A 121896-nucleotide genomic window follows, 5' to 3' on the forward strand; every position below is an offset into this window, starting at 1 on the left:
TTAGGTATTGCTAAGAATCTCCTCTGGCTGCAGGGTCCTCACAGTGGAGGATTTCCTCCTTCTGCCAGAGCTGCCATGTTGCAATACTGGTTAGTATTTTGCAAACAGACAGCTTCAGGAAGTGCGTAATCATGGCAGAATCTGAGATTTTATTTGAAACAAAACAAAGCAAAAATAACCACACCCCCAACCCTTGCCAATCCTAGACCTCATAGTTAAAGAGAAAAATCTAGAAGCCATGAAACCTAACAAAAGCCAGGAGACAATAAAGAGACCATAATATTTCTATAGCAAATCTCTTCTGATTTTTAAGCAAGTCGGATAATTCTGGAAAGGCTGTGAATTCCTTGGGTTAACAAGGCAGTCCTCTGCAATATTAAGCAGAACATTGTCACTAGCCCTTCTGCATGAAAATCTGCAGAATCAAAATCCATCTTCCTTGTAAAGTGACAGAAAGATGCAAGTGCCACTGACGGTTCAAAACCCTCTCTTTCTGGCCACTCCACCGTTGTTCTCTCTGAGTCTCTCTATATCTGAGTTTATTCATCTAAGTCATGGTTATAATAGGTGTGTGAGATGAAAAGGTCAGTGTCAGTCATGCATGTTTTAAAGTGTTGTTAGAGTTTTATACAAAAAATGTTGTACAAATATTTGCTTACTGTACGTATTTTAGAAGTCCTGCAAAGGGCAAAAAGCTGTCATAATGCTAGCACAATAGTTTCAGTTTTGTTCATTTCAATGACAACAATTTTCACCTGAAGGACCGAATCTCCAGTGTGTGTTTGCTTTTATAGACTTTCGATTAGAATTTCATTTTTAACTTCACATCTGTGGATTGCCTAAAGCACTCATTAACTTAGTCCTTTAATAAAATAAAATTACAGAGAATCCTGGATAAAGAACACAGGCACTTTCCCTTTAGAATTAGCAGCTCCCAATTATTTTTGAGCAAAACGAAATGCAGAGCAAAATGCTTTCCCGAGCAACTGAATTTTACTGACTGGCTCCTTACCAATGAAATTGCAATGATCTTTTCTATTTGGTAGGCGGTAATAACCTAGAACTACCTGAAATACGGAGAATTGCTTATTATTCTTATCACATCACAGACACAATGCTAATGTTTTGTTCCCTGTGTTCCAAATGCACACAAAGCAAATGCACAGCTTTTGCAACCAGCAGCACAGCTCACTCCTATCCAACTGCCTCAGAAGTGACAAAGGCATTTTCCATGATATTATTAAGCACAATGGTTTTACTAAATCTGAGTTTGCTGTTATGAAGAAATAGTGATAAGCCAAAACTTCAAACTCTGATAATGTTTTTAATTTCCTTCAATGTTTAAAGTATTCAGAGCGCTAAGGATACAATGGCTATTCACAAACTTGGCTTCAGAGGAAATATTTCTACCTTTAATATTAGAAATTTATTCATATCTGAAGATCATCTGATGTTTGAGACACCTCCGACAACACCTGTATTTTTATAGAGTTACTGTGCGTACTTCAAAAAAGAGCTGATTCAGTCAGTGAAGAAAAAGGAAAAATAAATATCCCGAAAACACCAAAACTGTTATTTATACCACCGGTAAATGAACAGGGGTCCCATTTGACTGTGCTATGTAAGCTCTGTTCAAGGTCTTCACTCAGCAAATTTCTCAATAATAAAGGTGCAATCTAAGAATAACAGATGGTACACTTGAGAAATTTTGTGCTCTCAAATTAATCCATACTCCCAGTAATACCCACTAAGACATATTCAAATATAACCTGTAAACCACTTTTTATTGATAAATTTTAACAGAAAATCAAATATTTTCTGTATATTTCTCATGTTTATGCAGCTACAGTAATTTTGATGTCCAGCTTACTGAAAGAAATGAGCACTACCAGGAAAAAAAAAAAAAATCAACAAAAACTTATATGATTTTGAAATGTCAGATCAATTGTATGAGGTTTAACAAGGCCAAGTTCTGGGTCCTGCACTTCAGTCACAACAACTCCATGCAATGCTGCAGGCTTGGAGAAGAGTGGCTGGAAAGCTGCCTGGCCGAAAAGGACCTGGGAGTACTTATTGACAGCCGGCTGAACATGAGCCAGCAATGTGTCCAGGTGGCCAAGAAGGCCAACAGCATCCTGGCCTGTATCAGAAATAGTGTGGCCAGCAGGAGTAGGGAGGTGATCGTGCTCCTGTATTCAGCACTGGTGAGGCTGCACCTCGAATACTGTGTGCAGTTTTGGGCCCCTTACTACAAGAAAGACATTGAGGTGCCGGAGCGTGTCCAGAGAAGGGCAGTGAAGCTGGTGAAGGGTGGAGAACAGGTGTTATGAGGAGCAGCTGAGGGAATTGGAGTTGTTTAGTCTGGAGAAGAGGAGGCTGAGGGGAAACTTTGTCACTTTCTACAACTACCTCAAAGAAGGTTGTAGCGAGGTGGGGGTCAGTCTCTTCTCCCAAGTAACAAGTGATAGGATGAGAGGAAATGGCCTCAAGTTGCACCAGGGCTGGTTTAAATTGAACATTAGAAAAAATTTCTTTACTGAGGGTGGTCAAACATTGGAACAGACTGCCCAGGGAGATGGTGGGGTCACCACCCCTGGAGGTGTTCAAAAAACTTGCAGATGTGGCTCTTCAGGACATGGTTTAGTGGGCATGGTGGTGTTGGGTTGACAGTTGGACTTGATGATCTTAGAAGTCTTTTCAACCTTAGTGTTTATAAGACTTCTAAGATTCTAAGACTCTGAGCTTTTCTTGTCCAAATAGATTCAATATAATATTTAATATATATTGATAAATATTCAATCTAATAGATAGAATATGATATCTAATATGAAATTTAATGACAGGGTTTTCGCCATCAAAAGAACAAAAATACATTAATAGAAAAAATATTAACATTTTGGCTTTTAATTTCCTTCCATTTACTTTAACTCTCTCTTTCTAAAGTAGTTTCTATTCACTCCTTATACTAGTAAGATTTGGTTCTCATATTTATTGTTCTGGAATAAACAGTGAATCTGCATAGCTCATGCACTATCAGCGTATGATCGAGGTGTCTGGCTATGTAAAATGGTTTCTTTATAGTACTTTTTTTTTTGTATGAGTAAATCCAAGTTATCCATGTTTTCTTATCTTCAGAATGAATGAACAAATATGAGAGAAGTCTTGGAAAGAGTCACATGATAAAATATCAAGAATTAATGAAATACCTGTAGAACTAGCTTCATAGATAGAAACAGCCATTGTGACACATCTGACAACTTCTAAATATTATATTTCATAGTGTCTCATTTTAGTATACCTAAAACATAAAATGGATAGAAGATTTTAGGGTCAGACCTTGTTATATAGATTATTAAGTAAAAAATATGTTGGGCAATCTTACCACAAAAATGTAAAGTAGAGAAGATTGACTGGTGAAATGACAATGAACAAATTGCCAAAATACGCAAAGTATAACAGAGCAGTTTGGTTGATGCACATACAGTAGTTCCAAAAATGCTTGCAGTTGTTCAATTTATTCATGTACTGTAACCCTTGAAAATAATACATTTTTTCCCTTCAGTTTATTTTCACTGCTTTAGGTTATGCCACTTTATTATCGGTAAGAAATATTACAACTCACTCATTTTCAGAGGATTAGGAGGATGATGAAACTCATGATGAACTTAATGATGAAAAGTTCTATAATATTATAGAGCAGAATATCATCTCTTCTGCTGTGTCATTCTTCATGCAGCTGTACCAACCTTACATTCGTTATCTCCCAGATAGCTGTATCTACAAATATCCTTATTTTTGACCATTTCCTTTACTTCTTAAGATATTTTCTTCAACATTCTTATGCTTTTCTGGTGTTCAGAACCAAATGTATTAATGTAGATATTATCACATCTAATTATACAGGAAAGAATATCGCCTCATTGTTGCAGTCAAATAAATCCTGTCTTTTCTTATGACAGGTCAAAGTTCAAGTCTTGTGTGGGCACTGCGCTCTATGTTGTATCATAAATTTTTATTTCACTAGAAATATTTTTGTTGACTTGCATTTTCGCAGGTTAGCTTCACCACTTCTATACTACCAACAAATTGTTAAATTTCCTAGATCTCATTGTATAACTCCCTAATGCTCCAGGTTGTTTGCCAGTAAAAGTATCTAATTTTCTTACTGCTTCGGTAAGAAAACTACTGCCCAGAACATTACTAATTTCACTGACTGCACAGTAATAAATAAACTTTCATCAACATTGTAGATTTATAGGTTGCATTGGCTTCTAGATAACAAAAATAAACATCAGCCACATGAGATTTCTAGTTTGTAAATCATATCTCTCTCTTGTTTCTGCTTTTTGTAATACTTGGAGAAGTATGTGATGGTGTCCTGTACTGTTAACACACCACTGACAATCAGCAATGCAGTTACAAGTCTTACATTCAAATTAGCACAATGAAAACAGCTAGATTGTAAAATATGTGGTCTTGCTGTCCAGCTTACTGGCTCCCACTGCAATTAATTTAGCTCCCCCCACCCCTGCCCCAGAAAGTGAGTGGGGCTGGGGGAAGGGGTTGGAAAAGTCAGTGCTAAATGAACTAATTATTTCAAATAATGCCAAAAAATTAATTAAAAAAAAAAAAAAAAAAAAAAAAACAAAAAAAAAACCCAACCAACCAAACCCAAAATACACAAACCCCAAAACTATTTTTTGCCTACCTGTCTCAACCCATTTTGAGCAAGCTGGAAGGAGCTAACTGGCTGGAGTGCAGCCACCGAGGGCCAGAGGCCCTGTAAAGCTTATTCCCACCAACAAAGGTTTCTGAGATGTTTGTTCCACTTTTGACAGAAACACCTAGTAATCTCAAAAAGTTATATTTAATCTGGATGAAGGCATATTTTAATGTGAGGGTATTTTTTTTTTAGCTGGCAGCCATATAATAGTGTCTGCCTATGGAGATTTTTGTACAGTAAAGTTATTTCACTTAAGAAACCTCAGGATTTATTTATTAAAGGTAATCTGTCTTTCATCTTCATTGAATTTCACTCTGCTTCAGTATGATAATTAGGTGTCAACTTTTGTGTTGTGGTTTTTTGGTTGAAATGCAAATTGCCTCCTGGATTAGATAGCAGCTGCTGATACCACAGCATCGACTCCTGCTTCATCGGCTGCGCTTCCCTACTGAGGTGAACTGATGAGAAAGTACTGCACTGAGCCCAATCAAATGAATTCTGCAGCAACTATTACCTTGGCCTCTCAGGAAATGGCAATGAGCCTGGCAGAGAGGTGGCTCGGAAAGGCTGTGAAACCTCTGTCGTGGAGGAGGATGTTGTCCTCTAAGGGGACACAGCTGTGCAGCTCTAGGGTCTGGCCTACATGGGGGACCAATGGGACTGATTGCTCCTAAAGGCTCTGTCTGGCCCCTGAATCTTCTGCTACATTTTCTTCTGTTTTCTGCATTGGTGCTTCCGTATCTGAGCAGGTAAAATGATCTTAAAACTGTTTTCCCAAGGCTAGACTTTGATTGCCTGAAGAATAAAACTGGGCCTCTCTTTCTGTGTAGGTTACATTTCTACAAACCTCTTACACTAATTCAGCAAGCAGTAGAAGTAACTAAAATCCAAATCTTGATCTTTTTCTTTAGCTCTCCTCCCTTTCTCATTCCTCTCCACTGCAAAAAAAAAAAAAAAAAAAAAAAAAAATCATTCAGACAGTTCTGTTTCTACTTTCCAGATGTGAACAACTGGATTGAATTCTATGTAGAGCTTTTAAAAAATCATAACAAGTCAATGGGTCACGGTCTTCACAGCATAAAGGAAAAAAGTGCTAAAGCCTTCTTTCTGAGACCAAGCAACATGGCTGCAGCAGCTGCAAGGTCACAGAGATTGAAACAGAACCATGAAAAAGAAACCACAGCCACAAGAACGACAGGACAAATTAACTGTAATTTTTTTCCATCATAGTGACTGGAGAACTGCATTCCTTTCTGTAAGCAAAGCTGGCTCGATTGCTATACCACCAAAATTGTTTCCCTGGTTTGGGAATGAAAAGGCTTTCCCACCTCTGTGAAAAGGTTTTGATATTTGAATTAAGATCATAGATGAAATTCAACAGAGCAAATAATGTTCTCTGAAACTTGGGAAGATTATTTATTGTGACAGTTATTCATTTTGAAAATAGAAGTGCCTTGGATGAAAGAACAACATAGACAATGCTGGAGATGTTACCCAGAAATATCAAAACCTGTTTTCCTTCACCAGCTTGGATTCTTTCTGCCAGTTCTGTGAAAGGTAGCAAGATGAAAAGAGATGAGTTGAGCCTATACACTCAGCAGGAAAAGTCTGATCTTCCTCTCCCCATCTCATTTCTAGAGGCTAAATAAAGCTAAAGTCATGAGCAGAGTCGTAAGGTCCAGAGTAGAGCTGCATGAACACCACAAATATCTTTGTGAAAAGGTATTTGAAGCAGAAGCTTGAGCTCACTTAACATTTATGACTTCAGCTTTCTGTGAACAGGCTTAATAATGGAATTACTGATTTTGTCAATACAGACACCTTTGAAAAATACTAGATATCTTTACATCACTAAGTAAAAATACTGCTCTGTATTTTAGGTTAACTATCATATATGATCAAGTCTAAATGCAATTTTTTTCAAGTAAAAATTAGTTGATTTGCTAAGATCTGTGTAGCAATGCATTCGCTTGTTCTGCTTTTTATACACTCTCTGAAATTTAAAAACAAGGAAGAAATTTTCTAAACCCTTTTATTGTACTGTACTGAATAAAGGTAAGAAATGCTGAAAGCACCATTAAGTAACTGGTTCTTTTTAAAATTTTTCTGTTCCTTAGAGAACTATTTTTAAATTCATAAGAAAATATAAAGATATATAAAGGTATCAAAATGGTGTTTTCTAATAAGATACTAAATTTAATTAGAAGAACAAATCACACTGGCTTAGAGTAACATTTTGCTGTATATAAACTTGCATTCAAAGCGCAAAGAAACAAATGTTTCTTGAATGTACAAGTATACATGCTCTTTCTGCAATGAAATTCTGTAATTACATACACTTAATATGTTTAGTGTTACTAGCATTAAGACATTAATGTAAAAAATTTAACACTTCCATCAATAATTAATCCTGTTGAGAAGATATAATAGCAACACTATTTCATATTAAGTGCTTAGATTTTTAAGAGGCTGCAGGGAGAAATATCTAAAACTATAACCACTTTAAATTACTCTTTCAATAAATCTTTTCTTTTAGAGGTTTGCCATGTGGAGTGCCTTAGCACTTTGCCACCTTTGGCATGTCCACCCCACGAGGCTGAGATGGCTCCGCACAAACTCAGCACTGGTGAGTGTGGGGAGAGACAGATGCAGGTCGTACCTGAGCAGGTAGGGCCTGACAGTAGCACAATCATGTTTTAGGAAAAGGGCAAGGAAAAAGCCCATCCTGCCACACTGAGGGATGGGCAGTCCAGCACACTACAACTGAGGGGAACCGAGAAGACTTGGGTGATTAAACTGAGTCCAAGACCTTGCTAGGCTTTTTATCACTGCGTAAGCTTTCTTCCTGCTTTTAGCTATACTTTTTTTTAAATGCCAATGCCAGGGTGGAGAGCAGGCAAAACTCTCTGGCTTTATTAACTCAGAATGATCATTGGGCATCAGTACCTATTTGAGAAAACAATTCTTCTCTGTTAAAGTTAGCAAACAGCAGCTTTACTGTGTGAATTTTGTCATTGGTGATTGATTGTCCCTTTAAAATGCTAAAGGCTTTCTTATTATTTCTCTAGGAGACAGAAATCATCTACTGAGCTTTTAAAATCTTAAATTGTAATTCAAGTTTTAAGCTAGTTACCCACATCTCGGGCCAGACCTGTAGACGGGTCACAAATCACTGCTGGCAGCCAGATTCACCAGTATTTTATGCCTCTGTCGTGATCTAGGGATTCATTATCACATTTTAAAAATTGCATTTCTAAAGTACAGTATACCTAGTCATTCTGCTATATGCTTATCCCAATTAGCATGCTCATTGCTCAAAAATCTTTGATGATGTAAAACTGGCAACAGCTGGTTTACAGAAAATCAATACCAATGTTATTAAATGAAGATGATTCACTGTACGCAACGGTTTTATTTTCAGAATAGTTTGATTCTTGATTGACCAACTTGTTCTCACTGTGCATCATTCATGCCTAAATATTAAGATGATCAAAGTTCTCCATGATACAAGGTCAGGAAAAGTGGCATGTGGCAATGTGATAGGCTTGCTGAGCCTCAAGCAAGTGATGGAAATGAAGCAATGCCTAAGATTTATTCCCATTTTCATGGTAACAAATGAGAACTGCATGTATTCACTGGCAGGTAATTTAAGTGGAGACAGATAGCTGTGGGGCAAAGTGGAGAATTCTACTGCAAAGGGTTGCATGCAGCTCTTCTGGCACAAGAGTTCAGTGTTCAGTCTTCTCTGGCTAAATCTGACTTTTTTTAAAAAAAAAAACTTCAGCCAAGCAATATGATAATGAAATACAAAAGGAACTCCTTTTAATTGTAAGAGTTGTACAGTTTTACATTTTTTTATTTACTAAATAAATAAACCTGAGTATGATCTAACAAAATCAATGCAAGAGCAACAATTTTAGGGCTTAGCCCATTGTTCACTGAAGCTGGAGGAAAAAGACAATTAATAATTCTTTAATTCTTAATGGAAATTGAACTGAGATTTAGGGAAATATATCCCCCATGCAGACTCAGTCCCAAATAATATCAAAAGCATGAGAAAGAATAGTATTTTACTGGCAGAAAGCTTGCTTGTAACACAAAATTCTCTACCCACAGAAACCCACATTGTTTAGAGATTTTTGAACAATCGTCTTTGTTTTAAAACTATACTTAAATGTCAATTAAGTGTGAGATACAGAGGTTAACATTTTACCCTCTGGCAAGAATTTAAAGTCTTAAAAGACTAGAATTCAATCTGTAAAAAGAACATCTATAGTTATGTGTAAAGGTAACAGCCAGTGCTCCATCATCACCTTTGTCATCCTTCAAATTTAGCAAGGTGTATTCCGAGAAGGATACAACCACGCAGAAAATGATACTGGCCTGCCATTGTGATTTACTTTCTAAATTTGTGAATTATCTTCCAAAGACTGTATTTGCAGGAGTGCCTTTAAAACTAATCTGTCACTCGGGACTGAATTCAGGTGTAGCGCTAACAAAAAAATACCACAGGCATTGGTTCAAGCATAAGTTTAGGGTCAAATTTCAATTTGATGTGGATGCTAATCTTTAAATCAACTTCATGCAAAGCCACTGGGAGAGCAGGAAAATCAGTATTGCTCTGGCCTTTTTTCCATATAAATACCTTATTTCACTAACTGGCATGATCTTGATTCACATGCTAACAAGCTTTGCTTTACATTTATGGTTTTCCATTTTTGCATTAACTTTTCACCCGCTTTCTGCATATGACGGTAGTAGAGTTTAGCAAAAATGTTTTTTCATTTTAGTATTTTTATTAAGAGAACAGAAAAACGTCGTATGGGATTGTGAACATCTGTGCTTAGGCTCTGGCAGATGTTTTAAGATCTTAGACCAAAGAACTTATAGCAAGGTCGTCAAAGGAACTAATGATTTTAAAGAAAATTGCTTCCATAGATCTGATGCAAGAAAACTTTATGTCAATGTTAGAAAGTTTAACCTTTCTTGGCTTTCTTCATCTTCAGCAGAGTTCTGATGAACTTCGTCTACAGATCGATGAAGATTAAACTTACATTAAGCTGACAAGCAGCAAGGTATAGTTTGAACCAGTGGCACAAAGAGAGGCTAACTCTTATTTGCATCTCTATGAGGAGTCAGCTGGAATCTTTCCTTTGACTCTTGGTTGCTCTGGCAGTTAAAGGCCCCTTATCACTTTCTTGACAAAACTCCTCAAGACTAACAATACATTAAACCTTTAGCAAGTGCTTAGCATCCAGAAATTCACTAGCTGAAATAATATCAAGGAAGTATTTAGTGATCCTTTAGTTTTCTTTCCTATGTAAATAATTATTTTTATAGCCTTAGAACTCAAAACGTACATATCAGTGTCTTGGCATACTGCAGTCTGAATCAGAGTTCTGTAACTAATAGTGTTGCTATTCAGTGCTTAAGCTGAAATTGTGCTTTCTCAATGTCTGACCTCTAATGACAAGATCCTTAAGTTGAGTACTAGACTTGAGTAGAATCAATCTTCATATTTATCTCAAATTTGTCTGTCTTCATAAGGTGACACACTAGTTTGTTATAGAGACTTGATTGTACCCGCCTTAAACAAAAACCTTCTTTCCTGAAATAAAATGCTATGTAATAGCTACCATTAAAGGCAAGTACATGCCTTAAAGCAAAGTCAGAAATGTAAGAAAAGTTTCAAGTTTCCACTGTGTTGTGGTTTAAGCCCACCCAGCTGGCAACAAAGCACCACACAGCCACTCATTCAGCCCTACCGTCTCCTCAGCAGGATGGGGAGGAGAAAATATAACCAAAAGTCTTGAGGGCCAAGACAAGGACAGGGAAGGCTCCCTCACCAATTATGGTCATGGGCAAGACAGACTCAACTTGGGGAAAACGACATAAATTTGATTTAAACAACCACCACCACCAAGGAAAATGAGAAATACAAACAGGTCTCAAAAACACCTTCCCCCCATCCCTTCCTTCTTCCTAGGCTCAGCTCTGCTACCTCCTCCCCCCAGCAGCACAGGGGGGCAGGGAATGGGGACTGCAGTCAGTTCCGTCACAAGTTGTTTCTGCTGCTCCTTCCTCCTCAGGGAGAGGGGCCCTCTCAGCCATCCCCTTCCCCAGCGCAGCTCCCTCCTGCGAGCTGCTGCCTTCCCAGCAATGGGCTGTTCCAGCGCGGGCTGCCTCAGAGTTGCAGCCTTCTCTGGGCTCAGCCACATGCTCCGGCCTGGGGTCCTCCACGGGCTGCAGGCAAACATGTGGGCCACCGCTGATCATGGTCTGCAGGGGCTCAGCCCGCCATCCCACCGTGGGCCACAGGGAAATCTCTGCTCTGGCACAGCTCCCCTTCTCCTTCCTTACTGACCTGGGTGTCCATAGGGCTGTTTCTCTCACATCCCCCTTCTTTCCTCTGCTCACAAACAAAAACCCACAAAGAACTTGACCAACAGAATTTTTCCCCTCTTAAATAGATTTATTTGTAGAGGCGTTTATTGGCCTGGCCTTGACCAGAGACGGGTCCGAATTGGAGCTGGGTGAGCTTCTAGAAGCCTCTTACAGGAGCCATCTCTGTAGCCCCCTCCCCTGCTACCAAAATCCCACTGGACACAAATCCAACACAGTCTGGGGTTAATTTGCTTAAAAAAAAAATTGCTGTCATGGTTGCTTTGGATTTAGAGTTAAACACTAACAGTATAACTACCACCAGTAGACACAAGAATGTCATGTGGAACGAAAAGATCTTTGAAGAAGAGTAGTTTGGGTAAAAGTCCTTTTCTTCAGGCAGAGTTATTCTGCTCACTGTTAGCTTTCCAGCAAGAGCAAAATGTTCTTCTTGCTTTAACCTTTGACAGTCAGATATTTTCCCTGTACTCAATAGACAGCTGGATTGCAGTGCTGAAGAAAGAGAAGGAAAGGCTTCATTGGCAACAGCTATAATTTATCAAAACAGTAAGAACTTCCTTTGGGTGAAATGGAAGGTAGCCATCAGCACCAAGCTAAACTATAAACTATCAGCTAGATCTGCAACTTCATTTTAGCACCAAGTACAGAGGACATGGGTTGTATTTCCTATCAACAGTTAAACAGAAGAAAAGGAGGAAAAATGGCAAGCATATGTCTTAGCAGACACAATATGATCGCAGTCCTACGAAGTATCTGTGTGGAAAGCTGAAACAAAGAGAATTCCACATGAGTAAGAATATTCAGAGACTGCTTCTGTTCCAGCTTTTCCAGCTCTTCTATTCCAGCTCTCCAGTTATATTTCCTTTTCTTTTCCTTACTTTTCATTCATTGCCATTTTTTTGCTTGCTAGTCAAAAGCATTTCTTTTTTTTTTCTTACGAAAAAATAAGAAAAAAATGTTGAGCAGAAATTTTCCCAAGTATTTTAACAAATTATACAGACATATACAGGCTGATGGTCAAGTAAGGTATAGCAGGTCTTCCTTCAGATATCCATCCTTTCATTTTCATACATCCTTGCTATAAACTAGCAAACCAAGTAAATAATAAATGAATGCTTTTGCTACCAGGAAGAATAAATGGAATTATCTTGAATTGATTCTGTTTATGTGACAATAATATATAACTGCAGCAACGGGAATCATAGAAAAATACCTCTACATTTTCCATGTCTTTCTTCTTCTTCTACCCTTAATATCAGCCAGTCCAGCCATTTGTTCCTCATTCAGTATTAATTCCAGAGTTGGCTTTCATAGGCAAGAAGGGCTTTTTTTTTTAAGCTAGATATGTGCCAGATCAATCAAAGATTCTCAAGACTAGAGAGCTGCTTCTACCAAAATATCAAAGAGTCAAGATTTTCATATTTGACATTAGGAAAATTATTAAACTTTCTCTTGGTCTGAGGTCTTAGTTGTTCCAGTTACTTGCAATGTAGGAGGATGGCATATACTAGTCTGTACTATCATCTAGAATAATATCTTTGAAATAAAATCAGCTAGTATAAGGTATTCGTCATTTCTGTGGAGGTTTGTGCAACAAACCCAGATTTCCTAAAATGAAGACAAATTCATCTGGGGTCTGCTATAGCTGGACAATCTGATGGGGCTTCTTTTATGATAAGCACATGATAAAATTGTTTATGTGACAATAAATCCATTAATTGGTGGAGAACATTACCACCGTGACATCAGGAAACATGTCATATCACAGCCATGAATAACATGCCCACAAGCTGGACTGTATGAATTTGCCATTACAGTTCAGACTTCTTTTATATACACACACACAAAAAGAAAAAAAATAAGTATAAAGAAAGATATTTCTCTCCCTGGCTAGATCTCAGCTTCACTGTGAAATTCATGCAGTTTCCCATTCATTCTTGGTATTAAAACACCGCCAATGCTTTTTATTTCTCCCACTCTATCTCTCTCTCTCATTGCCCTTTGAACCTTGCTAATAGGGTGTAATTACCCAGGTGAATTGGCCTGGTTGCAAACCAAAAGCAATGCTAGATAAGTGGAAATGAAACATTTGCCACCCACTAACTGATAAAGAAAAATAGCTCGTTGCTTATGGTAGTCAATCATCTGATCTACAACCCTCATAAACAATCTTATTAGGGGGTATTTGTTGGTTGGTTGTTTTGGTTTTTTTTTTTTGTTATTTCTTGCTATTCTTTTGCTCTCCCAATCTGTAAATCTAGCTCAAGAACACATGGTAAAATCTGAGAGCAAAGAGCTTCATGTAGAATGTCTTTTCTATGCCTATTCTTCCTGCCAAAAGCATTAGAAACACAGGACATCTACAAAAATATTTTTCTTATTTAAAAATATATATGGAATTATGTTAGCTGAAAATTGGCCAGAATAAATACTTGATCCTGTGACTGGTTATGTTATGTTTGTAACATGCAAGCTAAATAAAAATTTCAAAATAAACCTTTTGTCGATAACATACAAATAACAAAACTCAGCTCCTATTAAAAAATTAGTGTCTGTTTTGGTGGGAAAAGTTTCTGGTTCTTAACAAAGAATAATCCATTTTTATATTTTTATATAACTAACTCTCTGGTGAGTTCACCTTGAAAGATGTTCTGAAAAGTTAGACTTAAGCAATTTCCATCATCCTCTGGTGCAAACAGTATTATTAGCAAAAGATGCAGATGAATACCATTATACACATTCAGATGGACTCACTATACAATCAGAAGAAATACGAAAAGAGTAGGAAAAAACCCTGCATGTTTAAAGATTTGCATGAACACACAAAATTATTTATCAATACTGTTGTTTTTCAGTTTTTTTCTAACTTCAGGTTGCTGAGCTTGGGGGAAGTTTTCATTTTGGGAATAGGATGATAGTGTCACCCCTGTATGAGATCTACAGTATATCTACCAGCCGTCCAGACTTTTCAGTGTAATTCTGTAGCTTGGCATCACAATATTGAGGCTTGACTTCGCAGGGGATCTCAAAAAATATTTTGTAAGTACAGCATGTATCTCAACTTTTTATAGGCAAAAGTTTAAAGAAGTTATAAACAAACAAACTCCAATTGTTTATAGCCTGAAGTCTTATTAATTTAATAATTTTTTCAAAAACAAATTATGAACATCAGTAGACACAACCTCTTGACTTTTGACTGCTATACATATAGTTTCCTCCTAAATGGGAGAAGGCAGGTTTTCCTCAAATACAACTGCTACAGTTACCCTACAGACTTCAACTTCTTATCTGGAAATGAGGCTGCCTTAATTTCTGGTGGTCCTTAAAGCAGTGTAACCCTCAGGCCTTATTCTGAGGTATGAAGAGCTGTCAGAAATACCACCTTAAGCACTTCCCCATGACAGCCCCGACCCTTTCCACGATTGCCCATTTATTTCCACTGCTCTACAGTGGTTAACTGCAGTTAACTGCAACTCAGTCGTGCCAACCAGCGAGGTCTAAGAATGCCCCAAGAACCAGATGAGTAACCAGAAAGCAGAATTTATTAAATAATGCCTATTAAATCCTGTTTATGTTTCTTCATCCTGACATGTTTCACTGCATAGCTCTACAAACAATTGTGTTGGCACTGCTGAAGAGGTAGCAATGCAACGAGGGCTGGGGATAGTGATGAGGTAAGAGATATTACCCAACCTAGTATTGCATCTAATACTTCTGATCAACAAAACGTGTGTGATGACCTCTCTGGAGAAGTGAGTGGATAGATAAGTACCAGAAGGGCAGAAGATGAAGTCAAATTTGTGAGGAGGAGTACATGAAGGCAACAATATTTGCAAAGAAAAAATAGGAGAGGAGGGAAGAGGAAATGAAAGACACAGAATTAAATCCTTTCTCCTTTTGTGGCAAGAGCATGTGCCTTAGTACACGTGTGTGTTGTCCTAATACATAAGAAGTCATAATAGCATCAACAGATTTACAGAATTAAAGTGAGACGCATGCTTAAGAACCTTCTTGAAATAAAGTCATAGTTAGCACCTATGTTTAGAAAATGCAACGCAATGCTGCACTCCATTTTCTTCCTAAACTACTTCCTAAGAAAATTATACAGGCATTTTACATTAAATGTGTTTACTTCTTAAAGAATCAATGCTTGAAGCTACAATCTAAAAATCACGGTTCCTGCTTTGAGGAGTACTTTTCTTAGAAAAAGCAGGAGACACAAAGCGTGCACCAGTTTTTCTGTAGATTCCTCCATTCGCTTTTTCTCTGTGCTGTAATGTACTATTAAACACTTAAAGGTATTGCTGATGGAATGTAGTACAATAATAGCATAGCTGGAAAAGGATACTTTTTCAGGATATATATTACATATTGGGCCAACTGGAAAGCTTTTCAAAGACTGTCAGCAATATTAGCTCTTTTCTGTTGAGGCAAAAGTGAGAGTATTGGGTGTGTATTGATTTGATGTTATTCTGAGAGTGTACAAGACTTGGAAACTGGAGAGAATTAGATATGTGGGTGTACTAGGAAAAAAACCCAACCAAACAACAAAACCAAACAATACAGAAAACTTATCCAGGCTCTGAAAGCAATTTGGTCTGGGATTTCTTATCAGCACTTCAATTTAATTCTTTATATTATTTATATATCTGGATGAAAAGTCCATTGATGCTCAAAACCCCCCAAATGAATAAGAACCTAATATCATTTATGTTTAATTCACATTTATTTGACATGTGATCTCATATATTTAGATGTCTTAGGTTTACATATCAGAGGTAATCAGTGTTACAATTTACTTGAAAAGAATATTCTTGAAGGCTTTCTCCAATATAGATTTCGGCTGTGGTTGCCTCACATACATTATGAACCTGAAATGTTTAATTACTAATGTGCCTAGGCTCAGCCAACAGCCTGTTGTGGGGCACATGCATTAATCTCATCTAAATGTGTATATTAAGTATTTTTGACAGTATATAGGTGACCAGTTACAGGTATCAGAGGACAGAGGCAATTCTCACTGAAACATACAAACTTTATAAGAAATTATGCTGTTGAATAATAACACCTCAAGGAGTTTACTCTTAACCTGAACTATTTTATAACACATCCACACAAACATCTGTAATCATAACTGAGATGACAGGAGAGTGAAAACCCTGTCTGAATGTTTCTGGTAACCAACCAAAGCCTCTCACATAAGTTTTTCCTTGAAAGAGGAGATACCCACAGCTGCTGTCAGGAAGACGAGGCCTCCCTTCCAGTCATGGAGTTGTCTGCAATCTAGTCAAATATGTAGGATGAAGACTGGTCTCCGTACGTGACTTCTACATCCCAAGGAAAGGGAGGGTCTTTGTAGTTTAATGGGAGGTATATCAAAACTTTCCACCAAAAATTTAGAGATAAATAAGAAGGAAAATCTAGATCTGAATGGAATCCCTGGAGGGCTCCAAGAAAGCATTTGGCTATAAAATTAAGTGCATTTCACAGAGAGTGAAATGCTTCTGTGGAAAGCAGCTGGAGGGTGAGAGAGAATCCCAACTACAAACAGCTGCAAACATCTAGCAGAGAGATAGACTGCATGAGACATCTTTTTGGCTTGATCTGTTGCTAAGTAGATTGCAATGGTGGGGTTTCCTTTCACTTTATTACCTCAATAAAATTTGTAAATTATATTCTTTAGTATGTATGAAGTGATAACATATATTAATCTGTATTTTATCTTATAGTGGATTACCGTAATTTCCAAGTAGTTAGCATCAAGATATTCCTCACCCAGGGTGGAGTGTACAAAAGTAGATTTCCAAATACCTTGAGATCATAGAATCATTTAGGTTGGAAAAGACCTTTGAGATCATCAAGTCCAACCGTCAACCCTACTCTACCAAGTACACCCCTAAACCATATCTCCAAACACCACATCTAAATGACCTTTAAACATATTAAGGGATGGTGACTCAACCACCTCCCTGGGCAGCCTATTCCAATGTCTGACAATGTTCCCTGCTCCCTGGAATATTCCTTTTCTGCCAGCATAGTAGCAGTACAGACCTGTCTGAGACCAGGTTTTTCCAAGGCAGGACATGGAACATGTAACAAGAGAGAGGCATGCCTAATTTCCCAAAATCTTAAGGGAATTTGCAGTAGACTAGATCCTTCTGGTTCATGTGACTATTCATACCTTGTCAGGAGAGACAAGTTATTATAACAAAAATTCATCAGTAGTTCTACCACAATTTCATCTTTGAAAAGTGACATCAGCATCATCACATGCCTTTATCTGATCACTAGTGCAGAATCAGGCCCATATTAGGAAGACAAAATTTTCTTATTGGCAGACAAATGAGAAGTCAGGAAATTTTCGGCCCTATCATAAATGACATCTTGATTTATTCATCTTTAAAGTTAAGCAAGAAGTTCAGAGTTTTGGTAGATAAAAGACAGCATGCTCAGCATTTTACATCAAGGACCTAGCATGCAAGATAGTCATTAAAAATTAAGCCTGAAATAAAAATATAGATTTCACAAATATATTCCTGGTACATTTTTCCCAAATATCAGGGATTTCGGATTTGGAAAACCAGTCAAAACTATATGTTTATGATTGCTCTGTTTATTTAACTTTCAGGATTGCTTACTAAATATATCATATAGAGTTGAAGTTATTTCTTTACCTGATTTCTTGAAGAGTCAGCTTTCTTTTTAAAGTCAAATTTAACTTATCTGTCCATTTTACAGTAAATGGCCTTGACTGTTGCCATGCAAATCAATAAATAAATTCATACCTAGATTTTTAGCTAGGCTTCAAAACTGTCAGACAGTATTGTGCAGGTTTACCCAATTTGAGCATTTTGCTGAAACACTCAGAAAAGAAACCCATCTTTCATGCCACTTCTATGAGGGTTTTAGAGACTTAAAGAGTGCGTAAGTGGGAAAGTCATAGCTGGATAGTAACCACACAGGGTGAATTGTTTCTAACCTGATTGCCCATTAAACCTATTTTCATCTATTTTATGTATCTCAACACCTATACGCATGAGACAGGGTGGGAGCCAAAGCCCACTGATCTCTATAGGTGTGTTTCATTCACTGAAATGGTTTTGGACAAGACTCAGAATATGAGCACTTATTCACTTTTTTACTGATGTTGTAGTTTCAAATGTAGGAAGACAAATTAGATTATCAGTTTTGAAAAGATTGTTCTGTAGGACTACAGTTCTATTTTTTTTTTCAAATTGGTATTTCTTAAGCACCTACTTTATACTTTAAGCTTACATTTCCATAGTTAACAAGCACAGACCTATGTGACATTACTACATATATAATGTCATACATGCACGTGGGACCTGAAACACAAATATGGGGATAATGAAGTATGGATTTCTTGACAAAGGGAGATGTGTCATTGATGTAAGCAATTTCACCATGGTTCCTATTTTTAATCTAAAGTTAGATAAGAAGCATAACAAAAGAACAAGAGAGAGTGTCATTGGACACCAATCATAAGGAAACAGAAGGACTATTCTTTGGGATAAACTTTCTGCAGAGAATAGTACTGTTTTAAATCCCACTACAAATCTACAGCAAATTTTATTATTTACTAAGTTTACAATCTTACTGACAGTTCATAGCCGTGTGATAAAATATGCATTGATAGTATTATACTTTGATATCACAATCTTAAATAACATGCTCTAACAAACAAGATATTTTGAAAATAGAATCCAGTTCTATTATTCATATAATATAGTATGTAAACATGCTGAGGATTTTTTTATGTATTGCCTCAGAATTTACACTACAGTCAATCAGTGGAGTCCAATTTTATACATTCAATAATGTGTGATTTGGGCCCCTGGTACTTTGATAGAATTGTAGTAGATCAGATATATCTTCTCCTTCAATAAAAAATAACACTTACATAAATCTGTTTATAGAAACTATGTCAACATCAGCCAGTGGCATTGCAAAAACCAGAAACCTGTGAGTACTTTTGTTTTTCAAATGTTTTTTCCCTAAAGCAAGTGCACTTACATATATTTAATAAACTATTGGCTTCATCACACTGCCAATAACATATTCCCACATACAGAAATAAGCTATTACAAGTATGTTAGAAAATGCTTCAGCTTTGCACCATAACTAAAGATGCATTAAAAAAAAAAAGTGAAACTATTTGTTAAAATAGTAATGCCAAATTTTAGATAAATCCCAATGAAGAGTCAGGTAGATATTTGGTAGAACTAAATATCAGTAAGAAATAGAAAGGAAACTCCCTGTGAGTGGGAAACTGGATGGATGTCAATATCGGTGCATGAGTTGGCAAGCTGTCTTGAATAACTGAACAAATTTCAGTAGTTCTGGTAGTTCTGTAAGCAATTAAACAATAATTAGCTACGCGTATCTGAAAAAAGAAAATAACGTCTTTCAAATATCACATGGGTGAGTTGATGGCTTTCTGAGAGTGGATTACTAGCAACCAACAAAGCTAATTTCTGGTATATGCTTAAAGGCAGTTTCATCATGTTTATTCATCTTGTAAACTTTAAAAAAAATCAAAGCAGGAAATAATTTTGTACTTGGGAGGGGCATTCTTCTGACCACTTACAAGCAAATGAAGTCATTATGCAAACACACAATCACATGTGCGGCACAAGGAATTTACTAGAATAGGAATACTCGTTTCATTGTCTTATCACATTGTGCAATTTGTTTTCCAATGCATGCTTCTGCTTATTATTAAATAAATCAAAAGGTCTATTTTGTGAAAGTCTCACAGCTGGCCCTTCATAAATCTAAAATGCCAATAGCTATCACGTGTTGCAGATACACCTTAGTGAGAATATTCCAACTGCTTTGGTCGTACTGTAATTTTTCTTTCAGAAATATGGTTTTAATAGGGTTTTACTAGGAAAAACTTTGAGTGGTAATGCTTGAATTTTAAACTCAGACTGCAAATTACAAAGTGAATGTGGGAAAATAGGTGGAATCTGTGCTGCTAAACACTCCCCATAAAGTTCACACCCTTGAGAATATTTCTAGTACCACAAAAATATTCTCAGAAGTGAAATAATGTTTCTTTGTTCCATGTTAATCAAAAGTCTCCAAGAGAGCTGTTTTTATAGATGAAAGGGGGAAAAAAAATCTTTGAAAAACATCAGCCTGTCCATATATCAAACGCCACTGTGGTGTTACAGAGAGGAAGACTCACCTTAATTGCTAGCATATTACAGGAAAGTAGATAGAGGTCTTCTAAAAGTTGCATGGACCCGTCTTTACATTTTCTTATATCTTGTTAAACAAACTTCACATGTGCCTATTTTCAAAATGTGACTGTCAGCTCTTCAGAAAACCCTCCATGTTCAAAATCTCAGTGAGCAGCAGGACTGGAATAGAAAGCTCTTTTTGCTCTGGAATCTTTTCTTCTGATCATAATATCTTAAAACATAAAGCTGGAAGGGAAATAAAAAGGTCATTCATCAAGCTATCTCCACAAAGCAGGATCAAACTGCATGTCAACTCTTACTGACAGATATTTCTGTAACTTCACTGTTAAAGCCCTTAGCAATGGAACCCTTTTGCAAGAATCTGACCCAATACTTATTTAACCTTATGATTAGCTGTCACATTTTGCTAAAATCTAACAGAAACCTTTCGTGCTGCAGTTAAGCCTTTCCTTCTTGCTTTATCCACAGCAGACACTTTTAGGAGAAACATTTTACATATTTGAAGACTTAACATGCTTCCTTCTTGTCTCCTCTAGATTCCACAAAAGTTTAATCAGCCCAGTCCTTTCCCAGTTTCATAGGTTTTGAGCATTTTGGCTGCTCACCCAATGACTGTCTCCAAGAGGCCATCCATCCAGAAGAGTGGTGCCCCAGGGCTGTCAACGGAAACCAGCTCCCAGGCTCTTGCATCTCTGGGTGGAAGTTATTGCATACCGTATCACACCTACAGCACTCCCCGCTGATGGATTTTAGTATGACATTAACTGTAAACCAGGCTCGTCTGTGATCAGTATCAGCCAAACTGAACGCTTGCAAAAGTCCTGTTGTGTCCCCTGCGGGAGAGGCGCAATACCATGATGCTCCCAACACTAATGCTTATCTCAAAGTCCAATCCCTGCTTGAAAGTGCTTGCTGACTCTCACAGGAGAATGCATTTACAAAGATAATAAGAACACTCTCTGAGTTACTATCCAGCTAGCTAATTGAAAGAGTTGACAGTGGACCGCAGAAAATTGCTGAGTATAGTCTTCGAGTCTGAATTCATCTTCTAATGATTCATTTTGCGTCTAGACTGTACTTCCTCTGCTTATGAAAATAGCCACAGCTCTACTACTATAACAATATTTAATACTTTTTCTCTGCTGACAAGGGGTATTAGCCAGTCCTGGGTGGAAATTAAATAGACAACATATTTTTGACAGGCCCATGTTGAGTACAACTTCTCTCCTTTTGTTACTCTCCTTTTTTAAAGTACTTACAAATACTTGGCTTGATTTTAGTTCCAGTATTTTTCCATGCATTGAAGCAAAGCTGACTCATTGATAATTTTTTTTTTTTTTTCAGTCCCTTTAAAGATAGACACTAACTTTATCATTTTGTGCCCTTCTGGAGTAATATCCAATGTCCCTGATGCAAAAAAAAATGTCTTGAATTTTTCTGCTAGGCAAACTCTAAGTACTAACACACTCTCTGCTTGACCCTGTTATGTCATGTCAATTAACTTGATCCTGTTAGAACATGTCAAAAAGATAAATTATTTAATTTTTCATTTAAATCAGAATTAGATATATGGGCATAATTCTATATATTCTATATAGCTGCACATAACATTAATAAAATAGAGGTTAAAAGGTAAAAAAATAATAGCTATATTTTAGGAGTTCCCAGGTAAGAGGAAAAAAATGGGTATTGGAAAAGAGGGATAAATATGTAAGACAGAGGAAGAAAAAGAAGACTAGGAGGGAAAAAAGAGCTAAAACTGACAGAAGAAATAATCAAAAAGAAAACAGAAAGCGTGACCAAGTAGTAAAATCTATAAAAATCTGTTTAGGCAACAGACAACAGAAATAGCCTCAGTCACACTATTACAGCAGAAAAAAACCATCAGCATAACAACAACAACAACCAAAAAAAAAGAAAAAGAAAGACACATGAGGGTATGTAGAACAAATCAAATCTGGATTTAAAGTAGCTTTTAATATGTAACTACATTCAAGATCTATTCTTTAGGGTAAAACTACTAAGAAAAATGTTCAGAACTGTATTTAAAATAATTTTTACAACTTCAAAAGCACTTCATTTTTGTTTTGCAACTTTGGCTAGTATATTATTTCTCATTTGGATCACAATGAGACAAATTCTCCAAATTAGCATATCTTCACCGAAACAGAGAAGAAAAAGAAATAAACAAATGTAAGGATACCAAGGTCACTCTTCCTTATGCTCCTTGGCCACACACTGCTTCTGAATCCCTTACACCAGCAGAACTGGCAGAAACATTCTGCTTAGCTTCTCATTAAGCAAAGGACTACTGGTTTGCAAAGCCTTTTTCTACTAGAGAACCAAGCCCTATGTTTGTTCTTAATTTTTTCTTGGCTGCAGCCATATTTAAAATATAGGGAGTTCTTACCTAAAATGAAGAAGGCTATCTAATTTATACTTCGCACGTGATACACAATAGGAAGTTGACATACGGGTGTATAAATAATTATGCATAGAAAACCCTGACTCATATATATTCCAGGCATCAGATATTGTAACATCATCTTATACTCCTTTTGTGGAAAGCTTCCCTCAAATTTCTGTGATCCCTATACATCCACCAAAATGTTTAGCTTACAATCTGCCATTTTTTTCAGGGTTTGGTGGGGTTTTTTCCACATGTCCCTGTATTTCATGGAAATTTCTAGTAGTCCTGAAATAGTGTTTTGTACAGTCACCCAATCATTGCACTTGGCAGATCTTTAAGGACATTGCTGGTGGTGTTTTGAAGATCATTCAGTGACTTTTGCGGAGTGTCTCTGTATCCCAGAGACAATGGGGTACAGCACTGTCTCCGAAGGCGGCACTGTGCCATCCTCACTCCCTAATACAACAGAGCAGAGTCTTACGCCAGATTCTTTTTATGTTAGTTTTGCTTATTCTGATAAATAAACAAGAAAAGACAGAATCCAAAGTGTGTGGAAAGGCAGCTTTTTAAAAGATCAGTTAAGGAAACATAAAACAATAATTGGAAAACAGGGATTATGAAGATAAACTGAAGTTCTCCAAGATCACATTTGCCAATCAGATAAAACTACATGGTTGCATCTCTGCCACCAACGAATGTCTGCAGAGTACAATTTTTCTGCTGTGATGAGAAAACTGATCAGCAAGCACCCAGTAAAATTAAGAACACAAGTGAGATTTTTCAAGAAAGAGGTAAATAAGGCAATAGGGAGGATATGAAGTTGCTGACACTGAACTTTTGCATCCAGCACTCTTGGTTGAGCCAAAAAGCTATTTGCAGACAAATAATAAATGCATAAAGCCAAGCAATAAGTGTCATGTCATGATGCTGTTACATTGCTTTTTTTGTGTGAAACAAAATCCTTTGCAATTGTTAATTACACTTCAGAAATCCTTTATGAAAAATTTATTTTTAAACACAATTTAAAGAGGGAAGAATAATATCACACAGAAGTGAAACAATACAAGGTCACACAGCAAGCCAGTGAAGTGACTAGTCACTCAATCAGTTCCCCTGGTCCTGAATTACGCAATGATTTCCCCAATATACCTCAGAGTGATATGAACAGGAGTATCACAGAGGAGAAAAAAGTAAAGACACTCTCAGTCCTCTGTTCCGTGAGGTGGGATGGTGGCTAATTACTACCAAGCTTCTCCATGTGGCACTGTGCAGAGGGCTTTGGCAATGCTCATTTTCCAGGTTCTTACATAGTCACACTTCTCTATTTTCCATCTGTACCAGCTTCACTGTACAGATTCAAAACTAAGGACTCAAGGAGGGAAAAAAAAAAAAAAAAAAAAATCTTCTGAAAAGCTGCTGGCGGCAGTCCTGATGGATGTTGACATAGTACTCGGGAAACTACTTGCAAAACTGTGTGCAATGGAGATAAAATAAGAAACAGTGAAATTATTTTAATGTACACTCTCAAAAAAAAAAATCAGTCACATTTTCTAACAGAAGTTAACAACTTTCTCGCATCGTCCTACTCATTAAGACAAATGTATGACTAGATATTCTGAAAGTGCAACAGCTTGCTGATAAAATACAGGTGTTACAACAGTGGTCATCATAGAAGCAGTTTCCATAGCAGCAGTTGCCATGTCACTTGAACACGGAGCACCAGCGGGGTTTGGGAAGAGCACTCTGTGTGCTGCACAGTACTGGCTTGCTCAAAGTTTGATGTCTCGTTTTTCCACGCTTAAAAAAAGGAAGATGCTTTAAGTGAATTAGGAGATGTGCACCAGCCTGCCAGACTAAACGCCAAGTAATTGCAGAGAATAGAAAACAGCTCCAGGGAACATGCTCGGTTGTGTGAATATGTGATTCAGTGTACATACGGGATATCTAGACACTAGCAAGTAGTACAGGGGACCTGCCATTGGTGCTATATGGGTTTCAGGATGCTTAGACTGGACAAGCAATACAGTCTAACTCACTGTGCTCTCAAATACAAGCCGAAAGATCACCAGAAGATTCACTTTGAAAGGGAATGTTTGATCTAAACAAAAAGGATGATATAGACACATCATTAGCTCCAGTTGAGACAGCCATCAAATTGCATTAAAACGATGCAAAACCCCTTAACTAGCATATTTGAAACATTGCGAAGAAATCTCAAAACTCTACAATGGCAACATTTCACAATCAATTTAAGGTAATAAAAACTGTGGTGACTCTGTGTGGTAAGTATACTGAGGCAAACAAATGCTTGAGGGCTGCCAGATGCACTTTCTACTCTAATTCTCCAATTTCAGATTCTCCTGGGCATTCAATTAGGTGCCTTAAGGAGGCAAATAATTTTGCTGTTACAAACTTTTGATGAAACTTTGTTCCTGTACTCTACATTAACTAGCAGGATACATTGCCTGTGATTACAAATCTTCTTGCTGGAATTACTCACACCACAGTTTCTCAAAGCTTATTACCCCCACAGTTTGTGTTAAAGAGTTGGATGAAAATAGAACTACTTTTCTGTATTCCTTTAAGCATAATTGCTTGGTTTTTAAGGATCAGTGTAAACTTGGATGTATCTGAAAATTTAATTCTGGAGGAGGAAGGTCAAGATAGGAAGACAGAAAAAAAATTTCTCCTGCAAACGTGCTGTGATGTACAATCTGTGTCAGCTCCTTCACCAGAACTATTTCGCTGCAGACAGACTTTGTACAGCATTAAAAATGAGCTAATTAGGCTAGTTAAGGAAAATCACTAGAAACTAACCATTTTTAGAGTAGGTGGAGCCTCCTACATCTGAATTGCATTAAGTAGAATGAGACGGACCTCCACAATCTGCTCTCCAAGCCTAGTCCTTGGGAGTTCTCTTCTATACCCTTTTACAGGAGCTAAAAAATGATGGACCAATTTCCAGGGCAGATAAGTAGGGAAATAGTTTTCTACTTCCATCAAGATTTTACCAGATTAATGTCTGTCCCAAACCAACAAACAAACAAAAAAACCCAACAAAAATACCCCAACTAATCATCACAGATTAGAAAACATTGTAATTAATGTTTATAGTTTATTGAACTGCTACAAGGACATAGCATGCTATTTATAAAGTGCCAGATTTGTACAAATACAGAGATTTCGCTGTCATCATGAGCAATCATTTCCCTTTTCTTCCCATTTCTGGCCCTGACACTTAGAGGTGCTGAATGCTCAGACATCTTGTGGAAAGCTTGGACCAGCTTTTATAATTAGATCCTTCCAGGATCAGACTGAATGATAATTGCCAAGTAATCCTCCTCTCCATCGTCCTAAGCTACTGTGAAACTGCAACACTGCTCCACGGAGCCTATTTCACCCAAACAGCAGCACACCAGATTCCTCCTACCACAACTTCCAGGGTATCTTTGGGCTTTGCCCAGGCCTTCTGTCCACTTCACCCTGCTGATCTGAGAGACTGGTAAACTAGGAACCCATCTTGACAACCCGACATTGAGCATCGTCTTCTTCCTCTCTGAACAGTGGGAAGAAAATGGTTGCATTGCTCCACTGGATACCTCAGTTACTGCCAGGGTAGGGCTGCAAATCCCTCCCACTGAAGGTAAGGAGAGAGGATATTTAAATGGACATTAAAAAAATAAAAAATAAATCGAGTCACTAATGCGTTGCAGAAAGGCTGCTGGTTACTTAGGTTTCTTTAAAGCTTAGTTTTAAATTGAGTGGAGGAAGGGCATTCCAGTCTTTGTAATTCCCTGCCCCAGCAGCACCAGTGTGTGGAAATCAGCTTTCCTTCAGAAAAGAAGCAAAAATCTGTGGGACAAAGCAGACAATGGAAAAATATACTACACACAAATATGTGTGATGTTTCCTATAATCCCTAGGAAACTGAAAATCAGTCAGATAGTGACTTTTATTTGTGAAATAGCACCCTTTAATATCAAGGGGCAGGAGTGTCTGCTTTGAGGTGAGATTGAGGCAAAGAGGCAGAGTCTGTTCTGTGAGGGTGAAAGTATCATCCTGGCTTCTTCAAAGGTCATCCTTACTGAGCTTTTTATCAACAGACAACTTTCTAAAAATAATACAGCAAGTAGGATCACTGTCAGTGAAAGGCAGAAAATAACCCTGACGTTAGTATATCCTGCTCAGAAAGTCATTCCTAGATGTGCTAAATTTATTGCACTATTGGACATGGTGAGGTCTTTTAATTAATCAGTAAAACATTGAGTGTGTGATAAATTGAATCTAAATAGGGCTTATATTTGTCAGTTTTCATTCCGTGTGGATGAATGCTTCTAGCTACAGAAGTGTAAAAAATTTGTGATTATTAACAATTTGCTTGGCTTCGCTGTTGAGGTTCCTGGGTTGTTTTGGGGTTGGTTTTTTTTTTTTTTTTTCATTCCAATGACATTTTGAAATAAAATCAAGTCCAAAAGATACAGAAAGAAAAATCTGAATCAAAGAGTAGTGATTTTGCCTCTGGGGCACTGATCCTTTCATAGCTACAACATATTTACTGATTACTATTTTTGGTGTAAAAGCTACATAACTTCAGATTTCACAAGTTTCAGTTGGACTTTGCAATATATGCATTAACAAATCGATGGTAGGCAGACAACTATACAGACATGCTTGTGAGAATGGGAGATGAACCTGGACAAATCAGCACCGAAACACAGGAGATTGTGTGGGCTATAAGCAATTCCACTGCAGCTAGTCACAGACCTCTCAAACACTGCCTTCACTGAAGTTATATTTCTCAGCCTGCTTTGCATTAAAATACATTTATTTATTTATTTATTTATTCATTCATAAATGGAAACCATTGTGGCAACATGCTATGGAATGATCCTTGGATTTCAGAAGGTAAGGCTGATCATTCAATTAAATGGATTGAGAAATGCAAAGGTTTTATACCAGTTCTGCTTGAAAGTAGCAATTAATGATAGTGTAGGTTGTCAAACTGGACATTTAGGTTGAATCTAAAAGGGAAGATGCTCATAGGATGTTTTCAAGTACAGCGTTAAAATAATTTTCTGATGCTACTTTTGTTAGTTTTTTTGTTTTCTTTTGTAACTTTCCAACATCAGACTCACAGTTGGTTGGGTTTTTTTGTTTTTCTTTTTTTTTGTAGCAGGAGCATATGTTTAAACAATACTGCTTTCTAGGTGAAAAACAGACCTGCAACATACTTTAGGCTAAAATGTGATTTGCTCTTCATCACTAAGTTATAATTGTTACGGACAGCTTTAAAGGGTTGTCCTGAATCTGTGATTCTGCCAAAAATCAAAAGAAATCTTCATTGTAATACTCTACTGTGAAGGATCCACAAAACACACTATGCAAAACTGTCATAGGTGAAATCTCTCTGAAAAAATATTTACTAGCTCAGTCGATGAGCTCTTCATGCTCCATGAGCATCAAATGATCTAAATACAACATTTTCCTTCAGTATTTTTGATCTCCCCAGCACTTTATCTGAGGAGCAGGCTGTGGCAGAGGAGCTAGCTCTTGAAAATAGCCTATTTTTTATCACCTCTCCGATGATTAGGAGTTAGTTTGTTAAAAGATTATTTTTTTTTAAATACACACTCACAGAGAAACATTTGATTGAAAAAATAATTCCAATGCTGAAAAGCAAATAACCCCTAAATTCAAGTATAAAATAGATGAGGTCCTGCAAGTAGTTTCCATGGAATCAGTGAAAACTACTGACGTAGAAAATAAAATTCTGTTCCAGAAAGTAAAGTCATCTTACCCAAGGGCACTGTAGACTTCACTTGTGCCAAAGAACATCAGGAGGTGACAACCACACCATTCTAGGAAGTTCTGAGTAAGGACACAGTATCAAGTGGTAAGACTGTGGGTGAGACAGAAACGTTTAAGATTGTATTGGCTCTTTATTCCCATGAATCACAGAGGAGCTGATTTGTTATCAGCAATAACAGCCTTTGTCCCTAAGAGAGGGGGACGACACAGGAAGCATATGCTCCAGGCTATTTATGAGGAGGTTGCCAGAAACGGGTGTAACATTTTGAACGTGGTGACCTGCACCTTTAGATTATAATTGTATGTGAAGTCATAAACTAGACAGAAAGGACATATGAGAGCGACAGAGAAAGGAAATATAACGAAAACTATTAATATGTGATAGTTTCCAATCCATTATTTTCTCAAGAAAAGAATAAAACAGCATATTGCAGAGCTCTTGGACAAATACATTTAGTTCCTTTAGTCAGGAACAGCTATATTCAGCTCAAACTTCTGTTTTATCTATTGTAATGACAAACATCTCATCTAGCAGCAGAGTTAATATTTGCTCTAGAGATAGCTACGTATCTCTGGCAATGGCTGGGGAACAACTGGGATATAAGAACTGCACTGCTGGGTTCTGTGTGAATGGGGGCTGCCAGGGCTTACTTTCAGATACCTGTGGAGTGTTTATCCATTTCTAGTAACCCTCACAACAAAATAGCAGTGAATTTGTGCCAATTTCTTCATAACTTAAGCGTGACATAAGAGAGTAAGCTGATGTGAGGTGGCTGAAATGCAGTAACATTTAAGATTCAGCTCATATTCTTCCAGTTATGTCAGACGTACAGAACTATTTTCATATAATATTCACAACCAATTTCCTTTGTCTTTGCTCTGATATTCCCGAGATTTACTTCCTCCCTGGCCTCAAGGGTCACTAGAGCTGCAGGTACTCAATGCCTATGACTATAGTTTCTCTGGGTTTGTTTTTTGTATTACCCTTCTATCTATATCCAAATAATAGAACTGACTATTTTACTAGATCGAGTTTCTAATGACAGATGGGTTTCAACATCCAAATGCTAACATTTAGATCCTTGCAGAAAACATTTTTCACTTGGCTTGCAGATCAGCAGTAAGCACAATTTAAAACAAAATAAGAAAAAAGTTGGATAGAAAAACCTTAGAGTCTAATTTATGAAAGAATGAGAAACATTTTAATAAACCTATACATATTTCTGTATGAATTTGTCACAATTACAGTGCTTGTTAGAGAGATCTGGAATTCTCATTCATTCAATTTTCCATAGAAATCTCTTATCCTACTAGAATTATCTTGATGTACCAGTCAAAAATCCATGAGTTGTTACATATCAGAAGTGGTTGTGGGTTTTTTTACCAGATTGTATGATCAGCTGGCACTGCTGTGTGATCATACGGACTCCTGCATAGGAAAGCAGTTTTACTTTGTACAAATACATCAAGCAAGAGTTTCAGACATAAACCCACAAATAGCATTGATGTGGTGTTTAGCAAGGAGGAGTCCTCTGTTAAGACCTTCATTCCAGTTACTTATTATGGAAGAAACAGATGGAATTCAATTTTTGCCCAACTGTTACGAACAATGAATATTTTTTCAGTCAATGGTACTCCCTCAGCAAAGATATAACAAAACAGTCTGGAGACGAAAATGTAAAATATGATTCAACATGCAGAATAAATACAACTATCTCCTGATTTGTTGATTCCACCATGACTTCCTCACACATACTAGGCCACCAGCTTGCAAAAATCTAGTTCTAGACCTTTGCTGCTATATATGTTCTGGCATAATAATTTAAATCCAATTAAAAGCCCTAATTCAAAGCCACTGAAATCCATGAGCACATCTCCTTTGATGTCAAATGTCGAATCTTTCATTGGCCCTAAGAAATCTGATCTTCAGGTTTGCCATTCTTGCAGATGGTCTTTGGCTCTAACCTCAGTTTTCTTATTTGCCTTTCTTACTGTTCTGCCATAGCCATTTTTTCTCACAAACCTTTCCTCTGATTGAGGATATGAGCTTTCTTGTTTACTTCTAGTGGCTGAAATCCATCCTTCATGGTAATTATACTTTTCTTTTGGGGGTTATTTTAGCTTCTGGTAGTCCTAAAGCAGAAATATTTAGTTGCAACACCACTGCATGCTTTCCACATTACCTGTTGCATTAAATGTGGTTTACATTTTCAGTCATTTAAAAGGGGGTGGGGGGCACAACTAAGCTAAAAAATATGTTCACAGTCTGTTTTCTCCATGCTGAATCCTTCCTTCTTTGAAGCCACTTGGAGGTTTGCCACTGATTTAAATAAGAGATCGATAGGGCTCTAAATCAATTTTTCTGAGTTGTGCCCCCCCCCCCCTTTTTTTAAAACATGACCCTGATTATTTTCCAACATTTTCTTTTACTGCTCTAGAATACAACATAAATCAAGGAACTTTCTCTTTGTTGTTTGTCACATGTTTTCCTGGAAAATTCATAGTGGGGATTTAAAGGAAAAAGATCAGCGATACATGCAAGATGTGTATACACATTTTTCTTTTGAACTCACATCTAAGGTGGTCTTCAGTGTCCTATGATTTTTTCCTATTGTATGCAGAGTGACTCATTCAGACTTTGGCACTGTTCAATATTTTCCTGCTGTTTGAAAAAAAAAAAAGTGAGCTTGAAGAGGCCTATGCAGACTGGCTCCATCTGTGCTTCCTCACCGGCTCCTGAGCTGTCAGAAAGTCAAGGACAGCCAACGTTCTCCATGTTCCAGCATCACTTGCTCTTAATGGGCCATTGTTTCCCTAAACACTATTATTGTTTCAGGTTGTCACTTAAAGGAGATGTTACATTTACAGTTTCTTCAGAAATGCCAGGTTGCTCTGCCCTCAGAGGCGATGTTTATAACTTTACCTTTTGCAGAGGATGGCTGGCTGACTCCGCTGCTGGCTGCAGTTAAAAGATAGCTGTAAAAAGCTTTTACCCAATGACTGTTAGGTATTTTATTTCCCCCTCATGCTCCATGCTAAGCTCTGAGGTTTGCATAGCCACCTCTGCCACTATAAAGAGGAATGTTAATTTCCTTTATAAATTAAAAGATGTTTCACAGCTGCGGTTTGAAGGAGCCATAAGCAGAAATATCTGTGAAGCTACAGAAAGGCTTCTGTGGGGAGTAGGCAATCAGAGCAAAAGAATCTGTCAAACTGCTGTGTAGATCATTAGTTAATTATATGTCTTAATCATCCGCATATTGCAGAAAACAGCCGTGCTGCAAATCACACCCACTCAGCCAGCTTACAGACCAGCATAAAACTGAGAAATAAATGTATGTGTAGTTCTCATAATCATAATCACCTCTTTAAGCTGGTGGCACTGCTGCACATAATGATAATGATATTCTGAAAGCAAATCTGATGCATGTGACACAATGTTAATAATACTAGGGAAAACAAAATATAGATGTTCCTAAAGTTAAGGAATTTGTAAACAAATGTACAGAACATTAAAAATAAGATTTAAAAATCTGCAATAACCTAAAAGAGTAATAAATCTGACAACCTGAGATGAACATTTAAAATGCTTTTGTATATTTTCAGAATTGCTGTGCCGTTATGAAAAGAAAAAAAGGTGTTTCTCAAACTATCCTGCATTCATCAACCTCTCTCATTATCCAAGGTTCTCACCACACTTGGCTCACAGGTGCCAGACCACAGCACAAGCCAGCAGTTGGAGTCATTCACCCAAGGACTTTCAGCTGCTGTGGAGCACCCATTATGCCAAATTTAGTTCTTCTGACACTTACATTCATCCTCAGAGGAAAAAAAATAATACACAAATTCATATGACATGGAATACAATCAAAAAGAATGAGATTCAGTTCCTATTCTGCAAGATTCACAGAATATTGAGTTACGACTTTCTGAACAAATTTTGGGAATCATCTGCAAACACCCTCATCCAACACCTGGCGGGATCAGGGGGAATTCTTCCACTTGACTGAGGGGATATTTTTGCCTAAATAGGGACAGTATAGATCACATTAAATCACTTTTGTGCAAGTCTCATGCAGGTCATTATGAACTGCCATCTCATGATGCAATTTCTTTCCCTTTATTTTTGTTAAGCAAGTTATTTCTGCTCAGTAGGGTTATGTAGCCTATTACATGATGCAGATACATGAGACAGCTACTAAATAAGGCTAAGAACTGCTTGCTCCCTACCACGGGGGTCTCTGTCACTACCAACTATGAAAAGGGTAACAGAAAGTAAGCAGCATCTATGCATCACGTTTGGTCAAAAAATCCCATTGAACATTTAACTTGAATTAACTCACATCCACGGATTACTAAAGTGTGCAGCCTACCAACCTAACCATGCAACTGAGCAGTGGAAAACTGTCAGTAAGGCAAGTAAAGGCAAGGAATCTGAACAAAACTTGTTTCACAAGTAAACACAAAATAAGCTTCTGGAGCTGTACTATTGACAAAAAGATATAAAACTACAGCTGCCAGCACAGCTAGCTGCCGGGAACACCCGTGTGACAGCAGGGCTGTATGACAGCAATGTTCTTCGTCGTCACTAAGATCATACCACTTGTCTTCATGGCATTTACAGTCTGCAGTGGACCCTCTTGTGCTCTTTCTGTAAAACAGTCATTTTGCAAAATAAACTGTGCTCCAGAGCTAAGAGAAAAGAAATGCATGAACACATGCACCGCTGTGTCTTTCATTGGACCAGGCTTCACAAGCTCACAAAGAGATGGGTTTATGGTTCTTGAATAATTAAGGCCCGTCTGTTGAACTCGAATTAAAAAAAAAAAAAACAAAAAAACAAAAAACAAAACAAAACCAAAAAAAAAACCAACCCAAAGGAAAAACTGTTGTACAACACAGAGAAGACAGACCACTGGCTTTCCAGAAGCGGGAAGTATTTTGCAGTTGCAGCAAATTCCAGGACCCGGTAGCATTGGAAATGCAGAAGGTCTGTGCCCAAAAGTTGCATGTGTCAAGCTGAGCCAGGTGATGCTTTGGTCTATATAGAAGCTGTCAATTTCCTTTACTGTTCACTTCCATCTTCCCCGACTTTCACTGCAGCCAAAGGGGTAATCAAGGCATGCATTGATTTGTGCATACAAGACACTTAGGTTGTTCACTCAGCACCTCTTGTATAGAGTTTCTTTGCATTTTCTGACTGTCATATCTGCTAATTTTTCATTATGTATTTAGATGTCTAGTGTTTTGTGGTAGAAAGCATCTGTTTGCTGTGAAGAATAGCTAATGAAATAGGTATGCCGTCACTAATTGAGACATCTAGTCATTACCTCACTATTAATTACAAAAAGGAAATCTTGCTTTTCATTTTTTTAATAGAAAATGTATTATTGCTCTTTATTTTGGTTTGAGTTTGTTGTTTTTATGATTTTTTTTTAAAGATCTTTAATGAGACAACACACCTTTGCAAATGGCAATAGAAAAGTCACGGAAAAAGAAGCTCGCTTACCTCCTTCACATTTATATTCTCACACCCCTGAAAGTTATGTACATAATATCCAGCAGGTGACAGGGATCCGGCTAAACACCAAAAATTAAACTGCTTTGTGACCCCTTCCTTTTGCATTAACATCTTTGTATTGTGTCTTATAATGGAAAGGGTCCAATGAATAATTTTCAGTAATAAAGAGGCACCATATTCCTGAGGAAGCCAGGGTTGGTTTTTTCTGAGTAAGCAGTAGTCTGCAATAGGACAGATACCTGAACAGAAACTGATTGCAAGACTAGTAGCAAGGGGGGAAATATATATTTAAAATAAAGAAAATATGTATTCTGGTCCAAATAATATGTCCTTACAAATTTACACAGTCTAGCTGATGCACTAGAATTAGATTAACACAACATTGCTCATTTCCAAGTGCAAAGGCTGCGTGCAGAAAATGCTTAATGACAATACTAAGAGGAAACTTGCTGAAGCAGTAAGACACAGATGGCCAGAATTCAGTACTGAAACACCACAGGAGTCAAGTTGTACTGGGGCTGAGATGAGATTTCCCTGTGTGCTGATCTGCTCAGTAGAGGACAAAGAGTGATTGTGCCTACTCCAGAGAAAAAAAGGAAACATTAGAACAGCTATGTACAGCAGATTTAGGGATGGAGATGTGCCAGAAGATGGTTCAAAATTTGTTTCTCTTGCCAATAATGAGCAAGCAGATTGAACATCTTAACATATAGATATCGTTCTACATGTAGTTAAAAGAAGAAAGAAAAAAACCCCACACCTTAAAAATCTCTCTATCAAAAGACCCTGGTGACAAGGAACACATCAATAAATTATTTGGTATTGCTGAATTTACACCGTAGATGCTTTGAGCATGCTTCGCAAATTAATAGTAAGCCCATGTTGAGAGGCAAAAATTTCTTTTACTCTCACTTCATAGGAACAGGATTTAGGGATTGTTTTAAAATAAAGGATATTGTGAGGGAAGGGTGGGGTTAAGCACTAGGGAAATCAAAATCATCTCATTGGCTTTACTACAAAAAAAAAAATTGCATGACATTAGGGCAAGTCATTACATTTTGGTGGATTGGCTCTTTATCTACTTAATATTGAGATTAGAATAATATTTCCTCCCTTCTTCTTTTGTGTCACTTGTGTATTTCACTCCCTTGAAGCTGGTATTTTCAGCAATACTGGCTTCTCCTAGCATAATAGCTCAGAAATCTAGGCTGGAGACTTTAGCAATCATAATTCTAACATGAGGCATGTTTGTAAACCTATCATTTGCTAGCAGATTAATTAGATAGTAGAAGAAAAATAGCTCAGAGGTGAGCATAAGCATAACATACAGGGACTCGTTTTTAACATTTTTATATGAACACTGTTATTTCCATACAGAACTATCTGTGATAACTTAAAATACTGCACTGAATGCAAATGTAACATGTTTATCCTTACAGCAGGGTGGAATTGCCTAGCTGGCATGAGGCACTGCAGGTAATATAAAGCAAAAATGTTTCTGGATTATAGACATTCATACTAAAGATTTAAATAAACCCTGAAATCAAAGTTGATGAGCAAGTTTGCCCTGCCATAAATCTGGAATACAAGGTACAATTACTGCCACTTCAGAGCAACAGGTATTGCCCTTTAATGTCATTTTAGGTTATTGGACTCCATTTTTCAACTTTGATCAGCGAAATAAGGTCTGAGGCAAGCAGAGGAGAAACAGTGCCTTCACTGTGAAATGGAGAAGTAGAGACAACAGAAGGTGTTTGAGCAGCGGTTTCCAAGTAGTGGTCTGTTACACCTGCCATCAGCACATTTTCAAATGTATTCCTGAACAAAAGAAGATAGTACATAGTCCGAAGTTATTTACACACAGTATGTCAGAAGCACCTTAACAGACTAATTTTTAAGTAAATGGCATACCAGTGTTTAACCTTTTTATTTACCACAGAGAGAGAGGAAACTGCTTTGGTTCCATACCTGTAGACATCTATATCCAAGAGTCATTTTAGAAGTTTCAAATGAGACAAACTTTCTGTAGGTTTCTTGTCAGTTTAGTCAAGAAGTTACTCAGAAAGCTATGAAGTACTGTATATAAAGTGTCACTCAAAATCGCATGAAACTCAGAAGACTTCTCCTCCTATCACTAAATTAAAGCCTATATTCAAATACCTATTCTGGGTGCTGCAGATTATTGATATTTCGTCACAGAAACTTTTATAAGGTAAGTTCTATAGCCTTACAGAATTAAATTGAAGACAGTCATAATGAAACATGGAATTAAACCTATAATCCATATTTGATTGAAGAATTTTGCAACTATCTTTTTCATCATGCTGAGCTTTCCAGTGCTAGACCATAGGATATGCTGGGGATAGTCGTCATTGTAATCAAACATCCAGACATACAATCCCAGACAGTGACAATACGTATGCGCCTTTATGATCCGTGGTTTAGGGCTCATTCAAATCCAAGCAAAGGTCATAATCAGTGTCTTGTCGGTACTGGCGTACATTCAGCGAGCTGAAGTCAGTCAGCGTTAATGAGGTCAAGTGCTTAATAAATGTAAAACAGACAGAAAAGTGACATTTAAGGAGATTCAAAGATGAATGTGTCTGTCCACCTAAATTATAGACCTATGTAGTTCATGTTTAGTTGTAAATACAGAAAAGTTCTAAGAAAGCAACAGAACATATAAACACCAAATAAGGTTTTTGTTAGTGTAAAAATAATTGTCTGGGTTAACAGATTTGTCCTGTAAGATATTACTCTGATCTAGTGCTCACTTTCTCACAAACTCAGTGCTGTGCTTGCCTACCAGCAGATCCTCCTGCCCCCAGGGCTCTTCATCTCCTTAGCAAACAGCTTCAACAAGCTTCACATTCAGGCTGATGTATGCATTGCCTCTGTCCTTTGCTTTTTATTACTCTTAGGTTACATAAATGCTATGATATCCCTAATAAAAAAAAAAAACAGCCTATAAAATCTATATCTAATATTAAGCACTTTTCACAAAATAAAGAATACATGTGGATAAGCACATAAAATCCAGGCACAGAAAAAAACCAGAAGTATGCAATTAATACATTGTAAAGGTGATGATGGCTGGGCATTTTGATTTTCAATACCTTATCCAAGAAGTACCAGGTTTTCAGATGCGAGAAATAACTAGATTGTAATTATGACAATTAGACAAATGTGTATAATCATTGATCCTGAACATATATTAATGCAAAATATGTGCATTTTTGCTGTGGTTAATTGTGCAACCTCCTTGTTCCTCAAGCTCAAGCCATTATAATACACTGCAAGTTCTAAGATACCTAAGAATTAAGTTGAAGTTAACACTAAATAATCTCTTACTACTCAAAAGCCAGGGTTGCCAAAACTGCAACCTTCAGATTCTTTTTATGGTGTTTACACATGCCTCTTTAGTTGTGGCAGTCCTCAGCAGAACTGGCTGCTTGCCACAGCTGCTGCAGCCACCAAGTCCCTTGAAGAGATGCCAGAAACAAGAATCTGCACTAAGGTCAGTCCCAGGGGTACCACATCACAGCCATCAGTCAGGGTAGCGAGAGCCTACTCTTTACCAGCCAGAGAGGAGACACCAGCTGGTAACATAGACCACAGGTATCCTGGCCTCATGCATGACCTGCAAACCAAAGACAGGCAGTCACAAAAGCCCAGTTGCCGGCTCTCTGAAACAGAAGGAGGAGCCCAGGGCTGCCAATAACGTCCTGGCTGGCAGCGTTTGGCTGTGACAGCATCAGAGCTGCACAGGGATAGGAAAGTGCTTCCCACACATATGCTGAAACAGGATTCACCAAGTAGGCCTGTCACCCACTGGCTGGTCTCATGAAGAGCAAAGCCAGATGCCAGAGACAGAAAGTTGTTTTGCCTGAAATAACTGTTAGAAAAATCAGTTGCATTAGCCTCTCTCAACAATTCAATAATGGTGCTGAATTCTCCCCAGTTGTAAGCTTGCAAACACCAAGTGCATCCTGTAACAGATACTGAACAAAAAGGAACCGTGGCACAGATTGCTTTTGTTATAAGGCCCTTAGCCTAGGCCCAAACTATTAGGTATAGTCCATGAAAATAACTCTGGGAACTGCTGCTCGGAATTAAAAATCCAGACAGTAAAAAATTCTTGTTTCCTATTCCCAAGTACTTCTCAAAAATAATTATGAACAGTTCACAGTGCTGCGACTATGGACAATTGAATTTTAGAAGTGAACTAATCAAGACTTTTTCTGATCTTAGATCACTGCTTCCAGAATCATGCAATCTAATAAAAAAAGTATATATACCACTGAATGTCGCTATACCACATAGTAAGTAATAACAGTAAAGACAATACCACTTTCTCCATTATTCATAAAGCCTTCCTTTAAGCAGTTCCAGCTCTCCAGATACCTTCAAGCATCTTGTTTCATAACCCCTTAATCAGTATTTTTTTATTTTCACTTTTTTCTGTGATTCACATTTTTCTACTGAAAAGAGTAACGATAGTTTAAGTACAAATCAGGTTCATTTCTTTTGAATATATTTCTGATATGTCCTCCCTGCTGCATAATGTGTATAGATTATTTACAGTCTACAACTTCCAAGTACTCTCAGACACAGCTCAGAGGACAAAAATATCTTGAAGGCACATTCACCGATACATGGTAAAACCAACAGTTTAAGAGTCAGTGCCTGATGGCTTTGAACAGACTGAGAACTGTGGTTTCAGCAAGAAAACTGAAGTCATTCACCTACTGAATGGTATTATTCGAAATAGATGTCTTGTAGTGAACCCCATGAGTCCTGTCCAGATGTCCTTCAGTGACCTTTAAAAGACAATTTAGATAGGGAAGAGAATTGACCAAATTTAAGGACACACAAATAGTCTGAACATACAAAATTAAGAGTGTATGTCTGCCTGACAAGCTATTCTTCCTTAAAGAAGAATGAGTAACTACTGTCTCACTTTCATCATCGCTAGAAGCATCTACACAGAATAAAACAGTCTTTCTAGATCATCACAGCCAATCAACAAATAATAGGCATGCTGCTCTGAGCCATGCTAATTCAAGGGAGTTGACATTTGGACATTTATTTAGATAGATGCAGATGGCAGAACAGGAGTACATTAAACCAGTTCTACCTTTGTTTGAAGTTGTATTCACTTGGTCAATAAGATAGACTAAGATTATTATTAATAAATCAGTGCATTCTGTTGGCTGGCTGCTGACAAGCTTGTATTTTTCAGTGTTGCTGTTCACCAAGTTCTCATCTTTTCATGATTATTTTGCTCCCCTGCAATCTTTCTTACTTTCTTCTGGATACCCTGGGAAATGTCTGGATTCTGTATGATTAAAGTTAATGGGAGCTTTGCCATCAGCTTCAGTGAACATGGGATCATGCTCTGTGCCAAATTCCATAAACATTCTAGTAAGCCACAACACCTGTTTTCCTTCTCCTCCCATGCCCCATTTCTCTTCATTGCACATTTTTTCTCTGCTCTGACACCTATTAATCCATGCACTCTATCCAATCCATCATATTCATCTTTCTTCACCAGTTATGTTGTTGTAGCTCTACGGCTGGAATTAGTAGGAGAGTGTGAACTCACTTATAAAAGTGCTACTTTTCCTACTGCCAAAATAATGTCAGTGCGTCACAGAACACGAGTCCAAAATGGTATGCAATATCTTTTCATGCATCTTGATCTGATTTTAGTTTTACTTGCAGTCCCACTTGGAAAATCACCACCCTATACATTTATTTCTAAAATGTTAAATCTTTGTCATTGTTCAGTTTGTTGAACCCTAGCCTCCTTCTTCCTAGTAAATGTAATGAATGCACTTTAATATTTCTGCCAAAATGTTTTGGTATTTAAACTTTAGCAGTTCTTAATTCCTTCTGCTAAAACCCTCCCTCGGATTTTTAGTTTAAGCCCTCCCAAAATTAATTAAAGACATGTCTTCTAAAAACACCTATTGAGACAAGCAGAACAAGTGAAACTATATTAGGAAAGCATAGAGCTTCAGCTTTAGATTAATAGTGACTAAGCAGAGTGAAAGCAAAGACAATCATTTGGGAACCATCACTCGGGTCAACAGTCTCAAATACGGATTAATCACGGGGGGGAAGGGAGAAAAAAAAAAGCACTTTGGGAACAGTTGGTTCCTTATTGAAGAAAGACCTACTGCTCTGTCTCTTTAGCATATCCTCTCATTTGTTAAGACCTTTCATTAGTTGTGTGAATGTAATCCACTACTTCATCTCCAAAGCGCGTGACAGGCCAAGCAGCAGGTGAAGGACATCCTTTATTCAGCTCCTTCTGACTTTGACTTTATTAGAGTGATACATCATTCAGGAATCAAATTAACGTCTATCCCAAGAGATGTATTGTATGGCTCGATATTTACTCTAAAGTGCTCTTTGAATTTGCTGTCTATAGAAACAAAGTATACTGCCATTATCAGAAAATTTATCTTCCCCCACTGGAAACTCTTCTGTGAAACCCAGGCTTCTACTCCTGGTAGTTTATAAGAAGCAATTATTTTCCCCTCCCACATTTTTCTTGGGAAAAATAAAGCCTGAGCAGCTATGGTACTAAGTAAATAGGAAAATACTTTACATCCATTTGAAATCTAGCTAAACACGCACCTTTCAGAGTACAACTGCTAAATGCTCATTGCTTACTCAGCGCTTGCGTAAGAAGTTGGGACACTGCCTAAGAGAGGCAATGACATTAAATATTTCATAACAGTAGCGCTGGAGCTGATTTTTATCTCTGTCACTAATTCCCAAATATAAAATCAAGCAGCTTAATCCAATCCAACATCAGCACCAGATTGCTGGGGTCTCTGGTAAAGTAACCTGAACTGATGCATCAAACAAATCGCACTGCAGTCTGGTTGCCTCCACTGTAACATACTTCCTTTTTAATCAGCTGACAAATGACATCTTATCATTGTGGTTTCTTCTTCTGAAGATCAGACTCAAGACTAAGAGAAGCAAAGTAGTTCTGAAGCACTTGAACCAGAGCTTGAAACAGCAACATCCACACAACCAGAAAACCAGGTAGGTAGTTCATTTTCAATTCCCAACAGGTAGATGAAAGAGCAAAGTACTGAAGCACCACCCTCAAATGCAGAAAACAGAATATTCTCCTGAGCAGCACAAGCAGACCCGAGACACAAAAGGAATGCTAGCACTTTCACAGCAACTCCCATTACCATTCACTGGCTTCCAGAGTTGCTATTCCTTCCCCATCATCCAGATCGGAGCAGCATTCACTGCAGGTGCCCTGATGTGGCTACATGTGTTATTCTGTGTCTCACCTTAACTTCTACTAGCAATTCTTCTTTTCAGCCCTCTGCTAGGCACCTGATTCTTTTCAGTACTCAATATGCTTAAAATTGAATACTGGTTTAAGCTCCTGTGAAATTTAAAAGTACGTTGAGTAGTAGTCAAGTGATTTTATGGGCACAGAAATTGGGAAACATGGTTTTACTGCAATATTTTATCCAAATAAATCCTTTATAGTTAAAGATTATGTTTTTAGGGATTTTTTTACCCCTATTTATGAATTGGAAAAAAAGAAGCCAGTACTCCAAATGTTAACTTTCTTGGTGGGGGTTTTTTTTTTGCCCTTTTTTTTAAAAAAAAAAAGATTGCAAGATTCAGTTTTAGATGTTATTAAACCATAGAGAGAATAAGCTGCTTCAGGGTAAGTTTTATTCTGTATCACCATGCTGTAAAATAGTACTTCTTAAGATATTTCTCATCTAAGTTTCTTTCTAATTTGAAGGTTTGTTCTGTACAGTGATCAACATCAGTGCAATTGATATCCTGCCAGCCCTTTAATCCACATTCGCACACACACACATACTATAAACATGGGAGTTTACAGCAGTGCAATTTACTACAGCATCAACTGAACTGTGCAAAACCCACTTGCACATCAATGGAATCACCCATTGTGGATTGGTTTTGTGTAGACAGGGAGTAAATCACCTGATAATCTAATGAGGATGGATTGTGTAAATAGTTCCACAAAGAGCAAATGTGCATAGATAGGGCAATAAATTGGAATGATCGATGGGACAAGCATCACAGTAAGATCAAAGACATGAGGCTGCAGCAAGCTTTTTAATCACTAGACCTTGCGCTGCCATTAACTACTTCCCGTAAATGCTCTCTCAGCACTCTGGACTGGAGATTTTCCACTTCTTTCTGCCTTGCACCGTTCAAGTTCAGTAGGATACAGCCTCCAGCAGCGCCAGAAACCAGGTGAAGTGCAAACAAGACTGCTTTGAAGAGGTGTCTGCTTGAGTTAGGCAGCTCTGCATGCTGCTACACAAGGGCTTTGCCATCCTGGCTTCCCCCTGAGCTTCTCTGCTGTTCGCAGTCTCGTCTTTCACAGAAAGAGTTACTATCTAAAATTGTCACTGTACTTTCAGGGGACCAAGGCAACACAGGCTGACACCTCTCCATCCCCAAACCTTCAATGCTGTACCGAGCTTTGTTTCACATGGCAATTTTGCCAGAAGAGCTCAGCACATGGAATGAGCACAGGATGCTGCCTGTCTCTCCTCATGATCTTATCATTATTATGCTTACAGTGCCTGCCACTAATCTTGGGTTTGTTGTTGGTTTAAGTTTCCAGGTTCTCTCTGTTTCTTGAAAATCTGCTCATTCTCCATTTGCTGTCCTCAGCTGCTGCCTCCTCCACCCCTAAACCCACTACCTTCATTATTCCCCTTCCCAAATTTCTCCTAACCTTTATCCTTACCACATCAATATGCCATTGCCAACTTAACCCTATATTTTCTTCTCTGTATCTCCTTGAGTTTGCAATATCACTGCATTACCACCCACCAGAAACTTCTTCCTAAACATGAGCTGCTTTCCCAGGTGCCCTCCATTGTTTCATTCCCCAAATGTTTGTTTCATTCCTCAGTAGTAGTCAGCTGCTACAGCAACTACTTCTTTCTCATCTGTCTAATTATTACAACGAATGTGTAGAAGGTGCCAAAAGAGAGTGCTGAAATGCAATGAGATGTAAGTTTGAAGTACTCACTGCTTTTCCTCCACCAGATAGAAAGGAGGACAGTTTTAATTATGTGGAGCTTTGCAAATACTCAAATTATCTCCTCTGGTTCTAAAACTTTTCATAATCCTAAAGATGTTTCAGCTACCAGCTGAAATGCAGCTTCTGAGAGAGGAGAGAGAAGGAAAAAAAATAAAATAAAATAAAAAAAATGGTCTTTTCGCCTAATTCATATATACTACATCACAATTTTACCAACATTTAAGATTTTACTGTTTATGTTTACCATTATTTCAAAAAAAAAATTTCAAAATACCCAACACTTCTTCACTGCCCACGTGGTGTCCTCAGGCACGTTTAATGGAAGTCTGACTTCCAGATACCATAGCTCTTAATGAGCTCATTCACATGTTAGGCTCCCTGAGTAAGCTGAGACGTCAAGGCAAACACAAATGCTTGAAGAAACAATTGCTCAACAAAGGGTTGCAGGACTTTCTCCTAAATATGCAGGTCAAATTACTGGAAATATGGAGGCAAAAATTATTACTGCTTAGACTTTTTGGATTTGTCTTTTTTCTGGGATAATAACTGTGTTGCTTTTCTTTCTGGGGATTTCAGTCAGCTGCTGTGTCTTCTGAACTTCAGAGCTCTGCAGATCAGTGTAAGCGCTATAGGCATTTCTTACTAAATTGGTCAAGATTTGCTTCTAACTCCACAGTTAATCCATTTTACCCTGGAAAACAGAAAGATAGCAAAGCTGTCCAGTCTGAACACTGTAACTAGCCAGATGCAAAAGATTTGCAGTAGGAATTATTTGTACAACTGGTTTCCTTTTTAGAAATAGAATCCCATAATTAAAGAAAAATCCTTATGGGGAAGGCTTTGAACTTAAAGGAAAGGAACTACATCACCAACCAACCCAAAGACTTGATGGACCAGTGTAAATCCAACCTAAACAGAAAACAACTACATGCTACTGCAATCATCTGACTCTACATCTAACTTACAACAAAGAAAAGAAAGTAATTCACACCAGATTTGTTATGTTTCACATAACAAACTGTAAATAGCAAGAAAATGAAAACAAAATTTCAGCTGGAATTTGCAAAGCAGTAATGAGCTGAGATCCTGTAACTGCCACAGAGACATCTGACATTCCACTGCAAAACAGATATTTTAGCATTTCAGTCATCCATGACTTATTAGTTGCTTCTTAATTTTGATTTCTGTTGGGGTATTTGTGATCAAAGAGGGACACGTGCACATTTTCATTTTTTATCTCACTAAGTCAGTCATTCTGGAATCAAATCAGTTTACCAGTGAAGCAAATTTTAATTTTTTATTTTCCTCTTGCTTGAGAAAGCCACTCTGCAGAATTTGCTAGTAAGAACTGTGAAAACTACTTACATGGAAGACTTATGTCTTGAGGCTAAACCAATTACACTGACCTTTCAGTCCTTACCTAATATACATTCTTTATACGTTACAATAAAATAACATATGGAATGGCTCCTGCTTTTTTTCCAGCACCTGGAACTGTGCAGTACCTTATAAAGCATGGAAATTATCTGAGCTATAATATTGTGTTGACATAAGACTGTAGCCCCAAAATTATAGAATGGAACAATTGGTCTGCACAGGTTGCCTTACTTTTCTGCACTAAAGTGAAGACCACTCCTCACTTGTATGAAAAAGTTAATTGTGTAGAATTAATCTCTTTAATATATTAATTTCTTGCTCTATATGCAGATGTGAAGATATCTATCACTCAAGGCTGCTAACCTTATACCTCAAAGGAATCTCTCACTCAGAAACCAAAAGGACAAATGTCTTTGTGTCAGTGTCAAATCAAAACAATCAAACAACAGATGTTAAAAGACATTATCTAACCAGCTAAAGTACAGATATATTAAATATATATTTAACAGGCTTTAAAAACTAATATTTTTAACTTGCTGACAATATGACATAGTAAAATGTCTCAAATGCAAGATGCACCATGGTATATGTGGCACTAGGAATGGAGGAATTTATCCTGTGACCCCTTCAGCAATCAAAAGCTCCAAAACGATTTCATGGAGTATTTTCCACTGACTTTTATCTAAGGCCATACTGCCCTGTTAGGGAAGGTATTTTCCATAAATTAATGACTTAAATCAGTTTTCACTTTTCCTTTCTATTTCACTTTAAAAGAAAACCCTGAGGGTAGCAATACTGCAGTGCAATGCAAGCCTGTGCTGGTTTGTAATGGAGAGCTGTGTTCAAGGATAGCTCCACTGTTGACCTCAACTGCAAGAGCAGGTCTTTGCTAGAAAAGAGGCTAAGGAAGGAAGTATAGTGCAGGAGCTTTCACCACATTAGGAGACAAGAAGGAAGAGGTACAGTCAGGATAAATACATGACAGCAATTAGTCATTGAAATGCAGTGTTAAGCATTCCTATAGTTTTAATGTATACGCTTACATTCAGATACTCTGCTGAGAAAACAAATAATTAATTGATCTTATGACAGGGTCAAAGCATGTAAAGAAATAGTAATACCAAACCAGGCTATTACAGGAGAAAACAACTGTGTAAATTTGCCAGTGTGTAAATTCCTGTTCCCTGTGGGTATGTTCTATACAGAAGCAAGGAAAGAGGAAGGAAAAGGTAGCTAAAAAAAGCAGATGGGTGGACAGGACGGAAATAATAACCAGAGACTGCTCTAGTGGGGGAAATACTAGAAGAATTAATGGGGAAATAGAAAATTAAGACCTGAGAAACAAAGTTGAGCAGCTATATGTCATGTAGAAAGATATTTGAGGAGGTGGATTCTTGAGGGATGTGGGATTACTGGTTGCTGCCTTGGGTTACAGCAGCTCTTCGTACCCAGGCACCAGAAATACTGAAGAACGCTATCTGGAGTGTCCCACTAACCCTTCATTGACTAAAAACAAAAATGAGAATTTCACTAACTAAGGAGCATTTCATTCTGATTACACAATAAAGAAAGGTGCAAAGGGGATTAACTGAATCAAAACTTAGATTTGAAGTTCAACATGGTATAATTGCAATATTAACTTTTGGGCTTGTAATTCAAAAGCTGCAACACAGTAATTTCCCTGTTTGATTCTTGATGATAGCAGCACTATAGAAGAATTAATTAGAACTTTTGCTATGAGCTCAGGACAGCAGATCTCCCTTAATTTTTATTTAAATAGTATGTGAAACAAATAAAAAGTAATAATTAAAAAAAAGGAAAAAGCTTCTCAGTATATTACACAACCTTACTGAACATTTAGATGTATTAAACCTTTTTGTACTGGCTATATCTGAATGAGGCAATATATGAAAAAGTGCAGTACAGTGTATGTTAAATCAAATATTATCACAGGTTTATCTATGCCTGGGCTAAATCCAGAAAGCCACAGCAAAGCCCGAGAAAGAGGTGGACCTGAAATATACATGCAACAGAACTTCTTTGTGCCCCAGAAATATTACTGAGCTATTACACAGGCTTTTGCTCATCGGAAAAAAAAAAAAAAAAAAGAGGAAATGAAAAGGGAACATCTGCAATGTCTAAAGTATTCTAAAGGGAATATACGGGAAGGATGTTTCAAAGCTATTTGAGCTAGTGTCAAACAGGGATAAGAGATGCAAAAGCTGATGAAGGACATTAAACTACATACTACCAGAGTTTCACTTACGAAATAATTATTAAGCTGTGTGACAAACACATACAAAATTCTGAAAATAATTAAACAAACGGGAACAGGCAAGAATCGAACTCGGTAACTTCCACTGATCTAAACTGGTCCTTTTGTTAGAATATTTGTTCAAATTAAGAGTAAAACAGTTAAGGTAAAGCTATTACTTTGAAAGAGCTTGTAGTAGCTACCTGAAAGCACTTTTTTGTAGAATTCACTAGTAACGCCTTTATGCAGGTATTACATTGCCATCTAGTGTATGCAAGTATATATTGTAAACCCCAGGAAACAGACAGAATTACATCGCCTAAAGCAGTTGAATTTTCCTCTTAGCTGGCTTCCTCAATGCATTGTATCTTGCAGAAAGACAGATTTCCTCCAGGCTACTCAATCCCAAGAAACATACGACTGGTATCACTGAGAAATTCAGCACCATAAAGAAAGCACTACTCTAGAAGGAGCCACTCTGCTGAATCTCAGTCTGTTGCATTTAGCGGGTACATCCATCGAAAGTTTTAGGAATTTCAACTATTCTCATGCAGCAAAGGGTCCTTTGGGTTCAATGGTCCTCCCTCAGAGTGTACATGAGCCCTTACCTCGACAGCAACACAACCACCCTGCCCTGGGGTGACAGTGGGTTGAGAAAAGGGGAACAATTCCAGTCTTTCTCATGCCGCTTCATATGCCTGATTAAATGGCTATCAAGAAAAGGACAGTGGCTAAGCTGCACCAACAAGTCCCTGGATGGCAAGGAGGCGCAGTCCACATCACACCAGCAAAAGACCGACTGCTCCACACAGGAGCTGCTGGATCTTCCCACTGTGCTCCCCAAACCCTGAGCCGCCACCACCACAGGCAGCTGCACGGGTGTTTCCCAATCCAGTTCCAAGAGGGTGGGTTTAGGAGACTGGGGTTTCCCACAAGCAGGGCACCCTGCATGGACTTCTAGCAGTCACGTATCCCACCCTTGAGTATTGTCCTTCCCTGCACTACTTGGTAAGAGTCCCTGAATTCTCTAGCTGTGAGCACTGCTAGAGGCACAGCACACCCAACTTAAAAACAGGAGATATTTGGGTGCTTTTAAAATTGGAGCTTGGCCATTTTGAAGTCTTGCAACACCGAGTACTGAGAAATGCTTCATCGTGCATCTGAACACACAGGCCTCACTCCAGTTTAAGAATCTGAGCTTTTAAACCAAGAGCTGTGAAGCACATGTTTCTCCAATCTTTATGGTAAGATTCATGTTTTTTGGAAGAGTTCTTTCAAAACACAAGTGGGCCCAGACCCAGAATACCAAAGTTAATTTATAACATAGTGAGGGCTACAAAAGAACAAGTAAATGCACTGGCAGTGTATTCAAGAGGCCCTGGCCACCAGCTTCCCAGGGAGGCCACTCTGGCACCAAGCACTCCCACTTTCCTGCCCAGTCCTTCCTCAGGCTCCACGGTGCTGCAGTGAATGTGGTGTGAAAAAGAAAAAAATATTTCGCACTTACCCCATCTGCCAGTTTACCCGAAAGAGAAACAGGCTCTCAACTAGAAAGAAAGAACAGGAAAGAATCCTTACTATGATCAGAAAGGGAAGTGGTATCTCAAAAATATGCCTCTGCTTTCAAAATCTGACTTCCTAGTTGCAGAACTGAAGAAGCTCCTTTAAGCCCCAACATCAGTTACAAATACCCTATTTTACAAGAACTGGCTACAGGTGTTCTTTTCAGTGCATCACCATTTTAACAATATATCAAGGGCCTAATGTTAGGCATAACCAGCAGATTTTTACCTTCTCTTTGCTAGCTGTTAGGGCTTGAATTACTGGTTCTCCTTATTAACACATTTGCTTACTTTACTGGCCTTATCATATGATACATTGCACAGAGTGTGGTAACTATAAATGCATTTAATAGCCTGTAGCCTTTTGTTTAGCCACCACATTACATGCTTGTATTTGTTATTACTATAATTAATATTCAAAATACATCCTTTATCAAATTCAGTCTTGGTTTGATATTGATCCACATATATTACTTACATTGTGCTTCAGGATGCAAACACACATGCAGCCCATAAACAGCTGAGCTAGGGGAGGAGGCTAGCTAGCACCCTAATTAATTTCAGTCTAAAAGAGTCAAGTTAGCAAAAAAATAACTGTTTAAGCTAACCAATGTCATTTTAAATGAAGCACCACACTGGTTCTGTCAGCAGATCAGAGAGGCCAGTCCCTTCCAGCAGGGAGGCAGGTGAAGGACAATTAGGGCTGACAACTTCTCTCATAAGTCCAGCTGTTAGGCATTTTGCCAACAGAAAAGGTAACAAGTGTAAATAGAGCTCCAGGGTGATTATAATTCCTTTTTTTCTAAATATGTTGAATATCAATTCAGCAAGATATTGATACCTGTACATAACACAAATCGTGTAAGTATTCCCATTCTCTTTCATAGGATAGCAACTGAGGTACAAAAGTGAAGCAAGTACTTAATTATCTTGGCGAATTGTCTTTAATGTAGTAATCTACAGATACAGAACTAGTAAGAGATTTCAGTACACCTCTTCCATCCCCTCCTGTGGGCTGTCTCCCTCATTCTGTCACTATCCTTAAGCTTCTTCAAGCCTTAAATTCACAACTTTTCACAGGCAGACACAGTATCATCTAAGTTAGTTCAGGCTTATCTATAGCCTTTTGGCATGTAGTCAGAAAAAGTTGCCATTGCTGTAGCTAGAGCTTGGTACTTTCCCCATTTACTAAAATAAAAGCACTTACAAATTATTATCTGATCACCAGCCTACTAAATGACTAGTTAACAGAATAAATGGAAGTTTTCTTCAGAAAGCAAGATATAAAAAGAAGGTAATACTTTCTGTAATAAGTGGTAGTATCTGCCTTATTTTACTAAAGGAAAATTTATTTTTGTTAACTAAAGAAAAAACTGTTCCAGACAGAAGTGATTATGTATAACTGGATCCTCTTCTAATGATTTTTACTGGGTTGGTTTTTCTTTTTATCCAAAGTGTAAATAGCAAGATGTTTACATTAAAATTCAGAGGAGAAAAACTCTGGTCAGATGCCTAATAATAGAAATTTCTTCGGCATCCTATTAATGAGCCTCAGTTTGTTTGCTAGCTCTAGCAAGGCTACTCAGCATTTAAGTTAGCAGCCAACCTTTCATTTGAAGTCTACTAGCATGGGAAAGGTATATACTAAGGAAGTAGAGGAGGGCCAAGAAACTTCTGAAGACACTGTTCTACTAATTCCCAAGCTAGAGTAGAAGATGAAGCTTGTACTTTAGAACACTTCTGTGTGCCAGTTTGCATCAGTAGCTGTCTGAAGGCAAACAAGAGGTTTCTCAAGCTGTTCACATGGCTACTTTACAAGAAAGTGTTTGCTGATCATATGGTTACACACAATTTTTCACAGTAAAAGTATATGGAAAAACATTATTTCTAACCATTCAGCTACAGAACTGTTTCCTAAAGGCCATAGCCTGTTACCGAGCATTCACCACAGTGGATGGCAAAAGTTACCACTGAATTTAGCTGTGAGGGATGTATGTCCTCAGCTGGAAGAAGAGAATTTTACACTCCTGTTCTAAAAAATGACATCTCTCATTTAAGCTTCTGCAGTGTTTTGCATGGTTACTATAATATTTCTTTGTTAAAAGAAGCAGTAAAATATTGGAGGCAAAATTACAGAGGGGAAAAACCTTGGTGGAATTTCTTATGGCAGTGTGAGGTTTTTTAGTCACAAAAGTGGCAGCAATCTCAGATCTAATAACCAGATGTGTCCAGAACTTTGGGCTTCCAAATATTTCAGGTATGTGAGGTTTCACAACATGACACGTTATGCCAAAAATGCACACAGGAGAGGAAACAGGTAATTGGGAGGGAAATACGCAATAGTAGCACATGCCAAACTGCCCTTGCTGAATGTGTGAAAGTTGGGAAAGAGGATCTTTGTGGTGGAAAGGAAAGGGACACAAGGTCATTTTCTACTCCCAAGGATGGCATTTGTAATGCAGAGTAATTCCACTGAAATCAATGGTTTTAAATATAGAGTGGAAAACAGATTCTGGCTGTTACTCATTTTTAAACACAATGGGAGATGGAGAGTCCGTTCAGTGCATCTTCACTTTAAGTCTCTCCTCCTCTCTAGGGACACCTAGGATAAGGGCCAAACAGGTACCTAAATACATGGGTATTTGCTGACTCACAAAAAGTGTTGGATTAAAGGGTGATACAGAGGACGGTCACCTCATCAGCCATTTGTTTGCCCCATCTCTCTAACAGAGGCTGCTACCCCTCAAGAGGGGTAGGTCACAAAGCATTTCCCACTTCACTGAATTTCAAGATGAAAACTTAATAATGTAGCAGTAATAGGCAGTATAGGTGTCCAGATCCTGTTTTAAGTTTTGGTCATCAAGTAGTAATTAAAGGGTGTTTAGGGCATTTACATAGTTCTTAATTTTATACTTAGAGTTTCCACACACTTAGAATCCAAGTTTTTTGTAGCTTTTTTCTTGAGCTTTTTTCTTGAGCTTTTTTAAGCCTTGCAGACTTTGGGGGCGAAAAAAAGCTGTAACAGGAAACGTTTGCACAACTTGATTTTTATCTTTTGGTTATTTTTGATCTACAGTTTTCTAAAGGGAAAACATTCTTTGGAAAAGTATGACATGGAAAATTTTATTGCCCCATTTTAGGCTTCTGTGTGCCTTCCAGACACACACAAACAAAACAAAACAAAACAAAACAAAACAAAACAAAACAAAAAAAGAGAGTTTATATTTAAGTATCTATTGGTTCACCAGATAAATAACTATATTCTATCTTTCCTGTCTTTTTTTGTCCCATATTGCTGTTTTGCTCTTCTCCCATCTCATAGGTACAAAGACAAAATGTTTGAATAGCTAAAGAAAACTACAGATTTTACTCTACATGGTCATAGCTGAGTCATCTCTGTTTACATCGTATTCTGATTTTGCAAGTGGGAAATAATTGACATACATTCCTTGAACTTATGACACAGAAAAGAGTTGCAAGATTGTATGAGAAAGGCCTATCATCTCCACACAGCTATTTCCTATCATGTCTCTTCATGTCCCCTCTTTGTAACCTCATTGTAAACAAATCATTGTGGACATATACAGTACGAAGAGGTAGAAAAGACATGCTTGGTATAAGCAAAATTAATGTGAGCTATTTCCTCAAAATATCCTAGCAAGTTACTGCTTGGCTACATTCAGCACAGATTCACGGGGGGTACGTGTTGGTACGCCTCTGCTAGCTTTCCTACAGCAATGCCAGTGACAGCTGCTGTGGACCTTCAGCCTAACCTCAGCATCCTAAAGTTTGAAGGCATAGTCAAGTTTCAAGTTTCCAATACAGTATTTAGAAGAAATATCTGGGAAACATCAAAGGAAAATATACACTGAGATTGACAGGCTCTCAGTAATGGCAACTGTGACTCTGACATTAGAGGAACTGTTGCTAAGGAATATATGATGAAAGGGAATTGTAGAGAAGAAAAGTAAATCAAACAGAATCCCCTTTTCAAGCTTCCCCTCCTCCCCTCCACTATTACTTAGCTGTGAAAATCCATAGTACAATTGTGTGATGCCCTGGAGAAGAACTGGTTTAAAATTAGAAGTGTGGTTCAACTTTGTTATTTTCCTTCATTGTACGTTCTACTTTGTTATTTTCCTTCATTGTATGTTCAGCATCCCCCAAAACATGCAGCTTTCAAGTTCTCAGCTTCAGCTGTAGTCAAGAAAGGGTTTCACTGGGTGTGCTCTTGAATGTTTGTGCTCTTAGCTGCTTGCCTACAGTTAATGAAGCTTATCCTGATATTTCCTCCCATTACTAAGCATGGCTTTGATTCTAAGGTTAAGACTATCCAGGTCCTAATCCAAGACTATCAAGCAATAAAGCAATAGCTCAAGCTATTTGAATGAACAAGTTTTTCAATACTGAAGTTGGTGTGGTAGGGAGAAGTGTAGGTCAAACAAAGCCACTTCATGGGCCATCCTCTACTGGAGGAAAAATATGCGTTGTAAGGCAAAACAAGAAATAGATCATGAATAAAACCATGAGATAGTCCTGAAGTCTGAGCCACCTACAGCTGACTGTAATATGCTAAGAAAAGTGCTGGGCCTTGTGCCCCCTCACTAGTTGAGTTAGAGAAAAGGTTGTTAATTTATTATTGCCCAACAAATACAGTAGCCTGAGATAACCCCTATTGTTGCTGCTTTATGAAAGACTAGGTGAAGAAAACACTTAAAGTGAAGCACTGAAATTCAAGGAAGACTAAATATATGTGTATATTTAAATATATATAGGTGCATATAGATGTATATAGATATCTATAGATGTGTATATGTATATATGTATATAAATAAAACATTCATAATCTTTTTTGCCCTTTTGAAAGTACTTTTTTATGGTTTGCACAATATCCACCTAAGTATCTGTTTGTCAAAAAGAAAGTGCAAGTTGTCATGGAATAGTTTGGTCTAATATAAAAGACAATGGTACAAGGAACTGAGAGTAAAAGGAAGCAGAAAAGGAACTGAACTGCAGCTTATGATCACACCTTTCTAGCCCCATCTTCAAGAAGAACTCCTGAGTGAAGATCTGGCAGGACATGAAGTATAAAGACTACTCATTGCCTTCAACAATTTCTATCCGAAGGCCCAGAATAACGAGGCTGTTCATTAGAAATGATAAAGCAGTTCATGTTCTGTGACTCTATGACCTTCTATTACTAGCAGCAGCGTAGTTCCACCTTTTAGATAATAAATTTCATCATATCACTATCTCTTTCACATTCACTGACCTGTAAACCAGCACCTTCTGCAGTGCACAGACCATATCAGGATTTTAGCATGCATCTCAGAGATGTTGGAATGAAAAAAGGAAGTTGTGGAAAAAGAACAATTACAAACTGCTGAAGATGGGGAGAAAAAAATTATGGCTTTGACATTCCATCCCTCCCCATGGAAGTAGATGGATTTGAGAGGAATGGAGACTTGCAATACAAATAGTTTTCTTGTACACTGTGGGAGCTGAGACTGCTAACATTATAAATATCATGCAAGCAAGCTAGTCTTTAATTAGTAAGTTGTAGGAATAGTGTAATTCCAAGAAAATTGAGAAACATTTAAGACTGAAGGAGGAGAGAAAGCCCTTTTAAGCATTCTGATTGATCTTAAAATCAAACACATTCCTACAACACTTCAGCCCATTCTATTTGAAAATTCTGTTCCGAATCAAAGCTAAAAAATCTCATTTGGCTTCATTCACAGCACAGATAGTAAGGGAACCAACCCAGAAGAAAACATGGAAAATCAATACCCAGATATTTTTACTGGCATACAGATACTGCACACAGAATCCAAACCTGAAATCTTAGAATCCTGTAATTAATGCATCCAAAAATGCTCTTAGATTGATGAAGCAGAAGCTCCAAGGGATGTGTGATTGTCTAAGGCCTCAGGAAACAATTAAACCAGATGGAACAACCAACTGAAAGGACACACCCATGAAGAATAAAGGATTGGTTCAGTCAAGGAACATGAATGGCATTTGAACAGTCTTTCAAAAGGACAGTCGTCTTCTTTCAAAAAATTCATGTGATGAAAAATCTACTGTACAGCTACATGAACTATTGCAAAGGTGAATAAGCCTCACTAAGAAAATACTGAACATTAGTTCTGCTTCTGAATTTGCCTAGTTTCAGCTGCCAACTCTTTGATCTTGTTCAGTCTTTCTTGCTAGACTGTGGGTTCAAGTATGTGGCTACATTAATAAAAACTACGAAACTAGTAAAAATGCTTTTAAGTATAAGCATTATAACATAAAATATCAAAAATCTGAACTGACATTTTTATAAATGAAAGATTCAAGTGGAAGCAGAATAGTATGTTTTTCAAAATTTTGCTGTTTACCCTTCAATAACCCTTTTTAAAAATTATTTTTCAATCTCCAGTGTTTAAAGGCACCTAGGGCATCCAGGAGGTTTTAACATAATTTATTTTGGTACACAAATATACACTGCAATCTTGTTACAATTTGTAATACAATTACAAATTTTAAATTTGTATTTATTGTATTTTCATTTCGGAATTCATAGTATTTTCTATTTTTATCTTGTCTTAAATTTTCTTAAATTTAAAATGAGCTTTTTGAGATCGATTCATTTTGAAACAATCTGTGAACACACCTCCATGTTTAATTGTTCTGCTGAAACAAAATTCCACTTGGTAAAAATTTCATTCTTCTGTGACACTTGTTCAAATGTATTATATTTAATTATTACTTTTTTCGTTTGGACTTTGTTTTCCTGGCAACTATTTATCTGAGAATTCTTAACATAATGTGCTAGCAGACCACAACCTACAACCAATAGTACCGAATATTTTTCCTGTTAATTTGCATTTATCTTGGCATCTTGTAATACCATCCAGCACATTGGCAAACAAATACTGAATGACTTAACTTGGACTGTCCTCCAGGTTTTCTTTCTTTTCAGTGGAAATACCCTGCAAGCTATGTCTAACTTTTCAGACATTACAAAAATGATCAGAAGATTTTGCAGATGTTTAACATCTTGCATATTACCACATATATTAACAGGCATCTTGATGTTGAGGCCTGTCAGACGTATGTGGAAATAGAGAGCTGAAGGCAGAATTCGTATTTATTTGGACGAGCATGTATCCTGTCCTGGTATAACAAATTTCAGAACCAGTTTCTTTTCATTTAGTCTTTCAGTTTTCTGAATAAGGCATAAGAAAACATTCCCTTCAGAAGTTTCTTTTGCAAAAGCCCTACTAAAAAGCTAATAAATTGGATTTTTAGGTCAAAACACAGTAAGAGATTCAGGTCTACAGGTTTCAGCACAGTGCATGAAGGGCATCTGGTGCATCAGATGTGATGGAGGGCAGCCTGCACACCGAGACACCAGTTACCGTTGTCGTTTTGACATAGTCACTAGCTACATTAGAACTGTATGTTACATATTTTTAAACATTCCTGTAAGCAGTAACTGCAACCCAGGCTTGCCTGGCCTCTTTGGTAAGGTGTCTGCCCAACCCTCCTCACAGAGGGGCACCTTCTTTGCTATCTGGGGGCACCTAGCCCCATAAACACAAGGGGCTGCCTGGGATTCACTTGTTTAATATATGCATCTAATTTATACATGATGCATAAAACCAGGATTCTGTGTTATCTTTATGGCTAACAGAATAAGTGCCTTCAAGGATTTCTGAGCAATTAAATGCCTAAAATAGCCTAGAGAAGGTGATGCACATTCTTGCCCTACTCCTTCGCTCCCACACACATTTATGGATGTATGCACACAAAGTTTATCGAAAAGATAAACTTTGCAGAATCTAAGTCTTTTCTTTGCAGTAAGATCTTCTGGACCCTAAATTGTTACGCACTAAACATCTGAAAAATCTGCCTCCCAACAGTTTTTATTATAACTGTTAAAATCTAGTAACACTGGGACTGGAGTGAATGCCCCTCATTTGCCACACAGTAATAATAAATGCTGTGCAGCACAAGCCAGTTAGTTGTGTTTCAGTGTGCTCCTGCTCCCAAAGCTGCTTCTGCATTTCATCCAAAACTTCTTTGAACTAAAAAGCATTCCAGCCCCCCTAGGAAACACAAAGATATGCTGATATATGCATATACAGGGATAAATATCACTATTGTGATAAACCTTCAAATTACCTGAATCTGAAGGGGAAAGAAGGTGGTATTAGGTTTACTACTATTCCTTTTCAGATTGCATTTCTAAAACCATGTCTCAGAAACCATGTCTCTTCCCAGCCTCTAAATCTTAATGTATGCCTGCCATTCTTTGATGTGGAGTCAGAGGCACAGGCCAGATCCTTCCTCCCATACCACCAGGGAGGTGTAGCAGCTGTCTTCTACCTCCATTGGAAGAAACATAAGCACGCAGGCCAAAAGCAAGCTAGCTGCTGATGAGGTGGCCATTCTGGAGACCTGAATATTCAGGATGCCAGGCTCTGCCAGGGGACTTGCCTCACAGCGTAAGTGCAGACTTAGGATCTTTAGACACAGCACAGCCCTGTAATCCACTCCTGATGCATCTTGGCACAAGTGATCCTTGAGCTGCTCAGGCTGGGCTAGTTTTTGACACACCCAGAGAGAGAACTGGAAGTAGCTAAGGAAAACCACGAGTGGATATTTAGGGAGCTGAAGGGAGGGGAGTCAAACTGTAATTTCATACTGCTCTTGGCAGCCATGCCTTCTCTTGAATCTTGTCCATAGTTGCTGAAATGTGTTTAATTTACCTTTTGTGTGAGAAGTACTGGAATATGGAGGAGGATGTTGGTTCTTCATCCTTGGACACCAGCACATGCACCATGGCAGACCACAGAACAGATGCTCCTCTAAATTGGTGAACTGGAATATCACATTACTAGATGATACTGCAACACTGTGAACTCCTCTGTTGCTGCCATGCTGCAGTCAGGTGAGAAGTTCACCTAGCTCTTTATTTTGTCTCTGACTTATGGCCCCGACCACATCCTCAGTGGGTGAATGTTACAAAAATGGCAACCTGATTTGCCCTCCTATATTCCACTGAGCAGTGGTTCAGAGGCTTAGTGAGCTGTAGGTTGCCACTAGTTCAGCTAATCTCCATTATTTCTACTTTAGGTCTTGCAATGACTCTTAACAAATTCCACAACCAATTCTGCACTTTGTGAAAGGGGACTTCATTTCGTGTTTATTATTTTGAATCTTTCTCCTGGAAAAGATGAAGAACAATTACTGTTAACCACAATGAGCAGCCTTGGGACCAGATACTCCTGACTACTCAGATTCCAGGCTTGAGGGTCTGATAAAAACCTCAGTGAAACTAACAGGAATCTTTCCAGAGTAGCTTTACCTAAAGGCATGGACATACTGCACGTGTTGAATCCCATAGGCACATAATCCTATTCAGCCCTTTACTAAGGAACAGTTAGCAAAACTGTCTACAAAATCTACTTATTTCACAATACTAAACCGCTTCCAGTGCATTCCCACATGTCAAATTCCCTCTACATTCCCAATGCGGTAGCCAAACTCTTCAGCTTCTCTCTGACAATTTCCACTGTGCACAGAAGAACACATGATTACAAAAATCTGTGGTGGCTTAACTGAATGCAAAAGTAGGACAATGATAAAATAACATGAAGTATTAACCATTAATTCAGGGAAAATCTAGCACTCTGATAAATGATGCCTAATCATGGATGTGTTTAAGTCATTGCTGAAATATAATGCCTGGGGCACGGAAAGGCAAAATAAGGAGGGCTGAAGAAAGATCAGCACTGCAAGGCCATTTAGCTCACTTAATATACTCCCATTATCACAGTTAGTAAAAGTAAACAGCAATTGTTTCTAAATATCTCATTTTTATACTGCCTATTCCAATACTTACTATATTGCTCAAAGCCTTAGCCCCTGGAGGCATAGGATTACATCAACTTCTCAGTTGTCATTTTCTTTTCCTCTAAAGCAGGCTTTATAAATGGAAACTTGAAGCAAGCTCACTCAAAACCCTCACAAGCCAGGAGACAAGCCCACGCACTGGGTTTTTTTATGACATGACTTTCAGAAAATCACCTTAGTGTTTTAGTTTTCTGGGTTTAATTACAGCAGAAAGAAATACTGCAACAGGGGCTGTGTCAATGACCGAACTTAACAAAGCAGCAAATTATTCACAACAGATGTAGCTCTACATAAACAGAAATGTACAGGGGGAATAAAATACCTGCAAGGAGATGATCAGAATGAACTCTTTGCTAGATTCTGGAAGGCAGAAAGCAAATGCTGCAGGGATGTTTCTGTGTCCTGCATTTCCACTGCTAACTACAAGTAGGAAACAAGGCACTCCTCTGGTGGAGCAGGTTTACTGAGAAGCTCTAGACAGCTGCTCTAACTCTTCAAGAGGCAGTCATTAACTGCTGCTATTCTACAGCCTCCACAGGCCTGAGTCAAACTAAGCTTAGATATAGGAGAGAATCAGGCTCATGGGAACTGCGCCTTTTAAGTTTAAATTCCAGCTCCTCTAAAGCTACCTGTCAAGCTCCTTTGAATCTTCTTCCTTTCAAGGGCTAGTTATTAAGTGTTCCTAACACACCTGTTAGATCTGTTAAAAAACCTCAGAGAAAAAAACTTGGTAGCAATTCTTTCTCACATACCATCTCAGATTTAATTTACACTTTAACACGTGTTATTATTAGCTCAGGAACAGCCAGGACTATATGTGAATTCACATATATCAACACGAACACCACAACTGAGGAGAAGGGAAATATAATTCAGATGCAGTGATTTTATTTGACTTCTTTATTATAAACCACTGTAGTTATAAGGAATGCATAGTACCATAGGTTTGCTAGCACACTGCACAGTGTGCTTTCTAATCCTAAGGACTGATATAGAAAAAGAATAGCTTTGTAAATCCTGTGGAAGGGAGAGACACACGGAAGTGTATGCCCTGTCGCCACTGACCCTGGATGGATGCAGAGTATCTCATTCTTATCCACGACTTTATTTGAAAACCTGCATGGGAAAAGCACTCAGAAAGAGGTATACTCCAAAAGGAGGATGTTCTGCCACAAACTTAAGGGGCTATGGATGGCTCTCAATGGGATACCGGCACTAATCCCAGTCTCATTTCCTTGTTCAAACAGCAAATTAACTGGCACACGCACCTCACTGAGGATGTTTATGGCATACTTTGCAAACATGCACAGCCAAAGAGGTCACATTTTGAACCTGTAAATTACACATTTTACATTTTAAATAAACCTGTAGATTTATTGTACAATAGTACAGCATGTGCCTTTTTAACCAAAAGATCAGCATCACACAACACTTTAATCTTCCATTTAAACATACACAGTCCTACAACACAACTCAGCTCAGCTAGGAAAGCTACATAATGAATTAATTTATTGAGAGTCCTGGCTACGCTGTTCTTAAGGATGTTTACCTACAGCAAGAACAGTGGCAGTGGTTCTGGTGTTGTAAAATTTAATCACTTTAACCTGTTCTCAGCATAGTAATACCAAGCAGTCATCTAGACGAAAACGAAGAGACGATTTAAGGGACACCACATTTAATTGCAAATGCAAAAAACAGTAGACCAGAGGATCTCACGCACGTAATACAAGTATAGATTAGAAACCTGTTATGAGATCAATGTCTGCAGTAACTATGCCACACAATCCATCACAAGGGAAGACTGGATGCATCACAGGCATCGCACTGTGTAGTGGTATCATTTGGACTGAAATTGTTCGGTTTGGAAGGGGCAGAGCAGGGTGTTCTGTACAAATATACACTTGCCTTATTACATTACTTTGCAGGTCAGAAACACTCCTGGAGCCATTTGCCCACATGCCAGCAGTCTCTTGTTATAATTCATTTTTATATTGTTTGCTTCAGTTTCACCTGGTTCAGTTGAAAACAGTATCGTTACTTCCAGACACTGAGTGTGTTTTGTGCTACATGTCTTAGCCTTTCAAATTGCCATAAACACCTGTGTTGGTGTAACTGGGCATCCTTTATGCATGCTCTTGTGCACAGCTAGCCACAAGTTGTAATTGAGATATGTTCAGATAAGATTCTTCGTTTGCCACAGGAGTTCCTCATTGCAATGGAGATTTGAAGCTCATCACTACAAAACAACTTTCAGCAAGTTACGTTCCCCTGAAGTTTGGAATTAAATATTGACTACCCAAATGAGCTACAGCTAACATAGCAAACTCTTGATCAGAGAGATAAAGTTTATTCCTTTTGATTGCTGTACAGTTTATCAATGTGTGTCAAACCTTAAGCGTGTTACTTTAAAGGATCAAGTGCTATTTTTATTAAAGAATTTCAGATTCTCAGAAAACAGTATTTTCAGTAGATTTTTGAATACCCAAAGGAGGTGAATTTGGATCCTGCCTGAACATGTGATTTTTCACTTACAGCGGGAGCTGATAGTGCATTGTTGGTTGGTTCTGAACAGTACTGAACTCCTACAGCATCAACTAAGATAACACGCTAATCAAAACACAGACAGTGATACTGAAGAAACAGAGGAAGGAAATCTGTATCAAACATCTGATCTTGAATTAAAATAGACCAGCAATACTGTGTAAGCTTTCAAACAGATGAGATGTTTAGCTGCTATCAAGTAGCATACCGGCAGTTGTTTCAGAAGAATTATACCAAACTTGCTCCCTCTACAGTTCATGTGTATCCTCTGACTCCACAAATTTCACTCATCTTAGATAAAATACTAAAGCAAGTTAATTGAAGCATACTAAAAAAAATGGGAGGAAAAAGGTTCTTTTAAAATAAAAGATGCTTTTCTATCATCTTCAAGTATTTTGGGAAAATTTCACCACACTGAAAAAATTTTCACTCATCTGTCTTGCTTCTAGTTTTAGATAAGACTAATCAGCAGAAGAAATAAAGTTGGAAACAAAACCACTCTTGGCTTGTGAGATTAAATGCATATCCTCAGCAGACTTCCAGTTCATTGTCTAAACTGTAATGTTTTGGTAGCTTTCAGTGAACGTAAGAACTTTTGGCTGATTACCTAGACACCACTGACACATGTAAAGATTGTTGAAAAGGTAATTATCTAATTAAAATAGACATCACCTGAAATGAATTTTTTTTTCTTGCTGTAAAACAAACACAAGCAGCATATTATCAAGATGCACAAGCTCTTCTTCTTCCCCCATTCAGAATATTTAATTTGATTAATAAGTAACAAGAAATAATTAAAACCTCATCTTGAAATATTATTAACAGTTTAAGGAATAAAGCTCTGCTATGTCCTGAATTCATTCCATGCCATCTTTAATAAAAGAGCTTACGCAGATTTGTTCTGCTTACTAAAATGAAGTCACTTTATGTTTCTTACATACTTAAACAGTCCCAACACCAGAGACATACAAAATGTTATACTGAATTTTAATCCTTGTAAAACATTATTACACCACACACTGTTATTATAAGTCTTTTCAATAACATCCATTGTAGAACTCAGTAAAGAGCACTGTCTACTACTATGCACTGTCAAATATTTCTGGCAGTATTGGGAATTGACTACAGCATATTTTTTTTTAAATCAAGAGTTAACCTACATATTCTGAACTTGCAAATAATACACAACAGATTGTACTTCCATATAGGCTGCAAAGACATTCACTCATTTTTTTCTGATTTGTATATAAGAGTAAATTTTCTATAACAATATGAAAGAAAATTAATAACTTATTTATCTAGCTAGGAGGATAGTATTTATTTGTAATATTAATCAAAAGATGACTGAAAAATTCAAAGTTAATTATTGTGAAGTGCACAAAATCTAGAATATAGGGACTTTCCACAGTACGTTATACTAAATCAACATACAATAGATTAAAAGCTGCAAAGCCGAATCTTCATTTAAAAATTTAGTGTTTCTGACATCATCTTCCACCATTCCATCAACTCTTCTTTCTCCTCCTCTTTTCTTTCAGACAATGACTCCAGTTCAAAATCAACCTGAGTAAGAGAAACAATCAAAAACATCGGTAAGACTTGTAGAAAGATAGAAGTGCAGGCTTCTAAGCATCATTTATTGAAAGAAGTGGTCTGACACAGACGTGAGGTTTAGGGAGGTACCTTCCATTTTAGGCTAGGTTTATTCTGAAGTATCTCAAGGCTGATTTAAATACATGCAATATATCAGTACAATAAACTTATCTAAAAATGCACACAGGTAAGCAAAATTTCCAAAAAAAAACCAGACATCTGTCCAGTCTTTGACCTGTCTAAAAACTTCAAAAAATATGGGCCAATGAAATTAAAATTGAATAATAGCCAGCCACATAAACCACCTAGCATATAATAAAAACTATCATAAGAATATTGCTGTCTAACATCTAGCCATGCAGATCCCCAGCACAGCAAAACACATACTCAATTTTTTGCCATCAATAAGATCCAGGGAGCTTTTCTGATACATGGCTCAGTAGTGTAGATATGATGTTCTAGTGTAGTATATCCTAGCATATGATACACACTAGAGAAATAAGCATTTATTTTAGTTATTAAGAGTGGAATCCACACCTGTACAGAGGATGAATTAAAAATGTTTCTGTACTCTCAGAAGCAGCCTAGGTCTTACCATACATGCTGGGTATCTACACAAAGCCGTGCTCCATCACTATCTTTCTGCACAGAGCTGAACACTGGTTTTAACCTATGCAGGTAGTCACTTGATAATTGAGATTAAAAATATTAGGTCTCAATGGAAACCTCAATATCTCTTACTTTTTTATGTTGCACTATTTAAAGATATTCTGTAATCTTCTATCTGACTGGCTATTCACACATCAACCAATAAAAAAACCTTTAAGTATCTCAATAGCACCCTCCTCTGTGTCTTTTCATTTTAAGTATGACCTGCAGGAGATGAAATGAGTTTACAATGACACTACTCTCAGTGGCTTATGCAGCAAGCCAGACTGTCTTCTAAAGTAGCGTATTCTGAAATATTCTGAAAAATCACCTCCTGCTTACATGTATACCACAAAGGAAAAAAAAGAAATAAACTTTTTTATTTATGTAATAGACGATAAACAAACACACGTTTGAGCACTTACCACAACCGCAGGGCTATAGGGCACAGCCACTTTTTTAGTTATTGCTAGATAGCCTGGTGCTGAGGCTGTAAGTTTGTAATTTCCAGGCATAAGCAATCTCCAGTAATCACCATCCTTGGCTGGAGAGAAGAAGAAAAAAATCCAAATAAATAGGTGTAAAACTACTCACGCAGCTAAGGAGAAGGGACCGTATATCTTGTAAAGAGTCTTTTGTATTCCTGTCAGCCCTTTCCTTTTGTCTTTCTGAAAGGATTCTTCTGTAAGGGCTGTATAAATATATCACAAGAGATTTTCTTCTTTTCAGGCAATCAAAACACAGATTTAAACTCTGAAGATGTGCTGTAGCCTCCATGATGGATTTCACCTGCTGAGGCTAAAGGCTCTCCAGCACACTGAAGTAAAGGAAAATATGGGACATGAGAGTACCATGGGTTAAGAGCCCTGGAGGAAAGAAAGGCCCAATATAGCCAATCAATATTCAAGGATCACCTCCTCCAAGCTCAAGAGCGATGCATCCCAATGAAGAGGAAATCAGGCAAAAACACCAGGAGGCCTGCATGGATGAACAAAGTCAAACACAAACAGGAAGCCTACAGAAGGTGGAAGCAAGGACAGGTAGCCTGGGAGGAATACAGAGAAAGTGCCTGAGCAGCCTGGGATCTAGTTAGGAAAGCCAAAGCCCTGGTAGAATTAAATCTGGCTAGGGATGTCAAGGGCAACAAGAAAAACTTCTATAGGTACATTGGTGACAAAAGCAAGACTCAAGATAATGTGAGCCCTCTCCGGAAGGAAATGGGAGACCTGGTTACTGGGAATATGGAGAAGGCTGAGGTACTTTTTTGCCTTCACTGACAAGTGCACCAGCCACACTGCCCAAGTCGCAGAAGGCAAAGGCAGAAGCTGGTAGAACGAAGAACCACCCACTGTAGGAGAGGATAGGGTCTGAGACCATCTAAGGAACCTGAAGGTGCACAAGTCCATGGGACCTAATGAGATGCATCTGTGGATCCCAACGGAACTGGCAGATGAAGTGGTTAAGCCACCATCCATCATATGTGAGAAGCTGTGGCAGTCCGGTGAAGTTCCCGCCAAGTGGAAAAGAGGAATCATAACCCCCATACTAAAAAAGGAAAAGAGGAAGACACACGGAACTACAGGCCACTCAGTCTCAGCTCTGTACCCAGCAAGATCATGGAGTGGATCCTCCTGGAAAATACGCTCAGGCACATGGAAAATAAGGAGGTGATTGGTGACAGCCAGCATGGCTTCACCAAGGGCAAATTTGGCCTGACAAATCTAGTGGCCTCCTATGGTGGAGTTACAGTGTTGGTCGATAAGGGAAGAGCAACTGACGTCATCTACCTGGACATATGCAAAGCATTCAACAATGTCCTGCACAACATCCTTGCCTCTAAACTGGAGAGACAGGGGTTTGATGAATGGACCTCTCAGTGGATCAGCAATTGGCTGGATGGTCACACTCAAAGAGTTGTGGTCAATGGCTCAATGTCGGAGTGGAGACCAGTAATGAATGGCATTCCTCACGGGTCAGTATTGGGACTAGTGCTATGTAACATCTTTATTGGCAACACGGACAGTGGGATCAAGTGCACCCTCAGCAAGTTTGCCGACGACACCAAGCTGTGTGGTGTGGTTGACACGCTGGAGGAAAGGGAGGCCATCCAGAGGGACCTTGACAGGCTGGAGAGGTGGGCCTGTGCAAACCTCATGAAGTTCAACAAGGCCAAGCTCAAGGTCCTGCACCTGGGCTGGGGCGATTCAAAGCACAGATACAGGCTGGGCGATGGGCAGATCAAGAGTAGTCCTATGGAGAAGGACTTGGGGGTGCTGGTGGATGAAAAATTGAATGGGTCAACAATGTGTGCTTGTAGCCCAGAAAGCCAATCGCATCCCGGGCTGTACCAAGAGAAGTGTGGACAGCAGGTCGAGGGATGTGATTCTGCCCCTCTGTTCCACTCTGATGAGACCCCACCTGGAGTACTGTGTTCAGCTCTGGGGCCCCCAACATAAGAAAGACATGAACCTGCTCGAGTGGGTCCAGAGGAGGGCCATGAAGATGACTGGTGGGCTGCAGCACCTTCCCTATGAGGACAGGGTGAGAGAGTTGGGGTTGTTCAGCCTGGAGAAGAGAAGGCTCTGGGGAGACCTTAGAGCAGCATTTCAGTACTTAAAGGGGGCCTGAAGGAAAGGTGGAGAGGGACTCTTGATCAGGGAGGGTAGGGATAGGACGAGGGGTAAGGGTTTCAAACCAAAAGAGGGGAGATTTAGATTAGGTATTAGGAAGAAATTCCTTTACTGTGAGTGTGGTGAGACACCGGTACAGGTTGCCCAGAGAAGCTGTGGCTGCCCTCTCTCTGGCAGTGTTCAAGGCCAGGTTGGATGGGGCTTTGAGCAACGTGGTCTAGTGGAAGCTGTCCCGGCCCACAACAAGGAGGTTGGAACTAGATGGTCTTTAAGGTCCCTTCCAACCCAAACCATTCTTGGATCCTATGATTATTCTACTTTAGAAGCACCCCCTGGCCAACGTACAGCTCTTAAGTGTATGAGTTTCAGTTTGCAATGCAATGTGTATTTTTAATGTCCATCAGTATTCTGAAAATCCAAATGTAAATACATTTTATTCCCATCAAATTTAAATAAATAGGACCACATTTCTCAATTTGTCTTGCAGAGAAAGCTATAAATCATCTTTTTCTAGAGTATTCCATATGTGTCACCCTTGAAGCACCATTAGCTACATGTTTCAGCATCCACACAGTGTCTAGCACTTTTTGTCTTCCATTCAGCTAAACAAATAAATGAAAGCTTGATCTGCTTAGGTCAGAGAAAGTATCCTACTGCACTGAGTGTTACTGCAGGTCATCTTTTTCAGTCACAGAATCATCCTCTTCTCTAGAAATGACCCTCTCTATTTTCACAAAGACTCAGATCCTCCCTGCACCAGCAGTGGGCAATTACCTAATTCATCACGGGCTACTACCCTGAATTACTCTATCTCCAGAAAACATTGCAAGGCTGTTCTAAATGTCAGTTAACAGTGCCATTTAAAAGACTTGGCCATGCTCTTACTGCCAGTTCCTTAAATGCTTTTTCAGCACATCTGCAGCTACACAGTGCACAGAGGGAAATATTATTTAAATGTCTGCGATTCACACAGTCAAAAAAAGTCAGTAGTCAGTCCAGTTGTTCCCAGACTTTCTCTTCATAAAAGAGAAAGGAAAAAAATACTGCTGCTGAGCTACGATAATGATCTATTCTAAATCCTGGCATTAGAACAAAGCTGAATTTTAACTCACGAACAAAGAAGCAGGGGACAAAAAAGCCAAAGAAAATTTATCCTTCTTTTTAAATGTGCTAAAATGCAAGTACTTGTTTTCCTCACTGTTTTGACAATACAGGACTTCCAGGCTTATACACACACAATGAGGCAAAAGGATTCATGATTATTAGATGCTTTTTTGTATCGTAGAAGCATGAGCTGTAGCACCATATGCATCATGCTCTCATACCTCAAAATACCTCTTTGCACAGCTTATTCCCTTTTTATTATCCCTGAAAATTTATTTGCAGCCTCTATACTTTTTGCCTTCTTATACACAGTGAAAGAAGGTGGCTAATGTTATCACAGACTGTTCTTCCTGGCAGAACGCTGTTCTCTTTGCAGGTGATGTGGGAACAAACACAAACTGAAGCCAACTGAAAGGTCTACCAGTCCTGTTTCATAGTATTCTGCATCTCTGTAATGGTATAGTGAGACAGATCATTGAGGAAATGACCATTATGCAAGCTCATGAATAAAGCAATGACGTTTTATCATTGTTTTTCTAATTAGTATCTTGTGCAAACAAAAAAAATTGTCATTCAGACTAAGAAAGCATAGGTCTACAGGAAAGACTGCAAGTTGGCACTGTGTGAGCTACCTTTGAATTAATTCCTAGAATAAAGCACACCACCACTGAAGTTACAATTTTCTAGGAACACCAACACAATAGTTTTCTCTTTTAGAGCCACCCTTCTAAAAAAAAGGCACATAACTGTAAACAGCAGACAGAATTTATCTTCACAGGAGGAAATTACGTAAACTGAAAATCTGGCAAGAATTTACATACCAAAAGGTGTGATTGCATCTTAAGTAATGTAACACTTCTGGACTACCATTTAGCCTTCAAACTCAAAATAGCACTGCCAACAGGACTTTGAACCCTGGCAGAGCTGTGAAACACTACTTGCACCACAAATCAGAAGACAAACTAAGCACGAATAACCAACAACCACCAGAACAAATTCACGCCAGAGATCCATGACCAACAACCAGTCTCCAGCTACTCTGAGAGCAAAGTACAACAGAAAGATTCATTAAATTCTGTAGGCAACAACCTTCTTGAGGCACAACACACTTTCCTGGATTCAAAATTTTGCTCCCCTAAAGCTTCACCTAATAAGATCTGAAATGGCTCTAGGATGCCAAGCAGAGGGAGAAGCAGTATATTCCAGCAGTTCTTGTTTTGCTGAGGTACAACACTCACCTGATGTGATGTCATGGCTTATCCCCTCCACAGAAATTGTAGCATTTGCTATTGGATTGCCCTGAAGATCTTTAATAAACCCTTTCACTCCTCGATGAATCTAAAATACATAAATAAAGACAGCAGCACATGGGAAATTACTGGAAAACTCCTAAGAAAAGATGGCATTTTTGTCAGTGAAATATCTATTGATGTATCTAACAAGGCATGTTATGGATCCCACAGCCTACATGCTGACAACTATCAAGGATAATTACTAAACATCATAATGGAACAAACAGTGAAGAGGAAAAATAATTCAACTGGTAATTATACTAATTTCTCTGTGCAATGCAAACATTTCTCATATAATACACAGAAAATCATAACATATGCAAACACTGACTTGAAAGTCTTCATCACTGGGGGCTAATGAATGTGCTGAAAAGCTTTGAAAGACAGCTGTAAGAACTTAGTGCTAATAATGGACATAACTGCTTAAAAGCGAAACATTAACAAGGTTAAATGTGGGCACTGGGACATTGATAGGCAATCCCCGTGTGAGATGCTCGAGCTCTCTATTGTGCACCCAAAACATCCACGTCTTGGAGCTAGGACCACATAAAGTCACAACATTCCCCACATGGCCTGTAAGAGAAAGGCGATGGTGGGTCACGTCTTAGCTCCTTGTTGCCTCTTAGGCAACATACTCCAAGCAACAGCACCAACAGTACCTAATCTGTCTGTTCCCAGCATATATGAAATTAAAGCACTGACTTGAACACAGTGTGTGGAAAGCCCAGTCCTGCTGTTATTTCTTAAGCACGGTCTGAAAGCAGACTGAGCTCCTCAGAGGCAAGACACTGAGGATCAACTACCTTTTCAAAGCCTGAGATAAGAAGCTCTCAGCACTAGGGAGAATGGGACGTTTTGAACCTGTGCAGAGATGCATCTCATTGGGAGCTGGGAAATTAAGCAGGGAAGTACTGTGGAGTTTAGGCTTCTGTCTGATTCTGTGATACCTGAAAAGACTTGTGGATCACGGATTTTATTTTGAGATGTTGATGTTCCCCTTTATGAACCTACATGGTGTATTCAGCTGCTATAATTTAGTTCATCAGATTCCTCTAATTTACACTGTGCAAGAAGCCTGACACAGATCAGCTTAGAAAAGCAGAAAGTACATTTTTGCACTGTCCTCAGCAATCACAGGGGAGGTGGAGTGTAGAGCTGGACTTCTTACCCTGTAAGAGGATAAAAACCAGTGCCAGATAGACCATCTGAACTTCAAGGATAATGCCAGCAGCTCTGCAGGAGCAAGGGAAGTTGGCAAAATAATCTCTTACACATTAGTAATTTTGAAAATGCAGTGACACTATAGTTTTCCATGAGTCAGAGAAAATTAACCCAAATGCAAAGGAGCTGAACAATTTGAGATGGATCCCATAATAAATCAGTAAAAACCTACAGGGTGGATACAGCTTAGCCTCAGCCCACATACAACTAACTTATAGAACGATGTAACTCCAACATTTCAAATATGCAAATATTTCAGGTTTCTGGCTAACTAAAGCATTTCTGCACAAACAAGTTCTTAAAGAAATGACTGTATTAATTGACCAGTTCTGCTGAGAAAGTATGTTTCTGATTTTGCAGTCCTAGGTGTGCAGGCATTAATTATATCAGATATATTCGTGATCTTTAACTACAATATCCAGATTTCAGAAATTCAATATTCCCACACTGCTTGGAACCATCATTCCAGTGCAGCCTGTTACATTGGCATGAAATGATTAAAATAAAACAAAAAAACCCAAAAAGTAATAGAAAAACCCAAAACAGAACAAAACCCAAACACACATATAGATCTATATCAGGAGTCTTAACTTCTAATAACCCATTAGCACACGATTATCTAAACCCATGACTATGCTTTACACTTCTAACCAGATTTTCTATAATTTTTAATGGAATCATCACACTGACAGCTCTACATTGAATATCAGCAGCTCATGCAATCAGAGAGCAGGAGACTAACTACAAAACCAGGACTAGAGATGTCCCCTACCGTTAAACTGAACTGCCAGGCAGCTACAGTCTAATCCAGCCGTCTAGGCTCCCTGTACATCCAAAGTGATTCATCTCACACCTGTATGCACACTTTCATATCTGAGGGCAATCTGTCTTTCTTAGTATACACATCAGTGCTGGGGGAATGAATTATACACTCTGGTGATGTGTATTTCTTTTCATTGAGGAAGCTGACACAAATCATTTAAATTAAATGTCTGTAACAGCTTAAGTAAGGTGAGATGAATTCCAGACTATAACATCATCCCTCTTTTCCCCTCTTCTTCCACATATTTAGAAAGATCACACGGGATTTACCACCTTAGAGATATATAAGAATTATAGAGCAGCAATTGGACTAATATGAAATTTTGAATTAGATGTTCATACAGCACAAAATTTAGAAGTTTTATGTACAACAGCTAGAGTTTTGCCATCCTCTTTTTTGTTACCTGCTCAATGTAATTGATAAGGGAGTTCTTGTTGTCCTCCCAGTAGCCCTTCAGAGTTTCTTCAGGTGGGAATTTTTCACAGCTAAGCTCCACTGTGATTTCAAAGCAGTTGCTGCTGAGGTAATTGAAATCCTGCATTCCTGCAAAGCCAGAAGAATGAGTTAGTGGTGCATTTTGCATTATCCTGAAGTAAATAAAGGGGGGGCATGTGAGATGCTGGGGCTGTTAAGAAAAGAATAGCCATAAATACACTTGGTGCAGTTCCATTTAATCAGTTTAGTAGTGAAATTAAAGGCATTAAATCAGAGAAACCAACAAGAAAATTAATTCCCCAAAATATTTTCTTCTAAAGGGAAGTTCAGAAAAGACTTAACACCTGGCCTGTACGCTTCTACCTGGCATTGCATGTGGCCTGTATACTCCTACTTGACATATATTTTTGAATAGTTGACATATAAGTTACTTTTTTTTTTTTCTCTTCAGGAACAGAAAATTACTTCTGATTATGGCTAAAATATTTCCAGATGAAAGTAAAGTTGTTCACTTTGTAAACCAAGAAGAACAACAATTAATTATAAAGCAAATGAAACCTGACAAAGTGCCTTTGAAATCAAAGATGTTTAAAAAGACTGATCAAAACCATGTTTTTTTTCTGAAAATATAAGTTTTCAAATTAGTAACATTTTACAAGAAAAGCATCTGTTTCTTAAGGAATATTCTTTGTCAAGCTTCTTGGCATAGATTCCAAATATTTATGATTTCCCACCAAAAAAAAAAAAAAGCAAACTTCCTATAAACTTCATTTACACAGAAATTTTTCCATGGATAGGGATATTTCCCACCCACTCAATGCCTCTGCAAAATCAATAATCAATACATTAAGAGAAACATCATTATTACTGCAACTTTAATCATACAAATTTAAAAATATACACAGCAGCATCATCACTAGGAATAAAACCTTGATGGGAAAGATGTACTCTTTTACACTTCTGAGCCTTTCCTCTTACTACATGGAAATACTGACTATTTTCTGAAATTAGTCAACAGATAGCCAAAGTGGTTTCCATTTTTGTAACCAGATCAACCAGCTGAAGAGGGACTGTGGCTGTCCCCAGGAGGGTTATAAATGTATTCTTTGCAGAATGAGCACTTGCCTTCCCAGTCTAGCTAGCTATCAGAGTCAGTGGATTCTCAAACAGAGGACTGGAAAGAAAAAGGCTACCAAGCATTTCAAGTATCCCTATGGAGGTCACTAAAGGATGTAAAAGTGCTTCAAACACAGCTAACTCATTCAGCATTGTGCTCCCCAACACAAGCTATGTATGACACCTAATGTAGTCTCTTTATCGAAGCACTAGTCCAGAAATGTCCAGCGCTGACGTCATATCCGAAGCAGAACACCAAGGGCAGTGAACAGATTGAGTCAGGTTGGATTTTGCCAACACATTAGGGTGAATCTGTTCTCTGCCAACCAGGCAACAAGACTCCTAACTGCTGATAATAACAGGGACTTGTCAGATTTCTAAAACAACATTTTTATTTCTAAGCCTTTTTTTAGATAGCTGAAAAATGAGGACACAGAAGGCAAAGGTGCTACTGGGAGGGATGGCTCTGATGTCCCACCAGGCAGAATGCAAGACGGACCATTCAGCAGTATACAGAGAGAGAGCAGCAGGGTCATGAGTAAAATCCTGACAGCAGTGCTAACTGCTAGGCATCTGTTCCAGAAACTTGTTTTTCTTGATTTTTGCCTTTTTTCTACAAGAAAGAAAGAATCCATGAAGAAGAGAATTGGGAAACTGAAGGGCATGATGTAATCTACTGTGATGCCAACAACCCTTGACCATTACTGCTCCAATTCTCAGGAAGTTTCTCCCTCACCACCACCTCCTAAAGCAAGGTGATACTCAGGGATGACTTAGTTTCTCAAGGACAGACTAAAGAAGCAATATATTTTCCAGTTTTGTGCACAATATCCATACCCTTTCCCAGCTCCTGTCCTGGGCCACAGTTTATACGTACGTGTTGCTCCTGAAAAAATTCAGCTTGCATCGAGCTGCAGGATGATCTGAATCTCTGGGAGGGTGAATGGAATGAAGGTAACCTAGATCTAAACTGTCGCCTACTACATCTGTAATCTGGAGGGCATCTGGCTGGCTACATACAATTTTCACTCTTTACTTGCCTGTTCAATATGCAATTAGGTGCAATATCCAAGAAATCGATACATTTCAAGAGATTTATTCAACATTTCGGCAACTTTGCTGCATCGATCAAGCTCTCTAACTGCTCTCTTCCTTCTTGTTATGCACGTGGCATACATCACATACAGGCGCACCACCCAAAGCCTCTCATTTTAACAAAGGATAGCACAAAACTAAATTTCCTATTCTTTAACAGGGACCACTCTCTGAAAATCAGAAAGGCTTAGCAGACCTGATATAACTGAGATTCATGCCCTTCACTGCTGACCACAGGTAGGACTTCCCTTTGAAACTGAGCAACACAAACACTCCTCTGTTGCACTGCTCTACTGTCCTGAAGGATGGCAGTGTCTCTGTGTCAGTACCCACATAAATAAGAATATGGGACAAAATTAATTTCTTCAGCTGTTAAAAAAAGGAACTCCAACCTTCACAAAGAAAGTGTTCCCCTGGCATCCAGGCATCAATATTACTTAGACTTTGAATTACAAGCTACAGCACTAAGCTAGTTCAGCTTCTACACAGAGAAAGACAGTAACTTTTAGCAGGACAGGATGAACCTGAGCCTTGTGCATAATAGGGAGAACATGTGCCTCCTACACATGTTGTATAAAATCCTAAAAAAATTTAGCTAACATTGCTTCCAAAATGGGTAACATGAAAGGTAATTCAAGTTAGGAACAAATTAATTGAGTGCCACGAGTGATTTAAGAGTATCTGAAAATAAAAAGACACTTAAACAATAGCCTAATAGTACAGCAATGTAAGCTGCTTTGAAATGCTATTTTTGTAATAACACGAATCTGATTAGACTCAGGTGACTCTGTAATGACAGAACAAGCAGAATAGGCATGTGGCTAGTTAGTAATTCATTGCTCTCTGCTCTTCTTATTTATATTTCCCAAAAGATATTCCACACAAAAGGTACATTAAAAAAACATTATCCATGTTGAAAAGTTATGCACTCAACAGCTAATGAAATGCAAATGTTAAAGCTGTCTATGCAAATTTAATTTGGCTTTCTTGTACATAAGTGAAATCATTAATTACATACACCAAACACAGCTCCAGTACTTACTCTCACCTATTTTCTATCTCTATTCCCAACCACATTGCTTCAGTTCTCCTCCCTTCTCTACAAACTTGTGGCAAGTCTTCTTTATTTTGCCTCCGTTCAACCCAGGGAGATCAGAGACGGATGAAAGCCTAACCTGTAGATGCCCAAAGGACACCGAGCTATTCTCACACCCCCTTGCAGGACTTAGAACAGCCCACAGCAACCCAAAGGTGCAAAGGCAGAGAAGAACCACCTTAGCTCCAAACTGGAGCAGATGCCGTGCAGACAAGGTCTTTGGAGAGTTTCTCTTGATAAATTCTGAACTCTGTTAAGGATATACAATAAAACACTTTTCATAAAGCAATGCAAATGGCTTTTCAATAGCTTATACTACTGCTAACTTTGAGTGTGTTATCATATGGCTAGCAAAAGGTGACTGGTAGAACAGATAACTTACATGCCACATTTCCAGACAGAGCTTTTCAGACTAAAGCTTCCAAGGAAATTCTCATTTGAACTAAGCGATGTTTAGTTATTTTCCTTAGCACTAGACATGGAAACAAGAGAACTGTTTTTGCTGAATTTTTTTTTTTTTTTTTTTTTAAGTCAGCCTGTGGCAAACATTACCATGGAGGTTTCGTTCACAAGTCACAGCTTGCCAGCTGATTTCTACACTTGGGAAAAAAAAATCATGCTGTATAGTCCAAAGTATATTGTCATCTATTTTTTATTACCTGTACCATACTAGAATCATAGATCCTGCTTAGAACTAAGATTCCTGCCTACTAAGCTCTGTACAAATACATGGGAAAAAGAAAGGGCTCATGTGGAGAATTTGTAGTCTAACTTAAAATAAGATCTAAAAGGAGGAAATAATTCAAACTTTCCAACGAGTTTTTCCAATGGAAAAATGTGCCTTTGGCATGTGCAGTTTAGTCAGAATCAAAGCATTTAATCAAAACAATGGAAAGACTTTTTTTTATAGCATTTTCCTAAGGAAAAAGAAGCTGAAGTTAAATGTGTCCAAATTTTTATAGTTAATATTTCATTAAGATAATTTTTGGACTGAATTGAAACAAAAATTAACTATTAAACCTCTCAATATTTTATGTATATTCCGTTTTTTTTTTCAAATTATGCAAACTCTGTTTTGTCAAGGGTGTTTTAATGTTCCAATTTGAAGTCTGTGGAAAGCTTCACACAATGGGAAATTTTTGCTTTTCGGTTATATTCAGAAATGTCAACATTTTTCCTTACACCCAGTCCCTGGTACCTGCGGTACCACAGTAAAGGAAACACGCTGCTCCTGTGAAGACTGGGAGTAACAACTCTAAGTTTAAGTAGGTGGTTGCTGGCTGTGTGAGCATTACCAGTCATTGTTCTGCTTCTAATATCTTCACAGGAGCTTAATTATTTTTCTCTCTAGTACCCACTTTACTGTAAGAGGAGCAGAGTTAGGCTACCACCTAAGCTGTCCTACTGCTTTGAGAGATTCCTACTCAATCCAGGTAAAAATTTAAAATTCATTCAGAGACTGTAACTGAATATTAAGAGGAAAGCAAACAATGAAACTGGTATGCATGTTCAAAATCATCTAGTACAAATCAACAAAGCCAATGCACAGGCAAGTCACTTCAACACAAGCTGAATTTCTAGCTCAGAAATCCTCAGTTCAGTTTTCATTCTGAAGTTTTGTCCAAGTTTAGCAGACATAGAGGACTCATCTTTAGATATCACAACACCTTTTTGCCTCAGCTTACAAAGAAAATGATACATCAAAATTTATAGTAAAAAGGAATGAAATGTCTCATTTCAGGCTACTGTTCCAGACTTCTCCTGGAAAATTAAGTGTTCAAGTGGCCATAGCAGTTCTGCTGTTCCTCTTCGCACAGAAGGCTCTACCGAAGTCTAGGAAAACACTACCTGGGCAGGATTCAGGCACTAATTAAGCCACAAAGTATGGAGATGCAAGTATTTTCACGGCCAGATTTTGTTCCCATGGAAATCAAAGGCCAAACTCCCATCGTCAATAACATTGCAAAATCAGGCCTCTCCACTTCTTTCAAGGTTGGATGCCTTCATGATTGAGGTTTAAATGAACAGTTAGTAGCCTGCTCTCTCTCATCAGGGTTTGCTAGGGGACTTTTTACTCTTTTTTGATTTTAAAAACACCTCCTAAGCTCTCAGGATAGCATAGCAATCACTCACCCACTGCAGAACTAGTAAATTTGCAAATCTTGAGTGGAGAAACACTGTATAAAAAAACAATAAAAGAGGAACATTTTAATAGACATCATGATGAGCTTTATGGGACTGTGTAGATGCACTGTGGTGAGAGACCCTTCTCTGATTTAGCCTTAACCACACCAAAAGTTATGAATAACCTGGTATTATACCAGTCTGTAATTAAACTAGTGAAAACACAAGCTTAAAACAAGTACTGAACCCACACACACACAATGGGGCTCACCTCCCGGGACGCTGTACCATGCACCGCCATTAGTTGTTCCATCCACAAAGCTGCTGTCATCGTCATTTTTACGACATGGGGGTCTGTTTGGATCAGACATAGTGGGATTAAAAGAAGAATAACTGCGAGCCAGGCTTTGAAAAATAGCATCATCGGGGCAGGAGCTGTATTCATGAGCACTGCCTAGAGAGGAAAAAAAAGTCCAGGAACAAGGATTCTTAAAAGGGCAGTCATACCAACTGGGTTTACAACCTACATTACCAGCACTGCAAAGCAGGACTGTGCCTGGAAATTCTCTGTACAAGGGTAAGTGTCCTACAGCATCACAAACTAATATAGCATTATCTTAACAACATTAACACTTCCCCAACACCTCATCAATTGCCTGTACCAGGTTGCCCCATTATTAAGGTGACTATTCATATCAGTCCTAATATTTATGAAAATATTAATTTCAAAGTGCACCACAAAATCTAAGCTATTTTAGATCTTTTCTTAGAAGAACACTCAATACACAGAAAAAAAAAATCTCTCCCTAAAGAGTTTTACAGTCTGATATTAAAAGGATTTGCAATTAAACTGTGAGAAAGTAGATTGAAGGAAGACAATCACAAACACTACCATTATCTCATGACCATTTCAGTCATGTGAACATCCCCTAGCGGAAGAAAAAACAAAACTAATATTGCTATGTGCTAAATGATAACATCTCTGCCACAACGTGACCCTTTTCATACAGGACCAATATTGAGAAAATCGAAACAATGACAGTTGTTTTTATTAGCACACTACTGCTTTCTAAGATTCATTTTTTAAAGGTGCAAGTAGATAAGCCTTACACCATACAGGCAACCTAGACACATCTCTCTTGCTTCAGTTAACAGGTTACAAACAGCCCCAGCTAATTTAAGTGCTTAGTTGCCTTGACTCCCGCAGGTATTACATCATTTTTGTGATGTAACTCTACTGAAACAAGACATCTATCTGGAAAACTAGGAAATATAGCCATACAGTGACTAGCTTTAAACATGATTAATATGCTAAAATAAGTCATTACAATGCCATGACACGATGTTTACAAAGTGGATGTTAGGTAGCAGTGAATTAAGTGTAGAAAGTCATTTATATCTCCTACTATTTCACGTTAACTTCTAGTACATACCACTCCGAGTCTCATCATAAGGATAGTTTGCAACGAGGTCTCCTCCATGAAGATTGGCAGAGAGGACAAAGGGAATATCCATAATCCAGTGAATGACACCTTTTGTTTCAGGAGCAAGCTACAATGAATAGCATTGCCAGCATTTAAAAATTGATACTTCAATGTAGAAATGTATTCAATTACATATAGTGGGCTTAATTATTATCACATACATTGTATGAGACATTTACAGGAACGGCAATTCTATTTCGGCTTCAGAGAGAACTGAATCAGATCTTTACATCAGAATCATTCTAAGTAGAATAACATGAGGCTCAGACTGGTGTAAATTTGTTCAGAACAAGACCACAAATAAAGCAACCTTTTAATTCTTCCCATCATGGCTAAAAAAAAGCCTACCAAATTTAAAACCATGGAAAACCTGAACATGAGGAAAAACTTCTTTACTCTGAGGGTGGCAGAGCACTGGAACAGGCTGCCCAGAGAGGCTGTGGAGTCTCCTTCTCTGGAGATATTCAGAACCTGCCTGGATGGGATCCTGTGCAACCTGCTGTAGGTGAACCTGCTTTAGCAGGGGGGTTGGACTAGATGATGTCCAGAGGTACCTTCCAACCCCTATCATTCTGTGATTCTGTGAAAATAAACTAATTAAAAATAAATGTTGGTAGGATGCAGTCTATTCTCTGCACTAAAAATAAAAACACTTCATTTAATAATTTGAATTTGAAGACAGAATATGGCTATTAAGGCCACAACCCTATGTGACTGCAGTCACAACATTAGATTTTCTAGAACCTCCTGTGTGGGTAAACACAAGAAGATAAAAATCCCTCCAGATATACGCCTGTATATTTAAGGCTTAAGCTTAACAAAAATGAATGTGTTATATGTGAGAATAGCTATCTAGCCAGCAATGTAATTAAGTACACCACACAAGTGAATTCCTGGCAATGGTAAAAATGCAGAATATCTGCAAGAATAGCTTCAAACCAAGGGACAAGACTACGCAATCTCTGGCCTTAAAAAATCAAACATGCTTTGAATGTGGAATTGTCTCAGGATTAAGCAATATGGATCAAAACGGTTTACTACAGAAAGCCGTTTTGAGAAGAATTTCAGGAAGCATCAGATAAATTTAACAAAATGAACAAAATATTTAGAAGAATGTGAATCCTAAAGATGATACACACAGCTCTTAGAGGTTGCTGCATGTCTGCTTGTGTAAAAGGAAAGAGATGGGCATGTAAGTGACCCAATATTCAGTCCCTACTTACCTTAGGATTTTGGTCCACAGCTTTTTTCATGTTTTTCAGCAGATGGTTGTTTGGGCCACCCTCTTTCTCATTAATATAGACTATTCTATCAAGATCAGGGAAATTTCGGTTTAGATCTATCCCTTGGGCATTACTTCGGCCAACAAACCAGTCTTTAAGTTCACCTGGCTGAATGAGGAAAGGGAACAGAAAGAGAAGGGAGATAAGTAGATTAAGGAGATTCCATATCAAGCTTTACACGGAATATTTAGCCATGTAAATTCAAATCATGGGTTTACTTCTCATGTTCTCAATAATAAGAAGGGATCATGTGGAAGTAAAGAATTCTGAAGCACCAAGAGCTGAATCACCCCTATTTCTTCCTAGACTCTGGGGGAACAAAACCAACCTCTATTTCACTCAGCATCTTGGAGGAGAGATCATTCTCAGTGGCAGATCTGGACTAAGGATGGGCAAAATTACCAGCAGCATCAGATTTTTAAATGCCTGCTGAGTCTTACTCCAAGACCTGGCTTCTCTCTGTTGCATCATGCCTGTGGTTGTGAATTACAGACCTCATTTTAGGGAGCCTCAGAGCAGCCGTAGCTTTATCTGCCAGCCACAAGGAACATTTGCACTCGTTTCAAAGTTTGTCTAAATGGCTTCAGGGTAAAGAAGGACTTTAATCTTTATTTACCTGAGATTTTTATTTTTATGGTGTCTGTCAGTTTCATTTACTGAAATGGTAGCACTGACTAAAGATGCAATGAGAATTTTTACAAAATCCTATCTTTAAGCTGATTCTCTAAAAAAAAGGTTGCATTAAGGATGCCTCCAGAGCATTTCCCCAGCTTGTATCTATAAGCTTTCAGTATGCTTTAAAGTAGGTTTAGTTTGGTTACTTTGGTTTTAATCTTGGGTTATACTGAATCTACTGTCACACACTGTGTACAGGATCAAAATACTTCCAAATTACAATAAGAGTGGCACGAAAGAAAATTTTATTATAAATCATACGAAACTTTTAAGGCAACCATGTAAAAGCAAGTGTACTTTGACTAAGTAGCAAAACTTTCAAATAATACTGAATAATAACAGGATCTTTACAGAGAGAGATTTCAAAGTAAAATACTGCACCAATTTGAGGACAGGTTCTGCTTCATTGCCACAAGAGGGAGACGTAAGACCGAATATGGTTTAAAAGGGTTTGGGTTTTTTTTTTTTAAAGACTTCGTAAGACTCAGTTTAATAAAGATCTTAATAAGGTTTGACTTATTTAATCATAAATAAATAGTCACATAAAAAGAGTCAACATTTCCGTATTGATTTAAAAAATAAACATACCTTGTGAAACAAGAAAATTCTTTTGTTTAGAACATAATACACACCAGAAGCTGTATACAACTGGGTCCTATTTGGCCTCTATTTGCTAATTATGCGTTAACACATTACATATTCCTTGATTGAGTTGTCATCTTAAAATACATGCTAAATCTTCTTGACTAATGGCTTAATTAAAGTACCTCATGCCTGAAATTTAGAATCAAAGTTATTCATACTAAAAAGACAGCTCATAAAGTTTGCTTGTTTTGGGATCAAGCTCTGATGAATGTGAATAATTCATGTAAGGGAATTTGCATGAGAATATTCTTAAAGGAAATATCAGCTTTCCCTTTCCTACCACTTTTGAAACATAATGCATTACTAGAAGTTACTTGCTTAGGAAGCAGTTCAGTCAGTGAACTTAGATGAAAAAATACAGAAACGTAAACATCATTATATTTTAAAATACAGTAAACTCACAACAGAAGTGGCTATTTGTTGAAAACCCAAGCATAAAATCCTCCTTGTTAAACAGAACAAGCCTACTGTACTTATAGGAAATACTGCAGTTACATTGTTCCATTCAATGATCATCACCAAGAGTTTCTGTAAAATTTCTAGTTCTACTGTCATTATGGTCCTAAGGTTAATATAGACATTGATAACTACTCTTATATACATAACCTTACAAACCTGGGATGCTGCCTTCTCAAAGCCATCCGGGTTCAAAGACGGCATGATATGGATACGAGTGCTATGGATCAAGTTGATAATAGTTTCATTTCCTTTCTGGTATTCATTACACAAGTACTGAGCCAAGAAGATAAGCAACTCCCTTCCAACAGCTTCATTCCCATGCATATTCCCAACATATTTAAATTCTGGTTCTCCTGCAAGAAAAAGGAAGAACATGTCTTAGAACAACACATAAAAATCACCCATGGACCGGATCACACAGCACACCTGAGACGTGGGTATCGCTGTTACTACAACTGGTCACGGTTATGCCCAGAAAGGTACAAGCCTCCTTCAGAAAAGTGGATTTAGTTTTTATTCTAAAGTCTGACTAAACAAATAGTAATTATACTCAGCTGTTTGCCAAAGGCAGAGAAAGAATACCAGAGGACGATACAGTATGGCAAAATAAATGGTAATCACTACCATTACTACTGTTGAGATCTAATGGAACTGAGGACTCAGTACTACAAAACAGTGTCTTGATTAGGTAGTTTTTAAATATATAAACTGACACTAACAGAGCTTCTTATCTTTAATGTTCTCTCCAAGATTAGGTTAAGCTTATCGCACTACACATGCATCAAACTGCGATTCTTTTACCAAAGCATTGCCAGTGAACAGCTGTTGATCCTAGTGATAGGAAAAATCTTATTCAGCAGACGCTTTGGATATTCACTCAGACTTTATAAAGCAAGTGTAATAACCTAGCTCATAAAATGACACATTCCCATTTAACATTCCAATAAACAGTCCAGTATGAAATATATGCTTAAACATTCCATATATTTTTTCATTAATATATATACTATTTTTTCTGTATTAATATATATTCCAAATATACTCATTAATATATATGGAATGTTTATGCATATAGTCAATGCTTATTTAATACATATTGTGTAGTCATATCTAATATTCAATGTGTAATATGTATTCAATATATGTTCTATAGAGAGAGAACATATATAAATAAGCTACCCCACATTCCCAATTGCTCATTAGTCTCATCCTTATGACCATGGACATAAAAAAACCCACATAAGATATGTCTTATAGCATTGTGAAGGATTTACCTTTTAAAAGACTACATTTTGGGCACTAATTCCAGTGAGGTTTTAGTATACATGTAAACACTTGAATGAGATTAAAAGGATTGTCTTGGAACTAAAATGAAGAATATGCTGCTTTCTGGATCGAAGCACCTTTTTCCGTATCCTTTTCCTTTTTAAATGTAGTTCTTCTGTTGCAACAGCTTTAATCAAACGTTCTGTTGATTATATGCTCTGAATAGTCTTTGAACTCACTTTGCGATAGCCTTTAGCACTATCACAGGGGCAAATTCAAGCCAGGAAGAGTGTTACACAAATGAGACCTAAATAATTGCTAATCAAGCACACAGCCGTATCTACTTACGATTCTTCAGTCTGTGCTTGTTAACCTTAATCCAGTGATAAGATGCTAGCAGACACAGTGCTATTAATACCGTGACTTCTTTCCTTCCAGCTAAGATGTTTTTGTACATATGGATTTGTCCCTGAAATTTTTTGTCAGATAGGTTAAAAAGTTTTCTAGTTTCAGTGAAACAGCTTCATTTTATCTGATAGATGCAATGTCATTACTGTGACTAAAACCCTCCATTTCCTCTTCTAGCATTGAGCTCCTATTTGCTTTTTCTTCCTATCTGTAAACACCAGGGAATGCAAAAGGACTAATCATGAAGAGTAATCAGACCATGCAATCATCCTGATGCCATTAAAACAGACGGATACCACCTAACAAAATACACAGCACTTCACATCACATACTCATAATTAGAATACTCATGCATATGTATGTATATTGGCATGTTACTTATGGGAAAAGTGCTTCATAAACTAACAGGCAAATTTGTTGCTGCAGTAAATATGAACACGGTTGCATTTGGCATTTGTGGTTTTCCCTAGGACATGACTACAGAAGCCCTAAAGGAGAAATAATTTCTCCTGATTCCCAGCCCTGTGCATTAATCATCTACCTTTCTCTCCCACACGAATTTTACAGGCTTGGTCCAAATGAAGAAATAGAAACTTATGTTTCCCATAGGCTATAGCATGGCCACCTCTCCAAAGAATCATTAACAGGGTTTAGAAGGGTTCATGAAAACAGTCACGGGGTCTACAGTGAACCACAAATACAGGCTCATCTACAGCATACCTTCAGTGGTAATGACCATCTCAAATGAGCATTAAAAGCTAAAAGGAGTTCAAGAAGAGGTAAAGACAGTCATTGGAAATATGGAAAGTCTTTCCTATGAAAAGTGATTGAAGAGACCAGCCACATTTTCCTTAGGAAGAATAATAAGGGATAGTCAAGTATACCAACCTTTATGGCACAGAGGAACCGGTATGGAAAGCAGCACTTCCCTACACCACAAAACAAGAGATAGTGATTTTCAGTGAAAAGGAATAGCGGCCATTTTTAGACCGATTAAAAAAATAATAACATTACTTATAGCACGAAGTGTGAAACCAATATTCAAAGAATGCCGTTGGCAGCGAGGTGTCAGCAGAACTCCAAGTTTTGCTAGCAAACCAAGAGTTAAAAAACTGATCTAAAAGCGAATGAGAAGAATGAAAAGGGAAAGATAACAGAGAGCTGAATAACAGCCCTGCTTTAAAACTTAATTTTGTGTTCGTATTTTAGCTCCCCTGGGCATTTTCTTACACCTTTCTCTGAAGCAAAGAAATGAATCTCCTATCGATCCTCTGGCTGCATAAAACAAGGCTGCGTGGCCCACACATGTTGGAACTGTTCTCTGCCAGCCCCTAGCCCTGCCTGTTTTCTTACTTCTGGGCACAGCAACCAAAGAAATACTGGGTTTCTGCTCAGAAGTATCAGAAGATACTAAATTTCAGACTGTATCTGACAATTTTAGGAAAACTCCACCATTTCAACAGTGTAATTTACATCTAAAATAACAATGGAAAAAAGTCTCTCTCATATCTAAACTTTACAGCTGCTTCAAGTGAAACAAACTTGATTTTTAATGTTTATTTCTGCAGAAACAAATTAATGCTACAAGCTGGCTGTGGAAGAATTAGCAGCTCGCTCATTAGTTGTCCATGCTCATCATGGGCAAAGTCAGGGAGTCCATTCTGGAAAAAGGGACAATGCTGCTAAAGTCATTAGTTATCATCACAGTGTCCAAAAAGCTGAGGGAGCTTCCACGAGCTACTATCTCCTGATATGACTTTGCAGTTAATGAAGCCCATAATTTGCATTTGAATTTCTGCCTTTCTTGTTAGAGCAAAAACTGCAACTCAGGGTCTACCTTCTGGAAACCTTTTGTTTTGAGTCACTTTTACCTAAATCCTTTCCTAATCATCTTTTTTTCTAGGACAATGAAGTCCAAGCTGGAAAGCTGACTGCTAGCTGAGGCCAACAGAAAAATGCCCATCACTCTGTTGGCTCACTTATGCAAGCCCAGCTGCCTGAGTTTTAACAAACGACTCTGCAGTGCAGCCAGCATTCCCAGGTCCACTACAGCTCCTGGAGGAACTAGCTCCTTCTCCACCGCATGGGCTAACACAGATACCTCAAACACCGAGGATGCCAGCCATCTTGTCCTTAAGCATTAACACTTTATGGGTTCCCTGGGTCTATTCATTGAGTACATCCTGCAACACCATTTCGATGAGCTTCAGGCTTCTCTGGAAAACAGCCCACCCCATGGGGAAAACAGCCTTTGGTTGCCTGTGGCTAGCATGTTACTTAGCTAGAGGAAGAGCTGCTCTTCCCATTAATCCTTCATCAGCCATTTAATGCAGACCTTAATCACGCTTCATAGGATTCTGTATCTGTAATGGCCTCATAGAATTATTTTTTTTAATTAAAAGATCCTGTAAATGTCAATTTGATGAAGAACTTTTAAACAAACTTCAAAACAGTAGAAACACTTTTGTCCCACTGAAGAACTGGAGGTAGTTTTAAGTGAGAAGAAGCCTCAAGAAATATAACTGGCTTTTCTCATTTATTTGACCCCCACAAAAAAGTAAAATTGTTTTAATGGATTCCCGTGGTCCAAGATATGATAAACACAAAGGAACATTTCCATTGGTTGAATACTTAAAACTCTTATTTAATAATTTTATTAATTTTCTGATACTATATCTTGACAAACAATCTCTCATTCACAATAGCAAAAGTACGTCTTGTGTAACAATGTATGACATTTAGAAACACTTACACATAATTTCAGCTCAGATACAGAGGTTTGTGATAACAAATGAGTGAGCGGATACCAATATATTTTGGGGCAAGCCATAATAGATAAAATGCAGCAATCAAGTTTATAAATATCTTAGTATCTCTGGTGAAACCTAAGCCATCACATCATTATGGCTTTTAGAAGGCTTTTACGTCCCTCTTAGATTGACTGTGTGGTACATTACACCCTGATAAACGATTGAGGAAAAAGTATTTTAAAATGTCGTGCCTTTCTGGTGCCTGACAAACATCGTGAAATGTCACCATTTGCTTCTGCAGTTACTGTTAGCTAAGGTCTTCTACAGTTTCCTAGGAACAGCATGTACATCATTAATATTAAACATGTCATCCAATTAAAGATGACTAACCACTGCCATTCTCAGGTCAGGCTCTATTTGTACAGTAAAGGCAGTAATTTTCTAAAATGTAGGGATAAAAAGTTTATCACCCACTAATTATATATACTATGAGTCAAGGTAATGTCATGCTACTAGTCATGGTCTAACGTCAAGCAGCTAATCTTAAAATGCACAGTATTTCACTCATGGAAGTGCGAGCCATAGGGAAGAAAAAAATTAACTACTGGAAAGTTTAAGTGCATAATGAACTGTTTTGCAAATCAGGCTCAAATACCCTTAAAAACTAGAGTCATTCTTCTGCTTTCCTGTATTTGACGGAAACACCATCAACATTCCTGAAATAACAGACTTAGTGTTTTTGATTACTTACGGTTGCTTGTCATCTTTAATATGGCAACCAGTAAACTTTTCTCGTAGATAAATGGCACCAAAAAAATCTCAGAACTGCTGCTGGCAAGAAATTCGTTCATTAAATGTGATTGAAGACTTTCTTATGCTCCACATTTTTGTTAGTAGTTTAAAGAGACAGAAATTCTCTGGAGATCAACTGCATGGAAAAGCAAAGATTATAAAATAGGTTTCTCCTTTGAATAGGAAAAAAGTAAGAGAAGCAAAGAAAAAAATAAATAAGGAGGTGAGAGAAGAAAGTGAAAGAATTAGAAAATTTAGATTTCTAACACCCTGTAAACTAAATGTCTGCAACCTGCCTCAGCATCATTTCAAAAGAAATGTTGATCTCCACAACTTGTGTGAAAACAGCATTGAAAGATAGAACTGCAATACAGTACGAGTTTCTAAATCATTGTATAGGCCTTATATAACTTTAGGGCAACATTTACTAAGATGTAGCATGGTCTAACCTTGATGAAAGAGAAACTACTGGAAGTTTCACAGGTGGCTTACAAGAAAGCAGGAACAGGTCAACATTAAAAGCCTTTGAAAAATCCAATCTTTCACTTTTTTGCCATTAACTGCTAGAAAATATACTGAGAAGAAAACAAGAGGAAAAGAAAATCAAAGATCTTTTGGCACTCTCCTACTTTTAAAAAATGCATGCATTTTTCAACAGCTATGATTTAACAGGGGTCTCAAGCTATTTCCGGAAATTTTCATGATTGAACATGATCTTTTCAATTGTTCACAATTGAACACTGCTGCTTAAAATTCAAGTTAACAACAAAGTCTGTACAGCATATTAAACTTGAAGTGAAAGCTCACAAAGAACAGCTATGTTTCTGCTGGCCTTGACACGTACAAATTAAGATGCAGTCTCCATTCTACTGAGCATAGTCTGTCAGTTGGCCTTCAAAATAGGATCTTATATGTCTTTGCATTGGAAATTAAATTCTCCAGACAGATTACGTCATGCTCAAGACAAGTTATTTCAACCAAAAAGGTTCCGTGTGACTCGATGCTTTCTTCAGTTTTCCAACAGCCCACTCTCACCCCTGCAGCTACAGGACTTGGCACAGCCTCCCACGAGAAGTGGGCAAAGCATCTGCTCGGCTCCTGCAGTCCCACCTACAGCTCTTTGCTGGCACATCCCTATGCTGATCTTTCCACAACACCCTGCATTAAACTGAAGTGTTGCAGTGTACCACTGAGTTCAGCATTTTGGGTAAAGCCCACTTGCTTTACCAGAGAGTACAACAGGTTTTGCCTACTAGGTTCGTGTTACTGCACACAAACCGGTGGTGCTATCCAATAGAATTGATAATGATTCTTTAAATCATAACAAATAATTTGTAAAGCAAATCAAGTTTACTTACTTAACGAAAAACTTTATCTTACCAAGAAAGACTGAAATGTGATAGGGACAAAACCCTCATTTTGTGTTAATGTGTTAAAAAGCCCTCTCTGAAGTTCAAAGCAGATTTTAAAAATCATCAGAATTTTAGAAGTAACAAATAACCATCTATATATGCATCTGGATTAACCAGCTTAGTTTTACAATCAATTGCATTATTTCATGCTCCAGGAAAACTGAATAGGACTTTGCATTTACAGAATTCATTACAGTGTTAACAGCAGCAGGCACTGTTAGCTCAGCATCGAAGATGAGGTTCCTAAGAAACGAAGCATGAAATGAACTGTCCTGAACCACCCTTACCAGTCCATGGCAGAGTATGAGACAGGTACAGTTTTCTCACCTCTCAGTTTTGCTCTTACTGCTAGGAAAAAAAACTGGACTAAAACATACCCTGGCATTCTTTGTGAAGGACAATGGCAGTTCAGAGGTGTCATAAGTAACTCTCTCTATGTCTGCTGTGATGCTGGCTGTGAGATGTAACAGACTCAATTCACCCTTTCCACTGTGCTCAGTAAGAGGGGGGGGCTTTTCCACTTATAGCTATGTGTGACCAAGTGAATTTTCATTTCAAAGGCACTCACTGTATCCCCTCAAGTTTTGGCTGGCACATAGAGCAAAGATTTATTTTTTTTTTAATCCATCAATTCATCAGCAAAACAGACCTTCTGATGAAGAGAAAGTTGATAAATAATTTAGACATATATTTATGAAGCTTCCTCATCAAGTTCACTTAACAAGCTTTCTCTCTTCTGCGAACTCTAGAACGGGCTTTTTCACTTCAACCAGGAAAGCACTTGCCAGCTATCAGAGCACTTCAAAAGGACTGAGCTTGTCTATCTCATTCCTTTTGCATGCAACAAATATATGGGAAATTTCAAAGCTAACTAGTTCAAACGCCTGCTGCCAGCAAAAGATGCATTTGGTCTCTGCTTTTCCTCATCCTCACTTCATGAAGAGAAGAAAAAAAAGTCAGACATAATCCATTTATATCCAGATCCCAGACTCTAAAGTCAAACAGGTAGGCAGGAATGCTGGACAAATAAGATGAAGAAACAGGTACGCTCTCCCTTTTTACTGGAAGCAAATAAGAAGTCAATGAGAAGATGTAAATTATTCTTTTCCAGTAAGTTATACAGGCCCAATTCAACAACATTACCATGTGGCTTTCCTCTGCCAAATGGGTGGCCAAAAGCATGGAAGCGCAGACAGGAGCTCGTTCGGAGCCTATTTCCAGGCTGGAAATGATGGGCGCTATGATCTCCCCAGCAGTGCCCAGAGCAGAAGGCAAATCTGAAGAGGGCTGAGGGAGTAGAGTCAGGCCAGGGTTCCTCCCCTATAGCGTCATACCCCAGTACTCACTGCAAGGCCACGTTTCAGGAGGAAAGCAAGGTAGGGCAGCTTTCGGGGCCGTGCTACCTTAGGCCCCAGGCTGCACCAGAGTTCATCTTCACCTAGCAAAACTCTTTGCGTTTTTCTCTCCGTAGAATAGAGAAGAGCTATTTCTGACTGAAAAGGATTACAATTCCCATCACAGGGATGTGCTGGGTCTGTGGGAAATATACTTTCTGTGCTTAAGGAACGTAGGAATAACTGGTAGTAAGCCCCAAGACTTCCTCCCTTGATTTCCAGGACCTTTCTGAGGCATCACAGTGGCACTTGTTGCTCTACTGAGGCTATTCATACCGGACGCTCCTTGTTTATTGGTAACTGAAACACTCTCTTATTCCACTGCTGTTTTGTAACAACCTGACACTGTGTGAAAAAAACTGTGGGCTGCAGATCTGTGATTCAGACAGACGATGCTGAAGTGCGTTGGTCATTGTTAACAAATGGAGAGGGATAAAACCTCCCCATCAATGTACATCTGTAACAAGTCCCTTGTGTAGACAGCATGTCACAGAATAAGAGTTTCTTTTGCACTGGCATATTTATTTAGTTTCCCTCGCTTAGCTGAGCCTTAATATTTACTGATCTTAGCTTCTGCAATTATTGGCCATGGAGTTTACAGAAAGAGTTATAAAGTGCCCTTTTAAAATAAATTACAGTAAGAAAGACATAGGTAAACTGTAAAAGCTAATTACACTGTTACCTTTCTCCTTTGTGGAAAAAAAATATGAAAGATTTGCTTCCTATTGACTAACAGGGGACACCATTTACGTCAGAACAGAAATGACTTGATTTATGTCAATATCCTCACAAACCAACAAATATCCAGGTAGCTTCTTTCAGTCCTAATACAATTTTAGCATCACCCTTTCGGAATAAAAATAGTTTTAAAAAGCAGAATTCTGTCATTTTAGAAGTTAGGGGCATTTTTTTTCCAAAAAAAAGCCCTGCAGTTGTATTGTAGGTTTAAAAATCTGTGAAACCCTGATGAGATCTGTTCTTCTGCTGCATTTCATCTCCAGCCTCATTTTAGCAGCTAATACTCTCGCAAGTTTCTGCATCGAAGGTATGCATGCTATGTGATAAACAGCAATAAATCTTGATCATACTTGTTCTTGAGATAGCAATGACTAAATCAGCACAGTATGAAGCAGTAGAAAATAAAGGTTAAGTGGCTAGAGAGTGATCAAGATTGGTAGTGCAACGTTACACCTCCAAACATTGCAACACTTGGCTTCAGAATTTCTCAACAGTATGTTAAATTTTATTTAAAATGGATATTGTACCTTAACGATTTATTTATAGCCAGTTTAAGTAGATTGCAGATCTGGATGCTTGGAGGGGGTCTGTCTCTTCACACTCACATATGTTTGAAATATAGATACCCTTTAGAAAATGCCCTCCCCCCCCCCCCCCCCCCCATCATCTTAAACATTTAAAAAAATTTAAAAAGGTGATGATTCCTAGCAAGACAGTATGAGGAGAGGAAGCCAAACTGGTGCAGAAGCTAATAAAATCAAGCTTGGTGCTTAAGAGGAAGAAATGAATCATATAACAGCTTGTTGACTCAAGAATAATAACAGAGAGGACTGAACCAAACACAAATCCTTTGTCTCAATTGCAGATGGGAGTGGATCCAGAAGGCTTTCAAGAGGTGTTTTGCCTTTAGATGAGGGAACTCCAGATGAAAAAATCAGATACTGACCCCAACACTGCACGCCACAGCACAGCTGTATAGCTGAGAGACACAGAACAGCCTTTGTAAGACAGAAATAAACGCCTAACAAAAAAATCTGTAATGGCTTTTAGATCTGCTCAGAGGCACACATCCTAGTGTCCTAAAAGCAGATTTTTTTCCTCATACAGGGAACAAACATAAAAGCTTGCTATCTTCTCAGCTTTCCTCAGAGCTTCCACTGGGTTCTCCTTCCAAAGAGTAATAAGACAGTTCTGCATTAAGAGAAAGAAGAGAGGTGTGCCTCTTGTCCATATGGTCTACAGTCAAGGACAACAGGAATCACAATCCTGTCCTTGAACAGCACCTGTAAGTGCAGGAAGTGAATCGGTGGCTGAGCAACTAGGTATTTCATAATGAGCTCTACGTATGCCAATAGAGCTTTGTGCAATTTGATATAAAATGAACCTACCTAGGGTTTATTCTACGTGCGAGCAGAAAGGTTAGCTCAAAGCAACAAGGCATGTTCCTCATAAAAGGGCGAATAATAGTCATTTCCTACAATTATACCTACTATGCCTCCAATATGCCAAGCACATTAACGTGCAATAACTAGCAGGCTCAGAAACCAAGTAGCTCTTCCTAGCACTGTCTAATTATTTTTTTCTCTGAGGAATACAAAAAGCTACAGCAAATGCATCTTTTGTCGTCCCTTTAATCTCACTTGAAACTTTCTTTCTCTTTTATGTTACTAGCAGTACATCAGACAAGCTCTTTCCTGACAATGCAGGAGGAAACATCATGTTAGTGAAAATGTACATGTTATCCAAGGGCAAGTTCCTTTACTAATAAGAGTCCAAACGGCTTTTGTTACAGGTATCAGTGTTACCTGGCATCAATCTAAGTGTATTTACTACAATTCCTGTGTAGTCATTTATATTTTTTAGTAAATCTAATAAAACACTAGGAGCTGAAATATTTTGCCATACTTCTGGAGTTCAGACCAATATTAAAGAAGTGAAAATGAGAGGAAAACTGTGCCCTACCTTCCAGATTTATTGCGTTTTATTTCAACTTTATGCAGGTGTAGAAGGCTGGCAAGGTATAATGAAGAAGTATAATAAAGCCTGGCACTTTTTTAAAAGCTGGTTTCATGCATTTTGTAGCTTTATTTGTTAACAAATATTCTGAGATTATCAAAATTACTTTTCTCATACATACCGTCATCCTTCGTGGCTACAGACCCCATGAAGCAGCTAACTAGCCAGCCCAGAGGAGAGCATAATGCAGCCAAAAGGCAACTCCTGAGAAGCCCTACGGCAATATTTTCACTTTGATGTTTAAGACGTTTGGGACTTTGAGAAGAAAAAATTCTCTAACAAAGAGAAAAGGTAAACTAGGAAATTATTCCAGTCAAATAGGAAGATGTGGTGCCTGATCCAACAAGCATTTGACAAGCTCTTAATTCAACCATCTGAGTACTGTGGATGCAAAATCTTTTCTGATTGTGTACAAGCACCTCTCTACTATCGTGTGTGTATGTGGACATGTTCGTCTTACAGTTACGTGCTCATGTCCTTCATTGAGAGACTCAGGCACCAAGCAGGTCATCCCCAGGTCACGAAAATATTTTTCATTTTTCTGTTCACTAAAATCTCCTTAGATCTAAAGCACACTTCTAATTTTAACTAAAGAAATTGCATTTGCAGATATTCAAAATCATATGAAAAGACAGATTTGGCACAGTTCACAAACAAAATCAAAACCACATGACTCCAAGGCAGGAAGAAACTGAACTCCTTAGGAAGCAACCCCATATTCCCTGTCTTTCTTAACCCTCTTAGACCTTATGATTCAGTAGCTCTTATTTAATCAAACTGAAAGAAAAGCCATTTTCATCAAATGATTATATTTTTGCATTAAAAGACAAACTTAAAGCTGCTTGGATCATTTAATAAAATATTAGCTATCCAGTCTTTGCCATATTTTCTACTTCTTTTTGTATATGCATTTTACTTAACTTTCTCTTTCATCCTAGGTTCAACGTTTATGATCACAGTGTGATGACTGCCAAAAGCATGTTTTAGTATATTTTTCCAGCAGTCTGCTAAGCCATAAAAGAAAAAAAAATAGTTATAAAATGTAAAATAACCTAAAAAATTGTGTTTAGATTATAGGAACACATAAATGGGAAGTCAAAAGGACTGAAGATTACGATATTGTCCATTAAAGACTGCACCTAATGAATGGCAACAAATTTGGGAAAGAGAAGCCAGTGCATAAAACTCAGCAAGACATGCTATTAACCCAGTAGGAAGGAATTATACTTTTCTCCCCAAAAATCCCCAGTGATATTTGACCTGATATGGCTCTTCTTCTAACCATAAAGACTTCTATATTTATACAATAAAGACATTCTCCTTTTTAACTTCACTAGTAGTAAAAACTACCACTGAAATTACAGACAGCTCAGTTTTATTGCCTGTTCCCTTTATTTAGGACTTGAAACAGTGAAGCACATTAAACATATGCTTACCTTCAGTATATTAGCGTCAGAGGGGTTAGTGTGGAACACCAAGTCAAGCACATGCTCAGGAGTTTGCCAGAATAAGGCATTATGGTCTCATGCAAAAGCAGTAACTTTGAGCAGAGATTTTCCACTGACTCTTGTAAATTCTGGATCGAGTCTTTATATCTGAAAAATTTCTTTCTGGATGCAATTTTTCCGTATTTGGTTTCCCTCCACATTTAACTACTTTTTTCATTTTTTTAAGCAAAAGCTTTTCACCTATTTAGAAATTATCTGGGGTTAAAAAAAAAATAAGCCCTACTAAGACAATATTTTTTTTTGCAAAGATATTTTCTTTGCACTTGTGTAACCCAGAAAACAAATTCATTTTTCATGTTAAAATTCTCCAGGTGGCTTGTTTTCACCTCTCTTCAAACCAGGTATGAACCAACAGATTTGTAAAAGCCTGAAAACTCCATCTTGCAGCAGGCAATATGGAATTTAGAATCACGTCACTATTTGAAAAGCTACTGAAAAGATGCATATAAAGTATCAGTGCTAGGCACACGGTTGTAATGGGGTGTTGATGCTTAACCGCCTACTGTGCAGATTCCTATCTGGTAATCAACTCTAGAAAAGTACACTGAGGTCAGTACAACATTAAGCCTTTTTTCTCTTATTTTGCTTAAAAAGGGAGACAGAAAGTAAAATTACATCTATATTATACTATTGTTATGCTAAGACAACTATTTCAAACCCTTCAGCATTAGAGAATGATACTTTTTTACAGAGGGAAAACCAAGCAGCTCTTAGCAATAAGGCTATGCTGGGAACAAATGTCTGCTAGGCTCTCAGGATAATCTTTATTTCTTGTACTGGACATGGTAGTCTGCTACTGTAACCCCACAAAAGTGACAAACTCAAAACTGAAGTTTGCTCATAAAATATTTCATGTTTGGAACAATGCTGTTATCACATCTTGCACTACTCACAAGGCACCATTAGATCCAACTAATCAACTCAACACGTCAAAGGAAGCAGGATATGAGGACAAACTTAAGTCTTTTATGGCATGAAGAAAAAAAAAAAAAAGCCAACCCCAAAACCCAAGAGATAATTTCAGGAACCGTAAGAGTTTCCTGACTAGGAACAGCTCCCAGACTGCCATCGAGATGTTATTCTGTCATGGCTGCATAATTTACAAACTACCAAGCTAAAACATAACACTGTGTAATGTAGGACACCAGAATTTATCATACTTTTTGAGCTATGTATTATAGACGCCTGTTATGAGCATTTCATGCTTTGGCTTATAGCTCTTTCCAATCAGGCAAAAATAGTCTGACCATGATGGTTTTTTTCCCAGAAAAAGAAAGACTCCTATTTCAGATTGCTCGTCAATGGTGAGTGGCTTGAGTCATGTATAGAAATATGAAATAATCTATACAGTTTACTGTATTGATCACTAAACAATAGACATATTAAAAAAAAGAAAAAAAAAAAAAAAACACAAACAGTCAACAGCCCTCTTTCCCAACATGTACACAAGCATGATTACAAGGGATAGTCACAGTGCAGAAAGCCATGCAGTGATCTTAACCACGGGTTACTCAAAGCTGCCACTCCAGCAGCGCAAGACTTTCCACACAAGTATTGATAATACAGTCACGAATCCTTAACGGTCTCCACGACAGTACAGACATCGCTGTGTTGTCACTGAACAAGCAATGACTGTACCTGCTCTCAGAGCATTTGCTATCTAAGCAAAAGGAAAAAAAGTGAATAGAAGCATATGGCAAGCACGGGGCAGGCAACGATCTTACCATAGTTCTCATCAACCTCTTTTCGTCCCTTATGTTTAGGAACTGCTGTGACAAAAGTAAATATTATGGAGAGACCTGAAGAAGGGCATCAAATCATGGCCTCTGCTGTGGGGAAGTTGTTTGCTACCACAGATATCACCACAACAGCAACCACAAGGCAGGTGGTTTGAAAATTTTTGACAACAGAAGTGATCATTAATGGCTCAGAAGTACAAATTAATATTTTAATGTTTACTAGTATTTTGGCAGTTAATGTCTCAACAGCAACAAAATTGAGTACCAATCCTAAATGATGCTCCAAACCTTTGGACTCAAAGAAACCTCCAAAATAGGCAGAATAAGCAACATTCAGCTCAAACAGACAACTGAATATGAGTACATTTTTCTTAAGGAACAGTTCATTTTCCTATGTAACGAAAAAAATGAAAAAACAGACAGGTTTTTGTAAGAAAAGCAAGTCTGTACAAAATAAAAATCAATTCACTGCACAATTAGTACAAAAGCAAGTGAATATTGGCAAAGGAAAAAATACATAGCACTCACTTCTCATTACATTGCAATTGTTTCTGGGTATATTGTTAATATGTTTCCACTAACCAAAAATTTAAGGGTATTGTTTCAACATTTTTGAAAATCTGGGCAGCTGTACTGCAGAGCTCTTTCTTCATGGATTTTCACTACAGAAATACCCTAACAGATGTCATTTTGGTATCACATCGATGCGCATGAAAGAATGCAGGATGACATGTGATGTTCAGCTGCTATTTCCTTATCATTGGGCTTTATAGCTATATGTTTCTATTTAAATGAAGGAAGGAAATGTGCTTTCTTACAGTTTTATTTGGGATTGCTGAATTGGGATTACACCCACACAAATCCACCTACAAAGGAAAATGCAAGTTTTGTGAAAAGCCATGTCACATCTAGTGAATACAACACTTTTTCAGATAAATTAAACAAAACTAAAGAAGAGACTGTTTTCATTATGCCCTTCATGCATAGCTTCATTTAAATGAATATTCTAAATCTCAACATAAAAGAGTGAAAGACAACTTTTTTTTTTTTTTTAACCAGGTAAGTGAAGAAGCCAGAGGTCTATGTTGCAATTGCGTATTCTCTTCCTGCCAGAAGATTTTGTTCTAAAGTATCCTTCAAGGTTTATCTATTTATTTTTAAATAACTAACTCCTGACATCCTTTGTAGACTATTCCCTGGTCTGATGAACTTTCCAGGAAATTTTTCTTTATCATTTTGACCACTATAACAATTCCTCGCACTGAGCTCCTGTCAGTTGATGTGGGTTTCTGACTGCCATTTTCTTTCACTTCTTTTTTAATTTATAATCTGCAAAACATCTTCCAGTTCTACACAAGCATCTCATCTTGGGGAAAAAAGGGAGACATGAAAGCATCAAAGCGATGTCTGCACTGCCTCTCACAGCTGAGCTCCAGATCTGAACCAAGGTTTCAGGATGAAGCTGTTTGAGCCAGGAACAGCCACACCGCTCAAAGGGGCACCACTCAAGTGTGACACTACAGACAGCCTGAATTAGCTGTCATGCCCCAGAGGAGCCTCAGAAAGGCAACAATCACAAACAGGTGAAATTCTGCAGCTTGACAATGCAGGACCATCAGGAGAAAAAAGCAGACTTGCTGTTCACTGTCTCCCACTATGGCTTATATGGATTGAAACCCTCTTCCCACACAGAGTTTTTAGGCATTTTCCCTCAAATTCATCTCTCTTACAAAGTGGAAATCCTAGCTAGAACTAGACAAAGTCTTTTTTTCCTACCAGTGAATGACTTAAGAGACTGCAAGCACCCTAGAGAGCCAATATTCAAGCAAAGCAAAAGGTCCATGCTGCAACAATTTCATTTTTAAACACAATCTGCCTGTTAAATCAATCAGTAAGAGAGTAAATGCTGATATACAAATTTGTCACGAGAGTTCAGAGTCACATCTTTCTTAATACGGAAATTAAAGTCTGTTATGGTTAGGGTTTGAGTCTGCAAACTCAAAAAGCAGTTTTGGCTTTTTTGAATGCTGGAAACATTAATTAATTAAAATAATTAACATTCTACAGAATATGGAAATGCTTTAGCACATCTGGGATTTGACAAAACAGCGTCAAACCAGGTTACTTCAAATCCTATGCCAAACTGTATACAAATTACAGAAGGATCATTGCCTGAAGTACTCACATTGCAGTTCAGTACTGCACTTAAACCTGTTTCTGACAGTGAGCAGAAAAGTAGCCTGAACTAAGTTTAGAGAAGAGCTGGCACAGAAATCACCATACTGGTTCACAACAGTGATTTATTTATTTGTTTATTTATTTTCAGTACCTACTTTTTAATAAAAGGAAGGCCCAGATGTTCCAAAGTGCAAAACCATGACACTTCAAATGTAGAGACATGGATAAGACCTGGATAAGTAACATCTCCCATTTTTTAATGTGGGGTTTTTTGGTGGGTTTTTTTTTTTTTTCATTACATGTGGTTCTAGCTCTATTATTTCATATGGAAAGAGGATTTTGCTCTTTGGAAGTTTGCCGTGCTGGACTTTTTGTCATGGTTTAGTTTGGTGGTTTTACTCTTTCAGTTTTGTGGTATGGGATTGCTCTATTAATCCGAGATCTGACTGCAGTAGTTATAAGTTATAAAGGAATAACAGATGCAAACATGATGGACACAGCTGAGTATGGGTGGCAGCAAACCACAGAAGTAGTACACCACTGGTCTAATGAGCATCCATGTAACACAGGTGTGCCTCCCATAAATAACCCAGTGTTTTCACTGTACATTTCAGAGCATTAAAGAGGCAAGAAAGATTCCCCTCAAGAGCACATTTTCTATGTTAGATGTATCTTTCTGTCAAATGTAGGAAAGTTAGATTTTACTTTGGCATCAATATTCTATGCCTGGGGATACTAGGATACTGCACCTGCCACATCTTGCTGGCACAAATTCCTAATGCTATTTTTTTCCTCACACAAACCCTGATGCAGGTAATTTCACAGAATTATTCTGGAAGCAGAATACTTGGTATCAGTGCAAGCTAAACTCCACTTCTTAAGAGGGCCTGCTCAATGCAAGTTGCTACACTGTCATACTAGCAACAGGCATTTAAGGATCCTGACAGCTTTGTTCCCCTGCTACAATGTGGAGGCTAAGCATGAGATTTGGGATCTATTCTGCTCCCTGTTACGTGGTGCACTTCAATCGCCTTCAAGAATTGCCCTATACCTTCCTTTTTTAGAGTAATGAACACTAACAAACAGCAGAGAGAAGACAGAATTTATTCATATATGGCCTATAATATATATGGTTATCTAAGATAGATATCTAAGCAAGATTTAGACACTAGGAAGAGAATCTATAATTTGTTATCACCATGCCTAACGTGCTATGCCTAATTTGCCCTCAAATCTCTCCTCTGGGTCTATGCATCACAGAAACTATTCACAAAGCAATCAAGCAAGTACGGGACAGTTGAGCAAGCCAAAAGCATCCTATCAAGGTTTACACAGTAGCTATAAATCCTACTCTACATGGCAGTGCACACAAACTTCATTTTACATCATAATGGGCTTGAAGCGGGTATAGAAAAATATGCTTTTTCTACTTTAAAAATTGTATTATAATTATTTTCATCAATCATTTCATATATATATGGTGTTGCATTAAGACAAAGTCTGTTTCTTCCAAGAACCTCCAAGCACTCATCTTCCTTCAGAAACACTTGTGAGTTTTTAATTTATCGTACCCTTTTACAGAATGTTAGAAATGGAAGAGGCATATTTAAACTACTAACTTGGAGGAGAGACAAAGAATACACTTTAAAAAAAAATCCTTAAAATGAAGAAAATATTTAATACATGCTAAAATTTTCCTCTGGAATTTACCATGGAAATATAAATGCTGCTGTGCTCCTGTTGCACTTACATGTCCTTAATTTTGAGGAACAGGAGGCCAGGATTTCCTAAGGTTAAAATACAATGAAGAAGATCACACTGGACTTTTTTCACCAAGTCAAAATATTTCAGAAGTTATTGCGGACCTCAGGGAGAGTTAAGCTAAGCTGTCATAAGAGGTCGATTAATAAAGGCAATTATAGAGAAGAATACAAGATCAGGAAAGGCTACACCAGGCAGACAATAAGATGAAATAAGAAATAACATATCACGTCAGCCTCTGAAAGGCGTGAGTTCAATTCTGCTGCAAGGCCTGTAAGCGAACAAAAGGAGCAGTCTCACAGCATCACAGCGGCTGGAAAACAGCACTTTGAAATTCAGTTACTTACCCAGGAGGCTATTCCATGATTCAAGCTGATGTTTTTGAGAACAGCAAAGAAAAACTTTGAAGAAATTGGAGGTCCTCTGAAGTAAAAGGGGAGGAAGAAGGAAGTTACACTTCCTGGACCCAAAAAAAGAGGGAGGACAACAAGCAGAAAGTCCAAACCCAGCAGCCTGCGCTCAAACAGTGCTCTCCTCTGAAGCCAGAGAAATAGAGGTGCTGAGCAATTGGGACACATGGCCCTCAAATGAGCGGTGCCTCAGTATTGTATGTTCCTAAAGATGGGACATTGGCCGGTCCAGACCAGAGTGCCATGCTCAGACTTGGTGACAGGCAGCACCAGGCCACAAAGTATACGTTTCTAAGACCTCACTATAACCTAGGGACCATGTCAGCAGCTTTCCATCATCATTCACCCTGTGAGATCACACCACCCAGAGCATCCTGCTGCTTTCACATCATCTAAAATTGCAAAGAATTGCTGCACTGGTAACCAGAAGGAAAAAAAAAAAAAGTAGGGGTTTGATGGGGTGTCTTCATTGGCTTCTCATGCCGTAGACCTAACAAGATGAACAGGCACCGGCCTAAGAGCAAACAGGGAAGGAACACTTCTGGGAATTTCCTCATATTTGCTTTTATAATATCATTTCCTAACTTGAATATTACTAGGTGTTCTTCCTGTCTTTTTTTACGTGACTATTTTCTTATTTCATGTTTTCACCTTTTTCTCATAAACCATCTCCTCATTACTAAGTTTACACAGTTTATTACTTTCTCTCTGATGAGCTATTCCACACTGAAAAGCAATTTCCTGATGTGACCTTACCACTGCTTAATCCTAACTCTTGCCCTTTGGTTTCTGTCCATCCACCCTGAAAAATATTCCATTTGGCACACTAATTAGCATCTATTCACTGGAGACCTGTTGGACACCCAAGACAGCAGCAGCTAAGTCTCCCAAGTTACTGACAAACTAATGCATTTGCATTTATTCTCTTTATGGCTTTGGCAAGGGGTAAAGTAAAAGTAGTGTTTAGCCTCCCAGGGGACCATAACGTCAGGGTTTTTTTCAGGCTCTAGGAACTGATGGAGCAACACGTGCATTGGGACAATGCTGGGACATGTACTGCACCAGTTTATGTGTCAAAAGGTAAAATAATTCTAGCTGCTAACTCTACAGGCTTAGTGCTTTAAAATTACACCTGCTCTTTCTGAACCATTTTTAATCTTCCTCTCTTACATTTTTACATTATATCCATCATCAAAGTATTCTTATCCCTGAAAAAAACCTTGCAACCAATTTCTGTTTCCACTTAAGTAGCTGTGCAGTTTGTACAAAAGCCAGCACATTTTTCCACCGTTGTGTTGATTTTACTACCCAGGAACAATGTAACCATCTTTGTTATAAGTAGTATAAACTTGAATTAAGGAAAAAGTATCCTTAATAGGGATGTTTTGTTCCACAATACAGACCAAAACTATGTTTCAATTACAGATCACTCTCAAAAGTCACACTAATTAAAAAATCATATATACCGTGATTTCACTTTTACTGGAATGATAATTAATTTTGCCCAGTTCTTTCTCTTCTGATCATTCTAAAAATTATAATGCTTAATAATTAACTAAAAACACTTCTTAATTCATTGTTTACATTCCACTTATCAGTGAAATGTAATTCCATAGAGTGTATCTAAAAACACTGCTTATGATTCTTGGTTCCTGAGGAAATCTCACAGAGACACAGGTTTGAAACCATAGTCATGACATTATGATAGCTTCACAAGTTGACATGTCAAATCTAGTTCAGCACTTACATGGGAAAAATCAAAAGGCCAGGAATTTCCTTCCAGAGTTCTGATTAAAAAAATAACATCTCAGCAATGTAAAGGAAGGAAGGAACTGAGAAAAACCTTTAAAATTATAGTTAAGTTTTATACTAATTTCCAAAGTTTTCCTTGAAGAAAGAAAACATGAACTAAATCACAATAAGTATAATTATATTTAATTTGACTGACATATTTATTTTAGTTATTAGGGAAATGTGGAAAAAAATCCATTTTAAGAAGTTTAATAATGCATCAACAAGACAATGAAAATATTCAACATCAACTTTGTGATATCAGCTAGGGACACTACTTCACACAAAAATATCAAGGAAAACCTAATAACAATAATGTCATCAGCATTGACAAAGTAAGACATTTTGACAAAAAAGATTTATTTCTTTGCCTATTTTCACAGAATACCTGGGTATTACAATACCTCCAATCCCATTGGGAATGAATGCTTCACACTGTTAAAGGTCATCTCTTTCTGAGGGTGTCAACCTCCAGATTATTAGGAAACATAATAAATTCATATCTGTCCTTGTTAAAAATTCTGTGACACTTCCTTGAATGGGTTGCTTATCCTGGTCCTCTCTCCAAATTTCATTTTCAACCACCATTCTGCATGAGGAAATCTTGTAAATGGAGGTATGACAGCAGCATGGACAAGTTTAACCTACCTAAGCAGGTGATAACAGTGATGAAGATGCAGGTTTAAGCACAGGCTAGCAATACAAATAAGTACCCAAAAGTCCCAGTCAGCTCAAAACACCCTCAGGAAAAGCTCTATTATTTTCATCAACATCTAGTATTTTCATCAACACCCTCGGATTCAGCCAGCTGACTAAACAAAGTATACTTTCTGGTACAACCGAACTTTTAGTTATTTGGTAGACACCCTACGAACGGATGGGTTTGTGTGTCTCTCTTCTGGACAGGTTTGTCCTCCACACATATATGTATTACCCATATATCAATAATTAAAAGTAGTGAAGTTGTCCTTGAGTGTCTTCTTAACTCTTCAGCAATTTTACAGTTTGTCTGAGACTTGGTAAATACACTTGCCATGATTCTTCAGAGTAAACACAGCTGAACAAATCTCACGACATGGACAGATCTTTTTAACTGGCATGAAAACACTTACTTCTCTTTTGATATAGACTACAGAAAATCCTTCCCAGAATAGTGGGCACTCAGCAAACATTTTCTGCTACTGCATTTTAATTGTTCACATAGCAACACACTAACACTCTTGGGAGAATTTTGTTTCTTTTTATGTAAAGAGCTTTCACAGTCTTTAACACTAGGTAGATTCTTTTATCTCTTTTCTCTATCTGTAGAGAAATAAATAAAACAGTTATTCAAGATGCACCATATACCTCTAACCTCTCTGCTCTTATCCCTTCAATACATGAGAAAGCATTAGAAAGTTACCTTTGACATTTTTGTTCCCCTTCTCTAAGACCACTTCCTTTTTAAAGCTATTTATGTTTTTCCCCTTTGAAATCACTGAATTGCAAACAAAGCAAGCTCTTGACTTGAACACAGTTTAGGCTTAGTAGATCTTAAAGGCTTTTGTGCCCAATGTGAACATTTGAAATTCTGTTTTCTGGGGATATCTTTCATTCTGCCACCTACCAACATATTCTGGTTTGCCTTGATCCTCTGGTGAGACAGGACCACTGCGTCTGCAGTGTTACAGATAGCGGCCTCACCCTTGCAAGCCAAGCAAGCAGGCTGACCTGAGAAACCCCCCCCGATTACGCTGTAGCTTTTATAGAGTTGCCACAAAGTTCAAAAGATCTTTTTTCTATACACATAATAAAGCTTGAAGTTTTGAAAGATGGATCAACATATGCCAGGAAAACACCTGCAAAAGGCCTGAATAAACAAATGGAGAATTTTGATTCACCAAGCAAGAACGGCAAACTGAGACCTGAACTTCAACTATACTGTCAAGCTTCAACCTGTAATTCATAGTTGGGTAATATTACATTCATTTTTATTAGAACTTATTTAACCATACTATATTAGGAAAAAAAAAAAAAAAATCTCTTTCTTCAAGGTGAAACCTTGCCACTGGAGAATTATGACCACTCCAGAAAAGACTACTCCACAGAGCCTTGACTGATCCAAGAAATCAAGGAATACAATTAAAAGACAGAAGACTTACGATTTTTGACATTTCAAAGTCCAAATTAATCTTTTTTAAAAACAGACAAGATGGTAATGATTTTTATACAGATAACATTAGTCCTCTTTTCCTCTCCTGGTATTTTTTGTTTCTTGTTTTTTTGGGTTTGGTGTTTGGTTTTTTGTTGTTTTTTTTTTTTTTTAATTCCCCTGAGAGTTTAGTAAAAAAGACTGGGTTTTGAAGTAGTCTAAAATAATATTTGTTACTAGGGATAGCCAAGCAAACAGGAAAGAAAATCAATCAGAATATCAGTTTTGCACACACTGAAGACCATGAAAGCTTTGCTAATAACATCAGGAAAGGCAGAACATCACAAATTAGCTATGTAACTGACTAGAAACCAGGGAAGACCATGGGCTTCATACATTGTGTCTGTTGGTAAACCTTTGACTGTGCACGCTATTAACAATATAAAACAACTTACAATACAAGATCAGGCGTAATCGTGTTTTAACTTGTTTCTATGTATTATCTTCAGATGATCTGGGATTCATGTGCTTATCAAACATAAGAATTAACAAAATCTCAAAACCACTGGTTGCTTCTCAGCCTGCCCTGCCCATAACAATTCAGAAGTCTTCACGAGGCTTCGCTGCTGTGGCAAATGAATGCCATCAGTGCTATTTTAATAATGCTAAAATAGAACACCTGCCATGCTTCTTTTCGCATTTTCTTATCACTGCTTTGTGAAAAGGTAATTGCAACATGATCACGAAGGGCTGGAAAGTTTATCAAGTATCTAGTTTTTAATGTGGTTCCTACCTATGATAAGGACTAGCCTAAGTTTTTCCAGTCCTTTAAATTTACTTTCTCCTCTTCAGTATTCAATGAGCTTTAAAGATCAGCTCAGCAATTACCAACTGATCAGTGTAGCTTCACTTCCACATTGATAAGCTTCTGCTACAGCTCCCAAGAAATGGATCTGCTACACAGTCAATGGATGAGATCTCATTTTTCCTTTCTACAAGGACCTTTTGGAAGATTTTTGATATAAAATGCACACACACACATGAATATGCACACGTAATCATGTATGATTTTAACCTATTTTAAGTTATTTCACATTATCAGTAACGGCTTATGAAGACACACATAGCCCATCCTCTCATCTCGCTTCCACAGTACTTAACAGTGTATGTAATACGTGAAACTCTGGATCCCTTGATGCCACTGGCAAAGCTTCAATGGACTTCATTGTGTGCAGAACTGAAACCCATACAGATTTTCACTGTATTTAATTTTGACTGCTTTCCTGGAAGACGCATTCATCACTGAAACCAGTTAATGGGAAAGCCAGAAGAAATAACTCTTGACATAGACTTCTTGAAATGCACTTAGTGCACTTTTGAAACACTGTTTCAAAAATTAAACATGTGCTACCCAATTTGCCAAGTAAACACAAAGAGAAATTATGCTGCATTAATTTCAATGCATTTTTAAACAACAGAGACTAACACAAGGGCAACCAAAGGGAAAGTAACAGAAAAGCAGGATGACTGTCTTGAAATCAACCTATCCCTCACCCAAAGCAAACAGAGGGAAAAGTCTGATCCACACACCTGTTGACTCCATACATAAAGATTTCAATAACCAAATCAGCATGTTTCTGTAAAAATATTAATGGTGAAATTATCACAATATTTCATTTGCTTGCTTCCACTCCTATACACTAGGTAAGACCCTGTACACTTACTGCCTCTTGTACTCCCTTGCTCTTACGCTCAGATGTTTCTATTCAGACACTAACTGCAATGACAGATCCCAGGTTATTACAGACTGCAGCAATCATCACATCATCAGCTGAACCACTGATGTCATTATTTGTCTATACCTTGTATGTATCTAACTGTAAACATGATTTCTATCTCTGTTCAAAGCTTTGAAAGGGACATTTAATGACAGAGGAGGATCCCTGCCTGTGGTTTCTCCCTGGCATTTTTAATGCACATTTCCTTCTACAGCTGCTGCTCCAATTTTCATGAGATTCTGCTGGAGATCCTCCTACAGAAAGGATAAGTTCTGCTTTAAGCCAAAATGTGGTAAACAGATTGCAGACTAATGTGTCGTGTTCTTGTAAATGACCACTACAGCTTCCTTCTAGATAGTACAATCTTGATACACCCTATAATGCAGCCTTAAGGCTGGAAAAAAATGAAAGTCTACAGAATCTGTAGCAAAACCACATTTTCTTTAGTCTTTTCTGTTTCCTCTCCTCTATTTCACCTCTTCTGTATTTTGAGAGGTTGCTTTTAAGACAACTGCAGTGATAAAAAAAACACAACCGAGGAAAGAAAGGATAGGAATAGTAAAAAGAAAGGAGGAGGAAGAAAGGAAGGAGAAAAAGTGTTTTAGATTAATCCTTCTATCAAAATATATGCCATTCACAGCTCTCCAGGGTGCAATGAATTTAAATTACAACGGGGAGCTCATCAAGGTTTCAACCTACATTTTTTATACCAGCAATAGGGTAAGGTCTATCTAATGCAACGTCCATACAATTAATTTTAATAGAAATAATCTGGGAAGTGATCCCAGATGACAGACACCAGCAATAAGCAAACTCTAAGTTGTTCAGCTCTGGATGATCAACTGTCCTTTGTGAAATACAGCTCTCTCCCTAACTCTGATTAGTAGCATGATGCTCAAGGTCCTGCCTCACATCAATCTGTTTTATGGGAAAAAACATGAGATCTGTGATACATATTTAAAGCAATTTAAAGTAAATTTTGCTACCAAGTGAATAAGGAACTCATAGAGACACCATGCTCTGTGCCAGCCAGTCCTTACATAGCAGATGAATAAGAGCAGAAGACAACGTCATTAGAGAGGACACTAAAGAACGCTTAAGCAGGACCTTCAACAGGACACTCCACCTCCTCTGTCTATGTCAAATCTTTTTTTGATGTACAGTATCCTAATCCTTTCAGCTCCTAGGGAAATAGAAAAACAAACTGGACTGCAGTAACCAATATCTCCAGTTCCTGTCGTGTTTGGACAACACAGACGTCAAAGGATTCCCTCTCACAGATTCCCATGAGCTGTGCAAGCACTGTTGCTCCAGGGTCCCAGAGGGTGAACTGAAGTTCAGGCAGAACAAATACCCTTCTCAGAGTTGCAGAGGTATAGATGGGCACTAACTCTTTGTCAAGTCTTAGAGTAATACCTGAGCACTCCAGAGTGACCTTATATAGTGATTTCACTGGGATTACAGCAATAGCAGTTGGAATGCTATCCAGAAGTGCAATTTACCTGGAACCAAGCTTAGGAAGCATAAATCTGATAGCAGCTCTGTTTATATTTAAACAGAGCATTTCTAGAGCCTTTTCTTGATTCTCTGTACAGGAGATATTTCACCGTCTGATGATTCAGCAGTTTCTAACTACAGGTTTCTGAAATTGCCCCCATAATATGGAGTTATATTAATTAATCCACTGAATACAGAAAATGTATTGTTAAAATAGATCTATTCGATCTACAGAGCTTTTGCAATTGTATTGTGAGAAGAACTTGTCATTAACCATTTATGGCTGGTTGTTTCAGAAGCACTTTTCCATATCATTAATGTTCAAGGCTATCAGTAAAATAGATCACAAAATATATGATAAATTAATCTATGTTCATTCCACTTCACATTAACAATAAGTTTAAAGAATTGTGTTGGACACTCCAGACAAGACAGACTTAGTTCACAGAATCACAGAATGGCAGGGGTTGGAAGGGACCTCTGGAGACCACTTAGTCCAATCCCTCTGCTAAAGCAGGTTCATCTTCATCAGGTCACGCAGGATTGCGTCCAGGTGGGTTTTGAATACCTCCAGAGAAGGAGAATCCACAACCTCTCTGGGCAGCCTGTTCTAGTGCTCTGCCACCCTCAGAGTAAAGAACTTCTTCCTCACGTTGAGGTGGAACCTCCTGTGCTCCAGTTTCTACCCACTGCCCCTTGTCCTGTTACTGGGCACCACTGAAAAAAGCCTGGCCGCGTCCTCTTGACACCTGCCCTTAGATATTTGTAAGACAGTCCGAGCCATCAGGCTTTGCAACTCAGTATAATGTTACATAGCCCAACCACTATTTCAGATGTTATTGTTTCTCAATTCTATCATCTTTCCTCACACTGAAATAATCTATGAATAGTTTAATCAGCTACAGCAGGGACATTTAAGTGCAATGGACATGCAGCAAGAATGGAAGTGGCATTTCATCCTTGGAAATTAATGGAACGGAGAAAAAAGAAGTTCATTCCCAGACGATAAATAATGGTATGTCAAATTTCAGTATCTGGAGAACTGAAACAAACCAAATACTGTGAAGGAATGAAGTTGCATCTGGCCATAATCGGCAGCCTCAGAAACTAAGCTTTTAAGTGCGAATAATTTTCAAGAAACTACAACTTCTGATTATAAAACTGGAAACCAACAATTATGGCTACGTCTACTTTCCTAAAAGCACCCAGGAGACCCCTCACACCAAGCGGTGTCAGTGGCTTACACCCCTGCTCCTCAGGGCTAGTCCCTTCTGATCATTCCCAGAATTGGAGGAGGCTACGATGGGGCCCACAGGGTGTCTTTAAGAAGTAATTACATGTAGGTTTATCTGGTTCAAAGTGCCTACAATCACATGAGGGCTGTGTCACAGCCTCTCAGGCTGATTTTAATAGCACAACACTGTGGAAGTGTGCGGCATCCCCTGGATGTCTTGCAGGAGTAGGTAGATGTATGTGATGCTGTCAAACTTGATGAGGTAACACTGGAAGACTGCTCAGGGCTAACAGCAGCAAGCACTCCTGAAGCAGTCCTGTCCGTATCACCACAAGGTGGGTCTTGGGGTGAATTGATGCCCAAAACTGCAACAAAGCTTTGTTTCAGAGAGAACTGGGTGACTGGCTTCAACAACAAAAAAATAACCCAGGGAGCAAACTGACTTGCAAACAAGGAACTGGGGGTTGGGAGTGAGCTGCGGAGATGAGTTATTTGGCTTTCTTCACATGCCCTACATTCATTCTGACAGAGTTAAAACAGAACGAAGCTGTAAAAACATTAATCATCAAATATAATAATTCTAAAGCTATTTAAATGAGCTAGGACATCCAGAGCTATGTATTTCTTTGGTCTTGCATTTGAAGTGAAATTACATGAAGAATTTATTTTGGCACTAAAGTCTGAGCTCCAGAATAAAAGCTTAAAACCTAAAGATTTGTAAAATAGATCCCAAATCCTTGTTTCATTTTATTATTGTACTACACAGTACACCATCAATATCCAATGAATAGCACGTCAATATCTGTGGACAAGTGTACACAGCTGCAGAACACCGTTAGAAATGCTTTCCATCAGTAACTTCAGAACAGCAGTAACTTGAGAATGTAAAAATGTTTCCATTCCTATGCTCTCATAGAGTTTATTATAAAGATTTAACTTCAGTTTGGGTTTAAGTGTGTCAAGGAGAACAAAGCCTTCAGCTAGTTTTCCCTCGAGCCACTTTTCCTATGGTGCTCAGCCCACAGAGAGACCTCTACACTGGAACTCATAAGCTCAGACATGAACATTTTCTGGCTAATATTTGGTCACTCTTTAACCATCCATCTCTGTCTGGGGAAAAACTCTTGAGAATAATTACATATCATGGTAATAATTACCAAAGAAAAAAAAATAGTGAAAATTTACAAGCGTCTGAGGAATGTCAGCGCTGTCAGATAAGCTCCTTTGGAAGATAACTCCCACTCCAGAATGGTATTAAAGAAAGCAGATGAAGACTCACAGCTATAAATAGATCAAAGATAAGGTTTATCTTAGTCTCTACAAACCATCTTTCTTATCAAATACTTTGCTACAAAATATGTTTTCAATGGTATATAGTCAAACTAAAAGAAAATATTTCTTCTTGAAGGCATGGACTCTGGACTCGTAGACTAGAGGGGCTCTGTTTGGTTAGACCTTATTTTGTTCATTTAACTCTATGACATACTTTTCCTTAATACACAATATGATGAGCAACACACTCTCGTGCTTGTTCAAAGTGGTGGAGCTGTAGCTCCCAAGCAGCTTCGCAGTGTACAATGAAAAGGCTTATTTTTTGAAAAGAGGAACATGGCTGCCTCCACATACACACCTGAAGAAACATGCAAAAGTGCATGTTTGTGCAATGAATACTTTAAATGTGCGGTGACTGACTATAAAACAAACTTCTGAAATTCCCCATGCCACTTCCCAAAGCCCCACTTCATCTCTGTGCATGCTGTGACTTTTAAGAATATTTTTAGTGCATGAGGCAGCTTTTTGAAGGCCTCTTAACTCTTGTAACTCGTCTTACAAGCATAAATCAAACCACGTTGGCCAACTCTCCAGAACTGCACCTTTAAATACCACTAATGCCAGATGGTCTCAGCATATAAAGCAGCATGAGACAACATATTAATGCTACTCAAACAAGCAACTTGTGCTAGCAGCAGACCAATGAAATCAGTCTCAGGCTGCTAATCCTCTCTGTCTCCATGGCAACATCTATTTCAGACAATTCTTCAATTTTCAAGTCAGATGAGCTTGTTGGCCCTTAAACTTCTCTATTCAGGGGGTCTTCCGTTGTCAGGTACTTTTTCACTTTGTATTGGCTACTGTTATAATACAGAATTTATTTTTATCAGCTGCTCCATGGAGTATCAAGGAACCGATGCTCCCCTATTTCTGTTTATTTACAGAGTTTTCCACTAAAGATTTGTGCTATTTATTTCCAGTATGGACTTGTTCTCCTAACTGTAACATATGGAAACCTTGCAAATATATATGTCTTTGTTGTGACTCTACCAGCACTGGAAGCAAAGGAAGAATTGGTACCTTCTTCATACTCATCTGCTATCACAACAAGATTTTTAAATGAAAAATTAAAAAATTTAAAAAATGTGTATCTGTAGCAGGTAAACAGGGAGAGAAACCCTTGACTCCTCACCATATGTCTGTTAACATAGCTGAGTCAGCAGAAATATTGGGGCTATTTGCTACTGGGAGAAATCTGACAGGAAGCAGGTAGGAACTACATCTTAAAGGTGGATCAAATGCTGAACCACATGCTATCTATCAAGTACCTATATATGGTATATGGCATAGCCACATGCTGGCCTGCAGCACGGAAGATGAGAACCTAGGCACGTAGATGAGAATCTGAGGCACAAGGAGAGGATGTTCTTACCCAAAAAGATGAAAAATACACGGCAGAGCCAGGAAAGAAGCCAGACATCCTTTATCACAAAACCTACTTTTCTTCTCTGTGAAACAACTTCCTACAACGACAATGTTTAAAGTTTAAACATGTGATAGCCCAGCTCCCAACTCCATAGCTTTTTTCTTCTCTCCATCCCACTATGCATTGATGTCACCAAAAAGAAATAAGACATTTCATTCAGAAAGGCATAAACTTTGATCACTCATTCCTTAAGAGCAGGCTATTACAGAATCAGTCACCTCTAGCCTTCTTTCTTAAGGGCACACACACACAAGTTGGCTTGAACATTGGGATCCATAAACCTCCTGCTTATAACGAAGATTCAGATGCATAGCTACCACTGACTTCGGTTTGATTTGTGGGTGCTCAGCAGCTGGATGGGAGGAGAAACTAAAGCACTGTTAGTCTATATCAGGTGAAGGTCTGACATGGAGAGTCAGCTTACCATAGCCGTAAAGCTCCATTTGAAGTAAAAATTTTTTACATGTGTAAAAAGTGTATATTTAGGTCTTAGACTTACCCCAATTTTGCTTATAGTTCTAGAACTGTGGTTTTCTGCAATAAGTCAAAATGGAGAGCCAGTCGAAGTCACAAAACATTCAGTTTAGCATAGGAAAAAATGATAATTTTGAATGAATGATAAATGTGCAAGGAATACGCCATTCATAATAATGAAGGACAGTAATGTGTTACTGAAGGACGGTCACACTGTGGCCTCCTCTTACTTTCGATGGACACAAAAATAAAAGGACATTCGCATGACATGTGTTGCAGCTTGAAATCTCAGGGGAAAAAGATGCACTAATTCACACACGTTACCTAGTTATCTCTACTGTCATGGTATAGGAAACACAACTACCAAAAAGTTTTAATCTTTGAAATGTCTCGCTGTCCTTTCACTTTCTTTGCATCTTTCAATTATCAGTTGTACTTCTCATAGAAAGTACTGCTTGATTTCTTTTCTGTTTGGAAAACTAATATGGCAAAGGTCAGGGTCCTACTTTCTAGATACCAAAAAAAAAAAACCCTCTACCGGGTCATTAGACTGGTACACTAGCAAGGATACCTTTGCCAAGAAAACAGCTCATCAAACCTTGGCCAGTCAGATGTCCCACCTAATCAAACAATTCTTTCCACTCAGCTTTAAGGCAGATCCATACCTAAGGATAAGTATTCAAAAGGTTCTGCAGCCAGAGCAGTATCTTTCTTTAGTTGCAAATCAGGCAGCTCACGCTCCACAGTCATGAACACCTCCATGCAAAGAATGACTATCTCAGCTTCCTCCATGGGACTTCATTTGTGAGTAAACAAGGATGTCAGATTTTGCTCATAATTCAATATGAACAACTACCAGGAAGCAGCTCCTAGCTTATACAGTTATAAATGTCTCACTTCGGAAAAAGAATTAATTAAAACCAAACGTTTACTGCCTTCAATCTGTGAGCCACGGGTTTATGATTCAAGATTCTCTCTTAGCTGGCCATTGTAGCTACACAGACGTTTTTAACGTATGCCTTTGTATTGACCCAAACCCCACAGCCCTCTGACAATCACCCTGTTCCCTGCTGCTGTCACAGAAAGATATGGCTGGTGCCAATTCAGCTAGCACAACGTTAGCACACTGCAAGAAACCGCTACTCCAAAGGGGAGGGCACTATAGACCAAGACTGAAGTTTTAGTCTATTGTCCTCATCCCCAACAGTGCCCCTGAAAGTAAGCAAGGTGACAGCTTCAGTGCCACAGGGTAGCTGTCACATCATGGCACATACTGTTGTTATTTCATAGCATGGTAGTATGCTGATTCCAAAATCCTAAATCCCAGCAAGTCAAGCTGCTTTTCCCAGCGCTGTTGTTTTGCAGAGCTCCTAACCCGCTCCCAATACAGCACCAGCTTTCAACCTTAAACCTGAGATAACACATGCAGATCTATGGTAGCCAAAAGAGCTCAGATTCAAGTCACACAGCAAATCAAACCTGCCCTCTCTGCTACCATTTTACTGATAAGGCTTATTTATTATTTTTCAGCCTTTGTAATTAAAACACCCTTGATGATCTTTACTTGGCCTCAGCATACCAGAAAGTAAGCTTCAAATGTAACACCCCGATCCCACCAAATTCACTGAACCCTGGCTTTTGATGTGCAACATACTCCAAAATAAAGTATATGAAGTACACAACCTTTACTCCACTGCTCCTAACTCTACCTATCATTTAATTAACTGACCTAGAAGCAGTAAAGTACACACTGCAGTTTTCACTTTTCCACAAAATTTTAAGAGAATTCAGCTACAAACCTTCTTTCTGGTTTAATTCCCAACTCAACGGAAACAAAAATAAGCAAGAGTCTGTGGTAATACATGCATGAAACTTTGGTTTAAAAAAAAAATTTAGACCAAAAAAAGATGTGACTTATGACTTTTTTTTTAGGTGGTACATAAATTAAAATACGTGTGAAGACTTCACAATATAAATTAATCTACTGAGAAAAGATCAGATAGGACTCAGAAATAGTATGTTTCACAAAGCAAGCATATAAAGCACAGCAAGGTACTTTAGATGATGACACATGAAGGCTGGGATTCATCAGGTCTTAAGCACAATCTCTTGCATACGTTCCTAAGTCAGAAGCCTGCCCAATGTGGGCTCCTCTTATAGCTAGTAGAGAAAACAGACATTTTCAGAGGGCACTGCAGCCCAACCAAGAGGTCTACCTGATAAGCAGCAAAGGGAGATTATAGCATGAATAGGCATACACAGCATTCAGGCTTCTAAACTACATACCACCTTTGAAAAGAGAAATTAGGTGGAAAGAACAAAGAACTAATTCTAAACTAGTTTTAATACTAAATTATTGGCTGAGCTTAGTAGAAGCTCCATTGTTACAACCAAAAATTTGTGTTTGTTCTGAAATAAGAAGACCTGTCTTGCACTTTTCACCCTTGGTGTAATTTAAAGGCTTGAGATATTGATCACTAAATTATAGAAAAATAAACAGTTTCTCCTGAAAAAATAAATTAAGAATTAATATAATAATGAGGACACTTTTTGATAAAGCACACAATTCCAATTTACTGTCTTTAACAAAACGTCTCCCAAAATCACAGGAAATCTGTGCTTTATAGACTTCTCACTAATTCTCTGGAGTTCACATTAATGTCATCATAATAAAACAGCCCTTTAATGTCAACCAACAACAAAACAGGCTCACCTCCTGTTTTCACTGGAAACTGTTAAAGCATTCTGCAGATGTGGGAGGCGATGACAAGTCTTCTCTTTAAAAGAAATTAAAGTAATTGACTCTTTCAAAAGGAGTGGGATTGTCAAAACCAGCCTGGGTTAAATCAACAAAGTCTGAATGCTCTGCATACTCAGACTAATTTTAAGCCTGAAAAATGAAACAAATGCCTTCTGTGAAGTTATGTTTGTTCTTAATGATTATGGCCCTTTTTACAACAGCTTGTTTGCCCTTTGTGTTATTCCAGCAAATAAAAGAGAAACTTCTGAGATGCAGCAGCCAGGTTCTATAGCGTTTTTACAGGTAGCACACAGCCTCTCTTAACCGTTTTTTAAATGAGCTAACAAAAAGGGAAGTCTCTAAATACCTCAGCCGGTGAACCAACTTGGAGCAAAGGTATTGGATCTCTAGGAAACGCTGCAGAGACTGCCTAGCACAGCTGCCTAACCACTGTGAATTTCCATTTACTTTAATGGGAACGTGAATGGCATTAACAACTAGCTGTGAATGTGATTTATAAACATGCCTCCTTGATTTTCATCAGAGTTTCGTGAGCACATTTTTCTCTTGGTATTCTACACCTCTGTTTTTAGCTGAACATTAAAAATGAGATAAGAAGATAGGATTAATTCAGAAATATTAAGAAAATATTATTTAAGAAAAAAAGTATTAAGGAAAAAAATTCTATTTTCCAAAAACTGCATGGTATGAAGCACATTCTAAATAAATATGAAGTTATTCAAGGCTCTTAAAAAATAAAAGAGGTGCTTTTAAAAAACTTGGTCAGCACATACAGACAGTCATCTTATTGCCAGCAAATCCTACAGCCCGCCCAAGATAAGCGCAACCAACACAATCTACAAAGGACACTAGACATCCCACTCTGAATGCCAGCAGCATTAAAATTGTGCTGCCAGAGAATAACCCAGGCCAAATCCTGACTGAAAGACTCCAGGAAGACTACCCTCAGTGGCACTACAGCCCATAAAGGATTTTTCTGGAAAGTTAATTACGGCCTCTCAGTCTTCTGCAGAACGAGCAAGGTACGACCAGCCTCAGATTTGCACTCCCAGAAGGCGAGTCAGCAGTGTATCCCTTGCAGTGTTTGATGGGAAAGCCAGAACATCCTCACAAGCTCTGAAAGAAAATCTGTTCCCATATGCACAAAGGAAAGAAAAAATCCAAATGCAGAAGGCTACGTGAATAATAGGTTCAACCACATTTTATCCTGCATTTTATTTTATACACCCCTGTAGAGACACCAGCAGCTGCCCTGCTCACATTCTCAGTTTAGCACTGCAGGTGCTCTTGTTACCCTGTGGCCCGAAGAGCAGCTCGCCTTTAAAAAGGATTGCAACCATAAGCCACGAGAGAAGCAGAGAATCTGAACCACAGCTGACAGAAAAATGTGACAGCATAACGTGGTCAGCACAGCAGCTCCTGCACTCCTGATACAAAGTGGTTTGCTGGCATCCACTCATTTACAGCCCCTACTTCTAGGCAATGCAGCTGGATGAACACAAACTTGGGGCACCAGCATGACCAGCCCTGTATCCCTCAATATCTCCCTTCAGAAAGGGGATGTTAAATGAGCGGCCATTGATAAAAACTGGCATTTGATTAAACCTGAAGCATGCAAAAATCTGGTTTGCTCTCCAATATCTAGATTTAGTCACAAGCTCTTGCCATATACAATTTGTACTAATGTTCTGCAAAATCGGGAAATATTAATAGGGCCCATCAAAGAACAAGACTGTTACTTTCAAATTCAGACCATAAAGAAAAGAAGCTTTAGAAAAATCAAGGGCAATTAATTGTAAGTGATAAAATTAGAATGGCTGCATCTGATGACATCACCATAACCATGAGATGAGCTGTATGCTTTCTGACATCACCACTGCTAAAACGCCATGCCACCAACCCCAGCACTGTGTCCGCCCGTCTGAAGCGGGACAGCCCACAAGTCCCACAGGTGATATTGAGTGGTCTCCCCTCCCCTGGGCTACTGGCTAAGGTGACACAGCGGATTCCAGCCCACGCTGGGCTGAAATTACGGCAGCCTCCTACACATTTGTTTCTTCTCGCTGCTGCTATGTCTCTTTTTCAAAGAGCAGCACTTGCTCACAGTTCTCTGGAATGGCTGCAGAGTCATTTAAATGACAATCATTTAAAAAATATTAAAAAATAGGGTTTGTGCAACAGTGAAATACAAACATTACAAGCAACAATTTTTTTCCCTGTGAATTTGTCAGCCTTACTTATCAGAAGTTCTTCTCACAGAAAGTATTAGCTCATGTGGCTGCTGCCACAGCTGAATGAGGGAGCATTTCAGTGACAGAAAAAACCCTAGGTATGGTTTCTGTATTAGCAGACAGATCTCGGATTTCCCCATTCACTAACACAGAGCAGAGGCATGATTTTCATTTCTCTTTTAGTCATCCTTTAATTATGTTTTTGCAGGAGGAAGCAGCTCCAGCACTGCAGGTCTGGAGCGTGAGAAATGGAGAGCCTAACGTTGAGCGACTTTGAGGGGGCCAGTACAAGAGCTGCAATTTGGGAAGTCAAGCAGTTTATTCAGGCTGAGTGCCAGCACTGACCCACCCAACCCATCTCCCCACCGTGCTAAGTAGGGTCTTTGATAAAGTCACTGGTCCAAGGATTAATATAGCTGAGTTGCACCTCACAAAATCACCTGGTCACACCCACAGGGTCCTGCAAATTCTCCAAGTCACAACTGTGCTGCTCAACTCATGTGCGGTGTGCTCCTGCCTCGCCAGCTCACAACGTGCTGTTGTTGTTTGAAACTGAAAAGTCCAAAGATTTCTAGAAAATCACTACAATCACTACTCACTCAACTACAAGTAAACCTTTTCCTCCTATTTGAAGTATTTTTAGAGATGCTTGCAGGGAGAAGGATGAAGAATAAAATCATTACCTTTGAAAAAAACCTTTAATTTAAATGCTGCTTTGAAAAAAACATGAAATAGTTTCCAGAATACCATTATTCTGATATCTTCAAGATTTGTTTTCCTTTCTCAATCATGAACAATTTTATGACAATGTCACAAATCTGCAGATCATTTTGTTGCCACAAAATCTGTATCTTCATCCATCTTCTTTCCCCTCCATTTGATGCAAAAGTAATTTTCAGAGCCTGTATCTGTAAACACATGTAACCAGTCAATTAATCAGCCTTACTTTGATAATTTCTTCACAAAACTAAACACCGAAAAATAACCACTATAAAAATCTTAATAGTTTATTTTTTTTAAAAAAAAAAAAAAGTAGGAGTTGAGAGAAATTTTTATCTGCAATTTTTTTCCTGTAAACAGAAAAAATCAATCTTGGAATCTTGAAAGTGTCAGAATGTTTCATTTTCATGTTCAAAGTGAAGCGGTGACGGAGGGGACTGATCTTGTACCACCAAAATCAATGGTACAAATCAGTCAGAAGTGGCAGCATGCCTAAACAAGTGGTTGAGCATTTACGGTGGAGGAACTGCTTTTGGCATTAATCAATTCTAAACATATTTCATTTCTACTAAAGAATATAAATGTATGCTCAAAATTAGCTTAGCTATGGTAATAAAAAAAGCCTCAAGAGATCAGCATCCATTGGGTGTTTGCTCAACAGAACATCAGCCATCCAAAGCAAGAGCCTATTTCCTCTCTCAGCAGCAGTCAGTATTCTCCTGCAGGAGCACAATGTTTGTCCCAGAAATAATCTGTGCTTTATTATCAACTGTCCTCTGTTTTCCCTTGGTGCATCATCAACTTCCCACCACCTCTTTCTCGCTTTATCTCACCTTGCCGCCCACATCTTCTGTCAACTTTGCCAATTTTTGGCAAGCACAGGGATGAAATTGTATATTCTCAGGTAATCAAAGCTACTCCACAACGTTTTGATTACTTTCAGTCTAGGTTCATAAAACACTTTCCACACCTAACCACTGATACAGACTCATTCGAGTCTGCCTTTGCCTTAACCGTCTAGTCCCTACCAACTCATAGTGAGGTTATCTGCATGGAACAGCTGCTTTAATAGAAAACTGTTTGTTAAAGTTCAACTATCTTCATCTCCGGGTTTGCTTCTCCTTATTCAAGGCCTTCTTTTTCATCAGCAATTGCACGCTCTAATCTCCCATATGGCTCCAGTATCAGTCTAAAGAAATCGCTGCCACAAAAAAAAGACACAACAAAAAACCACAAACCAACAAACACAAAATTGTGAAATATTAGACCAAACTCTGCCTGGCATGAACCACAAGGGAAGCATAGGTAGCGTGGTGTTGAAGTTTGCCGAGAAGGCAGCACATCCTCCAAGTATTTCATGTAGGATCAGAAGCTTTAGGCTCACGATTCTGGCATTTAGCATGTCCCTGGGAAGAGCTCAGCAAAAGCTCAGCTCACATCTTCCAAGTGACTAATCCAAGTTTCCAAGATTTGCCAAGACACTTTGTATGCTTACGCGAGAAACCAGACTGGCTCTTATGGAGTCATTCTGGTTTTCAGTACAGTATCAGGGCTTTAAAATAAATCCTGTAATGTATATTTACCCCAGTAAAACATGAGGCCTTCACAATTTGTTCCAGTTGCTTTGGAAGTCTAAAGCACGTTTTTAAAATGTTACTGTTTCCTTCACGGTTTGTTGGGTTTTTTTTTTCCAAATATTGCACATATATTTTAAATTCATTTTCAAAAATAGCTGATACTCTGAAATTGAAGTTGATTTATATGCTTGCATACAATCAAATGCATTCACACAACGCTGCATGGCTGTGCAATATGCGTGATTATGCAATGTATGCATGTACGTGCAGCATTTGATTTAGTCAGTACAAAGCCTCTTTACTCAGTACAAAGAGTCTTTAATGATGCTCTGCTGACACTTTCCTGATTTATTGTGCCATCAACTTGCTCACTAAGTGAACAGAAACATTTTTTTATTTTCACAGCAGCACACTAGATAATTCAGGTATCATCCCTGCATACCCACTAGGCTTCTAGAAGCGTGAGCTCTCTACAGACCGTAAACCTATGAGCCACAGCATGTATTTTGTTTATACTTGTATAAATTTAAAAATAAACCCCATGACACTCAGGATACCTTGCAGGAACAGATTATGTTCAGGAATTACAACCTCCCAGCCTGTCACGGTAAAAGAAAAAAATAACTCTATGGACATACGCGTCTGTGAATCTCTCTATCATTTTTTAATAATAAATGATGATAAACCAGGCACTGATCCTGCAAGCTTTAATCACACAAAATATCCTTATTCCTGTTGTTGCCCTGGGAATCAAGCGTGGATGCTCAGAGTGAGAGAGGATTCCCCCTCAGGTATGAGCTGCAGAACCAGCCTCCTATTTCCTGCCAAGGCTGGTACAAGGCTCCACTTCTTTCACTGCACAGGTTAAAGAAGCTCACACAGAAAAACAAACAGTGCTACCTTCCACTAAAAAGTAGAAGAAAGGGCACATTATTAAGAAGGAAACACCTCTAATGCAACCACTAGCGTAATACATAGGTGCTTAGGCTCTGTAACAAAGAAGCAGGGATGTTATCAATGTCTTTACAATTACTTCAAGGAGCACAACCATAACTAGGCACGGGGTCTGGCTCGTTGTCCATCCTAAAAAGATCCTGAGTTCCTCTCATGTACCACTGCAGATAGTGAAAGCTGCAGTAGCTCTCCACTTTTTAAGAAATGTTCAGTACCTCACAGAATGGAACTGAGGACTGAAATAAAACAACAAATTCGCTCTGGTTCAAACCCCGGGTAATCCTCTGCAAAAACAAGCATTTTTAGCATCCACAGCTAAAGATTGCCAGGACTCATCACATTCCCTGACATGTGATTTGGACATTACAACATGTGGCATTTTTGTGTATAGGGCTCCCTTTGTGAGGGACGAGCACATTCTAGGAAATGCTTGACATTCGTTGCAGCTTGTACGTGGATGCAATCCATAGGAAATTTTATTTTCTGCAGTTTGTTATCGCTCATTGATAGACAGTTGGATTCTCCTTTGCTTGGGCTCAATGACAAACCCTTTCTCATGTCACTGACACCAACAGGAGAAGAAGCATGTCTCTAGGAAGAGCCACGGCCCCATCTCAGACTGCACAGAGGGCTCTTTTTGTCCCCATTTCAGCTGGCTTGACATAAATGCCAAATTAATGAGCTGTAGCGACCATCCCCTGACAGTAACGCAAAGTCACTATAATAACTGCGTATCATTCTAGCGTGCAAATTACACAGCATCAATACATTAATTTTTAGCTTCAGGATCACCTCTCATACCAAGATGGCAACACACCACAAAGACGCTTTTCAAATCTCACGGCGGTTCCTGCGTTTTTCATTGCAATACAATGCTTTGCTACCCTGCCTTCCTTGTGTCCAATACCCTATAACCTCTAAGTTTTATCAGTAGCCCTAATGCAGCCAGTACAAATGTAAGTCCCTTGAGGATGCAAAGCAAGGTTATAGTCAGGCCATAAAGCTGAACATCAAGCGCTAATTTGTAGACCAAATCCCCAGAGACCCACAGAAGCCACATCTCACCCCCAAAACGACAGACTTCTAGACCTGTTCTGTAACCTACCGAGGGACGTGCAAAGACCTGACTGGGCCTCAGGTACCGCGCAGAGTTCAAGACTAAGCCTTTTCACATACAGACATAAGCAATACTATCAATTCTGAAATTGGAAACGATGAAAAACGCACAGTCGTGGGCGGAAAACGAAGGTGCAGCGTCAATCACATCCCCTTTTATAAAAAACGCCTCAACCCCAGGTACACATGACCACCTATCCCGGGCCATCGGGGCAGACGCCTGCCGGGTGCGGCGGTCCCCGCAGCCCGCCTGGCCGTGTTGACAGCTCACACGGCCACAGGGCGAACCTCACGCTTGTCCCCCGACACCCTGGCTGGTGCCAGGGAACGGGGAGGCCGACGCCTTCCCTTCCAGCACATCTGCAGCGGGCGCCCGCCCGCAGAGCAGACGGGAGCGCGTTCGTTCCCGATCGCTGCCGCACCCTCTGGTATTTTATAGGGAATTTCGCACGCTCCTCTCTTTAACGGGGCGCTAAATCCGACGGTCAGCAACATAAAGGCGCTCTGCGCCGAGTGGCGGCGGTCGCTGACAGCCGGTGCCGCTGCTACAGCGAGTATTTTAGGGACAGCGCCTGCCCGCTGCCGCCGGACCGCGGGCCCGACGCAGCGGCACCGGGCGGCAGCTCCGCCGCGCTCCGCCCCGCCGCTACCTGCTGCCAGGTGCGGGCAGCGCCGGGCCGGACTCCCTCCACCCCACCGCACCGCACCCCACCCCGCCGCCGCCGCCCCCTTACCGGGCTCATGCTCGCCGGGGCGGTCGGACACCTCGATGACCAGGAGCTCCCGGCCCTCGGCGCTACGCCCCACCGTGTAGATCCTGCTGATGGCGGGGCACTGCAGCCACACGGCCACCAGCGCCTCCCGCAGCTCGGCGTAGCGGTGGTACTCGAAGGAGATGCCCTCCTCGGCGCTCAGCCGCCGCCGCCGGCTGGCCCCCCCCGCCCCCGGCTCGGCCGCCCGGCAGGCAACGAGCACCCCGCAGAGCGCCAGCACCGCCCGCACCGCCCGCACCGCCATCCCGCACCGCTGCCCGCGGCCGCGCAGCTGCCGCCGGCCCCTGCGGTAGGGAGGGAGAGATGGAGGGAGGGACGGAGAGAGGGAGGGAGCGGGGGGCGGGCGGAGGGCGGAGGGGAGGGACCGGCCGCTCCTCCCGTCTCCGCGGGCCGCGGCGGGAGGAGCGAGGGCTCCCTGCGGAGGGCGGCGGAGAGTGCGCGGCCCCGCAGTACCAGCGCCGGAAGACGCGGCCGAAAGGCCACTAAAGGGGTTTTCGTCAGCCGGATACACAGAAGGCGTTGGGAGAGCCCAGGGGCGCGTTTTCGACATTGCTTCGTCGTTTTATTTGGTGAAACGCGTTTGCCCTGCGCGGCATTCGAGCCGTCCCACCGAGTTAACCCGCGGGCAAAGCCCCACATGAACAGGCGGTGCGCTCCGTGGAAGACTCCAATAGCGCTGTGGTGGAGTAACACGAATGTATTTGACTGACCTCACAGGGAACACTATGAACAATCATCTATAAGGTTGCTTTGCTCATCATCTACAACACGGCTTTGCTGCATCACAGAAAGCAAAGGGTAAAGTAAGACTCGCTTTCCAATACTGAGAGTACTTAGAGAGCATATCCCGTTATGTTCAGTGGGAATGCCCTTGTGAGGAACCATTTGCAATAGATCGGTAAATCGCAGCCTCTTCTAGACCGCGGACACTACAGGCCTTCTGAAGCAATCTGCTTTCCTGACCTGTTTTTATAGGCATAAGTGTTTAGACTATGTCGAAACAGCCTGTAAAGGACAACTGATAAGAACAAAAGGCTAAATGCTGAAAAACAAGTTCCATATCAGGGGATTTTTAAATTATTTTTAAAGGACACAAAGCCTCACTGGAGAATTTTGAGAGGTTCAAAATTTTCAAAAGTTTGACAATCACAAATCCAATTCATTCTTCCATAAATAGAATCTTGTCCCAAATAATTTAA

The 121896-nt window shown here is 38.6% G+C and overlaps 1 protein-coding gene across 1 annotated transcript; it reads right to left on the reverse strand.

The window, feature by feature from the left end:
- Positions 1–62271: 62271 nt before the first annotated feature.
- On the reverse strand, positions 62272–120941 carry CPE (carboxypeptidase E). The gene is made up of 9 exons (XM_086464160.1): positions 120659–120941; positions 80687–80883; positions 78692–78859; positions 77418–77535; positions 76256–76438; positions 70522–70661; positions 68021–68120; positions 63474–63592; positions 62272–62370 (listed from the first exon to the last, which is right to left on the reverse strand). The coding sequence occupies exons 1-9, from the start codon at positions 120939–120941 to the stop codon at positions 62272–62274; spliced, it is 1407 nt and encodes a 468-aa protein (XP_086320286.1).
- Positions 120942–121896: the final 955 nt, after the last annotated feature.

Source organism: Leptosomus discolor, chromosome 4 (genome assembly GCF_034619465.1).
Source record: "Leptosomus discolor isolate bLepDis1 chromosome 4, bLepDis1.hap2, whole genome shotgun sequence".
NCBI lineage: Eukaryota > Metazoa > Chordata > Aves > Leptosomiformes > Leptosomidae > Leptosomus > Leptosomus discolor.

Excerpts from the sequence above, each read along its gene's own strand:
- CPE (XM_086464160.1), bottom strand. The coding sequence starts at position 120,941 with ATGGCGGTGCGGGCGGTGCGGGCGGTGCTGGCGCTCTGCGGGGTGCTC. Across the intron at positions 77,536-78,691 it reads CTGTGGACCAAAATCCTAAG|CTTGCTCCTGAAACAAAAGG; the intron begins GTAAGTAGGGAC and ends TATTCATTGTAG. Across the intron at positions 68,121-70,521 it reads TTATCAATTACATTGAGCAG|ATTCATCGAGGAGTGAAAGG; the intron begins GTAACAAAAAAG and ends TATGTATTTTAG.